This window comes from Spermophilus citellus (assembly GCF_964194105.1).
Source record: "Spermophilus citellus genome assembly, chromosome: 13".
In the NCBI taxonomy this organism is placed as follows: domain Eukaryota; kingdom Metazoa; phylum Chordata; class Mammalia; order Rodentia; family Sciuridae; genus Spermophilus; species Spermophilus citellus.
Window position 1 is genome coordinate 23,699,622 of NC_138193.1, and position 144,179 is coordinate 23,843,800.

At 38.6% G+C, this 144,179-nt stretch overlaps 1 long non-coding RNA gene across 1 annotated transcript; it reads right to left on the minus strand.

The window, feature by feature from the left end:
- Nucleotides 1-31,683: 31,683 nt before the first annotated feature.
- LOC308632526 lies at nt 31,684-90,522 on the minus strand. The gene is made up of 3 exons (XR_014018554.1): nt 90,467-90,522; nt 32,170-32,259; nt 31,684-31,780 (listed from the first exon to the last, which is right to left on the minus strand). It is a non-coding gene; the product is annotated as an uncharacterized lncRNA (long non-coding RNA).
- Nucleotides 90,523-144,179: the final 53,657 nt, after the last annotated feature.

Sequence of the window (144,179 nt, forward strand, 5' to 3'; positions counted from 1 at the left end):
TGTTGATCGATTGTATATCTTCTGAGAAGTGTCTGTTCACCTCAAAGTGGATGAAGGATTTAGGAATTAAGCCAGAGACCTTGCATCTAATGGAAGAAAAAGCAGGCTCAAATCTCCATCATATCAGATTAGTCCCCAACTTTCTAATACAACAAGAATTAAAACCAAGAATCAATAAATGGAATGGATTCAAATTAATAAGCTTCTTCTCAGCAAAATAAACAATCTGTGAGGTTACAGAATGGGAGCAAATCTTTACCACAAGCACATCAAATAAAGCACAAATTTCTAGGATACATAAAACATTCAAAAACCTTATCATAAAAAAACAAATAACCCAACCAATAAATGGGCAAAAGAACTGAACAGACACTTCTCAGAAGAGAATTATATTCTTGAAACAGTGTAAAACCACAACTTTAGTTTTATAATGGCTTATGAAATTTCTTTAAAATCTTGCTTACAATTAATATTTGCTGAATTAAAACTTTTATTACATATTAAAAAGTAAATCGGTTCTATTTTATTAGTATAAAATTAAATTCAGTTGCAAATTAATTGAGACACATGGGAAAGAAAATAAATGGAGTACTTTTTATATTAAACAAGATATTGAAAAAGTGACATTTTTAAGTTTCTTCCAATGTTTTTGTTTATAGACACCATTTTATCTTATAATTGAACTCTGTTGGTTTTCTCAGTTCATTTAGAGAGCTAAAATAATATGAAAATGAAGCTACACAGCTATTCTCATAAACATTAATTATGAGAAAATGATAAGAAAAATATAATACCTAACATTTATCTTAACTCTTTATAGAAATTCTAGCATAGTAGCTGTATACGTTCTATGGTTTTGTGGCCTTTTTTCTTCCATGTTTTAGCAAAGTTCACAACAGAAATATAGTTGTACTAAAATATTATTTTTGTTCAAATTGTTCCCATAAATTTTTGTCGGTACATTACAGTCTTACATAATGGTGGGATTTGTCATCATATATTCATAAATACATGCAATATAATACTGTTATTTGGCCTATATTTACCCCAGTGTTTCCCCTTTTCCTTCTCTTCTCCCTTTATGTTGTCCCATCAGCAAATACATAAAATGAAAAATTAATGGGGCAGGTGTCCTTATAAAGGACTTGTCATTTATGTGTCCTTATAGACAGAGAGACAGAGTGAGGACACCACGTGAGGACAGAGGATCAGAATAATATAGCTACACCAAGGAGGGCAAGAGTTTCTGCTACCACCAGAGACTAGAAGAAGCAAGGAAGGATCCCCACATTTTCAGAGTTAGCATAGCCCTCCCACACTTTGATTTTGGACTTCTAGCTCCAGAATTCTTATAAAATAAACATATATTGCTCCAAGCTATAAAACAATGTAAGAAATCTCTCTCCCTAAGACTAAACAAGAAACAAATCATGAACAATCTAAACACAGGCAACATTTCATAAGCCATTAATTCTGAAAACTAATTAACAGAAGGATAAACTAGCATAACATAAAAAAGTTAAGCTACTTACAAATTTATTTATTTTCAAAGAAGATATCAAAGTGCCATAAAAAATATAACTATATCAGATATAAAGAGAGTAGAACCAAGAGGTCTTCTTTGGTCCCAGATTACAGTCCATATGCCACAAAGTGAAGCTGCCACTTTCATAGGGAACCTAAATACTTTGCTAGCTCTATGTCACACTGTATTCTTACAATGCTATCATAGAGATGAAATAAGGGCATATGGATTGGGCATAATGGTTCACACCTGTAAGCCAGCTATTCAGGAGACTGAGGCAGGGTATGGCAAGTTTGAGTCAGCCTGAGAAACTTTATGAGACCTGTATCAAAAAAGGGGAGAGGGGGCTGGGAATGTTAGTCAATCGATAGAGCATTTGCCTAGCATGTCCAATCTTCAGTACCAGAAAAAAAATAGAAAGAAAGAAAAAAAGAACATATATTTGAAGAGATTACAAAAAATAGAAGTAACATATATAAACCAAATAATTATTAGCCTGGAATTGATTTACTTGTCATTAACCTCAAGGAAGGCTCTGTGCACCAGTGAAAGATAAATACTGGTGAACAAGAGGGAAAGGGGCAATGTTGCCAACCATAAGTGAGAAGCTCCATGTGCCAACACTGCCATGTGCATGATGGAGTCCTTTCCTCCCTCCCTGTGAGGGTGATGAGTGCATGAACCAGTACGACAATTATGACAATCCCGCCTGAGGATGCATGAAATGCCCAGAACATCAGTAAACCTCAGAAGGGGCTGCTTCATTTGCACAGCAATAAACCTTCTCCCTGGATCTGGTCCTGAACTGATCTTTAAGAATGACAGGTGACAAAGAGTCTTTACTGTAGTCAGTCTCCTGAAGCTGCTCTTAGGCCCATCTGTGCACTTCCTTGTAAAGTCCAGCTTTAACAAAGAACTTGGCTAAATCACTTTATCAAGATGACTGTTTGTTCAGATTCCTTACCTGAGTGACATCACTCAGGTTATGTTTGATCACTCTGGTCAATCTTCAACAACAATCCTGTCAGGTGGGATTAGCCAGAATCCCCCTAGCCCTTTATGTTTCCTCTTAGTAACTTTCCATCCCCTGATTCCACCTTACATCCTGACTATAATTTCACATTCTCTGAATGCTCATGCTGCATTCAGAGTCCAGCTCAGTCTCTCTGTTCACTGCAAGATCCTGTTGCATTTTCCCCATACATATCACTATGGTCCTGAGTAAAGTGTACCTTATGGGGTCTTAAAACTTATTGCTGAATATTTTTTTCTTTATCAATAGGAACTAAACAAACAAACAGGAATGTAGTAGTATGCCTGGAGATCTTTTTGAGGATCAAAATTGATGAGTTGAAGTACCAGGTATTTATTGGGGTTAGCAGTTCTGAATAAGTAAACAAAGACCATATAGTGGAACTCTAGTCTGTTATCCAGGTTTCATCTTCAAGGTGAGGTGACTACAGCATGTCAGCTGGAAGAACAACCTGCATTAATCAGCTGTCAGAAGCAGTAGTGCTGGACACCCACATGAGGATGCTGAACTACAAAGAGGAATGGCTACCATCCAACTGTGGTTCCCATGGTTTTCAGAGTCTTAACATTTTAATAAATTGTATCACACCATACTTAAACCCCAGCTTCCCATCATAAGCCCCTTATCAAAGTTCACAGGACTTACAGGATCTGGCCCCCATCACCTTTCCATTTTCATCTGCTGGCACTGTGTGATAACTGGCTTCACTCAACTTCTGGAATGTTCTGAAGGTTTTTCTGCCTTAGAACATTCATTCCTGCAGTTCTGTCCTCCTCTGAATGGTTCCCATTCTTGCTTCAGGTTTCAAAGCCTTTTCCCTATAGGTGAACCATCTTCCCCAGTCATATTCTTTCTTTTTTTTTCTTCAAAAGGTTTCACATATTTATTGCTGAACTAATCTGATCTACTACTACTGCCAGACAGTGGTGACATTTTCAATATGACATGGTAAAATGATCATGACCTAGATTGAACATAAACATCAGTGACATCTCAACCATATTCCACAGCAGCCAGAGTCAAGGGCACACCTCCTCCAGGAGGGTGACCACTCCAAACCAGGTGCCAGGGGGAGCTCCACAAGCTGCTTCAGCCAGGGTTGAGTGCACTCCCCCTTCCAGAGACCAGTACCCTCCACCCTGTGTGCTGGGAGGAGCTCCTTATGCCGCCCCAGCCAGGGTCCAGGACATTACCCCCTCCAGCAGCAAGACTCCTTTAACCTGTGTGCGGTGGGGGGAGGGGGGCCGGGAGGTTGGGGGGGCAGGGGTGGGGTGCAGTGGGGGAGCTCCGCATGCTGCTGCAGCCAGGGGGAAGCCCCCTCCAACCTGGGCACTAGGGGAGCTCGACACTCCACGTCAGCCAGTTGGAGGGCATTCCACCATCCTGGGTGGGAAACCCTTCCAACCTGGGTGCCGTGGGGAGCTCAGCAAGCAGCTGCAGCCAGGGTCCAGTGCACTCCCCCTCCAGGGGGAGAGAACCCTCCAACCTGGGCTCCTGGGAAATATCCACAGGCCATAGCAGCCAAGGTGGAGGGCACTCCCTTCTCCAAGGGGGCACTCCCCTCCACAGGGGCGAAACCCCTTCAACCTGGGTGCCAGGGTTGAGGGCACTCCAGGGCAGAGACCGCTCTACCCTGGGAACCAGGGGAGCTTGCAAGCCTATGCACACAGGCTCCAGGAAACTTCTTCTTCCAGGGAAGAGATCCCTCAACCCTGGGTGCCAAGAGAAGCTCTGAACACCTCAGCAACCAGGGTCCAGGGGACTTCCCCTTCAGGGGCGAGACCCCACCACCCTGGGTGCCTGTGGGAGCTCCGCCTGCAGCTGCACCCAAGCTCGTGGAGACTCCCCCCCCAAGGGGTGAGACCCCTCCACCCTGGGTGTCAGGGGGAGCTCTGCACGCCACCGCAGCCAGGCTCCAGGGGTCTCCCCCTTCCAGGGGCGAGGGGTCTCCCCCTTCCAGGGGCGAGACCCCTCCACCCTGGGTGCGAATGCTGCTGCAGCCAGGTTCCAGAGAACTCCCCGCTCCAGGGCGGGAACCTTCCACCCTGGGTGCCAAGGGGAGGTCCATATACCACCCCAGGCAAGGGTCGAGGACACACCCTCTCCAGGGGAGAGATCCCTCCAACCTGGGTGCCTGAGGGAGATCTGCACACCTCCTCACAAGGATGGAGGGGACTTCTCCCTACAGGCGAGAGCCCCCATCCACCTTGGGTGCCAGTGGAAGCTCTGCACACCTCCTCACAAGGATGGAGGGGACTCCTCCCTATAGGCGAGAGCCCCCTCCACGTTGGGTGCCAGTGGGAGCTCCTCAAACCACTGCAAACACTTTCCAAGGGATTCCCCCCTCCAAGGGCAAGAAGCCTCCACCCTGGGTGGAGCTCAGCACACCTCTTCAGCCAGGGTCAATCTGCACTCCCTTTTTCTGGGTCAAGACCCCTCCAACCTGGGTGCCTGAGGCAGCTTTGCAAGCAACCTCCGCCAAGGTGGAGGGCACTCCCCACTCCATGGGCCAGATCCCTTTAACCTGGGTGCCAGGGGGGAACTCCGCATGCCTCCCCAGCCAGGGTTGAGGGCACTCCCCACTCCAGGGCAGAGACCCCCCCGCCCCCCCCCCCCGTGCTGGGGGAGCTCTGCACATCACTGCACTCAAGCTCTAGGAAACTCCTTCCTCCAGGGAGGAGACCATCCAGGGGAGAGACCCCTCCAACCTGGGTGCTGGTGGGAGCTCTGCACAGCACTGCAGCCAGGGTCGAGAGCACTCCCCCCTTCAGGGGCGAGACCCCTTCACCCTGGGTGCCAGGGGGAGCTCCACAAGCTGCTGCAGCCAGGGTTCAGGGGATTCCCCACTACAGGGCGATTGCCTCCAACCTGAGTTCTGGAGGGAGCTCAACACCCCTGCAGCCAGGGTGGAGGGCACTCCCCCCTCCAGGGTGGAAAACCTTTCAACTTGGGTGCTGGGTGGGGAGCTCTGCACTCCATTGCAGCCAGACTCGAGGGGACTCCCCCCTCTAGGGGTGAGACCCCTCCAATCTTGTTTCCAGGGGAGCTCAGGATGCCTGCAGCCAGGGTGGAGGGCACTCCTCCCTCCAGGGTGGAAACTTCCTAACCTGGGGTGGGGGGGCGAGGTGGTCCCCAAGCCTTTGCAGCCAGGGTCAAGGGCACTTTCCCCTCCAAGGAGGAGACCCCTCCACCCTGGATGCCCCCTCCACCCTGGATGCCAGGGGCAGGGGGAGCTCCTCATGCTGCTGCAGCCAGGGTCAAGGGCACACCCTTCTCCGGGGGCCGGAAGCCTCCAACCTGGGTGCCAGGGGGAGATCCAATCCGCATGCCACTGCAGCCAAACTCCAGGGGACTCCCATCTCCAGGGGTGAGACCCCTTTACCCTGGGTGCCAGGGGCAGCTCTGCACACTGCAGCCACAGTCTAGGGGAATCCCTTCTCCAGGGTCGAAACCCCTCCACCCTGGGTGCTGGGGAGATCTCTGCATGCCACAGAAGCCAGGGTTGGGGGATTCACCCCTCCAGGAATGAGACCCCTGAACCTAGTTGCCAGGGGTAACTGTGCAAGCCGCTGAAGACGGGGTGACGGGACTCTCCCCTCCAGTGGACAGACCCCTCTAACCTGGTGCCAGGTGAGCTTCTCATGCCACCACAGTTGGGCTCCAGGTGACGGCCCCCTACAGGGGCGAGACCCCTCCACCCTGGGTTTCGGGGGAGCCCTGCAAGCTGCTGCAGCAAGGGTCTAGGGGACTCACACCCTCCAGGGGTGAGACCCCTCCACCCTAGGTGCCAGGGGAGCTCTGCATGCCTCCTCAGCCAGGTTAGAGGTCACTTCCTTCTCCAGTGGCAAGACCCCTCCAACCTGGGTGCCTGGGGCAGCTCAGCAAACAGCTGTAGCCAGGGTCAAGGGTACTTCCCCCTTCAGGGGGGACACCCCTCCACCTGGGAACCAGGGAGATCTCCACAAGCCACTAAGCTCAGGTTCAAGGGGACTCCCCCTTCCAGGGGACCCCTCCACCCTGGGTGTCAGGGGGAACTCCACAGGCCATGGCACCCAGGGTGAAGGAGAGTCTCCCCCAAGGGGTGAGACCCCTCCATCCTGTGTGACAGAAGGAGCTCTGCATGCCACTGCAGCCAGGGTGGAGGGGACTCCCCACTCCAGTGTTAGACCCCCTCCATCCTGGGTGCTGGGAGCAGCTCCTCATGCCACCTCTCTTTTCAGGGGCAGGACCCCTCCAACCTGGGTGCATGGGGGAGCTTTGTATGCTGTTGCAGCCAGGGTCAAGGGCACTCCCCTCTCCAGGGTGTGACCCCTCCAACCTTGGTGCTGGAGGGAGCTCCACTCTCTGTAGTAGCCAGGGTCTAGAGTACTCCCCCTCTAGATGCTGGGAGGAGCTCCTTACTCCACCCTGGATGCTGGGAGGAGCTCCTTACTCTGCCCCAGCCAGGATCCAGATCACTTCCCCTTGGGGGGGGAGGGGACCTCTCCAACCTGGGTGCAGTGAGGATCTCTGCACACCAATGCAGCCAGGGTCGAGGGCACTCCCCCCTCCATGGGCGATACCCATCCAACCTAGGTGTTGGGGGGAGCTCCAAATACCACCGCAGCAAGGCTTGAGGGGACTCACCTCTCCAGGTGCGAGACCCCTCCACCCTGGGTTCCGGGGGAAACTCTGCACACAGCTTCAGCCTGGGTGTCTGGAGGAGCTCCTTACTCTGACCCATCCAGGGGTGAGGGCACTTCCAGCTCCTGGGGCAAGACACCTCCACCCTGGGTGCAGGAGCGAGCTCTGCAAGCCCCTGAAGCCAGGCTCAGGTGGACTCCCCCCTCCAGGGGTGAGACCCCTCCACCCTAGGTGCTGGGGGGAGCTCTGCAAACTGCTGCAGCCAGGGTAAAAGACACTCCCTTCTCCAGGGGCGAGACACCTCCAACGTGGGTGCAGAAGGAGCTCCACTGCAGCCAGCTTCGTCGGTACTCCCTGCTCCAGGGGCAAAACCCCTCCACCATGAGTGTCTTTGAAGGCATTTCAGTCTTGTTAGCTTTGGAATGATAGAAGCTAACAGGCCACAGATTACTGCACCGATTACTAACTCATTATTAACAGATTACTACTGATTTCACAAGTTTTTCTATGAAAAACTTATTTTTATATGTTTATTTGTATAATTCCTATATTCTAAAGCTTGAGTAAAAAAAAAAATCACATGGATGGAGAAGACAATCAAGTACTCCAAAATCTTAAGTTTAAAAGGAAAATAATGAATCATTAAATATCTGAACTTTGTAATTCTTGGTGAAATACTTATTCCTGCCAGGACCTCTCTCAGTTCAACTTGATTTTCTCTTACAAACTTCTCATTTCAACTCATTACCTATTTGATAGCTGAGGAAAATAAAATTCAATGATTTTATTAAAAGTCTAGAGATTCTTAAAATTTGATGCATCAGCAGTCTAGAATTGGCTAGAATTTGAATGAAAATGCAGATGCCTAGAGAGTCTTCTCAGACAGTGAATTTGGGGAAATTGGTATATAATCTTTGGGGGTTGGTATAGGGAGCCCATATTATTAATAAGTATCTCATAAAATCTCTAGTAACTCCCTCTGCGACCTAGGTATCAACTTAGTATTAAAAGAATGGTCAAATAATGTATTTACATTGATCATTTAAGTAATCATACTCTTTATTAATTGGTTTTCATCCTACCTTAGTAATACATTAATATTATTAAGTGCTTAGAATGTCATTTAGCACTTACCTAAATGTTTTAGAGATAAATAGAGTTTTCACAAGGCTATTAAGATATTAGTATTTCCTTATTTTGACAGATAAGGCTTAAATGTCAGTAACTTATCAAGGGCTCACAGTTACTAAGGAGCAAGGCTAGAATCTGAGCTCTAGTCTGATTTTATGGTAGAAACAGTTCTAACCTATGTTTTATAGGATTTATTACTTATGAATATAAGAAGCAAAGGCAAAAATCACTTTCCCAAACTATTTTTTAAATTTCTTATGAGAAGAATCACTTCAATTTAATAAATTGATAAGCACCTAGTATATCTAGTATATCCAAGCATAATCTCCCTCAAAGAGAAACAGGAGATAAGATCTATAATTTCAATATGAGGTGGATTAGAAGTAGTTGATGGCTCTTTGTAAACAAAAAATCAGAGTGATAACCCATTCTGAAGGTGATATATGTAGAAAATCCAAATTACCAACAACAGTAAGCTAAGAAAAGAAATACTCACAGTGAAAGAACAAGGTGAGCAAAGTGTGAAATGAATAGGCAAAATCTCAAAACTATAAGAAGTAGTTCTGTGTAACACAACAATCAGTGTTTATGAATGTGCTGTGTTGGCGTTGTTTTGGATGAAGAAGATAACTACAAGTGAGGGCCAAACAGGACCATGGTGAATCCTTCAAAAAGAAAATGGAAATTAAGTCAATTGGCAATAGGGAGCTGGGAAAGGACTGGACGATGGATGTGGGAATCCTGAGGGCTCTGCACCCAAAGTGTGCTCTGAGGACAAACAGCATTAGTATCAGTAATTCTTCTTCAAATCTCCTGTGGAGAACTTTGATGCCTTCCTGAGACCTAAGAAACAGGATCTGTATTTCAACCAGTCCCCAGGTGATGAATGTGCACAGAGATACTTGAGAAGGACTGAGCAGAGCTCTCTGCATGAGAAAGAATGCCTATGTGCTAAGCAGAGGAAACCTGAAAGAAAAAGTGTATGAATCAAAATACCCTACATATGTTGTGTAATGGGGCCTGAACTCCAGACCCATAATTTGACAACTTCACTTATGTGTGCAAATGACATTGTAAACTTAAGAGGTATAAAACCATGGATATATTCCTTCTTGCCATTTCCTCTTGTAGCATAGAGACCTGCTAATAAGATCATGGGCATCAGATGAAGCATGGTTGTGACAGAGAGGGGAAGCCATGAAGGTAATATGACCAGCAACTTAAAACAACGGGGCAGAGGAGTTTCTAGAGGTGGTAGACAAAGGGAAACCAGAGCTACTTAGAGACTGGTTCCATTAAACAGTTAAATTATGTCACTGAGCAATTGACATATATACTTTGATATAATGAAAGTCAAACCTCTCCCTATCTGATGTCACTTAAAAACATGAAAATGTCAAAGACTGAAAATAAGACAGAGCTGTTAGATTGGAGTCAGAAATATTATTATGAGTTCATGGGTTTTTCAATGTGTACACAATAACAGAATTAGCAATAGTTATACATCTATGTTCATTCATGTATTTTTATAGGAAATATCTATGTGTACATATATGTGTACCACATTTAGATGATAAAGGCTGACACCACCTGTGCAGGTTGCATTCCCAGGTGTGTTGCACTGAGAACTCAGCATTCTTTCATGCCTGAGTCACACATGCAACACTCACTGGGACGGACCTTGCAGGGGGTCATCCCATTAACTGTTCCAGATTCAAAGAAGACAGGGAAAATGTGTTTCTGCAGAGGATCCTGCGCAGACAAGAAACAGAGACAGTAAGGAGCACCCTGCAAATCTGAGTAGTTCTGATTGGATGTTGGCAAAGCCATGCTTATTGATTGGGGATTGAAGATGATGGCATGTCCTCCCTGATTGGAGTTTACAGAAGGAAGTATTTGGTGTGAAAAGGGAGGATGGCAGAAAAAACTAAGGACCAACAGTGAGGGAAGGAGGGGCTGCATATGGAGTGAAATGTCACAGAGGGAAATCCAGGTGAGAAGAGTAGGATTTCAGAGCCGCGGCTTTGCTGCTCAGAGCTGCGGGCGCTTTGCGCCCATCTGCTTCCTCTTTCACTTCGCTCCCGGCAGAGAAGCTGAATGTGTAATCAGCAGTGGATTGAAAGTACTTGAGGCAAAGAAAGCTCAGTGCGTCCCGCCCCCCTTTTTTTTTTGAATATTTTCTATACAGGGAGAGTTAGTGGATTGGGATTGTTGGCTGGGCTGTGGTTTCGAGGCCAAAAATCCACTCCGTGGGAGCCGCCATTTGCTTTCTGCTTGCTGTCTTGATGGCTCTGTCTACATTGTACAGCAGCCGCATCTAGAGGCTGGAACTGGGCTGCATGCCGAGCCCTGTCCTCTGAAGGCTGCACCACGGCCTCGAGCGTCTCGGTCGCCTGTTTGCCGCTGCACCTTCGGGCAGAGCCTGCTCTGGGATCGTTCGGCATCCCCCTGTGAGGGGACCCATGCTCCGGAGGAGGGGGCCGGAGAGCCACGGGGGTAGCCGCTTGGGCCCCGGGAGCCGGGCACCGGGCTGAGGAGCGGCGGAGGCCGCAGCGGCGCTGCTAAGGTCGCAGACAAGCGTGGCACCCGTGAGCGCAGCCCAGAGGTGGAGGCGACGGCAGCAGGGTTTCATTTCTAGAAAACTGGAGTGGAAACAGAAGCAGCAGTTTGTATAATCCCAAGATCTTGCTTATGCCAGGAAGCTGTAAGGGTAACATGAATATCATTGAGGAGGTCTAACATGATGGCAGGCACGGAGAGATCAAGTCTCTGACCTCTTCAACTGCACGGGCATAGAGAGCTGTAAATTATCTAAAGGCTGTTTGCTCAGGATCACTAGGCAATGCTGAGCTGATGTGGATCTGGGGTGTACGGTCTGGGCCCCTCAGAAAACACACACTGAGCACGGATCAGCTACATTCAAGCTCCGGTTTGCCTGCTTCTTGTGACTCAGCACTAACGATCCCGCTGAAATAACTGGTCGGCCCTTCTGAACTTAGAGGTAAAAGCCAACTGAGCCTTCATAGGCAGTGGCCACAGGACTGAAACGGGGATTCGGAGAGATAGTCAGGACCCACCCGTTGCATTGGTCACCTGGCATAGGGAACAAACTGTCACTATTTGCATGGGATACCACCTTGGAAGAGAACTGACGTCACGGGCGGAGGAGATAACTGCATTGAAACCAGCGAGACAGGTGTGTAATCCCCTAGTCATCTCCCTCCACACAGCGAGGGAAACCTTAAGAGCCCCTCCCAGCTCTCCCGTTAGCACGACAGCCAGACCGAGGGAATCAGGAGTGGTGCAGGACTCGCGGCTACCGCTCCCACCAGTGCTGACAGCTGAGGTCTCTTGCACCAGCTACCGGGGGCGTGGCTACCGGAGGGCAAGCAAATTCGCTGGGGGTTCTCAGCCACAAGCTCTACAAACTTAGGGTCTAAGGGAGGCAAATAGGGAGAGGGAGCCCAGGTGTTCATGAAAACAGGGCTCCCAGGAACAGCAGACCTGGCGTGTAGCCAGTATTGTGGTGAGCGTCACAGGTGAGCACGGCCTGGATTGAGGAACCACAAAAGAAGGCCCTAGGCACTCAGGATTGGAGACCCGCCCAGTCTGGGAGGAAGAGCTGCTGCACAGCGATCGGTTTCCACCTATTGAGAGGAGAAGCTTGACCCAGTGGGTACAGCTCCACCTACTGGAAGAGAAGTTAATCGAACTCTTGGACTACATTTATTATTATTATTATTATCATTTTTTCTTTTTCTTTTTTTTCCTATTTCTTTCATTTTCAATTTTTGTTGTTGTTCTTTAATTTTTTTAATGTTTTTAATTTTTTTGTTTAAAATTTTTTTTAATTTTATTATTATTATTTTTTAATTTTCATTTTCATTTTTTATTTTCATTATTATTTCTGTAAAAAAATTTATTCTTTTCTTTCTTTCTTTATTTTCTAATTTTTGTTTGTTTGTTTTTGTTTCTTTTGTCTTTTCATTTCTTTTCAATTTTCTTATTCCCCCCTCCTTGAATTCTACCTGCCTACTCTCATTCTCTTAAGTGACTTCTTCCCTGCCCTTCTAATATCCTTCCTCCCAAGCATCAGATAAATTTATAAGAGTAAACAGTAACTCAGCACTCAAACAGAACAAGAAGTAACATGACCAGCATAAAAAAAGCAAGGAAGAAAAGGACTACAAACAATGAAGGACAGCCTAAATATTCAGGAGGACCTAGAGTCAGCAGAAAAATGGTCACATAAAGAACTCAAGGAATACCTTAGACAGATGGAATGGAACCTTAAAGAGGATACAAGACAGCAAATCCAAACAGTGAAAGAACACATTGAAAATGAATTACATAAACAGATAAAAGAAGAAGTTAAGCATCTTTATCAGGAGATAGAGATTATACAAAAAATCAAACAATAATTCTAGAAATGAAGGAAACGATAAACCAAATTAAAAACTCAATCGAGAGGATCACTAACAGAATGGAGCAAGTAGAAACCAGAACGTCAGATAATGAAGACAAAATATATCATATTGAAAAGAGCCTAGCCAACTCAGAAAGGCTGGTTAAAAATCATGAGAAAAACATCCAAGAGATATGGGATAACATAAGAAAGCTAAATCTACGAGTCATCGGGATAGAGGAAGGTACAGAGATTCAAATCAGGGGAATGAGTAACCTGCTGAATGAAATAATTACAGAAAACTTCCCAGAAATAAAAAAAGGAAACAGATATACAAATTGAAGATGCATACAGGACACCAAGCACACAAAATCACAGTAGACCAACGCCAAGACACATTGTTATGAAGATATACAATATACAGAACAAAGAGAAAATATTAAAAGCTACAAGAGAAAGAAGGCAGATCACATTCAGGGGTAAACCAATAAGGTTAACAACGGATTTTTCATCACAGATGCTGAAAGCGAGAAGATCCTGGAACAATGTATTTCAAACACTGAAAGACAATGGATGCCAACCAAGAATTCTGTATCCAGCAAAATTAAGCTTCAGGTACGACAACAAAATAAAAATCTTTCATGATAAACAAAAGCTGAAAGAATTTGCAGCCAGAAAACCAGCATTGCAAAGCATCTTGAGCAAAACATTACACGAGGAAGAAATGAAAAACAATAACCAAAACCATCAGTGGGAAGTGCCTCTATAAAGTCAGGGGGCAGGGGGAAAGCTAATCTTGGAGAAACAAACTAAAGGAAGATAAATAATCAAAGATGGCTGGAAGTACAAACCATACATCAATAGTAACTCTAAACATTAATGGCTTAAACTCTCCAATAAAGCGACATAGGCTGGTAACATGGATTAAAAAAACAAATCCAACAATATGCTGCCTCCAGGAGACACATCTGATTGGAAAAGACATACACAGGCTGAAGGTGAAAGGTTGGGAAAAAATATACCACGCACACGGTCCTCGTAAGCAAGCAGGGGTGGCCATCCTCATATCGAATAAAATCGACTTCAAGACTAAATTAATCAAAAGGGATAAGGAAGGACATTATATACTGTTAAAAGGAACCATTCACCAACAAGACATAACAATTTTCAATATTTATGCACCAAATAATGGTGCTGCGATGTTCATAAAAGAAATTCTCCTCAAGTTCAAGAATCAAATAGACAACAACACAATAATTATGGGTGACTTCAACACACCTCTCTCACCATTGGACAGATCTTCCAAACAAAAGTTGAATAAAGAAACTATAGAACTCAATATCACAATCAACCACCTAGACTTAATTGACATATATGGAATGTATCAACCAACATCAAGTGGCTATATTTTTTTCTCAGCAGCACATGGATCCTTCTCAAAAATAGACCATATATTATGCCATAGGGCATCCCTCAGTAAATGTACAAGGGTGGAGATAATACCATGCATTTTATCTGATCATAATGGAATGAAAATGGAAATCAATGATAAAAGAAGGAAGGAAAAATCCTACATTACATGGAAAATGAACAATATGTTACTGAATGATCAATGGGTTACAGAAGACATAAAGGAGGAAATCAAAAACTTCTTAGAGATAAATGAAAATACAGACACAACATATCAGAATCTATGGGACACAATGAAAGCAGTTTTATGAGGGAAATTCATCGCCTGGAGGTCATTCCTGAATAAAAGGAAAAACCAACAAATAAATGAGCTCAAACTTCATCTCAAAGCCCTAGAAAAGGAAGAGCAAAACAACAGCAAATGTAGCAGAAGGCAAGAAATAATTAAAATCAGAGCGGAAATCAACGAAATTGAAACAAAAGAAACTATTGAAAAAATTAACAAAACTAAAAGTTGGTTCTTTGAAAAAATAAATAAGATCGACAGACCCCTAGCCATGCTAATGAAGAGAAGAAGAGAGAAAACTCAAATTACTAACATACGGGATGAAAAAGGCAATATCACAACAGACGCTACAGAAATACAGAAGACAATTAGAAATTATTTTGAAAACCTATATTCCAATAAAATAGAAGATAGTGAAGACATCGATAAATTCCTTAAGTCATATGATTTGCCCAGACTGAGTCAGGAGGATACTCACAACTTAAACAGACCAATATCAATAGATGAAATAGAAGAAGCAATCAAAAGACTTCCAACCAAGAAAAGCCCAGGACCGGATGGGTATACAGAGGAGTGTTACAAAACCTTTAAAGAAAAATTAATACCAATACTTTTCAAGTTATTTCAGGAAATAGAAAAAGAGGGAGCTCTGCCAAATTCATTCTATGAGGCCAACATCACCCTGATTCCGAAACCAGACAAAGACACCTCAAAGAAAGAAAACTACAGACCAATATCTCTGATGAACCTAGATGCAAAAATCCTCAATAAAATTCTGGTGAATCGGATACAAAGGCACATCAAAAAAATTGTACACCATGATCAAGTAGGATTCATCCCTGGGATGCAAGGCTGGTTCAATATATGGAAATCAATAAATGTTATTCACCACATCAATAGACTTAAAGATAAGAACCATATGATCATCTCAATAGATGCAGAGAAAGCATTCGACAAAGTACAGCATCTCTTTATGTTCAAAACACTAGAAAAACTAGGGATAACAGGAACTTACCTTGACATTGTAAAAGCTATCTATGCCAAGCCTCAGGCTAGCATCATTCTCAATGGAGAAAAATTGAAGACATTCCCCCTAAAATGTGGAATAAGACAGGGATGCCCCCTATCACCACTTCTATTCAATATAGTTCTCGAAACACTGGCCAGAGCAATTAGACAGATGAAAGAAATTAAAGGCTTAAAAATAGGAAAAGAAAAAACTTAAATTATCACTATTTGCAGATGACATGATTCTATACCTAGAAGACCCAAAAGGGTCTACAAAAAATCTACTAGAACTAATAAATGAATTCAGTAAAGTGGCAGGATATAAAATCAACACGCATAAATCAAAGGCATTTCTGTATATCAGTGACAAAACTTCTGAAATGGAAATGAGGAAAAACACTCCATTCACAATATCCTCAAAAAAAATAAAATACTTGGGAATCAACCTAACAAAAGAGGTGCAAGATTTATACAACGAAAACTACAAAACCCTAAAAAGAGAAGTAGAAGAAGATCTTAGAAGATGGAAAAATATACCCTGTTCATGGATAGGCAGAACTAACATCATCAAAATGGCAATATTACCAAAAGCTCTCTATAGGTTTAATGCAATACCAATCAAAATCCCAATGGCATTTCTTGTAGAAATAGATAAAGAAATCATGAAATTCATATGGAAAAATAAAAGACCCAGAATAGCAAAAGCAATTCTAAGCAGGAAGTGTGAGTCAGGCGGTATAGTGATACCAGATTTCAAACTATATTACAGAGCAATAGTAACAAGGACAGCATGGTACTGGTACCAAAACAGGCGGGTGGACCAATGGTACAGAATAGAGGACACAGAGACTAATCCAGAAAGCTACAAGTATCTTATATTTGATAAAGGAGCTAAAAGCATGCAATGAAGGAAGGATAGCATCTTCAACAAATGGTGCTGGGAAAACTGGAAATCCATATGCAACAAAATGAAACTGAATCCCCTCCTCTCGCCACGCACAAAAGTTAAAGTGGATCAAGGAGCTAGATATCAAATCAGAGACTCTCCATCTGATAGAAGAAAAAGTTGGCTCCGATCTACATATTGTGGGGTCGGGCTCCAAATTCCTTAATAGGACACCCATAGCACAAGAGTTAATAACAAGAATCAACAAATGGGACTTATTTAAACTGAAAAGTTTTTTCTCAGAAAGAGAAACAATAAGAGAGGTAAACAGGGAGCTTACATCATGGGAACAAAGTTTTACTCATCACACTTCAGATAGAGCCCTAATATCCAGAGTATGCAAAGAACTCAAAAAATTAAACAATAAGAAAACAAATAACCCAATCAACAAATGGGCCAAAGACCTGAACAGACACTTCTCAGAGGAGGGCATACAATCAATCAACAAGTACATGAAAAAATGCTCACCATCTCTAGCAGTCAGAGAAATGCAAATCAAAACCACCCTAAGATACCATCTCACTCCAGTAAGATTGGCAGCCATTATGAAGTCAAACAACAAGTGCTGGCGAGGATGTGGGGAAAAGGGTACTCTTGTACATTGGTGGTGGGGCTGCAAACTGGTGCGGCCAATTTGGAAAGCAGTATGGCGATACCTGGGAAAGCTGGGAATGGAACCACCATTCGACCCAGCTATTGCCCTTCTCGGACTATTCCCTGAAGACCTTAAAAGAGCATGCTACAGGGATACTGCCACATCGATGTTCATAGCAGCACAATTCCTAATTGCTAGACTGTGGAACCAACCCAGATGCCCTTCAATAGATGAATGGATAAAAAAAATGTGGCATTTATACACCTTGGAATACTACGCAGCACTAAAAATGACAAAATCATGGAATTTGCAGGGAAATGGATGGCACTAGAGCAGATTATGCTTAGTGAAGCTAGCCAATCCCTAAAAAACAAATACCAAATGTCTTCTTTGATATAATGAGAGCAACTAAGAACAGAGCAGGGAGGAAGAGCAGGAAGAAAAGATCATCATTAAACAGATAAATTGCATTGTAATGGAGGGAGACCCTCATTGTTATACAAAATTTCACATAAGAGGTTGTGAGGGGAACGGGAAAATAAACAAGGAGAGAAATGAATTACAGTAGATGGGGTAGAGAGAGAAGATGGGAGGGGAGCGGAGGGGGGATAGTAGAGGATAGGAAAGGTGGCAGAATACAACAATTACTCATAGGGCATTATGTAAAACTGTGGATGTGTAACCGATGTGATTCTGCAATCTGTATATGGGGTAAAATTGGGAGTTCATAACCAACTTGAATCTAATGTATGAAACATGATATGTCAAGAGCTTTGTAATGTTTTGAACAACCAACAAAAAAAATAAAAAAAGAGTAGGATTTCATCTGTATTATTTTTGGATCCTTTCTCTCAGTTTGAAATATGTTCCTATATTTTTAAAGATGATGTCTAAATCTCAACTATTGAAAAATTTCCTACAAACATTCCTCACATTTTTTTAAATAAATGAAATGCCATTTCTTTAATTTCATTCTTCTACTTCTTCAAGCTCGAAATATCAGCAGTCATTGTCTCAATCCTCCCATCACAGGTGGAAATCCTGAGCTGATGCTGTTGGTTCCCAGAATCAATCTACATTCAAAAAAAATTCTTTCCCCCAAAATCTAGCTCATTGGATGATTCTAGGTATTAAAACCCACAGTACACACATGTCAAAGGCCTAGGATAAAAGAGATAGGCTCTTACCCAGCATGTGAGGAAGCAAACCCTACCAGACTCAGAGGGGTAAAAAACCAAATTTTCAAATATGGAGGGAAGAATCACCCTTTTATATGTACAGAGATCCCAGAGAGTCCTCTAGGTACATACTTCATGGGCTGTATTCAAGCCTGGATAAGACTGAGACTTATATGCTGTTAATGGAAAAACAAGAGGCACTTAATGGGATTTTCTCACCTGATGCTAAACTAGTAGTTCAACTGCCCAATCATCTGTCAAGACTCTAGACTAATGCTCTAATACAGAGGCATCACCAAGAAGCCAGTTGCAGTGAGGAGCAGGAAGCTGAAAGACATGGGAGAGAAGCTAAATCCTTGAATCCACTCCTTGTATAAAGTGTGAGATGGGGCTAAGGACAGAATCAAAGGTTTGGTAAAAACTTTTACAGGTTTCACCACTGAACTCCAATAGCCATGCTAAGACTTTTTCCAAAGCTGATTAAGACCTAGAGTTATGGCCACAGTATCGTTGGCTTAACTAAAATTTATATTAGTACCAAGATAATCATGTGTTTTGGCCATTTTCCTCCTCTCTGATACATTCTATTCTTAACAAGCTAGGTGCAAAGAACTGATAAAAGGCTTTATTAACTGCTGAAAGACTATTACCTCTCAAGCTATGCTTGTGATCTCACATATTGAGGCAGATTATACAAAGGCATCATTTTTAAAAAGCTCAAGTGTTGTCTCACCTTTCAGATGACTTATTAGAATGTGGCTGTCTGGTATGCTCATAAACGGTGAGTAATGAATGCTGTAGCCACAACCAACACTCAACAATATTGGTTGGAGATGGGAGAACTAGGTGAACTGGCTTTTAAAAATACCACGAGTATTCTGTTTCTTATTGAAAGCAAATTTTTCTTCTGTACTCCATAGTGAAAATACATAAAAGGACAAAAGCCATAATACAACACACTTAAGGTCACTAAAATACAATAACATTCCATGTGAGCAGGGGCAGGTTGATTTCAGCATGGACCCTGTGTCTTGGGAAGGAACAAGGTGTAACCTTTACTCAGAGAATCTCCAACATTGGTTATGACAGCATTACCTTGTAAGTTGCATAACTTTCAAAGAGTCTTCACAAGCATTGCACATAGGAGGCACCCCAAACATTTACTGAACTGAACTCTGTAGCATTAAAAGATTTGCTCTTTAGGACATCCAGCTGAATCAGTATGGACAGGAAGAGTATGAATATCCGAGTCTAAAGAACAAAGGAGACCGAAGTGCAGAAAGGATGAATGACTTATCTGATATTATTTTCAAATAAATAGTATAGGTTTAAATTCAGGTTTTTGAACTCCAAAATCAGAACTTTACCACTTACATGTATAATAAGCCTGTGGGAAGACAGAGGACACTGTAGATATCTCTAAGTCCTGATGGCCAAGAAACCAGACATTATCAGGAAGAGAAGAACTTGGGGACCCCTCTTAGGGCAAAGCCACCCATAATTAAAAAGAGTGGGGTTCTGACTTAGTGCATGTTAGGAATACCCTAAGAGTTGGCTTAAATACAAAAGAATGTGAAAGTATCAAGGGAATAAATAAATCTTTTTAAAAAGATGGGGACTTGGGGCTGGGGTTATGGTTCAGTGTAGAGTGTTTGCCTAGCATGTGTGAATCACTGGGTTCAATTCTCAGAACCACATCTAAATAAATAAACTCAATAAAGGTTCATTGATGACTAATTTTTTTTTTTAAATGAGGACTTTTCAGTGAAAGAAAAGGACAGAAGAAAGTAAGCCTTATTGACAAAAGCTGACGAATTGGGAAATGTCTCTTTAGAGTTAGGGATCCTAAACAAATCACAATTCTTATATAACATTATGAAGTATGATGCACTCTTAAATAAATTCATTATCCTAGGAGATGGTGGAAACTAAAAAATTAATAAATAAGAGGCAATGATTAAAAACTCAGAAAACATAACACATAAGATTTGTACAGTTTGTTGCCTGTAAACTTGACCATTAAAATCCTCCAAACTTGAAAAGAGCCACAAACAAATCCAAAAATAAATTTAAAATATGACAGCATCTCAAGAAAAATGAAAAACAGGAAAAAGAGGGGGCACCTATGAAGCAAGGAAAGTGAGATACTTTCAAGTTGGGGACAGTTTCTTGTGAATGACTGGGTTCCACCAGCCTAGACAGGCTCAGTAGACTTTGGATTCTGAGGCTGCCCCCCGAGGCTCCATGAGGGTAGGTACCTCTGTTCTTCACACTAGGTAGCCATAGCACCGCACACCTTGGCTTTCAATAACTGAGGACTGGTTTTAAGTCCTACCTTGCTTACTGACTAGTAGAAGAACATGGCAACAGGTTTTACCTTTAAGCTCCCCATTTCTTGTGTTTCTTTCCTTTTTCTGAGTCTCCATTTCTTTGGCTCCTAAGATAAGGATACCAACCTGTCCTGCCTGATTGATGAAGTCATAAGAATCAAGCAAAAGTATATATCAAACATCATTTAAAGTAAGACAAGGCTTATGTTTGTCATAAGCATTTTGATTAAATAGGACAAGAATCTGAACCAAAAGCTTCCCTTCCATCATTGATGGGTCAGGAAACAAAGTAATATAAACATAGCCCCTTTAGCCTCAAATGTTTTAAATGACCAGGGCAGACACCGAAAATTGAAGATTCAGTATTAAAATTTCAGGTTTAAAGAAAAAAGTCCCAAAATTAAGGGAGCTTACAACTTTCCACTGCTTTTAAATTCAAGACACACTGAAGAGTTGTTGTTGGACCAGCAAAGTTCCACTTATGGGAGCATAACATTTACAGAAAACTGCATGCAGAGAAATAACATGATCTTGGTCAAAGCCACTTCAGAGGGAGAAAGAAACTGGAAGAGACAAGGACTATATGAGGATTCAGGAAATCTGGGTTTTAGTACTGGCTCAGCGTTTCTGTATTTGTCAGTGAGGAAGACAAATTTGCCTTTCTGGATTTCTTGTTTTTTCATCTTTGGGCAGAAAGGGGTAACTACTGCTAATTTATGCCTTGAAAATTCTATGAGAGCAAAAAGCTATTTTGTATTCCCAATTCTCAAACCTGTGTACCTCTATTCATGCTACTTGATGCCTAATGTTCCCCATTCTCTAATCAATGAGCACCTATTCAACCTTCAAAGCCTACTCAAAAGCCTTTTGTTTTTTTTTGGACTGGGGATTGAACCCAGAGGTCCTTAACCACTGAGCCACATCCTCAGTCCTTTTTTAATATTTTGTTTAGAGGCTAGGTCTCCCTGAGTTCCTTAGGGCCTCACTAAGTTGCTGAGGCTGGCTTTGAACTCATTATCCTCCTGCCTCAGTCACCTGAGTCACTAACATTACAGGTGTGTGCTACCTCACCTGGCTCAAAAGTCATTTTAATGTGAAGTCTTCCCAAACTTATACACAAAACTCACAACTCCCTTCAAATGGGATTCCATAATACCCATGAATCTTATTATAGTTGCTTTTAGGTATAGAACACAATATCAAATCTTTTATTCTTCCCTTCCCATGACAACAATATGTTCTTAAAAGGATTAGAAGAAAATAGGCACCTGCTATGATCCATAAAATATACATTGATTGGAATATAAGAGTACTAAAACACCCCATTTTGTATTAAGGTTACCTCCAGCCCCATTTTAGAAAGGGTTACCTGGTCTGCACAGGTCTCCATGTTGCTCTTTTTCACTGGCATAGACCTCCATGCACCAAGCATGGTATGCAAATGAGAAGAGATCTTCTATTTTAGCAGGTGGTTGGATTGCATTGTTCAGTCTCTTAAGCCAATCTTGACACTGTTCAAAGGTTGAGAACTGACACCTTTGTAAAGTCAAACAAGTATGAATATAATCAGATCACAGCTGACTATGAAATCTAAGAAAAGGCACCATTTTGAGAGTGTCTATTTATAGTGAAGTACTAACTGAACAGAAAGCATCAAAGGCAATCATTTACATATTCACTACTGTTTATAATAAAAAAACAGTTCCAAAAATTTTTAGCCAGCAGTGCAAAATATCAAAAAGACGAGAGCTTGGGGCTGGGATTGTGGCTCAGTGGTAGAGTGCTTGCCTCGCATGGGCGGGACCCGGGTTCGATCCTAGCACCACATAAAAATAAAAGCATTGTGTTGTGTCCATCTACATCTAAAAAATAAATAAATATTAAAAAAGATGAGAGCTGGACATTGGAAAATCTGATAATCTAATGAAATCTCTCCTTATAATGATTAATTATAATAATTAAAATAAAATTGCAGTTGTTGTCTTTCAGAATGAGATTTCATTCTACTTCTTCAATCAGTATTATGGTTGTCCCTTTCAAGAAATATATTTAGAAGAGTCCTTTTAGTTTTGTTATGACATTTTAGGCCAAGGTTAAAAAAAAAAACACAAATACTATTTTTAGCCAGCTAGGGAGTAATCAAAATTTGTCTGTTTAGCAATGAGGACAAATCAGCATGTCTGGATACAAATAAGACAGATTACATTGAAATTTTCAGCTGTGAACATGCAGAGAACAAAACAAATTCTATTTTATCAATTGCAATTTTCATTATGTACAATTAAGAGGTTAAAATAATAAATGCAAACTGGTTTTTTTAGCAATTAAGTATTTGAGGTTTAAGACTGAGTAATTAATAAGCAAACTTTGTAAAAATATGAGTGATAGTCACTATCATCATAAGTAAACCAAATCTCACTGGCTAACATGCAACTTAAATATTTACTTGAAAACTAGTAAGGAAAGCATTTATACCCCTTCCTTGTCCCAATCAATCTGACTCATCGACATGCTGACATACAATGCTTATTGGTATCTCAAAACAGGTCAAAGGGATAAAATAAACATGTTCAGAATTTAAAATTTCTAGAGCTACTAAATTTAAAAGGCACATTTCAGATATCATTCTGCAACCATTATAGTTAAAATTAGATGAGATAAAAATAATCAATGAGTGGTAAATTTATGGAGAAGTTTTGATGAAAAGCAAGACATTTTCTCAGAGTGTTTCCCTGGACTATATTAGTTGTAAGGAAGAAAATATAGAAATTACACAGAAATCAGATGACGGCTTGATTTAAATAATCAAAATTCACCAACGAGGGACAAGTAAACTGTTCACCTCTGGATGTAACACAATAATGCCCTGAAAAGGACACAATACAAAATTCCAACTGAATACACAGTATTCCAGCTGGGAATGTATAACATCAATTTAATCTTGATGAAACATAGGACAAACACAAAATAAGAAACATTCTATTAAAAGAAAAGACCATATTCTTCAAAATGTAGATGTCACAAAAGACAAAGAAAGGCTGTTGTGGAAAATGTTCCAGATTAAAAGAAGGATATTGAATTATGGCAACTAAATGTATTTATTATCTGAGCTACACTGGATTCCCACACTGAATGAGGTGGGTCAACTATCAAAATTGGAACATGGATTTGGGGCTGGGGTTGTGGCTCAGTAGCAGAGCGCTCGCCTAGTATGGGTGAGGGACTGGGTTCTATCCTCAGCACCACATAAAAATAAATTAATAAAAATAAAGGCATTGTGTCCACTTACAACTAAAATTTTTTAGAAAAGGGAACATGGATAGTAGACTCGATAACAGTATTACCAATGTAAAACTGTGATGTTGAGAATGATACCATGGTTATGGAAGAAAACATCCCTATTCTTAAGAAAGCATTCTAAAGTATTTTGGGATTAAGAATCATGTTTACGTCATTTACTTTCAATTTGTTCAGGAAAATCTCCTCCCCTCCCATACCCCCCCCCACAAAACACACACACATCATAATACTCAGAAGGGTTATGGGAGTGATAAAGCAAATTGGGGTAAAGTGTTAACTACAGGTGACTCTGTTGTTCACCTGTTGTACTATTCACATTTTATGCTGTTTTTATTTTTGCACTTTAAAAAACTTGAAATTATTTCCAAATGAAAAATACAGCATTTGCCAACATAAGCAAAATATACAAAAAAATATTGTAGGAACTACTCAGAAAATATTCCTAACAGTGCTTACTTTCAAGAAGATATTTTGCCACATTTACCAAACCATATATTCATTTTTTAAGGTGTAGATGGACACAATATCTTTATTTTGTTTGTTTGTTTGTTTTTACGTTGTGCTGGGGAATGAATCCAGTGCCTCACCCATGATAGGCAAGCACTTTACCACTGAGCCACAACCCTGGCCCCTTCATTCTTTAAAAAACATTTTCCACACAAAACAAGCTGCACAAATGTACCTTATAACTTTGCAGTCTTTGCAAGTCAAATGAAGCTGAAATATATCTCGGCATTCAACATTTTCTATAAGCTGTAATGGAACCTGTAATTTAAAATGATGAAGTCCCTTAGTCAAAAAGGTTCTTCAATGTACCCAGCAAGACTGATTAGAAAGATCTCCAGGGGGAGGGGGAAGAAGCAAAAAAAAAAAAAACCTGTGAATTTAGTAGAATTAATAGTACCCAAGTGATCAACTACAAAGTGAATTAGGGCTTTCCTTATTCTACATAAATAGCCTCAAGCCATGTCATGGCAAGGGGAGGAACAAAGGGGAGGAACCACCTCTGGAAAAAACAGTGTAATTATGTCACTTGAACATCAAACTCACAAGCTCATCTCTCAAAGTACTACTTTTACAGTTTTTTGCTGCCTATGATTTGCAATGACACAGAAACCAAAGGGTACTGGAGTAATAGTCCAGTCTTGCTTATAATAAAGAATCACAGAACACAGTGCAAGTGAGACTCTATTGGAATATTGACAAATGGAGTGGGCTTATCACTTAGTGGCAGAAAGGAGGCTTGTGAAAAAGCTGGAAGTCTGAACTGCCTGTAGGTTGCAAAGAAGAGACGACAGGACAGTAGCTCCTGGTCCAGCTCTCAGCTCAGCAGGATAGACTCACAGGAATCAGAAGGAAGGGAGAAGGTCACACAGTGGTCAAGACAGTAGGTACAACTTGTTTTAAAAGACCAGTTGAAGAACCCTGTTTGCCAAGTAGGGCTTGAGAGATCTGAGCAGGTTTAATGGTTCTCCCCCTGAAGATCTGATCAACAGAGTGTACTTGAACACAGGATTGTACAAATAGTGAATAGGATCGGAGACAGGAGGGAAAGCATTTGAACGGGGTGCAAATCTTAAGGGTGACATGAGGATCCTTCTCCCTCTGTCCCTGAAATCATCCTGACTCAATAACTGGCTTCAAAAAGCAGTTTCCAAGCCTTCAAAACAGAGGCTGGTAAATTAATAAGTGGATATTTTTATCCCTTGGAAAAGTAGTGGATCACTTGTCTTTTACACTATATCAAGCCCAGCCAAAATTTGGCTCTAGGAGTTGCAAGCAGCTCCCAACAATTCTTGGTTAGCTTGAGAAGGATACAGCCTCCTCCAAAGCAGAGACAAGAGTTCTGCCTGCACAGGGTGGCCCTCATGTCAGCTGAATCAGTTTCGGAAACAGGCTTTCTGCAAACCCTGCCTCACCATGCAACTGCCATAGTCAGCAGAGAACTCTGAGAACAAGGATGCAGAGATCAAAAAGAAGCCCAGTGCTGGAAATCTGAAACAAAGAAACAGAAACTGGGGCAGGAATTAGAAAAGAGAAGAAAGCAAAATAATATTGCTCAGATGAATGGCTGTGAGTTTTTACCTCAGGGCTAAAGCCTCTTGCTTCCAAATTTATAATCCATAAAAATCCCCTTACAGTTGTAGTAAGACTGGGAATAAGGACAAAGACTAAGAAATCTTGCCTGTGTTCTGAGGAAAAAAAAAAGAAACTTTTGGCTCTCGGTTTTTGTTTAAGTCCTTAATCCCAAGGTGTTGTGAGAAACTGCAGCCGATGTGGCTAAAATTCTTTCAAGATCTGTACATCTAAGAAGGAAAAGAAAAAATGTCAGTAGAGATAAATTATAAAGAAGGAACATAGAGATTAAGAAGATACAGATTAGAAAATGACACTGATTTGTTCTCAGGCCAGTCCTTTTGGTGCCCTGTAATAGACTCTCATCACTTTATTTATTTATTTATTTATTAAATGTACTCCAACTATACATTTAGATACTGATGGCTTAAAAAGTGTACATCTGACACTCAAAACCAATTTGTTCCAAGCACAGGTGCAGTAACCACCTAGGATTCTCATTCTACCTTGCCCACTCATCCCCAACCCCACTCCCACCCCCACCCCCACAAAAAGTGGCTAGCTGACAGGCAAATGAGAAGCCAGAATTCTAGGCTTGTTTTCTAAAATTTTACCAATTAAAATTTTGCCTGCTTCCTGGCTTCCTTGAATTAACCTCCAGACCCCTTATATGCCACCAGCCTCTGCTTTCTAAATTTCAGATGGTCACAATTTACTAGGTCTCATGTACAAGACCTGGGGTGAAGTGATAGTTTTAAAAATCCACATGGAGAGGCTGCTCTCTCAGTAGTCACCTGCATCCCAGGTCCTCTTCAATTGCCTTTCCTTATAGCTAGAAAAGGTAAAAAACACTTATTATATTAGCTGTTGGGAGAATGTTATCAGCCTGTGCTACATTATTACAAACAATAGACAAGTTTTACATTTCTACTATTGGACCAGAGCCCAAGAGCCTGAGTCTAAACTCCCAGAATAAGAATTAAAACCCCCCAGAGCATGCAAAATATCTGCTACCTAAAGTGCATTCAATAAAATTTGTATGAATCTTAACATTGCAGTTGTAAAGAATAATAATAAAAAAGTTGGTTCTATGTTTCAAATCAGATTAGAGATACTAGACAAGACACCAAAACCAACAATGTGTTCTCAAGTCAGATATACAGAAAAGCGGAATTTAATACTCATGCAAACTAACACATGCAGGGGAGTTTAATATGTAGCAAGAACAAGGACATTTAAAAGAGAAACACCTAAGTTTGTATCAATAAATGCTACTTTTTTTCACTTCTCCATTTATCCTCTCTGATTTGTTCTCTCTTCCTTCTAAAAAGGCAGAATTTGCCACCTTTTCCTCCTTGACATTCAACTATACTGTTTTTCTACTTTAAGACCTACCACATGGCTCTAGTTTTCTTAACATTTCTCACCTATAGAAAGGATCTCTTACCATTTCTATGACTAAACATACGCACTACTCAACCTCATAAACAAAGAATCAAATATTCAAGCCCAGTCTATATCCTAGCCCAGGTTGGTTGAAATACACTATAAGCAAGCAGCAAAGTCTGGGTTAGAATCCACGCTACCTTTTAACCCAGGTTCCTTCGACCACATATGGTGTGACTTTCTTTCTTCCCCTAAGACTGACTGCCCTTCTGTTTAATATGAGATTTCCTTCACTTTACTTCCAAAAACAAAAATTTGGTTTCTCCACCAGGGATCATCAGGAGAAAAACAGAATTTAAAATAAAGATTCCTCAGAGGTAATTCCATCTGCAAAGGAAATAGAAAATCACTTTCAAACCTTCTCCAGACCAATGATTCGATGTTTCAAACAACTCATTTTCTTTTTGCTTCTTTCTCTTCCATCTTCTACTTGTCAGGTAATTTTATCTTTTTATAGTGCATTAGGTCTAACAAATTCCACCAAACTCATGCTCAAACAATGCATAAAACACTTGGTACTGTTAATCAAATCCTCAAAAGGCCAAAAGGTACACTTTACAGGCACCAAAACCCAAGAGCATCAATCCACAAAAGCAAAAAAAGAAGCAATTTAAAAATTTAATAGACATGCATAGGTATTAAAGACCCATAGTACTGTCATATTCATGAGGGATCTGACATCATCATACTCTACTTTAACTCTTGAATTCATTCTGTGTGTGTGTGTGTGTGTGCATGCATGTGTATTATTTTCAAGCACCAGGATTTAGAAGTGGAATAATTTCTACCTTTTTAAAAACAAGCACTCTTTTCATAATCTGAATGAGAAGTATTAATTTGTACATATGAAGTAAAACTGACAGTAACACAGTAAAGATAATAATTCTAATGATAAATTATAAAATAAAATGGAATATCTAGGCACCCAATCTAATCAGAGGAGGAAAAATACATATACGCAAGCTATCTCTTTCCAGCCTTGATTTCAGATGCTTCAACTATTATATGAATGCTAAGCCAAAATATACTTAAGTATTAACAATAACTTCCTCCTGGTAATATGGGGAATGAAGGTGATTTTTGAAGGAAAATGCAAAGAAGTGCAAAGAAAAGGTGTTCTAAACTACTATACTTCCACACTTTTTTCCTAAAAAGCATTGACATATCGACTTGAAAAACAGAAGTTTAATGCCCTCTTAAATACAAATGTTGATTTTACAAATTATTTCTGGCTAAAACTCAGATTACATTTCCATCACTTATGTATAAACTGAGGGCCTTAATCTTCACCCCACAATCTGTTCTCATCAAAGCATACCACTAGAACAGGGAAGCAAATCATGCAGAGAAGACACATTTTGCTGATTTGCAAAGTGTACATCTGACACTCAAAACCAATTTGTTCCAAGCACAGGTACAGTAACACCTAGGATTCTCATGCTACTTACTGGGATTTCAGAAGCAGCAGATTGAGAAGCAGTCTATTGAATTATACAACAACAACAAAAAAATTTAAACTTTCATAAATTCCACTTGAACATTTCTTTGTTTATATATTATCTAAGATTCAAAGAAATATACCTGCATATATGTAAAAATATAGTTTTGGAAAAAAACTAAGAATGGAAGCAATCATTAAAACCTTAAATGTTACAAACAAACTCTATTACAGAGATTGTTTACCCTAGGAATTGGAACCTTGATATTTAGTGAATATGTGTAGATTAAGGTAATTATGTTCATGGTATCTAAATATACTGACACATTTTACTCAATGTGCTGTGAAATTAAAAGAGAATACATAATATCAGGTAGCTTTTTAAAACTTGGTGGCAAGTCATTTTCTAAAGTGCTAAATGATGTAAAGTGGGGCATGCTACAACACAGAAAGGCACATTTAGATACTGATGGCTTAAAGATTATTACATCCAAATCAAACACATTTAACAGGGGTTTCTTGATCTCCTATATTTTACTAAAGTATTTATTTGCTGAGTAAAGGACAAAGGGAGGGAGGTGAGAAACAACACTATCAATAACACTCTGATCTCCACCCACATCTGATGCAGGAGAAGTCATTATTTCCTGGAATAACTTGAGGTTCCAAAAATCTAATGCTATGATGAGATTAACATATTAGTATGGAGAAAGGCTGATCTATCTAAATAGGAAGTGTTTATAGACACTACATTGTCAAAATATTTTTGCACAACCATCTTTTTGTGCAAAGCCATTATTTTGGGCTTTTAAGTGGCATGTAGGCTCTAAGCCTTAGAATTATAATGCTAGAGAAAACAAGTATATGAGGAACTGGGTCCAAAAGTAAGAGCAGTGGTAAGTTTCCTTAAGCATAATACTTCATCTGTAAAAGGGACCCACAATTCCAGTAAACAACCTACACATATAGCTACTATTTGAGACAAAAACCACACATACACACAAAATATACAGGCCTATTCCCATAGAAATACATTGTTTTAAAATGAACTATAAATTCAAAAAGGGAAAAAATTGTTCAATGTCTATTTCAAATTCATAGTAACTTCAATTAACTTAATATCTATTAGATAGCAAAACATCAGGAAACAAGCTGGATCCTGGAGATACAAAGATGAAAACCCAAAAGTTACAATATGCCTAGTAAATATTGTAAAGATATGTTCAAGATAAAGAAGAGGCCACATGACTATAATTAACTGTCAGGAAAGGAATGAGGACTGAGCAAGGCTTTTTAGAGGAAGTTATCACCTGAAGTGGGTTTTGAGAGATGAAGAGACATTTGCTGAGCAGGAAGGAAGGGAGAGATAAGAAGTAAAACTGAAATAAAGAGAAGTATGAGGTATGACTGACCAGTCCAGGGAGGCTGGTTTTACTAGTACAAAAGGTGAGAAGAGGGAAGAACGTAGAAAAGCTAGCAGGGACTCAAAGATCACTGTCTTACATCATGCAAAGTAATTTGATTTTCATCTTAGAAATAGAAAAGAAACACTGAAGGGCTTTAAGATAGTGAATGGCAAGACTCTCCAACCACCCATTCCCAAAATAGATCTAAAACCAGTTAAAACCCAAAATGCTGATAATACAGTATGGCATGGTAAAATGCAATGACATGAAACTCTATCATTTTCACATGCAATTTACTTTTACTGAAATGACTTCATTGATTCCATCCATTTAAAACACTGGAAGAACACAAAATTAAATTGTGTAGTTCTATTAATTATTACTTCCATAGTAGATGATGGGAAATTTTGATGGCTGAGATTTTAGAATTTCCACCTTTTCTTTTCCATCATACACTCAAATCCAAATGGACCCTCCTGATCATAATGCTATATGGTATGGAAGATAAGTATTGCCTCATTCCTTGATGAATTTGGCACATACTTTTAACTGATGGACAGAAAATTGATGTAACAGCTAAGATTGTAGCCCAAATCTAGAATCCAGAGGAATTTAGGTCATAAGGGCTCCTGGACATAAATGCTTAACTACAAAAAGAGATTACATTAGATTAAATTAGATAACACATACTAAGAAAATGGCAGACACTGACTCATGGTAAATCAAAGAGGATTTGGGTAACTTTTGGACTGGTGAGTAAAATGAATAAAAGTGACAGATCTCAAAGAACCACGAAATGAAAACCAAAAAGCAATATGAATGGGATATAATACTGACCTCTTATTAGGTGTTATAATATATTTCTCTGCACTAGCACTGACATGCAGAAAACCACAATACTAGCAAATGAAGAATGCATTTGTTTTGCGAAAGTACAACTTTTGTGCCTCTGTGGGTTTCATTTAAATCTACTAATGACAGCAGTACACTGAAAGATCCAGTTCACTGAAAAGACCCTCATAATTGAAAAAGGGTAAGTAGACCCTTGAGAATTCCTTTTCTTTGGTAATATATGGTCCATTATGCAAATAAACATTGCACTTAACATCTATACTTATACCACTTAGGAGCCATTAGAGTAACTTCATCCTATAATGAGTCTGCAGTGAGCTCAAAGCACATATCATCTGACATTAAGGCCCAGGAAGTAGTTGGTAACTGCTAACAACTGAGGAATAAAAGCTTATTCAGACTCTGTACTTTTATAAAGCTTAACATAAGGCATTACTTAGTGTAAATTATTCAGTTTTAACTAAACTTTGAACACCTCAGCTGACAACTAAATACATCATTTTAAATAAGGCATAAGAATTGCTGACTAACTAAATGTCCTTCGAGTGCAAAACAGAGAAAAGCAGAGCACACAATGCTCACACACACCCAAATCCTGTATGTCTCTGAGTACACTACAAAGTTTTTTCAACTTAAACTTTCTATGTCTACCTGAGAGATAGTAGTTAGTAATCACTTACATTAACAAGAGAATCCTTGAACTTGATGTGAAGAATTTGAAAGGGCAATGATGGCATCCTCAGTACGACCCACATACTCTGTGCTCTCTCCATGAAGTTCAAGGAAAGGAACCTTCAAAATGAAGAAACTCTTCAGAGTTCTGAAGGAATTAAGGCCAAGTCTTTAAACACAGGTCCGGTGAAAAATAGTGCATCCTCTTTAAATGGACAGTCATTTCCAAGTTTAAAGTACAGTACATAAGTAAAGAGGACGAGATTATACCCACCTAATTCAAATATAATTATTCAAATCCTGGACTCCTAAAGGAATAATAGAGAACATCATCTCAAATAATGAATTCTAAGAACATAAGTCTTGCTACAATGGTTTCCAGCTTGCATTTCTATAGGTATGGTTTAAAAAATATATGTTTATAAGTCCATCCCTTTAATCCATTAGCTCTGCTACATCATTACTATGATGCTAAATACATATTACAATCCAAAGTGGCCTATGATTACCTGAAGATTCTCATCTTCCCGAATCAGCTGCTTCCTGGGAAAGATCTGATTGGCCTGGATGCACTCAAGACTGTGCCGAGTCTCTTCATCCTGAAAAAAACAAAAATTTTAAAATAAATAACTTCAAAAACTTCTAGTTATCTATATTTAGTTTTTCTGCCATGTCTTCTCACATAATCACAGTAAGAGCCCAATGACCAAGGCAAATAGGCAGAAAAATGCAAGGAAAAAAATATTAATTCCCCAAACTGTTCCATCAGCATATTAACTGCTACTATGGTTTGGATAAGTGTCCTCCAAAGGTCCATATGTTAAAGGGCTGGCCACCAGTCTGTGGTGCTACTGGGAGGTGGTGGTACCTTTAAAAGGCAGGGCCTAGTGAGAGGAAGTTGTGACACAGTGGGATCTGCCATTGAAGGAGATATTGGGACTCCAGCCTTTGTGTCACCTTTGATTTTTATGTGAAATTTTCATCAATCGAATCTTGAAAGAATATTTAAGAAAAAGTAAGAACTAAATTTCCCAAATTTGAAACATGTATGAATACCAGCCCTAATTTACTCTGCTAGGGCAGAGTAAATTATTTCTAAATAAATCTATTTCGGTTAAGGAAATTTCAAAAGAGAACAAAAACTTCTCATCTAAATTGCACTACAATTTAATTCACATTTTAAAAAGTAATGTTACAGGAAGACCCAAAAGAAATGTAATCTGTTAGAAAGCCTGACTCAAAATGATAGTGAAATCTGTTTACACAGATTTTTGAGGAGAGAGGGGAGCAGTGTTGGGAGTTGAACCCAGGACTTGATACATACATACATACATATATTTTTTTAACACAACCATTTTTAAAACAGCAAAAACCACATCATGTTCAACTTATAACCACTACTTACTGAACATTTAGCACATGCTACTTATCACAATGTTATAAATCTCCTCAGGGTGGAGGGGAGTATAAACAATACTTAGGATTAGAGTTGCTGTTAAATAAAACCATAAGATTACACTACTATTATCAGTGTGGTTCTTCAAGTGAAGTCTGCAGATTCTATGAGGTCAAAACCACCTTCACAATAATATTAAGGCATTATCTGCCTTTTTCCTACTGTGTTGACACTTGTTCTAATACTGTAAAAAGAATAAGAAGGGTAAACTGAGCACCTTAGCACAATCAAGGCAGACATACCAATTTTACTAAAAATGACCTTGGAAAAGGCAGGAGAAAATTATACTAAAATATTATGGTTGCTTCAAGGAAAAATACCTGTGTGACTTTCAATTAACAATGAACTAGCCATTTTTTATGCACAATTTTTAATTGAAAGAATAACTGATGGACAAATTGTGGAAATTAAGACTTGGCAGATCTTTTTTCGAAATGACAATGTATTTTTTATGCAAAAATTACAATACTGGAAAACCTGTCATCTGCCACCATGGATTTGATAGCTTTCCAATACTCAAAAATTATGTGATAAAATCAGTGTGATATATCAAATATGATGTTTTAAAAATTCACTATATGTCAACAGTTGAAAGACCTGCATTGCATAATGAACCTATTATTTTCCTAATGACCAATGTATATTTTAAATCATGCATGGATAAAAGTGCAAGATAAGGGCTGGAGTTCAGGGGTAAAGTGCTTGCCTAGCACACACAATGCCCTGGTTTCGATCCCCAGAACCACACACCTGCCAAAAAATTACAAGACAGATCAAAAACGGTTAAAATAGAACAAAGAGGTTCACTTATAGTTTTAGATTCACACTGCAACTAAATTAAGGAACTACCACTTGCCAAGTTTTGGTGTAGTATTAAAAGAAAATACATGTGATTATCTAAAACACTTTTAAAATATTCTTCGATTTTCTAACTACCTATTTATGTATGGCTGAATTTTCCTCACATTTGAAATAAAACATATTTTAATAGATTGAATGTGAGAGTAGATATGAGAATGTGTCATCTATTAAACCAAGCATTAAAGAGATCAGAAAACTTACACAATTTTTGGATAAGAAGTTATTTTTAATTAAAAATACTTATATTGCCATGTATTTTCTTACTTTTAAATGAATTTATAAGCATTTGAGAGATTTCTCAGCTTCAATTTCTATTACAGTAAACACAGTAAACATAACCCACATAAACAAGCCCTCTTGGGAGTCCTTAATAATTTATCAATGTAAAAAGAGATGCTGAGACCAAAGGGTTTCAGAACTGCTATTCCAGACTGCACTCTAATACTAAGTAACAATTAAAGCTGTATAATTGGAAAAGCCAAACGTGTCCCAAAACTATTCTCCTATTGTTAATCCATGACAGAAAAAGCCACTCAGAATTTAACAATGACCTCAACCATGATTCTAGCAATCTTTGCTACAAAATGACTAAACCATTTTATTTTGAGACATGAGCTTTTTAAGGGCCTTTTAAAAGGATTGATATTTAAAATTTTTAAATATATCTTCAAATTATAAAAATATAATTTTACAAATGGTTTATAAAATGCTATGAAAAATTATGAAACTTCCATTATTAAATATACTTTTATTACTATTATAAAAAATTATTTCCCTAGGATTGCAAGCATCCCAGGATAATTGTTAAGAAACTGTAGCTGATAATCAAATAATTTTAAAAGCAAAATTATAAAAAAAAGGAAAACAACTTTTGTTTCTTATGTAGCCAAAATAAAAATGTTTAATGAGGGCTGGGGTTGTAGCTCAATGGTAACATGCTTGCCTAGTATATGTGAGGCACTGGGTTCCATTCTCTGCATCACATATAAAAAAATAAATGAATAAAGGTCCATCAATAATTAATAATTTAAAAAAATACTTAATTAAGTGATGCACTTTAATAAGGCTGATATGACAGAGCTTAGTGGTCTCAGAAAGAGCAATTACCTAAAATGTACTAAAGTCTGTAAATGGCTCCACTCCTATAAACACCAAAATAACTAGTTAGATGAAAAATGTTGAATTATGTCCCATCTGATTCAAATGTATGATATGTCAGGTCATTGTACTGTCATGTGTAACTAATTAAAACAAATAAAAAAATAATAAATAAAAAGAAAAATGTTGTGTTGATCTGTACTATATTATGCCTTTCCACTCATTTCCTTTGAAGTCAATTAATGAGTGAAAGAACAGGAGGAAGTGATTTTTTAAAAAAAGAACCCATAAGCACTGGCTTTTAAAAAAATCCTACTTTCATTATTAAAAGCTATCTCTTGACGTAAAGAAGGCTTAATGTTTACACTTAAAGGGAATAAAAGGAAAAGAGAGAGAGAATCCTGAATCAAGAAAAAATGTTCTCATGAACCAACAGGGAATAGGTAGGAAATGCTATAAAAGAGGGACAGGGGACAGCTTTTGAAAATTCTTACCTGAAAATACACTTTAAACATACCTTCTCAGCATCACATTAACTAGCTTTTGAACTCACATAAATGTACAAGGCCTAAACTTTTACTGTCTTTAAGATCATTTTACAGAGTCACTCATTATTTCTTTATGTGATTCCTCGACCCAGTTTTCCACTGACCCTCAAAACAGCTCAGAATTGAAATAATGTAGCAGGCTTTTTAAAAAGAGAAGAAAAGGAAAAAGAAAAAAAAGGGAAAGAGAAGCCATTTACCTATTCATTCTTGCTAGCACACTCACTTTGGTGCTAATCCAGATGAATGTACCTAACCAAAGTAGCTACTGAACACTGAAAGAAAATTGTTTTCAACAAATGAGATCTGACAATTAAGCCAGCAAGACAAGAATATGAAGTACTTATTTTCAGTTAAATCAAATAAATGCTCTTTTTAAAAAATACTGCCTCAGCTCATATTACCTATAAGGCTTCAGAAAAATGTCCCCCTGGGTTGGGGTTGTAGCTCAGTGGTAGATTACTTGCCTGGCAAGTGTGAGGCACTGAGTTTGATTCTCAGCACCACATATAAATAAATGAATAAAATAAGGCTCCATCAACCTCTAAAAAAATATTTTAAAAAAGAAAGAAAAATGTTCCCCTTTACACAGAACTGCATTTAACCTCAAAGATTTAATTAACATTAGGACCGACTAACTAACTGCCTAATTTTATTATAGTCTCTGTGATTTTACAGGTATAAAAGGAAACCCAACTTGACACAGTTAATAGGGAGGGAAACTGGGAAGAGGCAGAACTGGAAAGTAGTGGTGTGATAAAAAGCTGGGAACAGATTTTGCTTAGGCTATATGCACTTATTCATTAGTATTAAAAAATGCATTCCACATTGTTGATTTCCTGGTATTACTCAGGAATGCCAGGTGATGTAGAATCTGGTATTTCTTTGGCTCCACCTAGCTCTGTAAAGTTAGCAGGGTCACTTGCAAAATCCCGAAAAGGGATCAGTCAACCACAGTTTCAGGCTGGTTTCTGCTACTGGGTAAATTATGCAGGTAAGAAAGTTAAGTGCATACTTCAGAGGAGAAGTCAACATTAAATATAAATATTTAAATACATAAGAGAAGACTGCTGACCAATTAAGTCCTATGAACTAAATCTATATACATAGTGTTCATGTTCAAAAAATGTAAAAGTAATCACCGGTCTTCTTACTGTCAGTATTGTCCATACACTATTCTTGGGGCTAGTATTTATAGTCATTGAAAATATATTTCCCTTGCTACAATCCTTGAAATTTGGTCAAATCAATTCAAAGGCCTAGGAAGCACAGAGTAGGAATCAGATAAAACAAGTAGCCATAAACTGATAGTTACTGCAATTGATATATATGAGAGTTCACTACAAATTCTCTCCTCATATAGTCTATGCTTAAGATTTTCCATACTGAAAATAAAAACATCTTTTCATAATGCCTGGTCTCTCAAAGAGACTTAAATATCATTTTAGATCTTTTAAGATTACAAGAGGCAGGAGAGGATGTTACCTTCAGAAATATACATAAATATACAGAAATATACATAAAAAACAAAGTTCAATGCTCCTTTCTTACACAAAACTAAGGATTAAGGACATATAATCTGAATGTTAAAATAATATGGTATATTAAATATATACCATATGAGTGGATCAAAGGCTCAATAACTTGCAAGATATTATGTAGCTAGTAAACTGATCTTTAGGAATCCAGTAAATCAACATGGGAAAACGTTTAATGCATTGAATGAAATGAGCAAAAGACTTCATCATGTTATTGTAACTATATATGTAGATATATGAATGACAAGGACTACTAAGGAAAACATGCAACCATAAGTTCTGGTGGTAGAATTACAAATGAGAATTTTTAAAAAAATTTTGTTATAATGTTTTTTTTGTGGGGGGCAGGATGCACCACGGTCAAGCTGTTCCCCAACTATCACACATAGAGGTGTCTCCAAAACATTTCTGCAGCACAGGGGCAGGCAGTACACAAGGAAGATAATTGGGCACCAAAGAGATCCCAGCAGCACCAAGAAGAGGACCATGCTATTTGTTTCTAGCTATGTGGTATAAGATGAAGGACAAAGTCTCCATATAGAACAGATCTGCTTTCATAAGCCCATAATTTGATAAACATTAGCATTAGCATAGCATACCATATAAATACAAGGCAAGCACTTTTTCAATTCATTAAAAACTGAGACCCAGCACCACACACACACACACACACAAAAAAAAAAAACCTGAGACAGGTAGTAAAATAAAATGTAGTCTAGAGAATTAACAGTAATGTTAACATTAATGTTAATGTTTGGGTACAAGAAATTAGAAAGTTGTAATGCCCACAAACTAAGAAAAAAAGAGTCTACCTTTAAGAAGAGAACAGTTACCTTTCTCCTCTATTTCATATGACATTTCTGCACAACTACCTTTTTTGTTTTGTTTTACTATGTTTTTAATTTTAAAAGCATTTTCCATACACATCCCTAATGAAGCTTGAAATTAACATGGTCTTTTCAATTCCCTTTTTGTGCACCAGCATGAAACAGTTTGGATCTAGGAAACACCATAAGGTAGAAACAGGACAATATTACAGAGAATCATTTTTCTCTTAAGATATGAAGTGCTGTTTATATGTCCTCAAGATTAATAAAAATGTAGTTGGCTTGTTGCTCCATCTTCTCTGCCTTCCCTAGACCCTTAAATGGTCCAGAAATCACTGAACTGTCCATGATATGTTCTTTTCAGTCAAAGATTCAAGCAGGGGAATGCAGATCTGCTACCCTACTACCAAACCAAAATACTGCTTTGAAGAGACATAGATAGGATGGGGATGTAACCCAGTGGTTGAGCACTTGCCTAGCATGTGCTAAGCCCCGGGTCCAATATCTAGTACCAAAGGGCAAGAAAGGAGGGTGAGGGTAAAGAGAGCAAGACTCATAGGAAATATAGGGAATTGCTTTGTGAGGTAACACATGTTAACTAGCTCAATGTAGCCATTCCACAATATATACACACTTCAAAGAACATTGCACACAATATACATAATTTTGTCAATTAAAAAAGTAAAGACTATTCAGATGAAAAAGTCATTGTCACTATATCCTACTTCCTAGAAATTTCTTTTTCTCTCTTTTCTTTTTTCTTCTTTTGGTACTGAGGATTGAGCCCAGAGCCTTGGGATACTACGGAGCTATACTCCAGGCCAGTTTCCTAGAAAAGGAATGAAATATCTAGAGTCCAGGAACCATATGTTATTCTTTGGTTACATTCACTAGCTGATTTAAAATGAAACATAGTGTCCAGGTCACAGAATTCAAGTTAAGAGAAATGAAAGTGCTCCATACACTGGAGTACCCTATCATTACTAATAATAAAAGAAGAGACATTCTAGGGGATAGAAAAATGATTTCTAACAAAAACAGAAATGGGTAAGTATGGATTAGTGCTCAGCTGAATTGTCAGAATTGAGTTCAACTCCAATTTTCTTATTTCCTTATACTTACCATGACAGGAGGCCCAGATTAGGAGAAGAGATACCCATCCCTTCTTCAGTGTCTGGCAAAGCTCTTCTTTCTCTTATGCTGAGATATTTTATTTAAGATAAAGAGAGAGAAAGAGAAAAAGAGAAAAATTGGCAATAGTTTTCCCCTAATTGGTATATCCTAATTAAAGGGACTGCACATATATAAACTAAAAAACAGAATCACTCAAGAAACAGTTGAATGTCATCCTGTCAGTTCTCACTAGTCAATTCCAAACTTGATAATGCCTTTGCAAAAATCTTTCTAGACTTAACCTAGTTCTGAAAAAAAAAAGTAGCAAATTCTAACATTCTTACACTGATAGTTGTTAAAAACAAAAAGGCTAAACCTTGGATGAAAGTAATAATTAAAATCAACCTGCAAATGAAAAAACAATATTCTTTTATTATTTATAATTATTTCTAGCAAAATTAGTTATTACATTAATTATTCAAGTTCAAAGCCAAATAAGATATACTTTAACTTGTGAGAAAAAAAATACTGATAAAACTAGATTTAAAATATTTGGATTAAATTTTAATCATATGATGAAAAACCTGTTTATGTGTATAAGCACATGTAAATCAAGACCTGACAGGTTACATTTTGCAGGGTTTCTTTTTGTCTTCCCTGCATATTTTTTCCTGGTTCCTCCTGAACTTAGTACTAGCTACCCTACGTTTTCTTACATCAGGATCCAGAAGCCTAACTTTCAGATACCTCAACCATAGATATACTGGGTTTTGAGAAAAACAATTTTCAGAAGAAAGACAAAAATATCTTTTAGATTTGTCAATAACAAGAACAACTACAAAAAGCAAAACTCACTATAAGAACGTTCAAGACTTGGGGTGGGGGTGGGGGCTTGGGTTGTGGCTCAGCTGTAGAGTGCTCACCCGGCACGTGCTAGGCCCTGGGTTCCATCTTCAGCACCGCATAAAAATAAATAAATAAAATAAAGGTATTTTGTGCAGAGCAGCACACCCCAGCAACTCACCCTCAACGTCTTTTTCTTTTAAAGGTCTTCTCCCACAAACACGAAGAATGGAATCCCCAGGCCAGATGGAGCAAGTATTTCTTGAAGATCAGTGTAGAAGACTCGCAGTTCAACACACTGCTTGAGGATGGGTCTTCTTCTCTTCCGCCGTCGTTTTCAGTTATCTTCTGTGAAATGTGTCTGGCAAGAGGTCTTATATAGTACTTGGGTTACTGTGATTGGCTCAAAGTTATGCTAATTAGGGTTTGAAAAATGCACCAATGCTATTGGTCCAGACATTGGCCAATCAGGTTTGGAAATGATGTAATGCTATTGGTCAATTCTGTATTCCCAACATTCATTCATGTCTGCCCCACTTCCATTTTCTCAATGGAGGTTGAGTAGTGGGAAGTTGAGGTTGTGGACCCAGCTGCAGTGATACATGGCATGGGCTTCTGCAGCAGGCCTCCCTGCTGTGCCAAGGCCTGGCTGCTGCAGATGACAGGTCTGACAGGTCAGGAAGCCTTGACTCCCTAGGCACTGGCTCCAGGCAGCAGCAGGGCCACTGGAATTCTGACCCACTCAGGCCAACACCCCACCTCTCTTGCTTCTTGGCAGGGATTAGTAGACAGGCTGTGTGACTTTGTAGCCAGGACCATCAGTGCTTAAATATACAAATAAGACAGACTTTAACTGCAGGGGGAAATCCTGATAAAACTGGATTTAAAATATTTGGATTAAATTTTAATTATATGATTAGCTGTATAAGCACATGTAAATCAAGACCTGACATGTCTTGCAGAAAATGAGCAACAACACTGGGGACAAAGCCAGGCAGAGTATCGGTACTCAATAAATTTGAGCTATTGGGTATGCATGTGTATCTGGAATGTTTTCCCACTAGAGGAGAATATTATAGTCAGCTCTTGCTGTGTAACAAGACAACTTAAATTTTCAAGGCTGAAAACAACAAACTTTTTCATTTCTTACATTATTGCTTCTCACAATTCAGTGGGGTCCAGAATTCAGGTAAGGCACAGCTAGACAGTTCTGCCCCATGTGGCATTGGTGGGATTCAGGTAAGGCATAGCTAGACAGTTCTGTCCCATGTGTCATTGGTCGGGTCCTCTCACTGCCCTCAGCTGGGCTAGAAAGTCCAGGAGGCTCCCCCACTTGCCTGACCCCATGGTTTGTTTCCATGAGGTTGCCCCTTCTTCATGGATGTCTCATCGTTCAGTCATGGTGTGAGTTTCTTCACAGCATGACCTCGGCTTCCAGAAAGATGGTGGGAAGGGCCAACCCTGTTCAGAATGAGGCCCCAAACTGGCAATTTGTCAATTCTGCTGCATTCTGTTGCCCAGGAAGCCACTTGATCCAAAGTGCCAGAAGATGTAGCCCACCACTCCTTGGGTGGAGCAGTGAGTGTGTTAAAGAGGAAGTCATCAACTGTGAGTGTCTTTGAAAGCCACATCTCACTGAGAGGATCCAGAACTTTCCTGACTATCCAAATGCTCCAACCTATCATGCCTCTAGCTCTTGGAATAAGCCTTTCTCTCCCCCTGCCTCGCTTGGCCTGACTAACTTGTCCTCACTCTCCCTGGTCCTGATTCAACCACCCCTGCCTCTGGCAAGGCTTCTGTGTTCCCCTAGACTGACTTGGTGCTCAATAGCTACTTCTCAAACATCCTGTCCTCTCTTCCTGAAGTAAGGTTAGCACTCCTGTCAGTAATTATAAGTCTGGTACCTGGCACCTTTCAAACATGGAAGACATGGAGTACAGGGTCATCTGTGAAGGACTTCATTCCCAGATCCTGATTCAGGGCCTAACACCATAGAAATAGACCACAAATGTCAACATCAAGAGTGTTGGCTCTTGTGTTCTAGCCTCACCTTGGTCCCTTCCTCCTGGTATGCACTGGAGGTTGCAGATTCCCCAGGAAGCAACTTCTGGGATGGACAATGTTCAGGACATTTAGTGAGATGGGAGGGAGGAAAAGTATTGGGGCTAGAGGCTGAGGATGTCACTCAATGGCCAAGTGCTTTCCATGTGCATGAGGCCCTGGCTTCTGTACCTAACAGCAGGACCCCCCCACAAAGCAAGTATCATAGTGAGAGAGACTGGGATGTGATGAACCTGAACAAAGCCATCAGCCAACCCTGTGAGGACTCTGAAGATGAGCCATCACTCTGATTGTGGCCAGGGTCTCTGTTATTATTACCAGGCTTTACCAGTCTTTGGAGGTCTGCTGTTTTGGAAGAAGATGTAGCCTTGAGCAGAGGGGACACTTCAGTGGAAGCCAGTGCCTGGAGAGGGCTGGAGCTGAAAATATCTCTCTGACACCATGAGTGCAGGGGAATATGTCCTTTGTCCTAAACTGGATCTGCACAGCCTGCAAGAGTGACACTGGTCTAATATCTCTGGACTTCCTGTTGTATTTCATTGATGAAGAGAAAACCAGTACACCATCTTCCCCAACTCCCAAGAAGGTCTTAACAAATGAACCTGGAAATGCCACCAAGTTTCTTGGGCTGCTGTGCCAACATTTACACAGATAGGCACCATCTGGCTTGGAAGGAGGCACTGCTGCTCCAGGAAAAGACACCACACCCTACAAACATGAGGGGAAAACACAGTTTTATCTTGATGGGAAGCCCCTCTGCATGGGTTCAGTACCCATTCTGGGTTCTCCAGGCTGACAGATCACAGTGGAAGAACTGAGCCTCCTGCTTTCAGATCTATGGATCCTTGCTAAGTCTTCTGCTTCTAAGACAATGATATAGCCAAGGTGCTTTGGTGGATATTTGTGTGACAGTGACAATGTTTCCTGATCACCAAGATGCCAGTGGCTATTGGCCATTCCATGGGTGATCTGTAATAATGGCAGCTTTCCCAGGCTGAGACCAGTCTGTTAGTTTTTAATGATCATGTGCTATGTACCAGTCTCTGGGCTAAGTCCTTCAAGTACTTTGCTTTGTTGAATCCTCAATACCTTCCTCCCATTTTGCTGACAATAGAGCTGAAGCTCACATGACCTCACCAGTGGCAGTGACTTCAATGGGATTCAACTTTTGGAGATCTGGAACTCCAAAGCCTAGGTTAGCTCTCAGTCACTAGATGCATCATGTAGCCTGGCTAACATCTGTACATTGAGGAAGTTCTAAAGTGAACTTGGCCCATCTTGTCTTTAACTGGCTGGCCATGTTAAATGACAATAGCATTATGACACAGATAACAATGCTATAGATGTTTCCCCTTCTTCCTGCACACTCTTTCCTCTGTCTCTTACTCTCTCCCTCTCTTTCTTCTCTGCTCATTGATTGAAGGTCTATGTTATGTGAGACACTGCAGATATTCAGAAACTGAAGCCACTTGTACTCTCCTCTCTCTGTCTTCTGGGAGCTTCAGTCCTAGGAAAACCAGACACACAGGCAAAAGTTTACAAAGCAGTGAGAACTGTGAGAATGCAGAGATTCAAAGTGAGGTCCTCAGGAACATCCAAAGCGAACTTAAATGCCTGGAAAAGCTTAAGCAAGGAGCCTCTTGAACTTTGACTTGACCTGGGTAGACAGAGAGCCCACTGGAAAAAACAAAGGAGTGGGGGAGACCTAAGCCAAAGGAAGGCCCAGTACCACAGCAGGTATGCATCCATGTAGAAGCAAAGGAACTGGCAGGCTGGGGGGACCTGGGCTTGGATAGAAGTCTCAGATGTGAGGGGAAGATGGTAGGGCTCCAGAGAAAGCTCTTCTGGTTATGACAGGTCTGGAATGCCATGCTTAGGTGACCAGACTTAGGACTGGGGATCCATGACAGATACTTAAGTGAGAAGCGATCAGATGGGTTTCATGGCTTGGAAAGATCAGTAAACAGGTGTGTGTAAGCTGAACAGAAGACTTAAACAAGCTGGGGAGAAACTGGAGGCAGGGAAATGAAGCCAGAGATGGCTCAGGCAGAGGGGGGTCTTCTGTTCCCCATGGACCTGGCCTCTGAAAATCTGTGTGTGCCAATGGGTTCAGCAGGGCCTGCTTTGCCCTCTGCAAGCACTTGCCTGTGTAAATAAGATGGGGATAGGCAGCCCTGATAGAAGCCATCTTAGGGTGGGCTTTCAGACTGTGCAGTCCACAGAGACGTTTCAAAGTTTTTTGAACATTCTCAGAGACCACCACATTCTCCAAGCTGACCTTTCCCGGGTTCTCTGTGTATTTAACTTTATTTCCATCAAAGACCTTCACTAGGGTCAACAAACAGGTTGGGCCAAGATGGAGGCCACCCCATTATCTTATTGAGCAGCCCCATAGCTGGTTTGTCCCCAGCAGAGAAGAAAGTGTCTGGCAATAGTTTCTATCTTCCCCCCTGAAATAAAAGACAATGTGGGTGGTGTTTTTCTGCTCTCAATTTTTCCAGCCACCCTCACAAGCCAAGCCTCATTCTGTATTAATACTATTACTCAGGATGACATTTTCTCCTACTGTCGTTCTGTCTTTTTTGTCTTCCTCCTTCATTTACTAATTTGCCTAATGTGCATAATTCAAGCCTGTGTATCAAGTCATCCACAAAACTATCACATTACTAAGTTCCTTCCTCTCTATCAACCCCATCTCTGTCTCTCACAGAAATTAGAGGGAGGTGACTGCAAACCTGCAAGGGCAGGAAATATAATTATGAAATGGGTTAATTGGGACATCAAGTCAGCTTTTATTCCAGGCACTTCCATCCCTAAGCCACTTTGAAGCTTTACCTTTGTGACACTGATTCTCATTAAATGGTGCTGTTAATGGTGAGTGTTGTTTACACATGGTATACATATGTCATGCCTAGGCCGTAAGACTGGTGGGTCCAGATGATTGGTGGGTCCAAGAGGAGGACAAAGACAGCCAAGAGGGTCCAGGTAGTAAAGGGCAGAGATGGCAATGAGCATGGGCATTAGGGAGAAAGCATGCTGGGGAGGTGAGGTGCAGGCTACAGAGATTCCACCAAAATGCATTGTTTTAAACTTTCCCCTTTGAATGAAGTTCAGGGTCTGCAAGTTCATTGGCAAAATACATTACTTTATTTTCCTCCTTCTTTTGTGTTCTCCTCATGCTCTCCCCAGCCAGACATGGACCTGTTGCCTGCTAGGCTTCTCAGGAGTCTAAGCCAACACCTTGCAAAGTGGTTGAAATGAAAGTTTGTGAACATTTAAGTGGGTGGGTGTTTCCCATGGAGCAATGGAATTTACAGTCAGGCATAGAATAAAAGCCTTTCTCTCTGCCTCCTGGTAGGGCTTAACATTTTCCCATAAACCTACAGTCATGGCAAAATGACAACAAGACTCAGCCAATATGGTGCCAACTTGATGCTCTATGGAGAAAACTGAACTCTTCCCTCCATTTTCTGCTTAGCACTGGGATGTGGCTCTCTCATCAGAATGACTTTGACAGTCACAAAAGTCACCTTACAGTCTCTGAATTCTGGAAAGCTGAAAGTAGGAGACAGCTAAGCATCAGCAAGGTGACCAGGATAGGAGAAGAGCTGACAGTGTATCTGTTGGAAACCTTCCTCAGGATTGTGATTTGTTACTTATGTTCAACTTCACTTAATAGAAGGTCCAAGTGGGCAGGAACTATTTTTTCTTCATTCACAGTAGTGTCTCCAGAGCTCCTGGCCCCAGTGCTGGCTCTTGGTAGATGATCTAAAACTACTTGTTAAATGAATGCATCAATATACATGTGCTCGATTGATGCTCCCAGCAAGATCAGGTATTATTGTTCCAATTTTCTTAGTCACAATATTAAATATTTTAAATAATGCTGATCCTCTCCCTCTCTTCTCTTTTGCTGACAATGCTAGATGAGGGTGGTTACATTTATCATTTCATAAGCTACAAGGTATTGAAACAGGATCACAAAAGAATAGAAGACAAAACAAGACCCAGGAAGTATACGCATTTGTGGCTATTTGCATTCATTGACAAGATATGGATTATTTCCCTTCAGGGAGAAGGTAGCTGTCTCTTTTGGAACAGGAAAATGTGGTTATTTGGGAAGAACACATTGAAAAGTATAAATATGTATACTTTATATATATATATATTCGTGCTGGCAAAAGGGTGGGCTGCATCTCCATGGTTAAACATTGTGCTTGACTGCCTGTCATTTACTATGAAATTAAAGTGTGTGTCCTCCCAAAATTTATATGTTGGAATCATAACACCAGATGCAATGATATTAGGAGGCAATGGCTTTGGAATGTAATTAGGTCATGACAGTTATAAGACCCCAGATAGCTTTCTTGCCCTCTTTCTCTGAGATGAGAACATAGTGAGAAGAAGGTCATCTACATGACAGGAGAGAACTCTCATCAGAACTTAACCATGCTGACACTTTGATTTGGGATTTCCCACCTTCCGGAACCATGAGAAATAAGTTTTATTGTTTAATCAACCCTATCCATGGTATTTTATTACAGAATTTGTTGTTTCTTCCTAGCTACATTCTATCTTAGGTTTCCTATAAACAGAACCAGAGATGGGAAGTTATGTACTGAGGATATGTTGTCAGGCAGTGAGTGAAGAAAGCAAGATAGGAGATGTTATGGTTTCTGTATGAAGTGTCCCCAAAATCTCTTGTTCATGCAGAAATGATCAGAGATAAAATCTTTGGGTTATGAGAGGTATAACCTAATTAGTACATCCAAGTTTGAATGGAGTGACTGGGTAGTAGCTATATGCAGGTGGGCAAGGCTGAAAGAGGTGGGTCCTTGGGGCATGTTCTGGAAGGGTTCTTCTTCAATGGGTCCCTTTCTCTCTCCATCTCTCTCTTCTCTTCTCTCTCACCAACTCTCCTCCACCCTCTGTTGCCCTCCCCATGAGCTAAGCACCTTTCCTCTGGTGGGCCATTCGGCCATGATGTGCTGCCTCACCTTGAGCCCAGATCAATGGAGTCAGGGATCTATGCACTGAGTCCTCAGATACCACCAGCCTAAATAAACTTTTCCTCCTCTACAATTGTACTTGTTGAGTATTTTTAACATAGTGACACCAAAGCTGACTAAAACAGAAAGAGAGAAACAGAAAAGGTGTGTTTTCAAGAGCAGTGTCACCTCACTTGTTCCTTGGGGAGCTCTGGAGTATGATCTGCACCAGAGGACCATTTCCTCTTTGAGATAAAGGAGAGAGATCTTTGGACTAAATACCTAAGATGTGGCTATATGTCATGCCAGGGAGTGGGAGATAAAGAAGGACATGTCTCCCAAATACCTCCAGGGGAGACAGTGTATATCACTATGAACAGTTCTCTGGGAAAGATGACAGGTGGGGACATGAACAATAGCTCCCCCAACAGACAGTTCAAAGGCTCTCCAGGGGTCTGGGTGGGACAATATATTTGTTACATTTTGCAGGGTAATAGCTCATTCCCAAACTCAGCTTCTTAAAGCAATAGTACATATTTATTTTGTCTCACAATGTTTGTGGGTAGATTTTCTGGGACTGGTTCAGTAGAGGTTCTGACTCAGAGCCTTTCATGAGGCTGCAGCTTTGGTGCCACCAGGGCTGCATTCTCATGTGGAAGCTTGGCTGGGGCTTGGGCATGTATTTCCACAGTGATGACTCTCACACGGCTAGTAGGTCCTTGCTGGAGGTGGCCCCAGTTTATTCTGCCATGGGCTTCTCCACATCTGGCTGGAACATCTTGTAAGAGTACAGTTACTTCTTCAAGAGTGGGTAACAAGAGAGATCAAAGAAGAAGAACAGTGCCTTCAGAAGCCACATAACCTTTACTGTGCCATCATCCATTGGTTGTGCAAATGAGTTCTGGCTCAGTGTTAGAGTGACCTATGTTAATAGCCTAAATACCTGGAGGTAAAAATCATGACTCATGGGTATCCTCAAGGAGTGTGGTTGCCACACCCAAATTTGATTTCAAGTCCTTACCTTATGCATGGGTGACCAGGTAATTTCAGTTGTCTTCCTTTCTCTACTGGAATTAAGAAATATAAATAAGCAGGAAATAATCATATGTCCTCAGTACAGCCAGTCAGATACCCTCTCACAAGATTCCACATCCTGATGAGTTAACGGTGCAAAAATAAAAGAAGAGTTCCAAGCTATGGGCCACAGAAAACAGAAGCTGAGCAGAAACTCCTCCCACTGTAGCTAAGGCTCCAGCTCCACCACCTCCTATGGCTTCTACAATTCATTTTCACTTTCTAAACCTAGTTTGCAAAACCTCCTTCCAATTCTGGGACATATAGGCTATGCATTAAATAAATTAAATTTTGCTTAAACCAGTTGGATGTGGCTTATCTTTCTTAACAGTCAAACCCCCTAACAGAGAAGATGCTTTGTTCATGTTTTTTGGAATGAATATGTGTTTCTTTTATACTTGGGTGGGGGCAGGATGTGGAGAAAAGACCTTTGAAAATACTAAAAGACTCAGACCAAATTAAAACTCTTCCTAAACACATCTTTCTTCTTGCCTGAATAATATATTTCTCACCTCATTCAGATGTAGATACACACAAGTCCACCACCTTAGGAAGAAGACAGAGGGTGTGAGTCCTATGCAGTTTTTTCAGTGTGTCAAATTCCATCCAATCAGTTAATGGTCACTGATACTGTGCTTCTTTGAACACTAATAGACATTGCCATACTAGAGGCTAGAGATGGGACAAGATCCCTGAGACAGGAAAACAGTCTCTTGCCCAGTTGTCTACCTTTTAGGATTCATGTTGTTCATAAGTCCAAAGCCAGAAGATCAACTGAAGGAAGCTGTAAAGTCAGTGGCCCACTGAGATCTGTGTGTTAGAAAATTAAGTACAGTGGTTTCATATATAAGAAAATATAATATAAGAAAATCCATCTCTATGCTCTGGGACAGAGGAGAAAGGAGAAAGAGCTGGAACAACCCAGCCTGCCTTTCTACAGGCAGCAATACAGGCTCCAGAGTCAGTGTGAGATGGGAAGATGAATTTGGTCCTCACTCAGTCAGAACTAATTCCAGAAAGGCCTGATGTGTGACCATCCACCACATCAAACTTTATTCTGGTGTCTAATATATTTGTTTTGCATGCAATGTGCGTGTGAAACACATGCAGCCAATTTTTCTGGTTCTCAAATACAGAAAATGGGCAAATAAAACTGTATCCGCTGGGATTACTGAGAGAAGAGTTGCTGCTCTTTAAGAAGTCTCCTGAGGGAGACTCAGGGATGCCTGTCCTCTACACAGATTATGCTATCTCTCTACAGGCTCACCCATGTGCAAGCAGAAAATTCACCTGTATTTTTTCTTATTTGTTGATTTTTCCATAAACTTCTGTTGTGACTTCAGTTCCTCAGAGACTACACATCAAATGAAGTGAGACTGAGTATTGGAGGTTCCCTGTTAATTGGAAGTAGTGATCTCTCTCTCTCTCTCTCTCTCTCTCTCTCTCTCTCTCTCTCTCTCTCCCTCCCTCCTCCCAATGCCCCCAAGGAGATGATTTTAATAAAGAAAGTCATTTCTGCCTGCTGGCATGGTACACTGTGGAAGTTGAGCAGCTACAAGTAGGGGAGAGAGAGAGAGAGAGAGAGAGAGAGAGAGAGAGAGAGAGAGAGAGAGAAATTTCAATAGTGAGAGGAAGAAATAGAAATCTGAACACCATCAATTGAACACCATCATTCAAACATACGAAAATCTTCCAGATAGTTCAGTGATAAGCAGGAAATAAGGAAATTGCTAATAAAGAAAGAAAGAACACCAACCATCATAGAGGAGGATATTGCAGTTAGAATGTTTTTTTATTCTTTTTGATAGTTGGGCAGGTAAGCTAATAGCAATAGAATTTACTTTAAAGATCAACACTACAGACGCTGCTGTTTATTATTGATAGTAATGTGGCTCCAGTAAGGGGAATATTAAGTCTCATAAAAGCCATTGCAGCAGTCCATTTAGGCCCTGTCTGAGCTGCACACACATGGGTTTCCCACTGTTGGTTCACATCTCTGGCAGGAGTTTTCTTTGGATTATACCAGGACATCTGCTCCTTGAAAATCTGTGAGAACCATTTCAGCTGCTGGTTTCAGTTCTATGGCTGATGGAACTGGGGGTGACCTTTCTCAGAATTCTTTTAGCATGGAGTGATTAACTAACTCTTCTGGATCCTGAATATATTTGTGTGACATAGGTGGGAAGCCAAGTGTGATAGATGGGACATCCATCCCTCTGGAAATTAGTGAGAGATAAAAGAAATGATATGTTAAGGTACTTTGCTCAGTGCCAGGTGAATCCTGAAAAAAAATGCCAGCTATAGAGGGAAATGGTGAATGTAGCAGATGGTGCTGGATTTTGCACTCAAAATGTCAGGGTTAAAAGTCCCAAGTCTTGTGTTTTCATAGTTCCAATATATACCCACAAGATACTTAATTACACAGGGAAAAAATAATCACTTTGCAGTGGACGAGCATGCAGGAACCACCTGAATGGTAGGGTCAAAGCTCCCTGAGCAATCACAGTGCTGACCATGCCTCCTGATACAATGCACTGAATGGGACACATGACTGTAATGCCAGCAGCATGGGAGGCAGAGGCAGAAAAATCACAAGTTCAAAGCCAGCCTCAGCAAATGAAGAAAGCCCTGAGCAACCAAATGAGACTCTGTTGCTAAGTAAAATATAGAAAGGGCTGGGGATATGGGTCAATAGTTAAGTGCCTCTGGGTTCAATGCTCAATACCAAAAATTTAAAACAACAATGTGCATAGCAGAAATACTGTGTGAGGAATCTACATTGAAAACATTCTACCAAATAACCAGCCTGTGCTCTTCAAAGCTGTCACAACACCCAACAAGTGTGAGTCAGAGGACTCTTCCAGATGAGCAGACACCCAGAAGTCATGGCAATCGAATACATGGTGCAATTTGCCACTCCTCTTCTTCTCATTCCTTTTACTTTTTTCTTTCTTCTTTCTTTTATTTTGATTTTCTCTTCCTTATAATTATTTTAGTGTAAAGTACAGTATTGGAACTAGGTGTCAAATAGTGAAATATGAAAGAAGTCAAGAGATGAGATCATGCTAATGTCTCTACCAATATTAATCTTCTCATTAAAAAGTGATATTCATGTTGTGCAAGAGACTATTCTTATTTTAGGAAACAAAATGTAATTCAGAGGTAAAGTGCATAGGACTTAGCTGATTCTCAAAATGGCTTAGGGGAAAAAATCAGAAAACATAAAGCAAATGGGCAAAAACACAAACATTTGGGGAAGTTGTATAGGATATACATGATTTTGTTGAACTTTTGCACAAAGTATAAAAATTATAGCAAAATGAAAAATAATGCTCAGCCCTATTGACTCAGACCTGAGGATGACTTGGCTTCTGTGAACTTCAGTTTACCTATTTCAAAATGGGGACTTGGTAACAGCATATAGGACATTCTGTCTCTAGAGATGAACAAAGCAGCAAAGCATTAATTCCTTCTGGAGTTAGGAGATGGGTTGTAGAGTTAAGAATAGGGAGTGGTCTAGGGTACTAACTATCCATGTTTTCTAATAATAAAAACCATGATGTGACCTTTGCCAATTCCTTCCAAGAAGATGTGTTAAATTGGATCTAACAGAGAATCTTTTTTGAAAAATCATTCCTCCCTTTCAAGGTTGTTGTGGGAATTAAGTGGGATCATCTCCAAAGGGGACTTAGTGCAATGCCTGGCACATAGTAGGGGTTTGAGTCACCATGGTAAATCTCACGGCCCTGACTGCCCTTCTCATTCATTGATCAGTATCATGCATGTTTGACCCATGATTCCTGGAGGGAAGGAAACTTACACTGTCCCTCATCACTGTACAGACTTGCCTGCTGGTCAAGTGGAAGTTCTTTCTAGAAAGTCACATGTGCTCAGTGAATGCTATTCTGGGAAGAGTGCCAACCCACCAGCCTTATCAACTTTGAGCTTGGTGGCTATTGAAGCCAGGATGACAACTCAAAGTCATTGCCTTAAACCTACAAACCTGATTTAAAGTTCATGGTGTGCAGAAGCAAGCTGGGGTGCTGGGGAAAGGAAATTGGTACAAAATTAACAAGGTCATGATCTAGGTTTTTGGAGCCAGAAAACTGCAATTTTCTGCATGTTATGAGAATTCCCTGGGGATTTCTTCCAGTCCCTTCCTCACTTGCTTCCACCTACTTCCTAGATCAATAGACACACAACATGGCCTGTCTCTCTATGCTCTGAAAAGCACCCACTTGCTTCAGTATTCTAAGAAGATCTAAGGAGTGAATTCAGAGACAGATATAAGAGATGAAAGACCATTTCAATTAAAAAAAATAATGAAAAGAAATCCTTTGGAACTCCTAGAAATGAAAGAAAACGAATCAAAATGAAACTTCATTTGAAAGCATCACCAACAGATTAGATTGTGCAGAAAACAAAATGGGAGGTCTCTAAAACATGACATATGAACTTAAATACTCAGTATACAATAAAGGAAAAAAAAAATAAAAGACCATGGTGAATATACATGTGAACTCTGGGAGAGCATCCTCTTGAGAACAAACCTAAGAAATATTAGGTTAGAAGAGAACATGGACATACAAGCTAAAAGCATTAAGAACAGCTTCAATGAGATAGTAACAGAAAACTTTCTTCATATCAGAAATGAGAGACATCAACATACAAGAATCACACAGGACCCCAAAGAGATAATATCAGATCAGATGCTTTTCAATACACATTGTAACCAAAATGCCCAATATAGAAAATAAGGAAAGAATATTAAAAGTTACAGAGAAAAACATCAGGTCACTTTTAGAGGCAAACTAATAAGGTTAACATCCGACTTATCATCTCAGATCCTAAAATTGAGGCGGTCCTGCAACAAAATACTTCAAGTTATAAAAGAAAACAATTTCTTCCAAGATTACTATATTCAGCAAAGTTGTCTTTCAAAATTGATGAAGAAAGAAAAACCATGACAAGGACAATCTAAAAGAATCTATGACCACTAAGCTAGCACTACAAAGAATACTCAAAAAAATAAAAAATAAAAAAAAAAAAACTGCACACATCGAAACTACAAAACACCTCCAAAGCCACCAGATGAATATAGATCAATAAAAGAGATCTAAATGAATTACATGAGGGCCAGGATAGAATTAAATATAGCAAACAAATCAAAATGGCAATACACTTCATACACATATCTACAATAACACTGAATGTAAATGGTGTCAATTCCCCCAATTAAAAGACACAGATGAGGGCTAGGACAGTAACTCAGTGGTGAAGCGCATGGTTCACATGTGTGAGGCATTGGGTTTGATCCTAAGCACCATATAAAAATAAATGAAAATACTTTGTTCATTTACAACTAAAAGAATATTTTAAAAAAGAAATAAAAAGACACCGATAAGCATCATGGAGCAAAAACCAATACTCAACTGTGTGCTATTTGCAAGAGGCTCATCTCATTGGCAAAGAAATCCACAGGCTAAAAGTAAAGGGATAGAAAAAATATTCCATATGAATGAAGTCTGAAAACAAGCAGGAGTAACTATTCCCTTATCCAACAAAGCATGTTTCAAGTAAAATTTAAGAAGAAGAGACAAAGAAGGCAATTACATACTTGTAAATGGGACAACCCCAAAGAAGATAAAACAATAGTAAATAAATAGACTCCAAATGTAGTGTGCCTAATTACATCAAAAATACTTCAAGAAATCCCAGATAGATCACAACACAATAATACTGGGTGATTTCAACACACCCCTAATACCAATAGATAAGTCATCAAAGCATAAAATCAAACGAGGTATCTCTGAACTAAATAATTCTATAAATCAAATAGACCTAGTAGATATCCTCAGAATATTTTGCCTCCAAACAACTGAATTTACCTACTTCTCAGCAGCCCATGGAAGGTTTTCCAAAATAAACCCTATTCTAGGTGAGTCTTAGCAAACATAAAAAAACTATATAATAATGTGGATTCTATCAGATAATAATGGAATAAAACTAGAAATCAACAGCTAAAAATAGAAATCATAAACACATGGAGGTTGAAGAATACACTTTTAAATGAAGAGCAAATCATAGAAGACTTGAGAAAATGAAACAAGAAATTCTGAGAAACAAATAAGATCAATGATGCAACATATCAAAATCTCTGGGCCAGGCTGGGGTTGTGGCTCAGAGGTAGAGTGTTCATCTATTGTGAGTGAGGCACTGGGTTCAGTCCTCAGCACCACATAAAAATCAAAATAAAAATATTGTGTCTACCTATAACTAAAAAATTAAGTATTAATAAAAATCTCTGGCATAGTATGAAGTAGTTCTAAGAGGAAAAATTAAATCATTGAGTGCATACATTAAGAAAATAGATCCCAATTAAATAAGCTTATATTCTACCTCAAGGTATTAGGAAAGGAAGGAAAAAGTAATTCCAAAATTAGTAGAAGACAGGAAATAGTGAAGATCAGAATAGAAATTAATGAAATTGAGAATGAAAAATATTTCAGATTGATTCAACTAAGAATTTGTTCTTCAAAAACATAAATAAGATTTACAAATCCTTAGCCAAACTAATTAAAGGAAAGAGAGTGAGAAGACTTTATGGAGATGAAAAAAAAAAAGAGATATGATCACAGACATTTCTGAAATGTGTCAAAAAGATCGTACAAAGATACATATAGCTTTATATTGTTGTCACGAGAATTTAACTACAATCCCCAAAGGGTCATTTATGCTACTTCTTCCTGGAAAGTATCTTCACGTCCTGGCTCAGGGCAGAGTGGCCAGCTGCTAGAAGGGCAGGAGCAGGAGGAGGAGCAGGGGGGAAATATGTGATGGGCCTGCTGGAGGCCCCCTGTGGGTTTGTGAGGTGCTCCGCCCTCACCCAGGCTTTCTCCAAGGCCCACGGGCAGGAAGAGCCAGGAGACTCAGGCTGCAGGGCAGCGCCTTGGCCTTTTTCCCTTGACTGAGCCACAATCCATGCCCCAGCGGGTCAATGACCCTGGTATACGGGACAGGGCCCTGAATGGAAGGCTGGAACAAGCATGGGCGGCCACCCTCTTGGCTCTTGGTGACGCCTTTTGCCCCTGAGGCTCATTTTTCCTACCACTGAAGCAGATCTGCTAACTTTCTTAGGTACATATTTTTATATGTTCATTTTGAGTTTTCTGTGCCCTTATTTTTGTCCTATATGTGCCGCATAAATAGAATATAGCTAGATTTATGTAATGAAGTTTCTTACATCGAGTTTGAGAATCTTAATTGAAGTGTTTAATCCCATTTGCACTTATTGGTTATTGATACTTTTGGATTTTTAAAGATTTTATTCATTCTGTCTACTGTTTTAGCTTAATTTTTTTTGGACCCTTCACTGACCAATCCTATTTTATTTTTTCTTCTTTTCCCCCTTTACATCTTTTTTTTCCTTCTACTTTAATTCTGATATGATTTACCCTTAAGGTTTTAGTATATATTCTAGACCTAACAAAGTCAAGCATTAATCAGCACCTCCCCAGCAATATAGGGAATGACTCAGAATAACTTAGCACCCTCTCCTACCCTACATGTCTGTTGATAGTCTCTAGCATTTAATTTCCTTCTCATTTCTTTATCTCTGAAAGTTGCAGTTGCTAATATAATAACTACTTTATATAATCATTTCCTGTTTAGATTCACCCAGGTAGTTGGCAGTTCTCACCACTGCTATTGGTTTCTTACCGTTCATATGGATCCTGTTTGCTTCTTCCTGAATTTCAGTTTCCTTGTTTTGTATTCTTTTAGTAGTTCTCAGTTCCAGTATAGCATTAGGACAGGACCCTGAGGCCAAGGGCCAGTGGATGGCTTATGAATTCCATGAGGGTAAAGGCCATGAGTATGGGAACCAGACTTTCCACGGGAGGCAGAAAGAGTGGTTTGCTTTGAGCCCAAAGAAAACCCACCAGATGAACCAGAAGCCCAAGTGCAAGAGTTTTCAGGGCCTGATCTTTGAGGACAGGAGGCAAGAGCGAAAGTGTGGCAGAAACTGAAGTCCAAGTAGTGTAGCTAAATATACATTGTCAGGGTTTAGTGCTTCCTTAGTATCATCATCTTAGGCTAATGTTCTCAGGCTTGAGAACTTGGAATTATTTTAAAAAGTGAAACCACATACACATTTATTGTAAAATGGGTTATAGAAATCATCATTGTTTTCATCCCCAGTGATAATCTAAGTACATATCCTATTTCTTCTGCTTCAATACTTCTCGTTACTCAATGGAATTCTTGATCTTTCATTCCATCTATTTTCTTAGACCAAGTTGACATTATCTTGTGTCTGAATTTCTACAGAAAGATCCCACCTTTCTCCCTTCCTTGAGTACTTTTCCTTAATTCATCCTGCATCCTCTTCTTGCCCCCAGGATGATCTTTGGCCTGGGAGGCTTTCTTAATTGTGAAGCCAATGTGTTTTTCTTCCCTTTACATGGAGCCTAGATTTTCTTCTCTTAGTTCCTGTAGGGAATTCTGGAAGGCTATACTGGGAAACACCTTTTCTGAGCCATATTCATTTTCAAATGAAATATCTCTGCTCTTTAGAAAAAAAGGTAAAACATATAAAGAAACATATATTTATTGGTTACCACATGTTTTCAAGTATATATCCATTGTGGAATGGCTAAATCTGGCTAATTCACAAGCATTACCTCACATAGTTGTGTTTGTGGTGAGAACACTTTACATCCACACTCGTGACATTTTTTCCAAGAATATAATATGCACCATTAACTATAGTTGCCATGCTGCACACTAGATCCCTGGAACTTGTTCTTCGTCACTAACTATAATTATGTGTTATTTGACAATACTCCTATAGGCTCTCTGTCACCAATAACCCCACCTGTGGTGCATACTGTCCTACATTCCACTTCTGAGATTGACGATTTTAGATTATACACAAGTGAGGTTTATATGGTGCTTTTCTTTCCATACCTGGCTTATTTCACTAAATGGACTGTCCTCTGGCTTCATCCATGGTGTCACAAATGACCATATTTCCTTCTTTTTATAATGAGTGATATTCATGATATGTGTATAACCACCTTTTTTCTCCATTTATCTCTGGGCTGTGTTGGTTGATGCCTTATCTTGGCTATTGTGAAGAGTGCTGAGTAAACATAGGAGCACAGATACTTCTTTCATGAACTGACTTGGTTTCCTTTACACGTATACCCAGAGTGGGATCATAGGATCATAGGGTAGTCCTGCTTTTAGTTTTCAGGAAGTTCCCCTCTGTCTCCTATGATAGGCTGTACTAGTTGACAGTCTCACCAGTAGTGTGCAACGGCTTCCTACTCCACACTTTTGATCACAGCCATTCTGACTGGAGTGAGGTGATACTTCATGTAGATTTTTGTTGTTGTTGTTGTTTGTTTTGATTTGTTTTTTGCTACTGGGTATTGAACTCAGGGGCACTTGACTACTGAGACACATCCCTAGCCCTATTTTGTATTTCACTTAGGCACATGGTCTCACTGAATTGCTTAGTGCCTCACCATTGCTGAGGCTGGCTTTGAACTCCCAATCCACTTATCTCAGCCTCTGGAGACGCTGGCATGTACCACCCAGCCTAGCTGTCATTTGGCTTCCATCTGCCTTTCTGTGAAGATTTCCGTGATGATTACTAACACTGAGCACTTTTTTACAGATGTATGTTGGCCATTTGTATGTCTTTTTTTTTATAATATTTTATTGTTGGTTGTTCAAAACATTACATAGTTCTTAATATACCATATTTCACAGATTGATTCAAGTGGGTTATGAACTCCCATTTTTACCCTGTATACAGATTGCTGTGTCACATCAGTTACGTTTCCATTGATTTATAAATTGCCTTTCTAGTGACTGATGTATTCTGCTGTCTATCCCATTCTCCACTATCCCCCCTCCCCTCCCCTCCCCTCCCCTCCCCTCCCCTCCCCTTCTCTCTCTCCACCCCCTCTACTATAAATCGTTTCTTCAACTTATATAATTTTTATCCTACTCCTCCTTTCCTCTTATATGTAATTGTGTATAACCCTGAGGCTCACCTTCCAATTCCATGCAATTTCCCTTAACTCTCCCCTTCCCTCCCGCCTATCTCCCCTGTTTAATGTTAATCTTCTTCTCCAGCTCTTCGTCTCTACCCTGTCCTTGGTTACTCCCCTTATATCAAAGAAGACATTTGGCATTTGTTTTTTAAGGATTGGCTAGCTTCACTTAGCATAATCTGCTCTAATGCCATCCATTTCCCTCCAAATTCTATGATTTTGTCATTTCTTAATGCAGAGTAATACTCCATTGTGTATAGATTCCACATTTTTTAATCCATTCATCTATTGAAGGGCTTCTAGGTTGGTTCCACAATCTTGCTATCGTGAATTGTGCTGCTATGAACATCGATGTAGCAGTGTCCCTGTAGCATGCTCTTCTTAGGTCTTTAGGGAATAGACCGAGAAGGGGAATAGCTGGGTCAAATGGTGGTTCCATTCCCAGCTTTCCAAGAAATCTCCACACTGCTTTCCAAATTGGCTGCACCATTTTGCAGTCCCACCAACAATGAACAAGTGTACCCATTTCCCCGCATCCTCGCCAGCACTTGTTGTTGTTGGACTTCTTAATGGCTGCCAGTCTTACTGGAGTGAGATGGTATCTTAGGGTGGTTTTGATTTGCATTTCTCTGACTGCTAGTGATGGTGAGCATTTTTTCATGTACTTGTTGATTGATTGTATATCCTCCTCTGAGAAGTGTCTGTTCAGGTCCTTGGCCCATTTGTTGATTGGGTTATTTGTTATGTTATTATCTAATTTTTTGAGTTCTTTGTATACTCTGGATATTAGGGCTCTATCTGAATTGTGTGGGGTAAAGATTTGTTCTCAGGATGTAGGCTCCCTGTTTATCTCTCTTATTGTTTCTTTTGTTGAGAGAAAACTTTTTAGTTTGAGTAAGTCCCATTTGTTGATTCTGGTTGTTAACTCTTGCGCTATGGGTGTCCTATTGAGGAATTTGGAGCCTGACCCCACAATTTGTAGATCATAGCCGACTTTCTCTTCTATCAGACGCCGTGTCTCTGATTTAATATCGAGTTCCTTAATCCATTTTGAGTTAACTTTTGTGCATGGCGAGAGAAAGGGATTCGGTTTCATTTTGATGCAAATGGATTTCCAGTTTTCCCAGCACCATTTGTTGAAGATGCTATCCTTCCTCCATTGCATGCTTTTAGCCCCTTTATCAAATATAAGATAGTTGTAGTTTTGTGGATTGGTTACTGTGTCTTCTATTCTGTACCATTGGTCCACTCGCCTGTTTTGGTACCAGTACCATGCTGTTTTTGTGACTATTGCTCTGTAGTATAGTTTGAAGTCTGGTATCGCTATACCGCCTGATTCACACTTCCTGCTTAGCATTGTTTTTGCTATTCTGGGTCTTTTATTATTCCATATGAATTTCCTGATTGTTTTATCTATTACTACAAGAAATGCTGTTGGGATTATGATTGGGATAGCATTGAACTTATAGAGAACTTTTGGTAATATCGCCATTTTGATGATGTTAGTTCTGCCTATCCGTGAACAGGGTATATTTTTCCATCTTCTGAGGTCTTCTTCTATGTCTCTTTTTAGGGTTCTGTAGTTTTCATTGTATAGGTCTTTCACCTCTTATGTTAGGTTGATTCCCAGGTATTTTATTTTTTGGGGGGATATTGTGAATGGAGTAGTTGTCCTTATTTCCGTTTCAGAGGATTTGTCGCTGATATACAGGAATGCATTTGATTTATGTGTGTTGATTTTATATCCTGCCACTTTGCTGAATTCATTTATTAACTCTAATAGTTTCTTTGTAGACCCTTTTGGGTCTGTTAGGTATAGAATCATATCGTCTGCAAATAGTGATAATTTAAGTTCTTCTTTTCCTATTTTTATGTCTTTAATTTCTTTCGTCTGTCTAATTGCTCTGGCCAGTGTTTCGAGGACTATGTTGAACAGAAGTGGTGAGAGAGGGCATCCCTGTCTTGTACCAGATCTTAGAGGGAATGCCTTAAATTTTTCTCCATTCAGAATGATGCTGGCCTGTGGCTTATCATAGATTGCTTTAACAATGTTGAGGTATGATCCTGTTATCCCTAATTTTTCTAGAGTTTTGAACATAAAGGGATGCTGTACTTTGTCGAATGCTTTTTCTGCATCTATCGAGATGATCATATGGTTCTTATTTTTAAGTCTATTGATGTGGTGTATAACATTTATTGATTTCCGTATATTGAACCAGCCTTGCATCCCAGGGATGAATCCTACTTGATCATGGTGTATAATTTTTTTGATGCGATTTTGAATCCGATTCGCCAGAATTTTATTGAGGATTTTTGCATCTAGGTTCATTAGAGATATTGGTCTGTAGTTTTCTTTCTTTGAAGTGTCTCTGTCTGGTTTAGGTATCAGGGTGATGTTGGCCTCGTAGAATGTCTCTGGAAGTTCTCCCTCTTTTTCTATTTCCTGAAATAGCTTGAAAAGTATTGGTGTTAGTTCCCCTTTAAAGGTTTTGTAAAACTCTGCTGTACACCCGTCCGGTCCTGGGCTTTTCTTAGTTGGTAGTCTTTTGATGGTTTCTTCTATTTCCTCTATTGTTATTGGTCTATTTAGGCTGTCTATATCCTCCTGACTCAATCTGGGCAGATCATATGACTTAAGAAATACCTTTACTATCTTCTATTTTAATGGACTATAAGGATTCAAAGTAATTTCTGATTATCTTCTGTATTTCTGAAGTGTCTGTTGTGATATTGCCTTTTTCATCCCGTATGCTAGTAATTTGGGTTCTCTCTCTTCTTCTCTTCGTTAGCATGGCTAAGGGTCTGTCGATTTTATTTATTTTTTCAAAGAACCAGCTTTTGGTTTTGTCAATTTTTTCAATTGTTTCTTTTGTTTCGATTTCATTAATTTCAGCTCTGATTTTAATTATTTCTTGCCTTCTACTTCTTTTGCTGTTGTTTTGCTCTTCTTTTTCTAGGATTTTGCGATGATATCTGAGATCGTTTATTTGTTGGTTTTTTCTTTTTTTAAGGAATGCGCTCCAAGCAATGAATTTTCCTCTTAAAACTGCTTTCAATGTGTCCCATAGATTCCGATATGTTGTGTCTGTGGTTTCATTTAACTCTAAGAAGTTTTTAATTTCCTCCTTAATGTCTTCTATAACCCATTGATCATTCAGTAACCTATTGTTCATTCTCCAAGTGATGCATGATTTTTCCTTCCTTCTTTTATTGTTGATTTTCAGTTTCATTCCATTATGATCAGATAAGATGCATGGTATTATTTCTACTCCTTTATATTGTCTAAGAGTTGCCCTGTGACATAATATATGATCTATTTTTGTGAAGGATCCATGTGCTGCTGAGAAAAAAGTGTAACTACTTGATGTTGGGTGGTATATTCTATATATGTCAATTAAGTCTAAGTTGTTAATTGTGTTGTTGAGTTCTATAGTTTCCTTATTTAACTTTTGTTTGGAAGATCTGTCCAGTGGTGAGAGAGGTGTGTTGAAGTCTCCCATGATTATTGTATGGTGGTCTATTAGACTCTTGTACTTGAGAAGAGTTTGCTTGATGAACGTAGCTACACCGTTGTTTGGGGCATATATATTTATGATTGTTATGTCTTGTTGGTGTATGGTTCCCTTGAGCAGTATGCAGTGTCCCTCTTTATCCTTTTTGATTAACTTTGGCTTGAAATCTATTTTGTTTGATATGAGTATGGACACTCCTGCTTGTTTCTGCAGTCCATATGAATGGAATGATTTTTCCCAGCCTTTCACCTTCAGTCTATATATATCTTTTCCTATCAAATGCGTCTCCTGTAGGCAACATATTGTTGGATCTTGTTTTGTGATCCATTCGACTAGCCTGTGTCTCTTAATTGGTGAGTTTAAGCCATTAACATTTAGGGTTATTATTGAGATTTGGTTTGTTCCACCAGTCATATTTGTTTATTTATGTTACTAAACCTGATAGTTTTCCTCTTTGATTACTTTCCCCCCTTTACTGTCCTACCTCCCACTGATGGTTATCAATGTTATTTTCAGTTTCCTCTTCCTGTAATGTTTTGCCAAGGATTTTTTGAAGAGATGGTTTTCTAGCTGCGAATTCTTTTAACTTTTGTTTATCGTGAAAGGTTTTAATTTCATCTTCCATCCTGAAGCCTAATTTTGCCGGATACACGATTCTTGGTTGGAGCCCATTTTCTTTCAGCATTTGAAAAATGTTATTCCAGGATCTTCTAGCTTTCAGAGTCTGTGTTATCCTGATTGGTTTGCCCCTAAATGTAATCTGCTTTCTTTCTCTTGTAGCTTTTAAAATTCTCTCCTTATTCTGTATGTTGGGCATCTTCATTACAATGTGTCTAGGTGTGGATCTCTTATGATTTTGCACTTTTGGCGTCCTGTAGGCTTCTAGGGTATGGGATTCTGTTTCATTCTTCAAGTCTGGGAAGTTTTCTCATATTATTTCATTGAATAGATTGTTCATTCCTCTGGTTTGGAGCTCTGTGCCCTCCTGTATCTCAATGACTCTTAAGTTTGGTCTTTTAATGTTATCCCATAATTCTTGAATGTTCTGTTCATGGTTTCTTAGCAGTCTTGCTGAACTGTCTATGTTCTTCTCAAGTTGAAATACTTTGTCTTCATTGTCTGATGTTCTATCTTCTAAGTGATCTATTCTGCTGGTAGTATTGTTAATTGAGGTTTTAAGTTGGTTTATTGCTTCCTGCATTTCTAGGATTTCTATTTGTTTGTTTTTTATTACTTCTAACTCCCTGTGAAATTGATCTTTTACTTCCTGGATTTGTTTCTGTAGTTCCTTGTCAATGTGATCTTTCATTGTCTGATTTTGCTGTCTCATGTCTTCCTTGAGAGTCCAGATCATCTGAAGCATGTATATCCTGAACTCTTTATCTGACATTCCATCTGTTGCAGCTATTACCTCTTCTAGAGTTGAGTTGACCTGCAATGCTTGTGGTCCTTTCTTTCTTTGTCTTTTCATATTGCTTGCGTTTCTTTCTGCTTGGTGAAACTGTTGTGTTTTTGAAATTTTTCCCCCTGTTTATTTATATTGCTCTTGTATAGTTGGGATATCTCTCTTGTAGGGCGGGTAGTGGATGTGCTCCTCCTCTAATCAGGGTGATCTATCCACTACGCTGTTTGGTCGTAGGTCTGCCCACCCTGCGGGCATGGGCGGCTGCTCTACTCTGCCCCCACTCCAATTGCGGTGACGTTCCTACCACATCCTCGGATCGTTGGTCCTGATCCGGATATGGGCGGCAGCTCTTCTCCACCCCTACTCCAATTGATGTGACATGTCTACCACGCTGGTCGGCCTCCAAGCCTGTTCCGCCGGTGGGTCTCAGATCTGCCCACCCTGCGGGCCTGGGCGGCAGTTCTGCTCAACCCCCACTCCCAGTGGGGGTACCTAACTGCCTCTCCAATGGGTCTCTGGGCTCCTTACGGACGCTGACGGCAGCTCTGTTCAACCCCCACTCCAAGCAGTGTGACGTGACTGCCTCGATGCTACTCGTCCACCACACTGGCAGGCTGCCGAACCTGTCCTGCCAGTGGGACGCAGGACTGCCTACCCTGCAGGATCCGACGGCAGCTCTTCACTGCCTCCACTCCAAGTGGGTTGACTTGGCTACCCTGCCGTCTGGTCGCTGGTCCTGTTCCAGGTGTGGGCGGCTACTCTCCTCGGCCCCAGCTGCAGTTGGGGTGTCGCGATACCACACCGGCGGGACCCTTAGCCTGCTCTGGGCGCAGGAGGCAGCTCCACTCTGCCCCCCAGGCCCCCGCAGCACCCAGCGGGACCCGGACCAAGAAGCAGACCCTGTAGGATCCCCAACCCTGAGCCTGAGCCGCTTTGGGAGCCAGGAGCCGGTCTCTCCGATCCCCGCCATGTTCTGCTAGGCGTAGGCTCCTCAGAGCAACCGCCGCGGGTTCCCAAATCCCAGGCCAAAGCAGCCCCGGGAGCCCAAGCCTGGCCGCACCAGACTCTCCCTGCTTGGTGCCCAGGCCTGGCCGCACCAGACTCTCCCTGCTCGGTGCACGCTCCGCTGGGAGCAGAGTCTAAGACGCACTTCCCGCGGGTTCCCCAGCTCCAGGCCAAAACTGTTCCGGGAGACAGAGTCTCGCTGCCCCTCGTCGCACGTTTCACTTGAGGCTGGCCTCAGCTCGCGGTCCCCGCAGGCTCCGCGGCCCTGGGCTCAAACAGCCACGGGAGCCAGAACCCAGCCTCTCCGATCCCTGCCACACTCTGCTAGGAGCAGGCTCCACAGAGGTACCCCAGCCTCAGGCCCAAGCGGCCCCGGGAGCCCGAGCTTGGCAGCTCCAATCTCTCCCAGCTCAGTGTACGCTCAGCCAGGGGCAGGGTCAAAGACGCAGTTCCCTCGGGCTCCTAGCCCCGGGCCAAACTGTTCAGGTAGCCAGAGCCACGCCGCCCCTCAGCGCACAGTCCCCTTGTAACTGGCCTCCGCCCGGAGTCCCCGACGGATCTCCCGCCCTGGGCCAAAGCAACCCGGGGAACTAGAATCTGGCCGCTCAAAGTCAGGCGCCCGCCTTGCCAGGGGTGAAGCCTGAAGAGTATTCTCCTCAGGTATTCCCGTCCCGAGCCTGAGCGATCTGTCTGCGCGACGCAGGCAAATACCAGCCTGGAATCACCTGTTCTGTAGTTGAATGAGCTGAGATCAGTAGAAAACAGGGATGATTGCATCAGCTCTCCATGATGGCGGCTGCTGTCCTCCTCCGTTTTCCGACCGGTGTCTGGAATCGAACTGGACCGGTTCTCTCCTCTGTTTCAAGGCTGGAACTCAGCACTCAGCGCAGCCAGTGCGCCACTGGCAGGAGCCCCAGAATCCGCTTTGCTGCAATCCCGCTCTGGAACCTCGCCACCAATCAGCCAGGGCGCGTCCCAGACTTCATCTACGGGGCGGCCGCCAACCAGGCACTGCTTCCCTCCGTGCGGAGAAATCGCCCGCGACCAAGCCCCTGCAGCCGAATCCCGCGAGCTGGAAGTCTGTTCTCTAGATTCTGGAGCACTTCAATTTCACTGGGGATTCCCGCCAAGGTAGCCTTCAGCCGTTTCACCTCGTCTTTATCCCGCACAGTGGCGCAGCACACTGGGGAGTTGCACTCCCTTCGCCGCCATCTTCCCTTATTCTGTATGTCTTCTTTTTGGATGTGTCTATTCAGGTCTTTGGTTCATTTTCCCATCGGGTTTCTTGTTTAGTTTATTGAGTTCCTTATACATAATTTACAAATATTTCCCCTGATATCTGGGGTTTTTTTAGTTCTTCTGAAGTTGGTTTGTTTTTTTTTTCAGCTGAATTATCAAATGTTTATTTAAGTCATTTAAGTTTAAAAGGTTAATTAATCTTAACAGTTGCAATTTATGTTACTATTCACTTATCTATATGCTAATTTGAAAACAATTCCTTAAAAAGAAGGAAGACAACATACACCATGTACACCTGTATAAACACATACATGAAATCTTATAGCTTGCATTTTAGGAATTTAGTTGTAACACAGAAGAACATTAAACTTAACAGTTTATAAAATATATTTGGTTCCAAATTAAATTTTTATTTTTTTTAAAATTTTTATTCCCTTTAGTTATACATGACAGTTGAATCCATTTTAATATGTTACTACAAACATGACAAATATTTTACTCTAATTAGGATCCCAGTCTTGAGGATGTTTACAATGGTGAGATGCACTGTGGTGTATTCATATATGAGCATAGTAGAGTTATGTTAGATTCATTCCACTGTCTTTCCCATTTCAATTCCCTCTCCCTTCCTGTCCACCTCCTTTGTCTAACCCACTGAAATTCTATTCCTGAAGGTGTTTCCATGTGTGGATAGTTGTTCAGAATAATGTTTCTACAAAGGGAGGATCATCCCTGGTGGTGTCTGTTTTGTTACTTGGCTCCACTTTCTTTTACTTCTTTTCATCTGGAAATTATCTTCGGTCTGTCTTTGCCTTTTATGGCTTTGATATTTTGGAATCACACTGTCATAATCAGTTATTTGTTTAACAATTTTATTAATGACAGACATATCTTTTAATTTTTCTATTGTAGATGGACCCCAAAAATACAGTTACTGTATTTTTATGCAGTTCTGAGTATCAAGCCCAGTGCCTCACACATGCCCCACCTCTGAACTACAACCCCAGCTCCCTAGCTAGTTATTTTGTAGAGTCTCTCAATGTGAATTTCCTCCTAATTAGATTCAAGTCATGCATTCTTGCAGAATACCACACATGTAGTTGTGGGTTTTTCTCAATCCATTTTATATGCAAGCACAGGCTGTTGATTTAAATGGTAATTTTAATTTTGACCCTTTGTTGAGAGGATATTTTTTCCTTTTATGATTTTTCCCTTATGATGTTTTTTGAGGGAAGATACTTTAAGGCTATGCAAATTTTTGTTTCTCATTTAAGTTTCACCCATTTTTCAGCATGCATTGATTCTTGCCTGAAGTAATTGCTACTAATTATAACAATTCTTACCAACTGATGATCTTTTTTCTCCCAAATTTCCTCCTGTATTTATTGGAGTTTTTTTTTAGGATTCTTCATGCTTTATTTTCTCATTTGCTTACATAGACATGAATTCTTATACTAAAAGGATTATACCATTTTTCTTTCATTGTACTTGTTTACTTTGTTTCTCTCAGTCACTATCCTGCAAATAAAATATTACCCCCATTTCTGTCACCATACCTTGGTGATGCTTGTTTTTTTTTTTTAATTTTCCCTATTCAGAATCATATTTGCATAGTCTTTTTTGTCTTTTGCTCAATCTTTGAATTCAGTTTTGGGCATAGCCTTAGTGAATTCACTTTCCTGCTTTGCTGAGTATTTCATTGTATTGAATTTAACATGTTCCATTGCAGGTGTACATTTGGGATGTTTCTAGTCTTGCTATTACTCATAGCTCCACTATAGATACTCTTGTGCAAATGTCTACTATGCACGCAAGTATGTGTTTTTGTTGGGGATACACATGGGAGTAGAATGTTCAAGGTCATTAGATACTATTAATCAGTGTTTCAGTGTCCAAAATAGTTGTACCTACCAGTGTTTACATCCACAATCAGCTTAAAAATTCCTGTTGCCAAATGTCATCTTCAGCACTCAGTGTAATTAATCTGGTTAGTTCTACGTGGTGAATATTCAAAATGTAACTTGAACAGCCTTTCCTTGATAGGTCCTGGTCTTCAATTTCTCTACTTCTTCCTCTAGGAGGTGTGTCAGTTTCTTTAAATTCTCCCAGCCACATGTACTGGGATTGGGAGGTACCTTGGGAAATCACAGCCTCACTTGCTGAGGTCATCTCTCTGAGTCCCTATTCTCTCTTATCCTAGCCCTTGATTCTTTACTGGTTGTAAATTGGATTGAGCCTTAAACACCCACAATCTTGTACTTTGATCCAGCTTGGCTCTCTCTTCTCAGGAGGCAACAGGGCCAGGCTATTCAAAAAACTGCAATCTTAGGTGGCTTCCAAGCTATATTAGAGATTACTTTAAACTATTCAATCGAAAGACAACTTCAAACTGAAAGAGCATGAAAGTGCTATGCATCACAACTCTGTAGGCCACCAGGGTAATTCGGCAAGACCTTGTCTTAAAATACAAAAGGCTGAGGTTGAGGCTCTAGTATAACCTTCTGGGTTTGATCCTCAGTACTGCAAACAAAAGGAAAACAACAAATTGAAGGCTGGTTTTTTGAAAATATTGCATTTGACATTGTCAAGATGGAAGAGAAAAAGAATATGAGAGTCAAGTAGAATTCATTCTTATGAAACTTTAAAAAAACTTCACAAGCTACTGTGTGCCAGTAATTTAAAACCTGAAAAAGTTAACTTTTCTAAAAAAAAGAATGATGTTTAACTAATGTAATGAGTAGCAGGAAAATTATTAATCTTGATCAATTTAAACAATATAGTTGAAATTTTACATCCTTTCAAGTGAAAGGAAGAAAAATTCACTTAATATATAATTAAGTTTTAATCTGATAAGAAAATATGTTTCCCAAAACTTCCTGTAGTTATCCTTATGGTAAAAAAAAAATGTGTTGTTTTTTTTTTTCTTTCTCATTAAATCAGGAACAGACCAAGTGGGAGCCCAACTTCCTAACTGCTTAGTGTCCTGCCAGAGGTCATGTGCAATGTGTGGCACTTTGTAAGTCAGGTGGTTTCTGTGAACTCCCAAGATTGTTTGCCCAGAGTTCAAATGGGGACAATAGTACTTATTAGTGGGTCTCTAAAAGACTAAATTGGGTCAAGAAAAGTGTTTAGCAAGTGCCCTACATATAAAGGTCATCCTTCAAAAGGTGACTGTCCTAATCCTGGTATCCTTCTGTCAATACTTTCAAACTATCCTGGTTAACTTCACACTAACTTCCTAGAAATTGAGTCATTGGCACAAAGGATTTTGCACACTTAAACATTGGTTGCACATTGCCAAATAGACAATCTTATAGCCTTTTTCTTTCACCCCCTCATAGTTATGGGATGGAATGTGATTCTACACCGTCTGCTTTCTTAGACTCCAGTAGTCACTTAATAGACACTAGTTTGTCAGTGTTCCACCTTGAGATGGTTTTCAGTTCTCTCATTGTTACTCAGTCTTAAAGATATTGATGTCTGCTTACTTTCCAGGTGGTTTGTATACTGTCCAATGGTGGGAAAAACAGGTGTGATGAAATAAAAAAAAATATATATATATATATACTTATGTGTTCAATGCCTGACTCGAATCCAGTGTGTGGTTGTACATCCCATGGACAGAACCTGGTCATTACTGACTGTGGCCACAAAGGTTGCCTAGCAGATGATTTGAAAGATGGGAGGAGCTTTATTGAAGGTGGAGACAGGTATGTAGGAATTTCATTAACTTCTATTCTATTTGTGCATAGTGAAGTTTAAAAGTCTACTTTTTAATCTAATAATTATTTTTGTTCATATTTCTGTTCTGAATTTACTTTTTTCTGAAAAAAGTTGGAAAAACAACGTTCATTGGTATTGATTGTTTCTATGATATTGTAAATCAGTGGTAGTCAACAGCAGGAATTGTGGCAAGCATGGATGAGGGATTAACCATGTAAGTCAGCCTTGGCAAACAGTTAGTTATCAGCTGCCTGGGTACCAAACAGAAGAGGTGGACTTGACTCATATTTGTTGGGGGTTCATTCAAGTAGTTCTTAGCCATGAACTGTCCCAAATTTCTGGCAAAGTTATACTCTCTACTTCTAAAATATTTTGCAGGAATTATTGGGTCCATGTTTGTTTTTGTTATTGCTGTGCTTTATTTCTTTTCTAACAGAGTGCAAAAGTAGCAGCTGATAACTCCTGCTTTTGTGTAGTTCTTTGTGTGATATAGTTGTTACCACAGGGCTCTGAGGATATCATGAAATAAAAATGAAGATGTCAGGAAAGCCACAATCTCTTCTAGAGGCTTGTGGTTCTCTTCCAGGCTCTTCTTGGTGTGGTAGAAGCCATTTCCTTAAGGAAGTAGCACACAGGTCCCAATGCTTTGCTGTCTGTCAGCTGCAGACCAATCTCAGCTCTTAGATGTTGTCCATGTTCCTTTCCACACACCTCTCCCATCTTCCATCCAGCCAGGACACATCAAGTACTTGTTCTTCTAGAGGCCTGTAGGTATAGAATTTTGGCTTCTTTAGGCCTTTCTATGCAATCTACCCATAAATGAAGATGTGCCTCTATTTTCACACCTTTCCTTTTTTCCTGGAGCTACTTTTCCTCATCCTTAGAGTGGAAACCACACCACACCTAAAAATGAGTTTGTAGTCCTTAAGTATTTGATAAATGGCCCTCATAGATTCCCCTCCCCATTGATGTTTGTGGCCCAATTGAGGATAATTCCAGAGTGTTCTTTAGGGAAAATCTATCTTCCATTTTCACAGAAGGCATAATTTTCCCTATTCTCTATTTGAAAACAGTAAAATTATTTGGTACAGCTTTTTTCTTTGAAATTAGAAAACAATGTTGCAATAATGGGACAACAGTGTCACCATGCACTGAATGGACATTCTGAAGTGTTTTCTAGGTTCAGCAGTGAACACATGGAACCAAATTCTGAATAAGGTATCTCATGAAGGTTAAATTTTGATAAAGAGGCAGACAAATAAATACTGCACATAATGTCAATGGTCAGGTGTGCTAACTCTGAAGCTAACATTCAGGGGATAAAAACTTGAGACATTTTATAATTTTTGGACATGTTGTAGTTGTCATAATAGCTGTCACTCTTGCAAATCAAGATGCTCCCTCATATGATTATCATGGATGAGCCCTTGCCTAAGATACTGACCCCAAAGGAAGAATCTCTGGGGACAGCATTTTCATTTGGTTGCATTCCCCAGGTGGCAAAACTACAGTAGTCATGAATGTTGACAACATCAGTAATTTGTAGTAATTTTAACGGTTCTTATTGTGTCTATTCAAAAACCCTTCTAAGACGCTTAAGATATCAAAAGAGACTGATACCTTGATCAAAGTACATATGTGAAATTATTGATCCTTAGTTGGATTCTTTGGCTACTACTGTGTATATGTATGTCTGTATAAATACACATGTACACATGAACATATTTTTTGTCATGGATTAATTCAGAATCCAAATGATTCTGAAATTTTAAGATTCCACCTAATTTATTTTTTTCTGCAAATAAGTGGTACTCTGAATGTACCTTCCAGGAACTGGGAGAGGAGATTGTGGATAGATTGAAGAGCTGTTTGCAAGGTCAGCCTTGGGGTCGGTGTACCAACTGTCCATCCATAGTCCTCGACAAGTGGAGACAATGCCCACAGAGACAATTTGTTCGTGACTGAAAATACATTTTTGTTGACACACTGGGATGGTGGTATGCTGGCATGTAGTCTAGTGGGTAGAAAACAGAAATGATCCAAAATACCCCCTACACAACACAATGATACAATCACACACACCACCAAGAGTTGTCTGTCTCAAATTTCAATGGTATTGTCATTGAGAACCCCTAGACTAAAATAAATAAATAAATGAAAGAGACCCCTGGACTAGTCTGAATTTGGAGTCTGTGAGTGAAACTGTCCTGAAAGCTACAGTAAGGTGAACACTGATATTGTAAAAAATAGCAGAGGGCAGTTTGTCCCAAGTTGAGGTTTACTTACATGTTTCCAGGTTCCCTTGAAGTGCTTTGAGTTCCTGGTTTAGAAGCGTACCACATGCACCACAATCTATTGTGGTCTATTAGGATAGAGTGGGAGGTGGTCTGGTTCAAGCTATGCTTGACCATGATTGCACACATAGGTGAATACATAAATTTAGATGATGTAAGCTGTACTGTTTAGATGATGTAAACTGTACTGTGAAAAATCTGTTCTTGGGGAGAATAAAAAACCCTAAGTGTCATGTGAAGAGAAAGAAGAAGCTTGTAGACATCTGTGGCTGGGTGGGTAGATAACAGCCTCAACCCTTTGACTTTGTGGTTTACACTGAGTCATGGTACAGATTGGAGTGTCACAGCAATATCTTTTCCCTTTTCCTTTCATGGAGTGCTGTGTGGAGCTCTTTTAAGCCTTAGAGGCTCATTTTCCATTCTCCACCCCTACCCAGGTGATATCTAATCTCTCTTGCCTGTCTTCAGCAAGAATCCCATTAGGTTTGCTTAGCCAGAACCCTTCTTGTCCCTGATGTTTCATCATACTGGTTTTCTATCTCACCTCCTTTTTTATTTTATTTTTTTTTGTTTTTTTTTTATATTTCAAATCTGTATTTAAAGATGGGGACATTAGAAATAAAAATGTAAATTGCAAGTACATCTTTGGACTCAGATTATAACTCTAATATTAGCATCTTATGATATATTTCTATTTTAATACTTAAGCATTACATCATATAAGTTCGGATACATATATAGATATTAGTAAGTCTTGGTTTCTATCCTTTATGAAATGTTTAATCTTTTTATTTTATTTTATTTATTTTTTTTTTATTGGATGTTCACAACATTACAAAGCTCATGACAAATCATATTTCATAGATTAGAATCAATTGGGTTATGAACTCCCATTTTTACCCCAAATACAGATTGCAGAATCACATCGGTTACACATCACATTTTTACATACTGCCATATTAGTGACTGTTGTATTCTGCTACCTTTCCTATCCTCTACTATCCCCCCTCCCCTCCCCTCCCATCTTCTCTCTCTACCCCATCTACTGTAATTCATTTCCCTCCATGTTTGTTATCCCATTCCCCTCGTAAACTCTTATATGTAATTTTGTATAACAATGAGGGTCTCCCTCCATTTCCATGTGATTTCCCTTTTTTTCTCCCTTTCCCTCCCGCCTCATGTCTCTGTTTAATGCTAATCTTTTCTTCCTGCTCATGCTCCCTGTTCTGTTCTTAGTTGCTCTCATTATATCAAAGAAGACATTTGGTATTTGTTTTTTAGGGATTGGCTAGCTTCACTTAGCATAATCTGCTCTAGTGCCATCCATTTCCCTGCAAATTCCGTGATTTTGTCATTTTTTAGTGCTGCGTAATACTCCATGGTGTATAAATGCCACATTTTTTTATCCATTCATCTATTGAATGGCATCTGGTTTGATTCCACAGTCTAGCAATTGTGAATTGTGCTGCTATGAACATCGATGTGGCAGTATCCCTGTAGTGTGCTCTTTTAAGGTCTTCAGGAAATAGTCCGAGTAGGGCAATAGCTGGGTCAAATGGTGGTTCCATTCCCAGCTTTCCCAGGAATCTCCATACTGCTTTCCAAATTGGCCGCACCCGTTTGCAGTCCCACCAGCAGTGTACAAGAGTACCCTTTTCCCCACATCCTCGCCAGCACTTGTTGTTGTTTGACTTCATCATGGCTGCCAATCTTACTGGGGTGAGGTGGTATCTTAGGGTGGTTTTGATTTGCATTTCCTTGACTGCTAGAGATGGTGAGCATTTTTTCATGTATTTGTTGATTGATTGTACGTCCTCCTCTGTGAAGTGTTTGTTCATGTCCTTGGCCCATTTGTTGATTGGGTTGTTTGTTTTCTTATTGTCTAATTTTTTGAGTTCTTTGTATACTCTGGATATTAGGGCTCTATCTGAAGTGTGAGGAGTAAAAATTTGTTCCCAGGATGTAGGCTCCCTATTTACCTCTCTTATTGTTTCTCTTGCTGAGAAAAAACTTTTCAGTTTAAGAAAGTCCCATTTGTTGATTCTTGTTATTAACTCTTGTGCTATGGGTGTCCTATTAAGGAATTTTGAGCCCGTCCCCACAATCTGTAGATCGGAGCCAACTTTTTCTTCTATCAGGCGGAGAGTCTCTGATTTGATATCTAGCTCCTTTATCCACTTTGAGTTGACTTTTGTGCATGGCGAGAGGAGGGGATTCAGTTTCATTTTGTTGCATATGGATTTCCAGTTTTCCCAACACCATTTGTTGAAGATGCTATCCTTTCTCCATTGCATGTTTTTAGCTCCTTTATCAAATATAAGATAGTTGTAGCTTTGTGGTTTAGTCTCTGTGTCCTCTATTCTGTACCATTGGTCCACCCGCCTGTTCTGGTACCCGTACCATGCTGTTTTTATTACTATTGCTCTGTAATATAGTTTGAAATCTGGTATCGCTATACCACCTGATTCACACTTCCTGCTTAGAATTGTTTTTGCTATTCTGGGTCTTTTATTTTTCCATATGAATTTCATGATTGCTTTATCTATTTCTACAAGAAATGCCATTGGGATTTTGATTGGCATTGCATTGAACCTATAGAGAACTTTTGGTAATATCGCCATTTTGATGATGTTAGTTCTGCCTATCCATGAACAGGGTATATTTTTCCATCTTCTAAGATCCTCTTCTATTTCTCTCTTTAGGGTTCTGTAGTTTTCATTGTATAGGTCTTTCACCTCTTTTGTTAGGTTGATTCCCAAGTATTTTATTTTTTTTGTATCTCACCTCCTTTTGGTTCTAAATTCTCATTTTTTTCCTATTGTATTCCAAATTGAGCTCAAGCTATCTCCCCAGCTGCAAAACTCTATCGCAAAATCACTACAGCTATTGTGAGGGACACCCTATATAAAGTATGAAGGGTAAATTATACCACAGAGATATGCCCTAAATATACAAGTTTTCAGGGCTAAAGGTGCCATGGGAAGAATGTCCTCTGAATGTTGGAACAGAGTGGGCACAGTAGCCTGAGGGAAGTCACCTAAAGAAGCCTCATAGGTGTCTGTTTTCAGAGGTAGAAGCAAGTCAGAAGAGTGGCCAAGTAGTGACCAAAGGGATCCTGAGGCACCTTTGTAGGTGAGGCAGCAACACCTATGGTCTCACCTATGTTCTCAGGCCCACCCACAAGAGTATGTAAACTCTTCACCTTCTCTGTTCAATACCCTCATTTCTGATCTGATCTGAACTTCTGGAAGGCAGAACAGATCCTCTCCCCACATCCTCCCCAACTCCCATGTAAATTACCCACCATCACCTGAAAGGATAGTGATGTATCCCACTAAAAAGACTTCTGTCTTCAAAGTTTGTCTCTCACCTAACACCTCTGACTGTGAGAAAGAAGGCTTGCTTCAGTGTTGGTCCTAATGGTCAGCTCTCAGTGTACGGCTTTGACTGAGAATGAGTTGACAAATTATGTCTTATTAAAGAATTTTTAGAGAAGTGCCCAAAGTGGTCTAGTCATCCAATCATCCCCTACACCATTAAGCTTTTTTCTCAGACATTATAATAGAGGATTAGCTTCCAACTTTCATGGGTTCTGCTTTTTACTTTTTAAATTTGTTTTTTCTTATAATCTTTCGAGTGCCTGCTGTGTGCCAGGAGCTGGAATGAGTTCTTAACTTACTTAATCCTCAACAGAATCTGAAAGAGGAAGTATTATTACCATCTACTGGAGAGAAAGCAGATCAGGGGCTCACTGGAGAAGGCTCAGAATGAGGTCAGGGTGGCTTAACCTCCACTTCCACTGTCCTCTTCACCTTGCACACGCCTGTCCTTGGTTGCCATTCACCCTCCGCATGGAGTTTGTCTGCAGCCTCAGCTCTGCATACACTAGAGACTCAAATCATCACCGCAGAGCCTTCCTGAAACCCACCCAGGGGCATTTCTGTCATCTTTTGAACGCACATTGCAGTGGCTGCTGTGGTTAATATGCTATATTTATTTAATAAGATGTTTAATCTTCACAACCACTCTTTCTGCATGTTACTACCAACTCCAGGGCAAAGCCTCTGTGCATTTTATTTCCCTACTTCCAGAGGGAGGGATGTGCAGAAAGTTTGAAATTTATATTAATTGCTGGAATAAATTGCTAATAGATGTTAAAAAGCAGGCATGCTGACCCTCAGATTCAGAATGTTTATGTGTGATATGGAAGAATGTGCCATTGAAAGGCTTTATTTTGCAGGTGGGAGATACTTAAAAGCTAGAAGAGACCTATAATATTCAAAACCATGTCATTATTAAAAGTCAGAAATTAGCATCTTCATGGATAGAGTGTTTTTATATCCATATTTTCATCTCTTCATCAAGCCATCTGCTTGCATAATTTTGTTTCTATTCTATAGACACCCACAGGCAGCCCTCCACTGGAAACAAACTTGGCTTGTCCTATTCTTATTTCTCAGGAAAGATCCAATGAGACGGCTGCAGATGTTCCCTCATTTAATCTTCACAACCACTCTTTAGGTACATCTTATTATCTGCAGAAAACTGCTCTAGTATCACCTGTGAGCTAGCTGCCTTTTGTCAAGGAGCTGGCCTGGGCCTAGGCAGAATTCCTGTTCCCTTGGCTGCCTGGATTTCCTGGAAGCCACCTGCTGTGCTCTGCTGCCTGGCTGAGAGGTTTGGGTCCTCCAACTTTTCCTCCATACAGATCCTTTGCCCCCTCCCAACACCTGCAGTTTCTTCCCTCACTGGGTTACTGTGACAGAATCTGTAAGCCCTGGAAACTCCTCCCAGAAAGTTGCTATAGAAACTCCCATTGCGTGGAGGATGTGGTGTGAATCCTCCCAGCTGATGTAGGGAGCCGTGGGCAGTGCCCATGGCAGCTCTGAATAAAGCCCCCAGCATTTCTTACCCAACGTGTGCTGTCCCAGAGCGCGGAGGAGGAAGACACCCTCTTTCTTTTCTGTTCTGTCAACTCAAGGAAAAAGAGAACTTTCCCTATTTCATCTTGAGAAAGGTAGAGGGCTCATGGAGCCCAGCCACTTCAGTTCAGAGAGTGATATTGAGGCCCAGAGTGGCCATCACTTGCCCAGCGTGTCAGAGATTTCTGATAGCAAAAGAAGGATAAAGTGATAACACAGCACTCCCTCTCCCTTGGCAAGATGCAGGTCAGTGGACCCTGATGGACAAGCTGCTTCTTGGCAAAGTCACACCTGCATCCTGGATCCAGACCTGTGGTAGCTGCCTTCTCAGAAAGCGCCCCCTGGTGGGCAGGGTCGGGCAGCCAGATGGAACTTGGGGCATTTAATCTCACATGTTGACAAATGACTGGATTTTTCACAGGGTTGCCTGTGAAATTGTCTCTTTTCACACAGTGCTTAAAATATCTTGTTGAAGGGAGGGTTTCACAGGGGAGAAGTGACAGATATATCCTGTTCTACATAATATGACTAATATCCCGCAAATGTTCACATGCATAAACTGGAGAATATCAGTCACAAAGAGCCTTGGAGATAAGGGCCTACTGGTCCATGTGAGGAATGGGAGGTGAGAAGGGATATAATCTCTCCAGTAAGGTAAAACTCCACTTAAATTAACATTATTGAGGACATACTGTGTGCCAGATTTTGTGCTGAGGATAGGACAAGCTTCAAGATATATCTAAGACATGATGGGATTTATAGTGTATTTAGGAGGTTAAAATATGGGTAAATATAATGTTTATAAGAATAGTTTTAAGATACCAAAGGAATGGTGGAGAACTAGTATAGTGGTAGAGCACTTTGCTAGCATGTACAAAACCTTGGGTTTGATCTCCAGCAACACCAAACAAACAAAAAGCCAAAAGAAAGATATGAACTATGGAGTCCTGGAGAATAAAGGACTGGGTTCCCTATTTTATGGGTATAAGAGGTTTATTCTGAGAGGGCTTTGTTAGAGTTGTAAGTTCTGAGACTGACCACAACAAATCAGTGGTATTAGAATCCAGGTTTTTAAGAAGGCAAATATGAACAAATTTTAAAACAAAAAACACTGGAGTTAACAGAGAGATTTTAGAAAGAATTTATTATGGCTAATTATGTAGCTATGTATTCAAAGAATATTTGTTAATATCAAAAAATGCATCAGATTAAAGAGGAGGCTGCTCATCCTTCCTGCTCTGATCTGAATGTGTCTCTCCTAATTCATGTGTTGGAAACCTTATATCTAATGCAGCAGTGCTGGGATATGGGGCCTGATGAGAAGTGCTTAGGTCAAGATCAATGCTGCTACAAAAAGCATTGTTCACTGTCTTTTGCTCTTCTGCTGTGTGAGGACACCCTCCTCTAGAGGGTTGGAAGCAGAGACCAGACCATCACCAGAAGCCAGTGCCTTGATCTTAGACATGCCAATCACCAGAATTGTGAGAATAGATATCTCTTCTTTATAAGTTACCAGTTTTAAGTACTTTATTATAACAAAACAAAACAGATTGAAACACCTCCCATCTCTAACTTAATGCAATGTTCAAAGGAGAGATAAGAGTATTTCATATTCAGAAAACCAGTCCAGAAAACAGGAAGCAGAGGCCAGAGCAGACCTGTAAACTATCTAAAGTTCAATCTCTCACCTCAAACACAAACTATCAGCCTCAAAAGATCAAGATGGTTAAGCACAAACTGTAAACAATTACTGACTAATCACTAAGATATGCTGACCCAGAAGAACTCCTATGAAACCAGACTTAAAAATAAGCATAAGATTTTTTTTTAAATGAGCAGGACTCTTTAGTTGCATACTTTGGGGAGACCAACCAAGAGAATTAATGCAACAAGTCTGTAAGTTAGCAAAAATATTCCAAGACAGAAACAATAACTTAGGAAAGTAGGAGGGGTGGAATCAGAATCTAGAGTTGTTGTCATACGGGTGTGATCTAAATTTTCCAACTTATAACAACAAAACAGGAGAAAAATTGGACTCTAGAAACTACTTCTAATGGGGCCCAGTTGAGGACTTATTAGACAAAATATCAATGCAGCTACTATAAATATGTTTAAAACACTAAAGGAAATTGTGTTTAAAGACTACAAGGAAAGTATGTTGACCATGGCTTATCAAATGGAGAATACCAATAAAAAATTAGATTTTTTTTTTAAAAAGACAAACAAATGAAAATTCTGGGGTTGAAAAATTCAACCACATATTTGTGTTGGCAGAAGATATAATAGGGAAACTAGAGGAGAGATAATACAGATCATCTAATCTGAATAACAAAAGGAATATTTTTAAAAATTGAACAGAGCCCTCAGAGAAGAGAGAAAGAGGTGAAAAATACTTGAAGACATAATAGCTAAAAAGCATCTCAAATTGTTTAAAATTAATCTACACATGTAAGAAGTTAAAAAAAATTTCAAAGAAATTCACACCTTGAAAAACATAAACAGTTTAAAGACAAATATTTGAAAGCAGCAAGAGAAAAATGACTCCTTAAGTACAAGAAGCCACAATAAAATTAAGATTTTATTCTGATGAGAATTTCCATCATAAACAATAGAAGCTAGAAAGCAAAGTATTGAAAGGAAATAAGTCAGCCTAGTATTCTGTAGTCAACAAAACTATCCTTCAAAAATAAAGATTAAAAAAAATAACAAAATAAAGATAAAAATAAAGACATTCCCAGATAAACAAACACTGGAAAGAAATGACACCAGTGACTTGACACATGAGAAATTAAGTCAATATTTTTTTAAAAATTACATAGGTAAACATAAAAACAGTTTAAATGTATCATTTATTATATTCTTCTCTTAAAGAAAATTGTACATAATGATTATAATACTATATTTATTACTGTAGATTATCACATATTGATAAATGATACATGGATAGATAGGTAGATAAATTAACATTTTAGCATTATCATTTATCAATAGATGATAATATACAAATGGCAAAAATAGCACAAACAGATAGATATATAATAGCAAAAATGTCATGAAAAAGAAGAGTAATAGAGCTCTATTAGAGCCAAATATGTGTATTTTACTGGAATTAAGTTAGTATTAGTATTAAATAGATTGTCGTAAATTAAGTTACATATTATAATTCTCAGATAAATCATTAAGAAAATCACCTTTAAAGTAAGGCAAAAACAATAGTTATAACAAAGGAATCAAATGGTGCAAGAAAAAATATTTACCACAAAAAAGACAGTAAAGAAGCCACAGGGGGATTAGAAAGACATACAAATCAAATATTAAAATGCAAGCTTCCATCACATAAATAGGTTAATGGAGCCAGGTGCAGGAACACATTCTGTAATTGCCTGAGGCAGGAGAATCACAAGTTCAAGGTCAGCCTGGGAAACTTAGCAAGATCCTGTCTCAAAATAAAAATAGAAATGGACTAAGGGTGTAGTTCAGTGGTAGAATGCCCCTGGTTAAATCACCTGTACCACAAAAAGTGTAAATAGATTGAACATCTCAATTAAAAAAAAATCTGAGATTTTCACACTAGATACAAATAATAAGTCCTAAGAAACACATGTTTGACCCAAGATATAAATAAGTTGAAAGTAATAGAATGGAAAAAGATACCCATGAAAATGGCAATTCTAAGAGATCTGAAGTGACTAGTCTAATAACAGACTACATGACAAGAGCATATCAAAATTAATGAAATGAAGCTAAAGCAGGGCTTAGAGGCAAAGTTGTAGCTTTAAGTGGCTTTATTAAAAAGGAAGAAACTTCTAGTAAACATGTTAACTTTCCTAACATTTAAATAACTAGCACAGAAGAGAAAACTATATCTTCAATAAGCAGAAGAATGGAAATTTTTGAGATTAAAGAGGACACCAATTAGACAAAAGAAAATAATAGAGAATATCAATGAAATGAAATTTTTAAAAAAGTCAACAATAGTGCTGAAAGTTTATGGAGACTGGGGTTGAGGATGTGGCTCAGTAGTCAAGTGCCATTGAGTCAATCCCTGGTATCCCCCTCCCCCACAAAAAAGAAAAACAAAAGGAAAAGACAATCATGAACAAAGGAGAAGACATCATGGGTGAGCTTACAGAAATAAAAAGACTATGAGGAAATACCACCAACACCTTTCTGCCAAAAGAGCAGATAATCCAGATGAATGCACAAATTCCTAGATACAAATTACAAAAAAAAAATGACTTAAAGATCAGTAGAAAATGTGAATAGTCCTAAAATAAGTAATACCCTAAAAACTACTTTTCAAAATCCATCACAAAGAATAAAAACAGGCCCACAGGTCTTCAAAGATAGTTTCAGGGATTACAAAATTCTCAGTTTCAGAGACTAGAAGAGTTGCCAGTTATTTTCTATCAGTACTTAACATCTACTGATTTTATATTGTTTCTAGTCATGATTAACTTATAAGTAATATGACTCTTCATTTTACCTAGTTTGAAGACATACATCAATTCTTTCTTATCTGTAATTTCACTTTCCACAGTTTGAGTTATCCCTGGTCAACTGTGGTCTGAAAAAATTAAACAGATATTTTCAGAAATAAACAATTTATAAGTTTTAATTGTACATCATTCTAAGTAGCATAGTGAAATCTTGTACTGTCCCACTCTTCTTCCAGGACATGAATTATTCTTTTGTCCAGTGTATCCACACTATATATAGTACCTGCCAACTTGTCACTTAGTAGTTAGCTCTCTTATCAGGTTGAATACTGTAGTATTGCTTGTGTCCAAGTAATTCTTGTTTTACTTAACAATAGCCTAAAAGCCTGAGAATAGTGCTCTTTCCAACTCAGATATGACAAAGACAAGCTTCACAGTGCTTCCTTTAAATGAAAACATAAAAGTTCTTGACTTAATAAGGAAAGAAGAAATATATGCTTAGGTTACTAAGCTCTATAGTAAGAACAAATCTATCTGTGAAATTGTGAAGAAGGAAAAATGTGTGCTACTTTTGCTATTGCACCTTAAACTGCTAATGTTACATCCACAATGCATGATAAATGCTGATTTAAGATAGAAAAGGCATTATATTATGGGGTTCAATGCTATCCTCAGTTATAAGCATCCAATTGGGGGGTACAGTCCTGTAATGTATCACCATGGATATAGGAGTTGGATATGTATGTAATCAACACACTTATATATACATATATCTTAAACATATTTAACAATATATAAAGTTTAAATACTATATATATAGTATATATATATATATATATATTTGTATATATATATATATATATATATATATATAGTTATTAACAGGCTTAATAAGAGATACAGCATAATGAACACCATAGAGTATATAGTGTTCATTGTTCATTATGCTGTATCTCTTATTAAGCCTGTTTTGTGTATCTTCCTATTTTTTTACTCATCATTTCTAGAAGTTTCATGATGAGAGATTTTCCAGACTTTCTAGTCTGCCAAGTTGCTGAAAATAGAAGTCTCATTTAAGTTTCTAATTATTCTGGAATCATGTTTTATTTATGGTGTGCCAGGGTATTACATGTTTTTAAATTATTTTTTAAAATTTTATGCATAAAGCCAAATGCTCCAGAACTATTTTTTTTGAATAGTAAGCCTTTTTTCCAAAACTTTACCTTCCTTTCTGTCTTGCACAATTGTTGAATTTTCCCGAAACCAGTGATCCTGGTGGGGGGGGGGGGCTACAAAAAAGTTTTCTCACCTTTTGTTCTAAGAAAGCACCTACTACAAACAACTACCTTCTCCCAATGAGTTAGATTAGGCGATGTCCCCTTATTTACCTATGACAAGGTCAGATGTAGATCTTTCAAATTCCTCCAAATGATTTTCTAGAGCCTGTGGCCACAATGGTTGTCCTGGCTAAGCCACTGGGATGGGCCTGGTGTTTGGATTCACAGCAAAGTCAGATGTTCACTTCATTCTCCTTCCTTGTTGATGGTATTTCTCTCCGTGGTGGCCTTTGGAGAAGGGTGACAAGGATCATGTAAAATTGCCTTCCTGCCTTCTTTAATTTGTTTCTTATTATTTTTTAGCTCTTGTGAAGGTATTTTCATACATGGGCAGTTGTTCAAATTGGCTTTCTGTGAGGGAGTGAGCACACTGGAAACCACTATTTTTCCATCTTGCCGGTGTTACCTCCCTTTTAGCCTAATTCTTATGACCCTTTCAAGATCTTACAGTCAGAGCATTCTACTTATTGGAATATTCCACTTCCCCAATTGTAATGTGTTGGAGGGATTGGTACCAGGACCCCCTTGGATAACAAAATCCATGGATGCTCAAATGGCATGGAATTTGCAAAAAATCTGTACACATCCTCCCTTACACTCTAAATCATTTCTAGACTACTTAAAATACCTTATAAACAGCAAATGCTATGTAAATAGTTGTCATGCTATATTATTTAGGGAATAATGATGAAGTGGAAACATCTATAATGTTTAGTACAGGCATAATTTTCTTTCTTTCTCTCTTTCTACCTTTAGTTGACTGAATATACAGATTAGGAACACAGAGTTATAGACATCCAACAACTCTCTTCCACAACTTGTATCCCCACCCCTACCATAATTTTTTAAAAAATAAAATGTCACCTCACTAAGGCCAGATTTGTTTTTATTTGGCCTGTTACCATATTTTTTTATGGTTTTCATTCTGGTCTCCCCATTTTTGTCCACTGATCTGGCTATCTATGCACATGCTAATGCCTTAGTTTTTAAAGTTTTTTAGTAATTCTTACTATATATTTCTCCCTTTTTCTTGTTATTTTCATGTGTTTGTTTCTATATGAATTCCAAAATCCTTGCTGGAAATTCATTGCAGATAGATTCATTGGAGATAGATTCTAAATGTGCACATGTAGACAGAACAGCCTGCATAATATGTGTCAAGGAAGAAAATCAAGATAGAGTAACTTTTGTTCAGGGCACTTGACTAAAAACCTACAGTCCACTGGAGGATCAGGTTTCAGTGTCTCCATGGGAGCTGACATTTGAACTGGGCAGCAGCCATATCTACCCAGGAAGTGAGTTGATCTTTAGATTGGGCCAAACTGAGCCATAGGTTTCCTGAAACATTAATAATCAATGCTGGCCTTCTGTAGAATAGGCTCCTCCCCCAAAACTACCCAGAGACCAACCCTTTGTTACCAGACACCTTAACTTTTGCCAGTACCAATCATAATTCCTGATTAACAAGTACAAGTGATATGATTGCCAACCCCCCTTGTAGTTTAAATCTATAAATACATCCACTATTTTGTGAAACCTCAGGAAACAATTCAAGACTACTTACATTTCTGTCTCCTAGAATGCAATCCTAATCAGCCCCAAATAAATGTGATTTCTCTTTGTTCTCAACCAGGCTAAATTTTATTCTTGGTTGACATATCACATGATCTTCATGTCATCTTCCACCACCATGGTATGGCACAAATTTTTAAATAATTATTTTGTTAAACAAAAATGCCAGACTTTCAGTTTCTAGTCAGGAATTTAGGAGCTTAGAAATCATCATTTCTGTCCTAAATAAAAGAACACAGTTAAGAAAACTGAAAATCACCTCTTCTTAAATCCACAAGAGAATTGGGGTCACAGAGAAAACCATTGCCCTAAAAAATTGAAGGGGTGGACAGGCAATATTACTGGAGCAAAAACCTTGAAGCAGAAACTACCCCTATGGCCAGTACCAGGGTAGGAAAAGCCACACTGTTATTGATAAATGACTAGAGACAAATTTAAAAGTTAAAAACCCAAAGGGAACCTTGTCTTGGGAAGATGTCACTTTCTTGAATTTTACCTCCATGAGCCCTACTAAGTTCTCATGGTGAAAGTTACAGAAAAATTCTCTTAAATCCCAACAGCAGGAAAGGAAGAGTAGCTACTCTGAAATGTTCTCAGAGAATTCTGACCTTAACAAGGTCTGCCCTAATGAGACAGTATTTACCAACTGCCCAATGATGGGATTTGGCTTTATGAGAGACTAAATGGCCTGAGGAAAGGGAAATATCAGTGCTACTTCCCTCTAGCCAGTCTCTCACCTAAACCAGGAGGAGCCTAAGAAGCAGTTGTGAAGGTCAGAGTCCAAGGGCACAGGATCTCTAAAATACTGAGACCTAACTATAGAACTATAAAATGTTTCCCTTCCACCCACATCTTACCAGTACATTAATAAGGCTCCTGTATTAAAATGGAAATACTACTTGAAGAAATGGATGCCCTAGGCCTTATTTAAAAGAGTCTCTAGGAAACCTTTTCTCCGCACCACCAAAGAGAGAAAGAGAGAGAGAGAGAGAGAGAGAGAGAGAGAGAGAGAGAGACAGAGAGAGAGAGAGAGAGGTACAAACAAGGACACAAGAAGAAATTCTAGCCTATGACATCTACAATACAGTACACAGTAAATGTAGCCTAACTTATAGACAGATAAATGTAAAACCTCACACAAAGGCTTCATTTATCTATCTCAGTTACCTTTTCCATGCCTGGCTGTATTAATAGTTTTCTGTTGCTATGATAAAATACCTGAGATAAACAATTTAATAAGGGAAAAGGTTTATTTTGATATATAGTTTCAGAACTTTCAGTCTCTCTCTTTGCACGTATGCCTGGGAGAGGAAGTTTCCTCTGGGAAGCAAAGAGAGAGACAGGATGGGGCCAGAGTCCCAATATTCCTTTCATGGGCATATCATCAATGATCTGTCTTCCTTCTATTAGGCCACACTTCTTAAATATTCTACCACTTCCCAATAATGCCACATAGTGGCACTTAACATATGGAGCTTTGGGGAACATTTTAGATTCAAACTATAGCATTGACTTTCAATAAAATCTATGTGTCATAATAAAAGACAAAGCACAGTTTGAAGGGACAGAGCAAGCATAAGAACCAGACTCAAAAATTTGTGGAAATTATCAGACCAGGAATCAAAATCAGCAAGGAGTAATATGTCACGGTTCTAACTGAAAAGTGGACAATATGCAAGAACAGATATATAATGTAACCAGGGAGTTGGAAACTCTGAGAATCACAAAGAAATGCTAGAGATAAAAAATACCATAATAGATACAAAGTGCATCTTTGCTAGGCTCCTAAGTATACTGGACCCAGTAGAGGAAAGAATCAGTGAACTTGAGGAAATACCAAAAACTTCCAAAGCTGAAATACAAACATAAACAACAACAACCAAAATCAAACATTTTTTAACAAGAAAGTTAGAACAAAATACTCAAGAAGTGTTTGACAATTACAAAAAGTATAACAAATATATAATGAAAATGCCAGAAATAGAAGAAAGAGAGAAAGGAAGACAGAAACTATTTGAGGTAATAATGACTGAGAATTTTCCAGAATTAAAAACAAACACCACATCACCAACCACCAATCCAAGAAGCTCAAAGAGCACCACACCCAATGAATGTGGGGGAGGGGGTGTGGGGAACAGGACCTTACTTAGGTATGTCATATTCAAATAGCAGAAAACTGAAGACAAGAAGGAAATATTGAAAAGTTATCAGAGGACAAACAAAAACAAAACAAAGGAAAATCACCCATAGAGAAACAAGGATAAGATTGATATCTGATACCTCCTCAGAAAACATTCAAGCAATAAGACTGGATTGATGTGTTTAGTGTTGAAAGTAAAAAAAAAGCCAACCTAGAACTCTGTACTCAGTAAATTCATTCTTCACAAAAAAGAAGTGAAGACTTACTTAGAAAAACAAAAATTGAATCAATTTGTCATGAATAGACCTGTCTTGCAAGGAATGTTAAAATAAGTTCACAAGAGAGAAGAAAAATGATAGTTTAGAAACTCTGATCCACATAAAAGAAGCCCAGTCAGGAAGAATTAAATGAAGATAAAATTAATAATTATTGTCAATATGTTGGTACTTTGTTGATTTTTGTAGATTGAGCTTGAATCTAGCAATTGACAACTTGAGCTCAGTGAATAGTTAGTTCTAAATGTGTTATCTTTAGATTCTTTGAGGAATTATGTAAAAAAATAAATTTGTCTATAAATGGCAACTCTCCTGCTTCTTTCTAATTCATATGACTCTTTTCTCATTGCTTTTGGTGAGATCTAGGATATTGTTAAAAAGAAATGATCATAGCATAAGTCAGGTTAAATTCTCTGCTATTATAATGAACTTTTTATCAGAAATGGCCTTTATGAACATTTCCAAGAATGATTGAAATAATCAAATCTTTTGTTCTTGTCATTTTGTTAATGCTATACGTTACACTGAGAAATTTTTTCAGTTAAACTATTCTTGGGATGAACCCTATATTTCCATATTGTGACTTCCCCCACATTACTATATTTAATTAAAATGAAATAGTCTATCTTTTGAAGGTTTTGGCATGAGGGTTTTATTAGCCTCACGACATCAGTTGAATACCTTTGCTTCTCTATGTATTCTATGAAACAATTTGATTAAAATGCTAATCTCTTTATTATTAGAAAGCCTTACATGAAACACTGTAAGTTTGCCATTTGATGAGAGAATGTAGGTGAGGTTCAGAATTTAATTCCTGTAACTTTAATTGGACTGCACTTTATATATATGCTCTAGAGCATTATGTATTTAATTTTTTCACTGTAATGACAAACTATATTGTCTCATCTTTTATAACTTTTCATCTACTACTTGATCTGATGACATGGTCCTTCTAATATGATTTATTGGCACCTTCTTTCTTTTCTTTGATAAGTCTTGCTGATGTCTAGTAAATAACTAGTCTGTTTAAGAAACTAGTTCTCAGCTTGGTTGACATCTGCACAACTTCTTTTCTTCATATTTCACTAATATCTGTGTTTTATCTGTTTTTCTCTTTTTCATCGAGGTTCTTTTATCTTTTTTCTACACTTTGATTTGAAAAAATAGTTCAATAATGGTCAACCTTTCTTCTTTTCTAATGAATGCACTTGAAGTTTTAAAATTTTCTCTATATTATTTTTGCAACATCACTCAGGTATTGATATGTAGTCATTATTTATCATTCACTCATATATATTTCATTATTTCTATTGTTATTCCACAACTCCTTAAATTATTTAGCAGTGTTTTTTTTCACTTCCAAAGGAATATGGCTTTTTAGCTATATTTTACCATTGATTTTTATCTTTAAATAGTCATTAAAGACTATCTTCTTATGTATATTAAATTGATTATTTGGTATTCTTTGAGATTGGCTTTGAGGTTTGGTACCATAGAACTTTGGGGAAAAAATTATATGGTCTCTAATTGAGTGCAGTCATAGGTATACTCATTATTGTATTTCACTGCATAATCATTGCAGATTTTATGCTACTTTTTTTCAAAAAGTAGAATAGAATCATGGGAAGCTTTTTAAAAAATATGTGCTGGTATTACTTAAAATCATTTATTAATAATCTCTCTTTGGTGCAAGATTAGGATACACAAAATATTCGTTAATATAAGTTAATATGGTGGTGGCAATTATGCTATAATGTGATAATTCAAGCTTGTTTATTGTATTTTTCAAATGTTTATTCACCCTTACTAATTTTTGGTTTGATTTACTTCATAATTACTAAATTTTCTGCAAACTTAAGGGTATATCAAGTTTTGTAGGGATTCTATACATTTTTACTTTAATAATGCTCAATTTGCATGGTTTAAGTGAATATTTCAACATCATATATATGTTTAAAACCCATTTATTTAGTCATATCTGTGACTCAACTATTATGTGTTTTGCATGTTTTAAAATTTGTTTGTTGATATTTTTCTCATTGATTTGAAAGCATTAAAAAAACTAATATTTTTTTCTGTCATATAACATGTACATATGTTCCACAGTGTGTAATTTCTATTTTAGTTTGGCCATACTAAGCACATAAAGCATAGAATCAACTTGTCAAATTTCACAACATACCAAATTTGCTGAAATTTTAGTTGGGATAATGTTGCAATATTGTTTCTAATCTATGAACATAGTATATCTTTATATTTTTCATATGTAATGGAAAACAGAAAGCTATAAAGAAAAAGTAGAAATTAATAGAAAGTAAACATAAAATATGGGAAATTAACTTTTTTAATACCAGTTTTTATGAAGCTTTGTCAGAGTATTATCTACACTCCCCAGATAATTTTATGAGGCTATCAAAATTCCCCCATTTGACCCAGCTATCAGGGTCTCTACCCAAAAGACTTAAAAACAGCATACTACAGGGACACAGCCATATCAATGTTTATAGCAGCACAATTCACAATAGCTAAACTGTGGAGCCAACCTAGATGCCCGTCAGTGGATGAATGGAGTAAAAAAAAAAAAGTGGTATATATACACAATGGGATTTTACTCAGCAATAAAAGAGAATAAAATCATTTGCAGGTAAATGGATAGCATTGGAGAAGATAATGCTAAGTAAAGTTAGCCAATCCCCAAAAAACAAATATCGAATGTTTTCTCTGATATAAGGAAGCTGACTCATAATGGGGTAGAGAGGGGAAGCATGGAAGGAACAGATGAATTCTGGGGGGCAGAGGGGTGGGAGGGAAAGGGGGGGCAGGGGATTAGCAAGGATGGTGGAATGTGATGGACATCATCATCCAAAGTACATGTATGAAGATACAAATTGATGTGAACATACTTTATATACAACCAGGGATATGAAAAATTGTGCTGTATATATGTAATAAGAATTGTAATGCATTTTACTATCATTATTTTTTAAAAAAATCAATAAAAATTCAGATATCAAAAACTTTCAAGGTTAAAAATTGATAAATCCTTGATAAAACTAATTGTAAATAAAATAGCAAAAAAATCAGAACTAAAAAATTGCCAACTATCACACTTGAAATAGGCTAAGAAACTATGAAGAGCCCTACAAACATTTAAATATAGATGAATTAGCCTTCCAATAAAAACAATGCAGGCCTGATTTCTTAACCCTGGAAGTTATCAAACAGTTGTGGAAAAATAATACCAACATTTTTTTCCATTCTAAGGATTGAACCCAGGGCCTTGTGCATACTAGCCATTTGTTTTTAAATGTTATGTAGTGGTAGATGGACAGTATGCCTTTGTTTTATTTATTTTTTTTTGTATGGAGTGCTAAGGATTGAACCATTTCTCACACATGCTAGGCAAGTGTTCTGCCATTGAAGCACAGCCCCATCCCCCCAATGCCCTTTTTAAATATAATTTTTGAGATGGTGTCTCCCTACAATTGTCCATAGATGGCTGATTCCATTCCTCAGGATTCAAAGTAAGGCAGGACATCATGGCAGAAGAATGTGGTAGAGCAAAGTGGCTCAGAACATTGCATTAGGAAGCAGAGAGAGACTCCCTTTACCATGGACAAATATATACCACAAAGGCACACCCCAGATGATGCAACTCACCCTACCTGCCCACAGTTAATCCCTATCAGTGAATTAATGCACTACTTAGGTTAAGAGTCTCATAACCTAATAATTTCCCCTCTGAACTTTCTTGCATTATCTCACAATGAGCTTTTTGGGGACACTTCATATCTAAACCATAACAGAGTATTTTTTATATATATGTATATATAAAAACATATGTGTATATATACATATATGTATATATGTGTAAAGAAAATTACAAAGAAAATGTAGAAAAATATATATATGTATATAATAAACACACACACACACACACACACACATATATATATATATATATATATATATATATATATATATATATATATATATATATATTATATATATATATCCATTTGCTACAAATAATGAGGCTAGCAAAATCCAGATACCAAAACCTTCCAAGGCTAAATTGAAAAAGATGATTCAAAGTCCATTTCCTTATGCATTTAAGTAAAATATTCTTTAAAATATGGGAAATTTAGATCAATCAAATTTTTTTAAAGTTTTATAAACCAAGTTGGTTTTAGCCCAGGATTTCAGTATTGATCTTATATGAAGAACCAAATATCTGGGTGTGGTGGCAAATGCCAGTAATTCCAGTGACTTGGGAAGCTGATGCAAGTTCAAGGCCAGCCTCAACAACCTAACAAGACCCTCAGCAACTAAGCAAGACCCTGTCTCAAAATAAAAAGTAAAAATAAAACATACTGGGATGTAGCTCAGTGGTAAAGCACTCTGGGTTCAATCCCCAGTGCCAAAACAAACAAACAAAAACGAGGAAGATAGAAAGGAAGAATCAGTAAACTTACTTATCAAAGGGCTGGGACTGTAGCTCAGTAGAGGCCCTGGGTTCAAATCACCAGCACTATAAAAATGACAAACCAAAAAGGAAACTTAATGAAGAAATATTGAAACCTTACACATGGATATCAGAAGTAAAACAAGGATTTTTGCTTATACTAGCATATTTTATCCAGAAAAAAAAATAGAGTGATTAGAAAGTAACAGATGCAACTGCCATTACCTGCAGATTATTATGTAAATAGAAAATTCAAAAGGATCTAAAGATAAACTCTTACAGGGAATAAATTTATATTTATAATCATACAAATCTTAATTGTATTTTTGTTCACCCACCATAGTTATAAAATAAAATTTATATTAGCTTTCATATACACAAAAATAGCCAGATAGATTATAAATAAAAGATAATATGCCTTTTGCAGTATAAAATAAAATAAAATACTAGAAAGTGCCTTAACTCAAAAACAGCAACACCTAGGTGAGGAAAACTATTTGAAAAACAAGAATCTTTAGACAGATACAAAATTTGACTTGAACAAATATAAACACATGTCAGGTTGTTAAACAGGAAAGCACAGAATCATAAAGATCTCACTTCTATGGTATTTTTTCCAATTTAATGTGAGACTATGTGTGAATGAATTGGACAAGGTGATTATAAAGCTTACATTAAGAATATGCGTCTCCTCGCCGGCCGGCGGCCTCGGTGCCCGTCCTCGGCTGGCGCGGCCCACCCGCGTCCGGGCCTCGGCCTCGCCAGGGCGCCCGCGCGGATCGGGCGGGCCTCGCAGGCCACGGCGGCCGCCGCGGCGCTCTCGGGCGCGGGCGCCCCTCCCGCGGGCGGCGGGCCCGGGGGAGGCGGGTCCCCGCCCGGCGGCTGGGCGGTGGCGCGACTTGAGGGCCGGGAGTTCGAGTACCTCATGAAGAAGCGCTCGGTGACCATCGGGCGCAACTCATCGCAGGGCTCGGTGGACGTGAGCATGGGTCTCTCCAGCTTCATCTCGCGGCACCACCTGGAGATCTTCACGCCCCCAGGCGGCAGCCCCCGAGCCCGCGCAGCCCCGGACCTACACTGGCCGCGACTTCTACCTGCGCTGCCTGGGGAAGAACGGCGTATTCCAGTGGCGCGGGGCGCCGCCGCTGCAGCTGCCTAGCGTTTCTAGGCAGACTCAACGTCTTTGTTTGTATGTGGTGCTGAGGATCCAACCCGGCCCTACGCATGCCAGGGTATCACTGAGCTGCTAAGCACCTGGCTAAATTACTGAAGCTGACTTTGAACCCATGATCCTCCTGCCTCTGCCTCCTGAGTTGCTGGAATTACAGGATTGTGCCACCACGCAGGGCTACTGGCTATTTTTATATTGAATTTTCTTACCTCCAGACTAACTTAAAGAATCCAGAAGCTGAGAAAGAAGAACTGCCCAGAGTAAGACTGGAAAACCACCAGAAAATTACCTTTCAAAACTAGCATTTGGGATTTTGGGGAATACTAGAATCTATTTTTTCTTTCTGTATCAGATGGGACTATTAATTGATGGTAGTCTTTATATTGCCTGTCAATCACTCAGTAGAGTTTGTATTTGTAATAGACTCCATTTCATGCTTTGAACATAACTCTTGCTATTCTGCCACCGAGACTTATTTTAAAATTGACTTAATTTTTTTTTTCCTTTCCATTCTTCTCCCCCTCCATAACCTTGGGAAAAGCAAGATTACCCTTCCTGCCATCCTAGATACAGTTATCTATCTTTATGTACACACACACCATACTGAAGTAATTTGGATTTGGGGATGGTTCCTGAAGACTAAGAAATGGCTCTCTCTCAAGTGTACAAGTGAATCATGACCCCTGAGAAGGTACAGCCGGAATGTGACCTTACACTCACCTCTTTTAAAGCTCTCTGTTCTTCTGATGGTCAAAATCACAGCCTCTGGGACAGAGTCCCCTGTATTTCTCTTTAGCTAGCAAAGCAATAAAGTTATTTTTCCTTTTTCTCAAAAAAAAAAAAAAAGAATATGCAAGGGGGTCTAGTGTTGTAGCTCAGCAGTAGAGCGCTTGTCTAGCATGTTCAATCCTCAGAACCACATAAAAGTAACTAAATAAAATTAAGGTATTGTGTTCAACTACAATTAAAAAATAAATATTAAAAAACATGCAAGGAAGAATAGACAAGTTCGTCCTTAAAGAGTTGCAACAGACCCACGATGGTGATGGCCTGAGGCCTGGGGTTGACCACTAACTGGCCCCTGACAGGGAAGAGCGCTGGCAGAGACCCCACTTGTTCCTCAGCAGGGCTTTTGCTTGGCTGTGTGGGACCCTGGTGGCCACCAGAGGGAGATCTTGATGCTGTCTTTGCAATACAAATTGTCATTTGCCATCAAAAAAGAAGAACCAGAAACTTTGGATGATTACAGGGCTGGGACAAAAACTGTAAAAACAAACAAAAACAAAAAAACAGAAACAGAAATCCTGGGGCTTCTTTATGTTCCAGAAAGCAAGTAAGCTATTAGAGACTAACAGGACTATGCCAAAAGGACTTTGGATTCCAGGCACAGTGGCACATGCCTGTATTGCCAGTGAGGCAGGAGGATCGAAGTTCAAGGCCAGCTTTAGCAATATAGCGAGACTCTAAGCAACTTAATCATACCCTGTCTCAAAATAAAAAATAAAAAAGACTGGGAATGTAGCTCAGTGGTAAAGCACCCCTGGGTTCAAGCCCCAGAACAACAACAACAACAACAAAAAGATATCGGAGCCAACCTGAGGCCTAAGAAGAATAACTGATTCACAGAAAGTAAAACAGCTCTTGATATAACTTTATCTATGTCTATATTCAAGATTTTATTATAACACTTAAGAATTTTAAAATAAAAGCATTTTAACACCCCCCCACACACACACACCCAGTTACCATTAGAAATTACAAGGGTATCAACACTTTACTATTAAAACTGACAACAAAATGAATCACACATTTAACTTGCCTTTCTTGTGTGAATTGTTTTTCAGGCTAACTATGTAGATGATGAAAGAAAATTCTTCTTCACAGGAAAAAACAGAGAAGAAATGCAAAAAACAAACAACAACAAAAATTTCATAATTCACTATAAAATAATGGAACTGGGAAATGGTAAATCCTGAAAACACAACAACAAAAATAAAGATTTTAGGTAAACGATTGGCAGAGGACTTCATAATAGAGGGATCAGCTGAATAATCTCTAAAAGATCAATCTTAGCATTATCAAACATGGGACAACCCTCTGACATGACGTGACAGTACCTATGTGAAGTTCACAGTACCTGTGACATGTTCTTCCCCAAAAAGTTAAGCTAGTTTCTTAGTCCTTGTGTTGCTATAAAAATAAAAACACGGAGACTGCTGATTTATAAAGAAAAGAGATTAATTTGGCTCATAAATCTGGCAGCTGGAAGGCCCAAACAGCATGGTGCCAATATCTGGAGCAAGCCCTCTGACTAAGTCACAACATAACAAATGGCATCACATGGCAGAAGAGCATGGGAGGGAATTCACATAGCAAGAAAGTGAACTAAGAAAGTTAAACTCACTTAATAACAACCCATTCTTACAAGACTTTACCCATTCTTGTGAGACAGCATAAGTTCCTTCATGAGTGTGGCATCCACATGACCAAATTAATTCCCGCTCTCCCCCACTTCTTAAAGTTTCCACCACCTTGATTGCCACACTGGGATTCACACTTTCAGCAAGTGAACCTTTGGGTGAAGAAAACACATCTAAGCCATAGTAGCTGGAATCAAAATCAAGCCTGTTTACAGAAAATTAGGTAAAAGGGAGGAAGAAAGGCAAGGAATGACACAATAAAAATAGAAAAATGACAGCATTAGATGATACCATAAGGAAACAATCAGCCACTTAAGAATGCAGTGTGTGTGTGTGTGTGTGTGTGTGTGTGTGTGTGTGTGTATGTATTTATCTGATGAAGATGGCTTTGCAGAATGGTTGGAAGAGTATGGACTTTCTAATAAATGGTGCTGGGACAGGGAGATATGTATGCAGGGAAATTATATTGTATGTCTAATTCACAGTCCACTGAAAAGTCATCTTCCAGTGGATTATAAACCTAAGGTGAAAAGCAAAGCAATTAAATTTAAAGAGCAAGTATAGGAAATTAATATTATAATCATAAGGTAGTAAAGATTTCTTAAGTGATACAGGATAGTCAGAAATAAGAAAACAAATCTGCATGGAGTTGAAATTTTTCCTGGGATTATATTCTGGTCCATGTTGGCCTATAGCAGTGTCTTTCTAACTTTTTATGCATTGATCTAATGTACGTATATACAAATGCGCATACACACACACAGGAAAAAACACCCACATATGCATGCACGCACAAACACTCATGCATACACATTGATACAAAACAACTTTATCTGTGATGTATTCAAATGTTTTGTTTTTACAATATATCATTCTGATCTATTTGTTAAAATACTCTTTGTAATCCATTAAAATAAATATGAGCAATTAAAGGAGGTATAACACTCTATTTGAAAAGCATTGACCTGGGCTGGGGCTGGGGCTCAGTGATAGAGTGCTTGCCTGGCATGTGTGAGGTACTGGGTTTGATCCTCAGCATTACATAAAAATAAATAAATAAAATAAAGGTATTGTGTCCATCTACAACTAAAAAAGAATTAAAAAAATAAAATCATTGACATAAAACAAGAATTTTAACATGCAACTCCAGAGCAGAAGAATAGAGGTAGCCTGCATACAAGGCTGAGGGGGAGGCTGGTTGAAAACCACCTCGTTGATGTGCACCAGAATGGGTGAAATGTGGCTCTCTCAAGCTCAGCTCAGGAGAGACTACCAAAGAAAAGGTATCTCTACAAGTCCTTTCTGCATTGATATGCCCTGAATACAGGCCTAAGAATTCTCAAAAATTAGTAAATCTCTCAGAGTAAAAACTATTATGAATGCATATAAATAGAAACAATGAACTTCAGAATCAGATTCATCAAGCCTGAGATACTGGAATTATTCTTCAGAATATAAAATACATGTTTAATATATGTAAAGACATAAAAAAGGGGTGGAAAGTAGGATAAAGGAAGATGAAACTGTAAAAAAAATAGCACCCATTTTAAAGTAACAAACCATTTCCTAGAAATGAAAATCTAATAATAGAAATTAGAAACCCTATGGATGACTTAAGCAACAGATTAAGCTCAGATGAAGTAAAAGCCAGAGAATTGGAAAAAAATCTATAAATAGTCCAGATTGCAACATAGAGAGACAAAGACATACAAAATAAAAAAAAAGAAATAGAAGAGGAAGAAGTGAAAAAGGCTTAACATATTTCAGAATTTGTTAGATAATCTGCTACCAAAATTACCAAAGGTAATTTTGAAAGTTAGATATATCTCCAGAAGTTATTTTAACAAAAGAGAAGAAAGAAGTGATGGCCAGGGAAAACATTTAAATTGAGGTGATAAAATATTAAGATATTCTAAAATATTAGGCAATATTTGCAAACCACTAAGAAAGGAGATAATTGATTAGAGCTAAAGAATTCTAAGGTATTTTTGTTGTTCAATAGGATAAAGATAATGGTTAATTTTATACTTTGGTCATTAAATATTCATTTTTAAGACTTCTGAAGTATCTACTTAACAGAAACAGATTCAAATGAGGGAAATTTTGCAAGAGGGGAAATCTCAATGAACTTTAAAAATTGCAAGAAAGGAGGTGGGTAGAATAATGGGGAGGAAATAAATACTTCAAAATAATATTGTAGAAGTGAGTCCAATATAGAAAAAATCAATCCTAAATACAAAGAATCTTCCAGTTTTTGAAAAAGGATTTCAAGACTTGACTAAGAATCAAAATTCCAAAACATGTGTCAGTAGAGGATAAGTAAAAAACACTATATTAATAGTAGACAAATGAAACTGATTTGAAAGGCAGGAGTAGATATAATAATATTATATATTATAGGGACAGTAATAAAATAGCTTTAGAATATTGAGTACAAAAATTAAGAATGGATGAAAAAGAAGAAAAATCTATCATCAAAGTAAAATATTTTGATATACCTCTGTCTGAAGGTAACAGAGCTTCTCAACAGTAAAACAAAAAAAAATATGAAAAGAATAAAATAGTGATTAAAAATAAACTTCATCTAACCCACACATTAAGAAAGTGCTCCATCCATCTACTTTTATTTTATTTTTTTTTAAAGAGAGAGTGAGAGAGGAGAGAGAGAGAGGAGAGAGAGAAAGAGAGAGAGAGAGAGAGAGAGAGAGAGAGAGAGAGAGAATTTTTAATATTTACTTTTTAGTTCTCCGTGGACACAACATCTTCGTTGGTATGTGGTGCTGAGGATCGAACCCGGGCCGCTCGCCTGGCATGTGAGCACGCTACCGCTTGAGCCACATCCCCAGCCCCATCCATCTAACTTTTAAACACAAAGCATGTATCAACCTATGAAAGCAGTCTTATGTCAGCTCACAGAACTGTTATAATGAAGAACATTTCTCTTTCCTCAGTCACTTAAGTTAGACAGAAAAATAAATAAATAAGAAGGAAGAGGAGGAGAACATGGTATGTTAGCCAATTTTCCAAAACTGTAACAAAATAACTGAGAATCTCAACTTTTAAGGAGGAAGTTTGATTTTGGCTTATGATTTTCAGTCCATGGTCACTAGTTTGGGGACCTGTATTAAGACAGAACATCATGGCAGGGAGCACATGACAGAGCAAAACTGTCCACTTCATGGTGGTAAGGAAGGAGAGAGGGGGGCGGTAAGAGAGAGGAGGGTGGAGAGGAGCAGAGGTCCCAATGTGCCTTTTAACAACACACCCTTGATGACTAATTTCCTCCAGCCAGGGCTCTCTACTTAAAAGTTTTTAACATCTCCCAATTGTGTCATCAGTAGGGGACCAAGCTTTCAACACACAAGCTTTGGGGGGACTTTTAAGATCTAAACCACAGCCCAAAGTAATTTACCTCCTGATGTGAGACACATGGTTCAAACTGTGTCACTGGAGACTGAACAAAGCAACTGTATAAAAAAGTAAAGGCAGAGTATATGTAGGAAAACAACATGGCTGGATAACATTAGGGGCCCACGATTCTCACAAAACTTGAAGGAGCAAAGAAAGGGGTGGTGTTGAAAGTGAGCGAAGAGAATCTATGTAGACAGATGTAATGGATGTAGCTGGTGAAGACACTCATACAGAAAAGGAAGTGGAAGTAAACTCCACTCCCACCATTCCTTTTGATTCCATTCCAGGACACCTGTGAGACATACACAAGCAAAAGTCGGAGGATAATGGTGTCTTTGTTGAACTGAGCACACAATGTGGATGGAAGCATGCAGATGGTTCACCTCTTTTGCTTTTGACTCACAACTCACAGTAACCCAGTAATGATGAACATGCACTTCTTTATAGCTAATGAATTCAGAAGAAATGACAGTATAGAATATTAACATTTTCACACCCCCTAATGGAACAATGAGTGCAGGTGATGGTCATCATTGGCAGTTAAAACTATTAATTTACAGCAAAATTTATAATGGATTGATCATTCTGATAATACCTGATCCAATGTCATTATTAACATTATGAAAAAAGAGACAGACAATAGAGGACTCCTGTGTGTAATAGAAAGTATACCATAATAGAAAGTATACCATACTATACACTCTGGCATTCTTGCCCAAAATACTGAAGCTGAATCTAATCCAGACTAAATTTAGTCCACAAGGGCAGACTGTACTTAGGAAATACAAGGAACTGAGGGGTATGTTAAATACCCAAGGGCTGCAATCAGAAAACTGCATACTATGGAAACTGTATAGGGAAAACAACCCAATTTCATTAGCAAATATATTGCAAGATATGAAAAAGATGGATGAGGAAAACTACTGATGGATTTGAGACAGAGCCACACCATGTTTGTCATGTTGAACCTTTAATGGATCCTAATTGCAACAAACTAGCTATAAAATATTTTTGAGGCAATTGTGGAAGTTTGAACAGTGACTGGATACTTAGTGATATTAAGGAATTTTATTCCTTTGGGCATATGATTATACTATGTTTTTTTCTTGAAAAAAGAATCTATATATTTTAGTGATAACTATTGAATATTATGTATAATATTAATTGACTAAAATAACTCAGAAGTGGGTAGAGAAATGAATCAAACCAATAAAAACCATGAATTGTTGATTTTGAAACTGAATTAGTACATAGGAGTTTGTTATACTACTTTGAACATCTTATGAATTGTCTATCACATAATCTCATGACCCACAATTGGCATTCAGAGGACATTGGGAGTTGGAGATGTCTACAGTAGAAGAAGAACAAAGGCCTCATGTGCTCCAAATTCTGTGCCGGTTACAGGTTTCCAGTATTTAGTGAGCTTTGACTCTGGAGAGAACATAGAATCCTCAGTGAGAGAATGAGAGTAGATGGAGCTTGTCTGTAAAATTGAGAGGCCATGGTTAGGAGAAAGAATATGAAAATGCCCATTGAGTCATGGAAGGAAGGCAGAAGTGGAAAGTATATAACCTTAATCAGAGCCAAATACAGTCTTTTTTGGTGTCCTCAGGAGTTTGGTTTCCAGGAACCCCAACTACCAAAATTCATAGATTATCCAGTCCCTTATATAAAATGGTATATTATTTGCATAGAGCCTATGCACATCCTCCTATATACTTTAAATCATCTTCAGATTACTCATAATACCTAATACAACATTAATTCTGGGTAGATAAATTGTTGTTATAGTGAATTGTTTAGGGTATAATGACAAGAAAAATGTCTGTTTTCATCATAGGTCTAACTACATAGTATGTAGTATATGACTGAAACTCAGGGGAACAATATTCAAACAATGAGTGCTGTTAAGAGACAGGATCCATGAAATGCTGGGGAGCTAAAGCAGGGTTTGCCCACATAGCACTTCACTGGCATGGATTTAGCATTGCACCTGGTGTACACCAAATTCAAGTTTTGCCTTTTGAAACTTTCTGGATTACTTACCCCTCAAATATGCAGATATGGAACCAACAGACATGGAGGATGACTATGTACTATTCATAGGCAAATAAATGTCATTGGAAAGATGATCAAATGTATATGCTTTATAAAGTCATGTACTCTGGAAACTTTAAAAAAGAATATTTTCCTATTTTTAGAACTATTTTGAAGTAGTACAAAAACTAAAGGAAAGAACTCTATCTACATGCATCAATTTGTGTACACCTTAGCAAGAAGATATTGAGTTTCAAAAGCAAGTTACAGGATACTACTTGCATGAAAATTATAAATATGCTAAAAATGCACTATATCAGTGTTTCTCAACTTATTGGTTTTATAATTATTTTATAATTATTTAAGGCCCCAAAAGTTCTATTTCATTTAGATTATATTTATTGATATAAGAAATTAAAATTGAACACAAGAACATAAGTATTAAATCCCTTTGGGTATCAGCATAATCCATTTTGAAGTCTCTGAAAAACTGCACTGTACCTTCAAGAAAAAACATGAGGGTTAAAAAATAAAAATGTATTATTAAAATTGGTTTTATCTTACTATCATCCCAAAAGTGTCATGGGTCCCCTCCAGGAGGTCCTTGGGTCATTCTTTAAAAATCAATGTATCATATAATTTAGATATATCTTTAGATGTAATAAATTTAGTAAAATTATAAAAAGAAACATGTCCTGGGAGGAAAATCTGTATAAGGCTGAGATAAACCATGCTACAATAACAAACATTCCACAAATCCTGTAGCCTTACAGCCAACCTTTACTTTCAACTGTGTTACACATCCATCATCCACAGCACTACTGCAGCATCCTCCTCCTATCTATCTGGAATGCAGATAGATAGAGGCAGACACTGGGATTTTTCCAGGCTCATGGCACATGAAAAAGAGAAAGTGAAGCCACCTCTGGCTTGTAAGAACATGGTCACTTATGCCCACATTTTTCCTGGCCAAAGCAACTTACACAGCCTCACCTGATATCAGTGAGATAGGGAAAGTAATCCAACCTGAGAAATGGCAGCAAATATTTTTTTTCACGAAAAGTTTATCTTACCATATACCAATGTCAAGGTGGTTGTTAGTTCATGGTATAAAGGGAGATATAATGAGATTATGGTCATTTTTTAGTAATAGGAATAACACAATCATCCCTGGCAGCTGCAGGAGCTTTATTCCAGGAACCCCTCAAATTCATGGATGCAGATCTCTTATATAAAAGGGCATAGTGTTTGTATATAATGCAGGCATACCCTGCTATATTTTAACTCATTTTTAGATTACTTACCCTAATACAATATAAATGCTGAGTAAACTTTTGCTATAATTGTTTTGTTTAGGAATAATGAAAATAGTCTGTACGTGTTCTGAACAGATACAATTATTTTTCAAATATTTTATAGACACGCCTCATTGGACCTGGGGGTGTAGAACCCATACAGAGGGCTGACTGCAATAATCATAATAGTAACAGCATAATAGTAACAGCAATTATCTAAACAGGTTTCTGAATTAAAGTGAATAAAATAAAACACAGTAGAAACCAGAGGTTTTCTCTTTGTGATTGATTTGACCTGACTACATTCTTCAAAACAGTGTTAAATTAGGCATGATCATGTGGTCATGGACCTAATGGCAAAATGAGGAAAACTATGTATGACCAAAAAAAAAAAAAAGACTGTCTTAGATGCTATACTTTCTGGCTATATGACCTTACGCAAGTTTTTAAATGTATCTTCACCTTTAAATGGGCTTCATGATGGTACTTGCTTTATACAGTTGTTGAAAAGTAAGGTTTATTCCCAAATAATCCACATATCTACAGTGCTCAGTGGAGCATCTTACCTAGAAGATGTGCTACACAACCCAAATTGGGAAGTAAGACACACCAATTAACATTGTGATCTTATTCATGGATAGAGAAATGAGAATTTAGACAATACTTAAAAGAAGTTCTAATATTATTGGGTATCATACTCCAGCCTTGAATACCTATAATTTCATGGTGTGAGTTGAAGATAAGAATCTTTTCCAAGAAGCAGCACTTAGAAAGATAAGAAGTAGGGTTAGTGACAAAATAATGGGGGATATGTGATATATTTCACCAAACTTATTGAAAACCAAACCAGTAGCTTCCAAACTCCACTACTATGGGTGGCAGAGAAGTCACTGACTGCTGCTCCTGGTTAAATAGTAGTGGGACTTCTGCTGCTTATTAGGAAATCAAAGGTTGTGAGAAGCTCTTGCTCACAATATGATAATAAGGAAAACCTAATTTATTCCCAAACCATCATTTGTGACACCCATTAGAAAGAAAATGCAAAGAAGTGTGAATGCACTACATTCCAGGGCAGGATGATCCCTTCCGAGTTAATAAGAGACCTGCAGCTGCTTTCATCTCTGGAGCACAGAGTAAAAAAGAAAAACCTTTCCAAAAGCAAGCAAGAATTGGCAGTGAAACCAAGTAAGCCTGTAAGAATCCTGTAGGCAAGCTCGATGGATCCAAATCCAGAAAAGCCCCCAAAGCTGATTGATCTACACACCCTGCAAATTCTTTTCTCAGATATTTGATTTCAAGTACAGAGTGGGGCATGAAAGGCTGGGAACAGGATAAAAAGTGAAGAGAAGCAGAGAAAGAGGGACAGAGATCCTTCTGGGAAGACAGCTAGGGGTGAGCAAAACAGAGTTCTCCCCAAGTCCTGAGAAATCTGAAACTCAGATCCCCATCTCTATTTAAAGGAGGAATCTTATTGCTACCATAAAATATACAAAAACCATGGTCAACATGAGCCAGTTAATTCAGGAGATGTGAATGTCTTCACAGGATACAGTAAATAATATACAAAAATGAATGCCTAGAGCTAGTAAGTGCAACAATGTTTCAGAACACAATATCAACAGAATAATATCAATCATATTTCTCTATAGTAAATATGAATATGTAGAAACCAAAATTAAAAACACAATACCATTTATAATCACTCTAACCAATTAGTGTTTGTCAGGATTAGTAATGCAAGATCAGCTTGGGGCGGGGTGGAACAGAGTATTATTTTTTTTTATAAAAGGGGAAAAGGATGGAACTGTTCTGATTGAAGAGATCAATCCATAAATCTACACATACAAGGATTAAACTTACAAAAATGAGTACATATTAAAACTGATAATACTAGATAATATATGTGGATTATATCAATATCAATTTCCTGACTCTCATGTCATAGTAGTTTCCTCTTATCCACAAAGAATACTGTTACAGTTTGGATCTGGAATGTCCTCCTAAAGCACATGTGTTGAAGACTTGGCCCCTAGCTTGGTGCCTTTGGTAGAACCTCTAAGAGATGAGGCCTAGCGGGAGGTCTTTAGGTCATTTGGGGTGTGCCCTCAAGGGGGATGTGAGATCTCAGCCACTTCTTCTTCCTCTTTTTTTTCTTCCTCATCATAGGAAACAAAGTAGGGTTGGGGTGGAGTCCACAGGAACCAAAGTTCTGCCAATCACACTGGCAATTCATACTGAAAACCCAATGATAATTAATGAAATTCTAACCTGTGACTTCACAGAGAGGGCAGGTCATGAAATAGAGAAAGACTAGATCTACTCAGCCCAATTCCAAACCAGAACATTAGAAGGAAGGATGGAGAGATCCTCTCAAGGATTATATCAAAGAGGGACAATTACACTGTCTTCATCTTTATTCCAAAGAAGAATGTAGGGCAGGTGTAAGAATAAACTAGTTCATGCTTCTTTTCTTCCTGCAGCATACCCCCTCCCAAACTCACATGAGTGTGCACACACCCACACACATGCACATCCATCTCTTCAAACTGCTGCATTTACTGGAATTGTCTACACCTCAGGTGGGCCTATTTGTTTCCAATAAACATACTTTGCATCTATTTTGGGGTCTCATCAACCTAATGAAAGGATCACAGAATGCTTCACAGCCAATTTCCGTGTACAAGATAAATGTATGTATTTATTCATTCTCTATAATGATGATTAAGAGGGAGTTCATTTCACTGTAGTCTTGCAGATGTTTAAAAAATAAATGAACTGACTGCAAAGAGAAACACCCAGAGCCTACCTGAGGAAAATGCCATTCTAGATAATGCACTTCTGTTCAAGCCTATTAGCATGAAATCACCCTTTTATCCCTTCAGATCTCACTAAGAGGATGAGGTAAAGCAAGTGCCAGATACATACCACTTAAAGAAAGGGACTGGCTCCCCTGTTTGCCTCCAAGAAGCCCAGCCCCCTAACCTATTCTTCTTCCTGGGTTTTCCTTTTCCCTGATGTTTTGTTTCCTTAATGCAGTTTCATTAGGCTGGATTTGATATTTGTTTCTCCATAGAAGAAGGAATACATTCATATGGGAAAGATTTCCCTAAATAAATCTTCTTTTGAAGTTCTCTACCAGGAGAAACTAAACATACATACAGCCTTGGAGTATTAGCATTTTGGGGGTGCAGGGCTTAAGCCTTTCTCAAGACAAGTGATGCTGTTAGAACTCCTTGAGGTTTCACAGTTGGCTGTCTTCACAGTGTGTCCCTCTAGAGACCTTTATCACATCCAGCCCCTGGAAGTTCTGTCTCTAAACTTGCTGTGCCAAAGCTTCACACTGCAGGAGAAAACTCTTGAGAGAAGAAATTGATAGAAAAGCAATTCATTTAATGCTTCACTCATATGCAAGACAATGTAGCAAAAGTATTTCCCAAATTTTGGTAAACTTCTTTTTTGGCCACAGGTAGTGGTGCTTGGGAAAGCTTACCTTCCTTCTCTCCTTTCCCCCAAACAGTGTGGTCCATGCATTTTGCAATCAACTCCACCAAGAAGAGAGTACAGGAAGGTATCTGGGACAGGTTGTGAATGTTAACTGGTGAATGCTATTTTTCATCTTTTGTTTTATGACTGCTTTATAAAATATCTATGAGCAAAATAAAGTTTTCTTTTTTTTACTACTAGGGATTGAATTCAGGGGCACTTAACCACTGAGGCACATTCCCAGACCTTTTTTTGTATTTTTATTTAGAGACAGGGTCTGACTGAATTGCTTAGGGCCTCACTGTTGCTGAGGCTGGCTTTGAACTCCCAATCCTCCTGTCTCAGCCTCCAAGCCAGTGGGATTATAGGCATGTGCCACTGTGCTGGCAAAATAAAATATTTTTGAATACTTAAAAAAATTCATGTACATGTATTTCCATGTGTGTTTATAGGCAAATATGCATTTACCTACAATATACTAACTAGCATTTACTTAGTTATTGCTTTTTTATTTAAACACAAAGTAGTAACATTGTAACACTAATTACATTCAAATAAGTATCACCAATGAAAAGTAGCAGCTGAAGGTAATGTCTGCTGCAGTTTTTGTTTGATTAACTAACATGATCTGAATAGCTTACACTAACTGTTCCCTATCCTTAATAGGAAGTCCACAGGACTGGCCTGGCATCTTCCACCTTTTAGCTTGGATCCCGGCTTCCCCTGCACCTCAACCCCACTTCATTCCCAACATTATTGTTTCCAAGCTTATTCAGCAGTTTTCATGTCCATCTATTCTCTCACTGATGCTGCCTTTTCCTCCTTGCCTGACATCACTGTCCCTTGGGGTCTATTTACCTGTGACCTGCCAATCCAACAGGTCTCTCCCAGGGCTGCTCATCATCCCATTGCATATCCTGCAAACATTTTATTCGACTGTATAAATATGCAATTTGGATGTATAGTCACCCACGTGTTGCTATCATCAGACATCTAGCCCCGTGCCTGGTGCACAAAAGGAGATCTGTGGGTATTTTGTTACCCAACCTATGGATCCAGGGTGAGTCAGTCATGGTCAAACAGCTTCCACTTTCAGATCAGAATTCATCAGCTCTGAAAAATAGAGTCTTTCCTGCTGATCTTTGGGTAACTTCCCAGTTAAACTTTTCTTCAAGCTGACACAAAGTGGCTGCTGGGAAACAGAGATATCCTGTAAACTGTATAAACACTGTGAGCTCAATGGTCTTGTCCCAGCATGGAAACTGCAATTTCAGGACTAAAAGCAGCACAAGAAATGGATTTCCTCAGTGAATGTTCAATGCAGACCTCAACTACATTCATATCATAATTAAATAATGCAATAATGGGCAACTCTTATACATTTTTTTTAGCAATCTCCATTTTAGTAGCCCTTTAAAACTTGTATTCTTCCTCTCCATTCTCTGTTAAAAGTTAATATATTTGGTGTCACTGTTGGCAAATAGATTTGGAGCACCTTTTGTTGAAACTTCCTCAGGGAAGAAGACATCCAGGCTTGGAAGCACTTGTCTGTGGTCTGTCAAAGAAATTACCAATTCTTGCTGAAATACCCTCTCACTCTATTTTTTTTTCCAGCCATTCTCTAGCTTCTGATTTGCACCCCATCCCCTCGAACTACTTTGGGTTACTTCCATCATTGTGCAATAAATATTTCCAGCAATAATTCATAGGAACATACAAATGAAACATAAATGACTTATAATTGTTTTATATGGGTCATGGGCTAGATGAGTTTTTCCCCCAATTTAAATCAAGATGTACTTTTTCTTTATAGAAATTTTATGCTACCTGCTAGTCTTTCCTGTAAGGATTCATTTGCAAAGAATGGAGCCATGGTTTTCTCTGCAGCGAGGGAACCCTGGCATTGTTACAGCATTCATGTCAGTACTCACTGATAGGAAAACTCTCATTATTATGTGATGTGCATTTTATGGTTTGCAACTCCATGACACATCCATCACTGTCACCACTCCTCTTCTTTTTTAACTTTTTAGTACCAGGGATTGAACACAGGGGAGCTTAACCACAGAGCCACATTCCCAGGCCTCCCCCTTTTTAATTTAATTTTTTTTTTGAGACAGGGTCTTGCTAAGTTTCTAAAAGCCTTACTAAGTTGCTGAGGGTGAACTTGCAATAATCCTGCCTCTGCCTCCCAAGCCACTGGGATTACAGGCCTGTGCCACCATGCCTGGCTACCACTGCTCTTTTTCACAGGGAGATAGATAATGTTCTCATTTTACAAACATAGAACAGGGTTCAGAAAGTCTCATAAAAGCGAAGTGTTTTGCTCAGCATCAACTGTATGCTCATCGTTAACTGTGACATTCGGGGACATAGAGTGTTTAAATATCCAAATAAATGATTAATGTATATATATATATTATATATAATTAATAGTTTAACATGTCATGTATGAGTACAATATGCATATTAGTTTATGTATATTTTTATATACATTACTATTTCCTTGACAACAACAAAACCAAATGAGAGGAGATAAGGAGACAAAGTCCTCAGCATATGAAGTATAATACATGGGCCCAATATGATGTCATTCATATTTTTTCCTTCAATTTAGAGTCAATTTTTTTCTGGTAATGTCTGTATTATTTTCTATATTATTTTGAAATTTTTAAATGACTGTTATGGGCTGAATTATGTCCCTTCTTCCACTTATATATTAAAATCTTAAGACCTACTAACTCAGGAATGTCACTGTGTTTAGAGATATGGCCTTTAAAGAGGGAATTAAGTCAAAAAGAAGTCATTAGGATGAGCTCTAAGCCAACACGATGTGCCCTAATAAAAAGAGGAGATTAGGACATGAGCACACTCAGAAAAAGACCATGTAAGGACACAGGAAAGACAGCCATCTTCAGGCAAAAGAGAGGTTGCCAAAGAAATATACCCTGTGGACATCTTTATCTCAGACTTCCTGTCTCCTGAGTTGTGAGACAGTAAGCTTCTGTTGTTTAAGACATCCAATCTGTGGTCATGGCTGTCCTTGCAAACAAACACAATGACCATATTCAATTTAATGTCCTTTACCTTAGTAAAGTAGAAATTAGACTTCTATTTGGATAATATAGTACTTAGCAATAATTTGATGTTAATGATCATAATGATGATGTTAATCTGATATTAATTTTAGCAGTGGTTTCATCATGTTCATAGCAGATCCTTTGATTAAATCCATACCAACAAAATGCAAAATAGTGACACAACATTCTGTCAGAATAAGAAAACAAGCAAGTTCCAGATCTGCTAACAATTTACTTTGGACATTCCCTGGGGAATTTTCTATCCTGAACTTCTGTTCCCTTTGCAGAAAATGAGAGCATATGAGGCCTGATGCTGGATATTTTATAACTCTGTTAAGTACTTGAAATGAAAAATGACCTTTGATTTTACTCAATGAAACTAGTCACTGTTTTCATCTTAAACCCAAATGGAAAGGTCTTGAAGGCTTACATTCTGGCACTAATCTCCTCTTCCATATTGATCTGCTACTTGAATCTTTTATTGTATAACCTGCATTATATCTTGTTTCATAAAGAAGAAAAAAACCTTATTTTAAAGGAAATGGTAGATCTTACAATTTTTTGCACCTCTTCATCTAGCATTGCTCTATGATCATTCTATGGATTTAAATAATATATATGTAATGAGTTACCATAGTTCCCCCTTAGGTACCTGAAACCACAAATAGTACAAAATCTTACATGTTCTGTTTTTTCCTATATGTATAAAATTACAAAGAAAAATCTTAATTTATAAATTAATCACAGTAAGATTATAAGAATAAAGATTTGCTGCAATGAAATGTACTTAAACTTAAAGATTGTAGTTGTTTCTGGAGTATTTTATTTAATATTTTGGGGCCATAGTTGACCTCAGAAAACCAAAACCATAGAGAATAAAACCATAAATAAGAGGGGCTACTGTAGTAGGATGTGTTGTTAGTGAGCATGTGTGTGTGCACCTGAGCTTGCATTATAATAGCCTGGATTCTTGTGTGAAAAAAATTGATAGGAAACTAACTTGAGTTGAGAAAGGATATTGGTTATTAAATCTGAGAGGTCCAGGAGTCAGGGCAGGTCCAATTGTCATGGGAAAGCAGGGAGTTGAAACTCCAAACCTCTGTTCTTGTATTCTCATGAATGAAGATTTAAAGTCAGACACAAAAAGCCAGGCAAGGGAACTTTATTACAGGTATAAGTAAAGTAAAAGCAAAGTGAAGCTTAAGCAGAAAGCACTCACTCTCAAGAGAGAGAGGGGCCATCTCTGAGCAACAAAGGAGACAATGCTGTCTCCAAACTTATTATTTTACTGTTTACTAGTGTGGTGTTTACCAGGAGAACTGGGGACCACCTTCTGTACTGTTTGCCAATCAGGTGTTCAACTCCAGAACTCTCATGGTAGCCATCCCATTTAGGGGAGCTTCCTCTACAAGTCAATCCTATGTTAATGAGGGCACTAGGGTCAATAGTTGGTCAGAAGTGACCACAGTACACCTGCACTGCTAAAGGAATCTTCATTCCCAGACAAGTGGAAACACCTCTAGCCATTATTCCTAGCTTCACATCAACATCAATGGACCCTGTCAAGAGTTAGTCCCACTAATCCTTTGCTTTTGACATATTTTCCCATTAGCTCCTTTGCTTCTGTTTATTTTCTATAAATTAACTACCATCCTTTGCTTTGTCTACTTTGAAATAGATTAAAGAAGACCCTAAAGTATTTTAAAGAATACTTGTGACCTTGCCTGCATTTCACTGCTCATTGCTAGCTACTACCTAACACAATGGTGTTGTTAGGATTCCATCTTGTTATCATCTCTTCTATGTTAGCCTTACTTTTTGGAAGGTCTCCCACAACTCCATGATGATTTGAGACAGAGGAGATGGCCAGAGAAACCTAAAAGTGGACATTTTCCTTCCTGGTAATTCTGGTTTGCAGTGGGAGAAGGACTGACTTTCCTGATGGCTGTAGGGAGATCTGGCAATGATTTTTACTGCCTAATTTTGGTTATGTACCAATCCCTGGACCAGCTACCAAGGTAAGGGAAGCAGCTAATGCGGTGTTGTTGCTTTGTTTGTTTGTTTTAGTACTAGGGATTGAACCCAGGGGCCCTTAACCACTGAGCCACATCTCCAGCCCATTTTTTATGTTTTATTTAGAGACACAGTCTCACTGAGTTGCCCAGGGTCTTGTTAAATTGCTGAGGCTGGCTTTGAACTCCCAATCCTCCTGCCTCAGGATTCAGAGCTTCCAGGATTATAGGCATGCCTCACTGCACCTGGCTTAATGCTGGGGTATTTGATGTGGCTTTAAGCATCCTGGCTAAGATGGCTCAAAATAATCAATACTATCCAAGAAGTTTTCACTTGCAATCAGGAGTGATCATTCTCATCTAAAATGTGCAAATAGGTGACATATCTTGCCACCTCTCTTTCAAAACTTACATAGCTGAATCTCTTTGTTATACTTGGTATCCAATTACAAGTGAAAGATAATACTATTTTGAAAGTTCCCTCTTAATAGTTTTCAGTATTGTTTTCTTCTAGAACAAAAAAATATCAATAGTTTTAAACAAGAAAAGAAAAATAAAAAATTTTGAGTACTAAAAATGGCAAATTAGTAAGATTTAGCAGTGTAACTTATAGGCAAGGATTTCATTTTTTCCAAAGTATATCTTTAAAATTTCTTCATAGGTACTAGCTACCACAGTGTCTGCTGAGAAGCCATGTTCCTCCCAGGGTTTCTCCATTTTATAAATTCTGGGAAAATACTTCCTCCCAAGTGACATACAGAGGGCCATACTGACCTTCCTGGGCTCCCCAGTCCTCTGAGCTCACTGATCCAGACATTGTGGACCTCTTTGAATAGTTGGTTGCATGCTTCATTCTGCCTCTGAGAAATGCACAGTCTCCCTGGTATAGATGGTAAGGAAAGATATACCATGTTAGGCAAAGAAATGTTCCAACCCATGTCCCAAAGAAACTCAGTACCTTGAATAGATAGGTTAAGCCAAGGAAACAGAGAGATGACTTCTGTTGAGAGAACAAATGAATGAAAGAAATAATAAATGCTTGAGGAGGTAGATATGATAATTAATCTGATTTAATCATAACACAATGTATACATATATTGAAATATCACATTGTAGCCCATAAATAAATAGAATTCTTATTGGTTAACTAAAAATAAACTTTCAAAAAGATAAGATGCCTAAGTCACAATTTAAAAGATAAGAGACTTTAGAGCAGAGATGCAAGACACCTGGCATGAAATTAAATGTTTCCCAGGAAGAAAAAAAGAGAGAGACTAATTTTAAAAATGAATTTTTTGAAAGTGAAAGACTCAAATCTTCAAATCAAAAGGTTTCACAAGCAGATAGGATGAATGAAATAAAACAAAACAATTCCCAGATGCATTCTGGTTGAACTCCTGAATCCAAAGAATGAAAAGAAAACCAACCCTGTTGCAAAGAAGAAACAACAGTTTGCTCAAGAGGAAAACAGAATTGGACAGAAATCTGATGTCTTATCTGCACCATCATGTGTAAAAATTCCATGAAAAAACTATTCAAAGATTATTGAGGGAAGAAATCACTAAGATACAAGATTCCCAGCTTCATAAGCAGAAAAAATAAATTGCTTAGTGATGAAAGCCTCTTGCACCCTATCAGAGTAAAATATCTGAAAAAGAATTCTAAAGGAAGAAAACTTGAAATAAAATATATGACTTAAGATAGGGGAAAATAACAAGGAAAAGATAGATGTGGATGTTGGGTGAGATCCCAGCCTCCATCAGCCTATATCCACTCTTGGAAGCTTTCAGGATGGGGTTTTCAACAAATGTATCATTAGTGGTCCCCCTTCCAAGTCCAAGACATCAGCACATGGGCAAACAGGAATGTTACACAATGTCAGTGTTTTGATTCAGGTAAAATCCAGGTAAGCATCCTGAGCTGGAAAATTGGGAACTAGAAGTTCAGCCTCTCTGCCTTTTAGTCGTCTGGGAAATGATACTCACTGAGAAGGGATGGGTGCAGTGGAACCCCTCTCAGAGGACATTATAAATTCACATGCTATCAGGAATTAAACCAGACTCAGATCAGCTTGAGCCAAATGATGTTGCTTACACAAAGCCCTGGCCTCCCAACAGCACAAGGCCCAAAGGAAAGGAGCCCCAGCTGGGGGCAAGCATATGATTTGGGGTTGCTGCAGGGTCAGTCAGATGCTGCCTGCATTTTTTTTGTGCAGAGAGCCACACCCTGCAGCTGCTCAGAGAAAGGAAAAAAAACTGTAAGAAGGAAACAGTGGAGCTGTAGCTCCCAAGCACAGGGGTCAGCAGGAGCCACTGTAGAAAGGATGGAGCAGGGATTTTATGAGCTGGGGAAGAAGAGCAACTAAGAAAAGAGTGCCCTGTGATTGGTGCTCAGGATGCTGCTCCTGATTGTTCTCTTCCATCATCCTCCTGGCCACAGTCCCTGCTAGGGTTTGAAAGTGCCTCCCTAAAGTTTCTGTGATGGAAACTTAATCCCCAAATACATATGGTAGTTGGAGGTAATTAGGTGTTAGATAATGGGCATTTGGGAGGTAATTAGGATTACATATGTCCCGAGGGTGAGGCCCTCATGATGATGTTAGTGCTTTAAAAGAAGAGGAAGAAAGATAGCTGTGTGTTCAGTTATAGCATCAGAAAATGGACCACATCAGTCATATTCTACCTCTCAGTGACTTACCCACATGGTGATGTTGGAGCATCAACATCATACCCCTCTTGTCCCACCGAGGCTTGTGGTCTCAAGCCTTCCCTTGCCTTCCCTATTTTTTCTCTCTAGACACACCCAGCCTATGGCCAGTCAGGATCCCCTTTGGTCCTCCATGCCTGCCACCCACACACCACAAAGCCAGTGCAAGAGGTCTGTGGCCCCTGGCTCCTGCTCTTGGACTACTAGCTCTCGATCTCCTTTCCTATTCTCTAGATACATGGACTTATTCAGCTCTGCCACCACTCAACTCAGATAGGCCTTGATGTTCATCCATCCCAAAGAGATTGGACATCTAATTCCTAGAATCCCACTGATTTGGATAGTTTTGTTTGTTTGTTTGTTTGTTTTGTTCTTTATAGCTTCAAGGACAACACTCCTGAGCACCAGAATCTTGATGAGCACCAAGGGAGCCTCCCTGATGATGGTTACTACAGCTTCTCTCCTTGCGAAAGCAGATTTGACAGCCCCAGCGAACTCCCTTCTCCCTAACCTTTCTGTCCCTTGTCACTGAAACATCCCTCCACCACGGCCAAAACTCAGGATAAGTGCCTCATCCACTAAATCATCTTCGAATCCTAAGGGGCATTGTCCTTCACTTAATCACTTCTGCAGATAAGAGCCTGCACACTGTTGTGTGTATGTCCTCTACCACCTCCTCTACTAGAGAGCACAATCACTGAAGCACCTTTGTGTACACTTCAATGCCAAGAAAAATACCTGGCAAGTACTTTGGACATGAGTAAATATTTACCAAGCTGAGTCATGACCCATTTAATGCAAGCCTAAAAGAGAAACAACATGAAGCAGTATGGCATTGTAGGAGGTGACCCCAACATTCTGGGATATCCCTGTCATCTGAAAAGTGCAGCCCCTCCTCCCCACTCTATCTGAGGGTAGAACAAAAAAGAGTTTCCAGCCCAACCTGTAGCTCAGTCTCTAATCCCACTGTGATGAGGTCCCTATGGTCCAAACCACACTAGAGTGGGGCTTAGCACTGCCTGCTCATCCCTTTGCATTTTTCTATCTCTAATGTCTGCAAATGAATTTTACCTCCACAATTACAAGGTCTTCACCAGGAATAATCATAATTTATATTATCATGTCTGTATATCAAGACATTACAGACTCTAACTCCTGATGATTCAACTTTCTAATTTTCAGCTATAGGATGTTGTGATAGCAAAATGCATTGAATAGAAACCATATTTTGAATTTTGGATTCTGGCTTTTTCCCTGGCTAGTATTGCACTCAAGTTCTCTCTTGTCGTGCTGGGCCTCATCAGCCATGAGGCCATGAGGGAAGACAGCTCACACTCTACAGGGCAGTGTATTGCTAACCTATGTTGTTCTGTAGATCAGGAATCTTATATGCATTTTTGACTTGTGATATTTTCAACTTCTGATGAATACTTTGGACAATCCATTATAAGTCAAAGAGCTTTAATACTCAGTGATTCAGTACCTTACCAAGGGATGTCTGATGTTGTCTGTTTGCCTCAGAGGCAGTCTGCTCATAAGGAAACTGAGGCACGGAGAGGCTAAATAACCTCAAAGTCACAGAGCTAGCAGGTGACTGAGCCAGTAGCAAGGCTCTCATCTACTCCTACTTGTTCACTGCCCAGGTGATTAGTCAAGTTCTGGGTTCAGAGCTGCCACAGCAAAAACAAGGCATCAGGAGGCTCTTTCCTGGCTCTTTGGAACATTCCCAACTTCCCCAGAAAAGGAGGGCTTAGGTAGAGTTCATAAATCTAATGTGCTCTTCACCATATGTAGAGAATTTTGTCCTCCCAGATAGTGACCATCTAGGGAAAAATCTGAAATTCTGCTTATTGTGCTTGTTGAATCAAGTGTACCAAGAGGATGACTGAACAAAGATGAGAGCTGAGAGAGAGAAATTTCTTTTCCAGCTACTTGAAATCCTTATTGGCAAATGTGTGCAGACTATAGAGAGGTCCATGGAAAAACTAAGCATCTTCTGTGGTTTGAATGTGTTTGGCCTCTCCAAAATTTATATGTTGTAAACTTAATTTCTAATGCAACAGTGTTGGGAAGTGGAACCTAATGAAAGGATTAGTGATGCTGTTAAAAAGGTTTTTGAGAGTAGTTTTTCATTCTTCTGCTCTTGTATTATGTAAGGACTTGCACTTCTTTTTCTTTTGCCCTTCAGCCTTCTGCCATGTGAGGACATGGTAAAAAGGCCCAGACCCGATGATAGTGCCTTGATATTGAACTACCCAGACTCCAGAACTATGAAAGAATAAATATACTTTTTAGTCACAGGGATTCTATTATAGCAGCACAAAACAGAATAGGACAACTTCCTTCTAACAGTGGCTGCCTTGGATACGGACCCTCAGCTATATCCAGCCTCAATATGATGTAGCAATAGCTGACAGCCCCACTACAGCCCCACAGGAGCCCATGAGCTAGGGCTCCCAGCTAAGCCTCACCCAGATCCTGTCCCAGAGAAACTGAGATAATAAATGTCAATCATTCTATGCTTCTCAATTTGGGGGGAGGGGTCATTGGTTACAACAAAGCAAATAATGATGATAAGATTATTTATTTGCATGTATTATCTACTATGTTAAGTTTTAGATTCCTTAAAATGATGATTCACATATATTATCTTGCATCTAGAATAGTGTCTAAAGTCTGATAGGTCCTCCAGAAATGTTCATTGCATACATGAATAAATAAATTAATTTCTGATAAACTTTAGAGCTGATTTTATTCATTGAACATTTATTAAGGACCTAATAGAAGTCAGGAATTGAGCCAGGCTCTGGGGACATGTGTGAGTTGGAGCTTCCTGAGGCCAACTCTGAGATGAGGTTATAAACGTGCTCAGAGGATGGAGAGGCTGGGTTTTCACCCACTGACTCCCCTTCAGCTTTTCTGGTTGAGGGCTGCTTCTAGGTCCTCACATTCTGCCATTGCTGGCCTGTCTTGAGTGTGGGTCCAAATGCAGTTTCAACATCAGAACAGCAGTGCTCAGGCCAACAGCCTCAGGTGTGTTCAACCAGTAGCTTTGGCACAGGTGGGGACCACAGCATTTGCTCTGGGATGAGGCATAAAACCAATGCCCAACTCTTAAGGAAATCAGAGTGCCATCTAAAAGGAATTATACTTATCATAAAATTTTAAAGAGGAAGAACAAAGTAAGTTGTTAGACTCGATGATATTCTTGCTGCCTACTGGACTGAGGAAGGCAAGAAGATTGGAATGGGTGCTACAGAGTGACTGCTAAGAACACAAACATGGAAAGGACCAAGGCATACCAAAGCACAGAGGGTGCATGCACATGGCGTGTCAAAATGGGAAGTGCTCACTTGTAACCACAGTCTCAGTCACATAGGAGATACAGGAGCCAGGGATAGATGGAAGCCTATAACTGGTACCTCTTTGGCTTTACAAGTATTTCCTAGTGGCAGAAGTGCTGCCTCTGATGGGAAATGTGAACCCTCTGTGAAAATTAGTCCACATTCTTGACACTCTCAACACTTCTGGTATCCCCAATACTCCCAGCATTCCCAACACTCCCATTATTCCACACCCCCATAACTCAGATGTTCCCAGCATTCCCATACTCCTAACACTCCTGACATTCCCAACACTCGACATTCCCAATGTGTCTAATGCTCCTAGCCCTCCCAAGAAGAGGCATGAGCCAGATGAGATTTTGGTCTCTAGAGTCAAATAACCTTCCCCAGCTGTGATAAGGGAGGATTGCAGTCTTTATTGTTTGCTTTGTGGCTGCTGAGCAACTGAAACCCTTTCCTACATTTGCAACTGTTACAGAGGAAACAGTTACTCTCTCCCTCCACACATGAATTTACATGTTGATACTCTCATCCTTAATGTGATGGTCTTAGAAGGTGAGGTCTTTGGGCTATAATCATGCATAATTGTTGTCATGAGAATATAGGGTATCCATGAGAGGATGTGTGATGTGTCCTTAAAAGACAAGATACCAGAAATAGTTCTCTTATTCTCTCTGACATGCAAGAACACCTCAAGAAGATGACCATTTACAACCCAGAAGTGGGCCCTGATCCGAAGCCTGCCATGCTTACACCCTAATTTTAGACTCCCAACCTCCAAAACTTGGAGAAATAAATGCCTTCTTTCTAAGCAAACCAATCTATGGTACTCTGTTATGGCAGCCTGAGCAGAATGAGATAGACACTCTACCAGGTGTTAATTTTGGAGAGGCAAGGAATTTCATTTCAATGGCAGAAGCCAAGAGGGTTCAGACATCCCTGTTCTAACACCCAGATCCAAGCCACAGATTGTGACCCGGGCTATGTCAGTAGGGTGTGAGTTTGCATAAAATTTTAAGGTATCAGGGCAGTGAAAATGACAGTGATCCCTGAGGATCTGAAGCATCACCATGCCCCACTGTGTGAATTCAGGAAATAAATGAGGCCTGATGCAGGCCTGCCCACAGGAGACATTCCAGGAGTAATGTGAAATACTCCTGGTACACCTCTGTCATTTAATTCATTACTTACTGCATTTTCATTATTTGCTAGTGATATGTGGGCTTTCCAGAGAGATTCCTTCTTACATAAGGGTGGGTAGCTTTGATCTAACCCAGTTCTTATCTGAAAAGTTGTTTTGTCTCTGCTGAAGTCCATGTGCAAAAGGTAGCATCCCAGCATTCCTTCTGCTAGGAAGAGAGGAACTTTTTCTTTCCCATCTGCACTCATTTCAGGCTCCACATTAAGTGGGATGAATTGCCATCACCTTCTTCCTACAGTTGAAATAATTTCTTACTTGGGGTTTTATAGGTGGAGCATGAAGAAAATCACTGTCAACATTATTATTGTGATTTGAAAGTCTAATGGATTTTTTATTTTCATTTATGTTTTTGCCATAGAAATAAAAAAACAACCTTGGCAATTTTATGTGCCTTTTTTACAGTTTTCATAGCAGTAAAACACCCACTCAATGATTTTTATAATTTTCTAACTACAGGTGGGATTATATCTGTTGACACTTTAAGGCACTGGCAATGAAGTTTATTCCCAATAACACCACTGCTTTTATGTGCTTAAAATTCACTCTTAAGAATAATTTTTAAAAAGTAGTAGAGCATGAATCTCAGAGTTTGTATGAAATATTCCTTCATGTTTATACAACACAAATTATTTTTAAGATTCTTCCACTTATGGCGGAAAAGAAATTCCAGGCTATTGCCTCCTTCCAACTTTATCCCAGTCGTGGCTGTTTTGGATGGTTCCTTGGTGCCATGTCTTTGGGAATGGGTGGAGACAGGCTTTCACTCCACATCACCTTCTGCCTGTCATTCCTGTGGATGCAACATCCTGGGTGGCTGTCCATGTGCGGGGTGCTACCAGTCACTTCTCCTTCCTAACTGCAGGGCTCTTCCAGCCCAACAACCTCCCAGATATTTTGAACTGTTTTTAGAAATCAGGAAGGAGCTCACTGACTGAAACCTGGGCTACAGGAAGCTTCAGGGCACTCAGATGTCCTAGTCCTGGCAATGGGGAATTATTTTAGTGTTTCCTGATGGAAGGGGATTCAGTAATACTACTTATGTCCATCACCCCAAGTGACTGGACATGTGGGGAAGGTACCTAGAGTAAGTCCCCTCCACTTGTGGTTCTGCCTGGCTTTTCTGGCCATTCCCACTTGTCTTCCCTACTGGTTTTGCAGCATGGTATAGAGAGCTCTGTGTCCCTCTCTTACTCCCTTAGCTCTCCGTCCTCTCCTTTCTCCTAGGACATTCTTTCATCTTTCTCCCAGTCCGAGAAAATTTCATCCATTTTTCAGGGAAAGAAAATCAGACTCAAAATGAATGCATATTGTTTCTCAGGCCCTGACTTAAGAAATTCAAATGTTTCCATCTCACACTATTATTTCAGACTTAAATTTCAAAGTCTAGTGTTGAAACAGTAAAAGTAGATTTTGAATCGTTAGTTCTCTTTCTTATTTTTATTTTTTATTAGAGCTTTATAGTTACACATAATGAATGGATTTATCTGGATAAACTCACACATGCATGGAAATTGATTTTGGTTCATGATCCCCTGTCCTTTCCCTCCTGTTCTCCCTCTCCTCTCCCATTCTCCTCCTTCTACTCCACTAGACTTTATTTTGCTTGTCTATTAGTTTATATTTGATCGGTTCTTTAGGTTATCCTATCCTTTCCTACCATTTTCCTTTATTTTACTCTAGTTTCTACATATGAGAGAAAACATTTGACCTTTGAGTTTCTGAATTTGGCTTATTTCATTTAGTATGATGATTTCATTCTTTTCTATTGCTGAATAGAATACACACATTTGTATGTATATATACAATATATACACACCACACACACAATTTCTCAAATCATTCATCTATTGGTGAGCATTTGTGTTGATTCCATAATTTTGCTATTATGAATTGTATTGCTATAAACATTGAGGTGGCTTTATCACAGTACTAAACCAATTTTAGATCCTTTGGGAAAATATTTTGAGATAGCTGGGTCATATGGTAGTCAAACCATTAACTCTCTCTTTACACTCTGCTGGGCATGGCCCATATAACAGGTTCTAAGTCTATACTCTGTTGTGTGTCAGCCATACAACCAGCTCTGGCTGATGCCTCAGTGAGGGTAAAGTTAAGAGACAACCTGAAACACTGTTGCAAATGATCCATTTCTTCTGAGTATGAAAATATCATCCACTGTGATATAAACATTGCAATGCCATTGTTAAAGGGATTTTTGCCTCTGCCAGACACATCAACAACACTAATGGTGAACTGAATTTTGAATTACTGAAAATCATAGGAAAGGTTCCTCTAAAGGATAGGTTTCTTGAAAAACTTTCAGAGATGCCTGTAGAATGCTCTCTGGGGGTGCCAGTCCTGGCTGCTTGACGGTGTTGGCAGCTGCCTATAGGGACTCAGTGCAAGGGGTCTGGGAGGTGAGGCTGGAGGAAAATGGAAGGATTTGGAAGAGTTCAGCATGAATTGTTATCAGCAGCCCTCCATAGCTGCAGGTTCTGTACCATACACAACCAGCCACCAGTCTAAATTTTCCTCAAATTTACTGTGTCTGTACACAGATTTTGTTCTTGTCATCATTACCTAAATAATGTACTATCACAGCAATTTATGGAACATTTACATCATGTTAGGTATTATAGGTCTTTGAGAGATGATTTAAATTATGCAGGAGGATGTGTTTAGGTTATATGCAAATACTATACCATTTTATATAAGGGACTTGAGCATCTGCAGATTTTGGTATCTGCAAGAGGTCCAGGATCCAGTGGCTCACAGATTCAAAGGGATGACTGTATTCTTCACATGGTCTCCCTACAGAAGCACAATTGAGGGTGAAAGGCATGCCTCCAGTACTCCTTTTCTAGGACACTCCTCACACAGGGTTCCTAGAGACTGGTGTTGATATTGGGAACAGAAGATGGCTGGTCTACCTGCATCCAAGTCTTCTTAACTTCCTTACTCTGCCCACATACACAAAATCCCACAGCCCTCCACCCCCTTCAAATTTAGACTGAACTCAAAATTTTATCTCTTACTTCTTATTCCTTCTGAGTTAAACTGAGCATGTCTAAACTCCCAGGAAGAGTTCCATGCTGGGGTTGCATCTTAACTGAGGAAGATGTGGAGTCCCCTTGCCTCAACTAGATAATGAATGACTGTTCAGCAGAGGGTGAGGGAAATGGTGGGCTCTGACTTCAAGCTATTCACCTTTATGCTCAGGTTGGCTCTGAATGATGATAATTCCCAAGCTTTCCCCATAGAAGGCCATGAAATTTTCTGGGCATGGATGAGGGTGCTGATGAGCTAGGATAGAGGGCACCTAGGCTCACCAACCAACAATAGATAGAAAATATTTTTGAAATTTGCATCTGTACTGAAGTCTCGCCCACATCCCAGCGCAGGCTATGAAATTTGGACTTCCTCTGCATGGAGAGTACTGGCTGAGAAATACTGTGAAAAATCACACAGCAGAGACAGTAGTTTTCACAAAGCGGGCATGGGTCAGCTTTGTGACCTTAAGGGTCCTGCTTCCACACTGGAAGGAGAGAGAGAAGAGCCTGCATTTGCTTTATTTATACAAGGGGGCTTCAAAGGTTTTCCTTGGAATGTTCTTTCACCAAATAAGGTTGGAAGAGGGCTGTCCATGCCCAATAGGTAATGCCCAAGTCTGGAGCTACAGAGCAGCCTCTCTAGCCAAGCGAAGATTGAGGTCAAATGCTTTGTGGGAGAAGCCACAAAATGACTTGCAATGCCAGACCAAAATCTCCTTGGCTCCAAAGCCTAGTAGAGGCTTTTCAAATAGCTCAGGGGTAGCCCCTCACACTGAACAGGCACAGACATTTTTTTTTGTCATTAATCCCAAAATAATACAATACAACAACTATTCAGATAGTATTTACATTGTAGTGGGCATTATAAGTTCTCTAGTAATGACTTGAAATGTATGGGAGGATGTACATAGATTCTGTGCAAATACTACACCATTTTATATATAAAGGACTTGCATATCCTTGGCTTTTGATATCTGCAAGGGAAGAGAGAGATATCCTGGAATCAATCCTTCTTAAATACTGAGAGATGACTATTTATCTTAAGCATCCAGAATATCAAAATTACAACAAACAAATAAATATCTGGGTCTATCATATTAAATTCTAGAGGCAGAACATGGCTCACCTCTATGTGTATTGTCCTTGGCAGTAGTTTCTCATGAGGTGGCCTCACACACCCATCATATTGTTACAAAGCACCATGGCCACAATTTCAGCCCCTGCAGGGTTTCCTCTGGACCATTGGGTCTCAAGACTTTAGACCTGGACTCAACCTTAGAGACTGTGGTTGTTTCTATAATAAAAGTGTCACTTTCGGAAGTCCTACTCTATAGCTTGGGCCGCTGTTCTCAAATCATATGCTAGACATTTTGCCTGGAGTCTGGAGGGATACTTAAAAGGCTAGGTTTTAAATAAAATGCTGGCATTGGAAGTTCCCTTTAGTTCAGAGATCTGAATGGATGAGACAAACATCCTCCATGGACACAATGTTAGAATTTGGAAGGGAATGCAGTAATCTCTGACACTGACATCTTCTTGGCTCCCATAACAAATTCCATAACACAATAGATGACTCACCCAACATAAATGTATTTGCTCACAGTTCTGGAGGCTGGAAGCCCAAGATCAAGGTGTCAGCATGGTTGGTTTCTCCTGAGTTCTCTTTGGCTTACAGATTGCCACCTTCTCAGTGTGTCCTTGTGGTTTTCCTTCTGGATCTGCCTGTGTCCTAATCACCACTTCTTATTAGGACACCAGTCATATTGGATCAGGTCCCACCCACCCTATAAACCTAATTTTGACTTGATTACTGCTTTCAAGGCAGTAAATCAGAAAACTGTGAGGCTGTGGGTTTGATATTCAGTATATGAATAAATGAGCACAATTCAGTTCATGATTAAAAACTCACTTCAGGGCTGGGGATGTGGCTCACGTGGTAGCGTGCTCTCCTGGCTTGCGTGGGGTGCTGGGTTACATCCTCAGCACCACATAAAAATAAAATAAAGATGTTGTGTCCACCGAAAACTAAAAAATAAATATTAAAAAATTCTCTCTCTCTTTCTCTTTTTAAAAAAATTCACTTCATTGTATCGTGATTTAGAGTAAGACAACATTTCACTGCCTATGAACTAAAAAAATAATAAAGTATGTGAATAGAAAGGGTTAGATGTAACTGAGAAAATGTTCAAGAAAGATATCAGATACCTCAAAGTAGAGGACTGACTCTAACCCTCGAGCTGCAACAAAGTAAGTCACTTCCCCTCCCCAATACCCTATTTCTTCATTTGGGAAACAAGGAGAAAAACACATATCCTGCATTCCTGCAAGGATGGTAGTCTATCAATAGTGTTCACCTATAGTGTGACAGCATCTCACAGCTCATGAACTGTAGGACCACAGATCAAGAAGAGGTTAGATGTGGACAGGACCCGAGCAACCATTTTGATCTCTTCCAAAACACTACCTTTACAAATGAGAAGGATGGCTACAGCTGGGTAGTGTATGTGCTTAGCATGAGTGAGGCCCTGGGTCTAATCTTCAGCACCTAAATAAATACAAACATAAATAAAAATAGAATTAAATAAATAAGACAAGAAGAAAATTATGGCTGTTTGTGTGAATCATTGGCATTATTCTGAATCTCCATGGGATCCCAAGCCTCATCAAAGACGAAGGCCCCCTTTTCAGAAGCTTTTATCTGGTGTGTTGCTATACATCATGCAATGGGATCATGCAGCTCTGGATACAATACTTGGCATGACACCTGAGCTTTGGGCCAGACACAGGGATTCTAATGCTGCCATCCCTGTGGGTACTTTTTGGGGGGATCGTGCATGAACATCTGACTTCCTGTCAAGATACTGAGCTCACACCCTGCACTTTGCCCATATATTCCAGCATTCTGATACAAACCTCATCATGTGAGCTCACCTGTAAAAGTCTCTATGCCTTAAAGCGTGGGGAAAAAAGAAAAAGCCTTTTGTAACTAATTGAAGTATATGAGGGAATTCCTCACGGTTGTAAACTAGAATGTGGTTTTCATGGCTGTACTTTGATATTCTCTTGCCTGGGGGAATGTCCTACGGGGATCTGGAGTCAGGGAAAGGAGGTCAAGTGGCAACAGGTAGAGAGGCAAAGTGCTGCACCCATGAGCATGGAATTCTTGATTTGGTGCCCACCTGTTGTGTGACAGCATCTCACAGCTCATGACCTGTAGGACCACAGATCAAGAAGAGGTTAGATGTGGACAGGACCCGAGCAACCATTTTGATCTCTTCCAAAACACTCCCTTTACAAATGAGAATAGAGGCCTAAAGAAGAAAAAGTTGCACAATTGATGGCAGTGCCAGGGTTAAGTTTTAGGCCTATGACTTCAATAGTCTTTCTACCTTTAAAGTTAATTATAGATATTTTAAATTTTTGCATATAAATATTCAGTCATCCCTTGGAGGAATTGGTTCTAGGAGTACCTAATAATGAAACATCCCTAGATAAGGATATGAAAATTTGCGAATTCTAAAGTCTCTTATGTAAAATGATGCCATATTTTCACATAATCGACAACATTCTCCTGTTTAATTTGAATCGTCTCTAGATGACTCCTAATACTGAACACAATGTAAACACTATGGAAAGACTTACACTGTATTGTGTGGCGATAAGGATGAAAAAGTCCACATGTGTTCAGTACAGATAAAATGTTTTTTTTCAAATATTTTCTATCTGTAGTCAGTTGAATCCATGGAAGCAGAACCTACATATGGAGGGCTGACAGCTATCCCAGCACCATTTGATGAAACACTATTCTTTTATGTTCTTTTATAGTAGAACTCCAGCCTCTTTCATGGATACGAATGAGAATGAGAATAGAAGAGCAGAAAGTCAAAAGTTCCCTTTCCCCCCATGAACATCCTAGAGCCTAGGCTGCTGATCTCCTGAATACGTACTATTTAAAAAGCAAAACACTTTTATTTAAAAGACTATTTTATTGATGTTCCCTTACATGCATTTGAACCCATTTCATAACTGGTAGCAAACAAGACTTAGAATAGAATTTAACATCCAGTAAGATGTTATTTGACTCACATGACCCTGGGTAGGTCATATAATTTCTTCAGTCTGTTTTCCTCATTTATAAAATTGATCATCTAGTAGCCACTGAAAAGCTTGTGAAAATAAAGTCATATGAGAAAGTACCCAGCATACGGTATAGCACATCACAGGGTTCAAAAAATACTTCTCAGTTTTCTCTCTAATACAACCTCCATAAATTCCACTATTACATGAATCCATATCTGCAAGGAGTTAGGTGAGCTTGCACAGGTAAATGTTAGATCCATGGGAAAGGCTATGTTTAGTTTTGTTCAGCCCCAGTTGGGGTTCGCTGAGACCTCTGGATTTAGGATTCATCCTTCAGCCAGGTGCCATCATGCCCAGGCTCACTGTGGTGTGGGCAAGAAGGTCAAGCCTGGCCTGATGGTACCAGGTACTGTGACCATCACTGGGTCCAGTCTGAGGAACTCTTTCTTTTGCCTCTCATGACTGTTGCAATGATTGTGATATGGTCTGAAGGATGAGATAGACCACGTCTCCCCTGGTAATGCTGATTGATCACTCCTGGAACAGTTTTGGAGAAGGTAAACATTCAAGGTAGAAAGCTGCAAATTGGCAAGTTAGAGACAAAAACCAAGCTCAAAGAAACTTAATCACTAGATCAAAAATAAGTTGGTTTGTACAACTTGAATTTCTGTGAGCACAGCCAGTCTCAGCTATCTGATATTATCACTTGGGTTTTGGCAGTCCCTGCTTTATATAAACCTTCATAGCACTAGGAGAAAGTCTTTTTCATATATTTGTCAAAAGTAAATTTGGAATGGACTCTGGTAAATCCCAATCCATGTCTCATGCTTGTCCTTGAAACAAGTACCATAGCTGAGGTGGGAGCAGATCCTTTAAACCCAGGACATGAAATCCCTACTGGAGGCAACCTGTCTAATCCCTATGTATGGTTCAGCATGGCTTCAACATCAGAAGGCAAGAAGGGTTGATCGGCAGATGGAAACAAGACATATCTACTATAAGGGTCCCAGGAATATGAGGAGAGGAGTCAGCGTCCCTTTACTCTCAACCTTGCTCTCCTGGGCCTTGTGTTTCAGTCAAGCTTCCTACTCATGTGTTTCTTAGATGTGGGGGCTACAGTTACGCCACTCACAGGAGGTCATAAAAGAACTCAGAGAGAAGGGAGCCACTCTTTATTTATTTATTTTTAATCGATTTTATTTTTTTAAATACACAACAGTGGAATGCATTACAATTCTTATTACATATATAGAGCCCAATTTTTCATATCTTTGTATATAAAGTATGTTCACACCAATTCATGTCTTTATACATGTACTTTGTGGGTTTTTTTTGCATTACAATCCTTATTACACATATATACCACAATTTTCATATCTTTGTTTGTATATAAAGTATGTTGACACCCAATTTGTGTCTTTATACTTGTACTTGGGGTAATGATGTCCATCACATCCACCATCCTTGCTAATCCCCTGCCTCCTCCCTTTCCCTCCCACCCCTCTGCCCTATCTAGAATTAATCTATTTCTTCCATGCCCCCCTCCCTAACCCACTATGAGTCAGCTTCCTTATATCAGAGAAGAAATTCAGCATTTGTTTTTTGGGGATTGGTTAATTTCACTTAGCATTATCTTCTCCAGCGCTATCCACTTACCTGCAAATGACATGATTTTATTCTCTTTTATTGCTGAGTAAAATTCCATTTTGTATATATGCCACATTTTTTTACCCATTCACCTATTGAAGGGCATCTAGGTTGGCTCCACAGTTTAGCTATTGTGAATTGTGCTGCTATAAATATTGATGTGGCTGTGTCCCTGTAGTGTGCTGATTTTAAGTCCTCTGGGTATAGACTGAGGAGAGGGATAGCTGGGTCAAATGGTAGTTCCATTTCAAGTTTTCCAAGGAATCTCCATACTGCTTTCCATATTGGCTGCACCAATTTGCAGTCTTCATCTTCCTCTTCACCTTCCTCTTGGCTGTCTTACTTACAGCAAAGGTATTGATTAACCTTCAAAACACAGGGCTCCCATTTCCCTCATCTTCCAGATGGAGATAATCCTAGTTCCTGTCTCTTGGGGCCTTGGGGATCAAATGAGATCATAGATGTCAAGCACAGTGCAAAGAAGTCATTCCACAAATGTGTAATGTCATCATTGCTATATCTTTTACTGTCCCTCAGCAAGTCATTTTGTCTTCCAGCTTGCTAATGATATGCAACAAAGTTGGAATTTTAAAGCAATTTAAATAAGAATTTGAAATGAGTAAACATTTTCAATGTGGGAACTAAATTTGAGGCTCCTTGTCCCACTGAGCCAAATAACAGAAAAAGAGAATACTGTACTCAATGGCGTGATTAATCAAAACTGCAAAGGAGGCCACACATGGGTCAGGGAGGTCATTATTTCTAGAAAGAAGATAGGATGACTTCACCTTCCAGTTAAAATGGAGTAACAGGAAATAAATTTGCACTCATGCCTGAGGTAATAAAGAAAAAAATACATACAAAATATATGAAACAATGGTTTCTTTTCTATGTTCCCAAATATTAGGCCACAATGAATACGTGACCAGTGAAATTCCACATCATGTACAACCACAATAATGGGATTCTAATTAGAATAAATTATACTCTATGTATGTACAATGTGTCCAAATATAATCTACTGTCATGTATATCTAAAAATGAACAAATTTTTAAAAATATGGTAAGTGGGTTATTTTTTATTTTTATTTTTTTGGTGTTCATTTTTTTGAGTTCTTTGTATATCCTGGAGATTAGTGCTCTTTCTGAGGTAGAGGTGGTAAAGGTTTTCTCCCATTCTTTAGGCTCTCTATTCATATAAATAGCACAATCAATAAGTGGGCAAAGGAATTGAACACACACTTCACAGAAGAAGAAATACAAATGGTCAAAAGATACATAAAAAGTTGTTCAACATCTCTAGCAATAGAGAAATAAAATCAAAACTACACTGGAATTCCATCTTGGTCTAGTCAGAATGGCAATTATCAAGAATACAAGGAACACTAAATGTTGGTGAAGATGTGGAGAAAAAGGTTCACTCATTGTTGGTGGGACTGCAAATTGGTACAACCACTCTGGAAAGCAGTATAGAGATTTCTCAGAAGACTTAGAATAGAACCACAATTTGACCCAGCTATCCCTCCTTGGCTTATATTCCAAAGACGATACTACAATATACTACAGTGAGGCTGTTATATCATTATTTATAGTAGCCCAATTCACAATAGCCAAGCTATGAAAACAACCTAGATGCCCTTCAACAGATGATTGAAAAAAGAAAATGTGATACACACACACACACACACACACACACACACAATGGAATATTACTCAGCCATGAAGAAGAATGAAATGTCATTTACCAGCAAATGAATAGAACTGGAGAATATCATGCTAAGTGAAATAAGCCAGTCCCAAAAAACCAAAGGCTGGATATTTTTTCTGAAGCTAACCCATAACAAGGGAGGGTAGAGAGAGGAAGTATAGAAGCTCACTGAATTAGATAAAGGGGAATGAAGGAAAGGTAGGGAGGTTGGGAATAGGAAAGACAACAGGATCAATCAGGTATCACGTTCCTATGCTTATATATGAATACATAACCAGTGTAACTTCACATCATGTACAACCACAATAATGGGATCCTAATTGGAATGGGCTGTGCTCCATGTATGTATAGTATGTCAAAATACACCATATTGTCAGGTATATCTGAAAACAACAAATAAAAGATAAATAAAATAAAATAGGGAACCAGTGAAGGATTAAAAACAAAAAGACAGTGAGTGATACCTGAGACAAAGGGGAGAAACAGGTGAGCTCTAAATCCAGACAGTCTTCACACAAAGGCGGAGAGAAGCAGCACTGAGAGAGAACCCTAAGGAGTCCCTGAATCAGAGAGAGAGAGACCCCAGGATTCAAGTCAGATGGAGTGCAAAGGACAGAGTAGCAGAGAGGAGAGAGCCCCGTAGAGAGATCAATGGCAAGTCTTCTTGAGTGTTCAGCTGTGTGCTGATGGAGGCCTGCATGTAGATAAGCCACTGGGAGGCTGAGTGTCATATTTAATTTTATATATGAATTGAATAGGCTAGGAATGCCCCAGATAAACGTTATTTCTGGGTTTGTCTAGGAAGGCATTTCTGGATGAGTAAGGATTTGAATTGTGGACTCGTGAAGTGGAGAGCCCTTCTCCATGGGGGTGGGCATCATCTAATGCATTGAGGGCCTCAGTCGAGCAAAGGCAGAGGAGGGAAGAATCCATCCTTTCTTCCCACCTTACTGACTGCACCAATGTCTCATTTCATCTTTTCCTGCCTTCCAGTGAGAATCACACCATCACCTCCCTCCCAGTTCTCAGAGTTTAAACGTGCACTGAAACCTGCCACCAGATTTCCTGGGCCTCGGACTGTGGACGGCAGATGTTGGGACTTCTCAGCTTCCATGATTGTGTGAGCCAGTTATTCATAATTAATAAATAAGTAAATATGTTCATTAATGATAATATATAGAAAATATTACATAGTATATATTAATTACTATATACATTAAGGGATGAATTTAAAGGGATGAATGGATGAATACTCCTATAAAAGAAGGTGAACAAACCAAACTTGTTCCTTTTGCCACATGAGTATAGTATTCATCCCATCCATTCCTGCTGCCTTTTTGGCATAATGAGAACACACTCATCAATGCCTTGACCTGGGACTTCCTAGTCTCTAGAACTATGAGAAATAAACCCTATTCCTCATAAATGATACTGTCTAGGTTTGTGGCACCTGCACAGACTGAAATAGTAGAATACTAATAGGGCTGTCGCCTCAGAAGTGGGGAATAACTGGTGGTAGACTAAACACCACATCTTGTCTATAAATCTTAAAAGCAGGATGCAAAAAGAACCAAACTCTTTCCATGTAACTTAATGACAAACAACACCCAAGAATACTTAGAGCTGGGCTGGGGAATGTAACCTAGGGGTAGTGTGCTCGCCTAGCATCCGTGAGACCCTGGGTTCAATCCACAGCACCACACACACAAAAAATGCATATTTATAGTGATACAAAAAATTCATCATTCAACAAGATAAATTCATAATCTTGTATAACCAATCAAAAATTATCAGGCATGAAAAGGAGCAAGAAAATATAATCTATAATGAGGAGGGAAGTAACCAATTAAACCAAACTAGAACTGACACAAATGTTGAAATTATTATACAAACTTATTTTACTTAACATAATACCCTATACTTCCATCCATTTTGCTACAAATCACAGGATTTCATTCTTTTTATGGCTTAATACTATTCCACTGTGTTGTGTTTTTATACCACATTATCTTTATCCATTCATTTGTTGATAGGCACCAAAGCTGATTATATTTCTTCCCTATAGGAAATAGTTCCACAATAAATATGGGTGTTCAGGGATCTCTTCGGTAAGCTGATTTCATCTTCTTTGGTTATATACCTAGGAGTGAGATAGCTGGATCATATGGTGGATTTATTTTTTAATTTTTTAGGGAACTCCATGGTGTTCTCCAAAATGGTTGTACTAATGAAATGAAATAAAGAATAAACAGAAAGATAAGTACTGCATGTTGTGTCTTGTATGTAGATGTTTAAAAAGAAAAAACAGCCAAGCATGGTGGCACATACCTGTAATCCCAGCAACCAGTTGTGGCAGGAGGATCACAAGTTCAAAGCCAGCCTCAGCAACTTAATTAGACCCTGTCTCAAAAAAATAAAAATAAAAAAAAGGGCTGAGGATGTTGCTCATTGGTTAAGTCTCCTGGGTTCAATCCTTGGTATCAAAGACAAGTAATCAAAATGGTTAACCCAAATGTGGAATGGGGGCTATTAGAAATAGGAAAATGGGGGTGGATAAAGGAGGCTGGATTTGATTAGTGCACATCATACACATGTATTAAAATATTACACTGAACCCCATGTATATGCATAATTAATATATGCTAATCAAAATTAAAATAAAAAGGATTAGTAAATAACAACATTGAAATTTTATTACAACTATATTCTAAATATTCAAAAAGTTAAGTAGAGACATAACCTAAACCAGACTTGATAAATAAAAACTCCAAGTCTGAGATGAAAATACAATACACTGGGTAGAATTAGAAGTACATTAGACATTGTATAAAAACAAATTTGTGGACTTGAAGATACAGCAGCAGTATAAACTATCCAAGAAGAAACACATAGGAAAAATAGATACAAATGAAAAAAAAAAAAGAGGTGAGCTGTGTAACAAAATTGTGTAAGTGGTCTAAATATGTGTAATTGTTATTAATAAAAGGGGTGGGTAGGAAAATATCAGAAGAAAATACCCAAAGTCTTGGAGCTGGGGCTATGGCTCCGTGATAGAGCACTTGACAGGCATGCCCGGGGCACTGGGTTCTATCCTCAGCATCACATAAAAATAAAATAAAGATATTGTGTCCATCTACAACAAATATATATATATATATATATATATATATATATATATATATGTGTGTGTGTGTGTGTGTGTGTACATATATATAAAAACTTTTTTAAAAAAGAAAATACCCCAAATCTTTGCAAATTTTATGAAAATGTTTAATGCCCAAAACTAAGATCTTTAGCAAACTTAAAGTGTAAGACACTCAAAAAATTTTTCAAGGCACATCATAATCAATTTTCTCAAAAACCCTAAGAGGAAAAAAAAACTACCATCACCAACAAAACAAACAAACAAACAAACAAACAGCCAAAACCAGTATGTATAATATGTCAAAGTACATTCTACTGCCATGTATATCTAAAAAAACAAATAAATTTTTTAAATGATTATGAAAAAGAGCCAAGGACAGCAAGTTTCTCAAAAAAAAAAAAAAAAAAAAGAATCCAGGTAACTTGAAAGCAGTGGGACAGTGAAACATCTTTAGAGCATGGAAAGAAAACCCTAGAGCCCTAAACCCAGGGAAACACACGTCAAAGGAAGATAAAGACATCTGCGGACATACAAAGCCAAAACAACTCATCAGCACGAGACCCATATAATAAGAGAAACTCTGGAAAGTTCATCTGGTAGAGGGAAAATGGAAACATAAATCCACCCAAAGGAATGAAGAGAACCAAAAATGGTAACTGCATTGGCTCTATATAAGGTTTTATAAGGTTATTTCTTACTATTCAACTTAATGGGCTGCTTAAGCAACAGTTATTACAATGTAGGGTGGAGTTTATAAAATATGTAAAATCATATTGTAACAAGGACACCAAGAACCATAATGTTCCAAGGTCCTCACATTATACTTAAAATGGAGTAACCCTGAAGAAACCACTAAACAATAAAACAAAGCTTTTAAACTAATGATCCAACAAGTATTAATTTGAATCAAAAATAATAATCCATTTACTTGAAAACAAGCAGGAAATAGGGGAAAGATGGAGCAACATATAGAAAAAACAAGCAGAAAACAAGCAGCAAGAAAGCCAGCAGCCAGTAATCACAAAAATCTTTGAGCCGAAGCACTCTGCTCCCAAGTCAGGGATTGTCACCTGGGCGTGGTGGTGCACACCTATAATCTCAGTGGCTTGGGAGGCTGAAGCAGGAGGATTGAAAGTCCAAAGCCAGTCTCAGCAACTTAATGAGACCTTGTCTCAAAATTAAAAAATAAAATGGGTTAGGGATACAGCTCAGTGGTTAAGTGTCCCTGGGTTCAATCCCTGGTACAAAATAATAATAATAATAATAATAATAATAATAATAATAATAATAATAAAAAAAAATAGTCAGGGATTATCAGATTGAGTCAACATTAAAGATACAACTCTATGCTGTCTATAAACAATAGTATTTTAAATATAAAGATACAACACTTAAAAGGAAACAGAAAATTATATCCCATATGAAAAATCAATTTAAAGAAAGCCCTAGTTACTAGATTAATGTCAGCATAGATAGATGGCAGACTGCAGAATGTTACCACCAACAATCAGGTTGGTTTATAATAATAAAGGAGGATATAAAAATCCTGAAAAATTAACAAAACTATAAAATAATTGAAGCAAACACTAATAGAGCATTAATAAGAAATAACCAAATCCACAACTGTAAGCAAATATTTCAATGTGCCTCCCCTAATAATTAGCAGAACAGGTAGGTGGAAAGTCATCAAGGATATAGAAGATTTTAACATGGTCAAACAGCTTCACCTAAGTGACATTTACTGAGGACTGGGAGTATGGATAAGTGGCATGCTTGCTTGTCATACTTGAGGTCCAAACACTTCAGTGTGTGTGTGTGTGTGTGTGTGTGTGTGTGTGTGTGTGAGAGAGAAACAGGGCATTGATAGTGATAGAAGATAATACTTGAAACTCCAAAACAAATCTTAATAAACTTAAAAGGATTTTAATCACACAAAATTTATTCTCTAGCCATAAAGCAATTAAACTAGAAATCAATAACAGAAAGATGTCCAGGACAATCACCAACCATTTGGAAATTAAGCAACACACTTCTAAACAACACTTAGATCAAAGAAAAATTCCAAAGAAAATTTAAAAGCATTATGAACTGAATGAAAATGCATCATGGCAAGTTTACAGGCTTCCACTACAATGAGATTATGGATTTGAGTCAAGTTAATGGCCTCAAACTATACTTTAGGAAGTCAGGCTAAAAAATTGTTAAAAGCAAATGAAATGTAAAGATTACAAAAGAAGTGAAATGAAATATAGCAGTAGAAAACGATGAAACAGAAAACCAAACCATTAGAAAAAGCCTCAATGACATTAAAAAAAAATGTTTCTGAGAAGTTCAGTGAAACTGATAAACCTCAGGTCAGACTAATAAAGAAAAAAGAAAAACCACAAATTATCAGTATAAGGAATGAGGCATATGACATCATTACAGACCCACAGATATAAAATGTAATTATGAATTATTAGAACATTTTATATTAATAAACTTGACAAATTAGATGAAATGAATAATTCTTAAAATTTTTTTATTATTTTATTTTTGGTACCAGGGACTGAAGCCAGGGGCACTCAGCTACTGAGCCGTATCTCCAAGTTTTTTATTTTTTATTTTGAGACAGGGTCTTGCTACATTGCTTAGGGCATTGCTGTGTCTCCCCTTAGGAGAAGAGAGACACATCATAAAGACAATATTAGGAAATCAAATATCACTTAGCTGATTTATAGATTCAATGCAAGTCTAAAATTCTAGAATGCTTTGAAGAAATGAATTAGTGAACATTAACAAGAAGATACAATGGATTCTTATAAAAACAACAATAGAAATAATGAAAATTTAGAAAACAAATTTGGAAGATTTACTCTATCTGCTTTCAAAGACTTCACAGAGTACAAAGTAATCAGTACAGTGTGATATTGACATGAGACATACAGGTATACAGTATAGAAAACTTAGCTTCTAATAAAGTATCAAAGCAATTCAATCTGGAATTCAACAAAAGGTGCTGTAACAATTGGAGAGCCATTTACAACAAAGTAGATATAAACTGCCACTTCAAACCATATATAACAAATTAACTCCAAATAGATCAGGTACCTGAATAACAATCTGAAACTCAAAATCTCTAGAAGAAGACATAGTAGAAAATCCCTGTGACCTTGGTGTAGGTAAAGGTTTCTGCGATGGACAAGAAAAATGCCCAAATATAAACAAACAACAAACATACCAGATTTCACCAAGATAAAATGACACTTGTTCTTCAAAGATAAACATTAAGGAAAATTAAAAAAAAAACACAATGTGAGAGAAAATATTTGCAATGAATATATCTGACCATATATTTGCAATCAGAAGGCAGAAAGAGTTCTTAAAAAACAATAAAAAAAGAAAAACTCATACTGAAATGAGGAAAAGATTTGAATAGATAATTCACACAAAGGAAGTATAAATAGTCAATAAGCACACAAAAAATATTCTCAACAATATTAGTTTTCAGAGAAATGCAAACTAAAAATCGCAAAAAGATATCACTCATGCACATTAGAATCATTAATTTAAAAAATATACCTCACCAGATGTTAGCAAGAATATAAATGAATAGGCATTGTCTTTGAAAAACAATCTAATAGTTTCTTAAAGTCTAAATATACACCTATAATATGAGTCAATGTTCTACTTTTGGTTATCAAAAAGAAATAAAAACATATGTCCACACATGACTAAAGTACATAGCAATGTTATTTCTAATAGCCAAACACTGGAAACAAGTCTAATGCCCATCAAAAAGCAAATGGATTTTAAAAATCATGGTTTATCTAGATAATGGAAGACTACTTGACTACTTGTGAAATAACACAAATAAAACTCAGAAGAATTATTCTGGATAAAAATGCAAGGTAAAAATGTAAATCAATTGATCACATTTACATAAATTTTAGAAAATGCAAACTAACCTACAGTGCCTGAATTAGATTATAGTTGCCTGGGGACATCAGTGGTGGGAGAATTTTTGGAGCAATGGAAATGTTTGTTATCTTGTTTGTGATGGTTTTATAGGTATATAAGCATATCAAAAATGAGAAAATTACTTCCTTAAGTATAGGTACTTTATGTCAATTATTTCTCAGTAAGAAAATACTCATAAAATAATACAAGGAGCACCCAATGGCCAAAGCTGGAACAATTTGAAAAACAAAGTAAATATGCCAGTTTGGGATCATACCCAAAGTGTAAATTAATTATCCATGCACCCATATACATAAATTATTAAAATGATTAAATACATTTAATTATTGGAAAAAAGGAAATACCCTGTGTGAAAAAAATGATCCCAAATGATTTATGTAGATATTCTACTCTCGAGGGGGTGGATCATAAGTATGGGCTGCACATAATAAATTTCTTACAAAGAGAACAGTGAAAGCGACTTCTTTGGGTAAGAGTGTATTTGTTGCTGAATTAAGTTACAGTTTTTGAGATAAAACTAAAATCTGGATTACCAGAATGGATCTCTAATTCAATGACCAGTGTCCTTTTAAGAGAAAAATATGGGAAGAGAAAATGCCATGTGAAGTCAGAAGTGTAAATTGAAGTGCTACATCAAAGTGTATGATGCAGATTTATGAGTTCTAGAGGCTGGAAGTCCAAAATCAAGGTGCCAGCACAGTCAGGTTCTGGTGAAGGGTCTCTTCCTGACTTACAGACAGCCACCTTCTACCTGTGTTTTTTACCCGTGTGACCACATGGCCATTCTTTGGTGTGTGCACATGAAAAGAGAGAGAGGGATGGGGAGGAGGAAGTAGGGAAGAATGGGGGGAGGGGGGAAAGAGGAGAGGGAGAGGGTGAGAGAGAGAGAGAGAGAGAGGGAGAGAGAGAGAGAGAGATAGAGAGAGAGATGGATCCAGCTTGCTGAGTTCCCTTCTTATAAGAACACTGATCCAATCAGACCCAGAGCCCTTATCCTCATAACTTAATTACCTCCTAAGACCTTATCTCCAAATACTATCACAATAGAGGTTAGGATTCAACATATGAAATTTGGAGCACTATAATCATTCAGTTCTATCATCGAGGAAAGCCATCAGAATAGAGAGGTATGAGACAGATTCTCCCTCAGAGCTACCAGAAGGAATTAACTCTGCTTACACCTTGATTTTTGACTTTTGGCTTAAGTGACTGTGAAAGCATACATTTTTTGTGGCTTTAAGCTGCTCAGTTATGCTATTTGTTATGGTATCCCTAGAAAACGGGTATAATATTCATATAGAGTGTTAGCTAATTTCAATTTTGTATTTTTTTAATGATGTTCATTACTGATGCCTTAATTAAATTGTTCCCTACTCTACTTTCTACAACTGAACATATTTCATCACCATTAAATATCCCAAGACTTAACTGGTAGAACTTTAATTTTTAAGGGGGAGGATATAAAAATATTAACCCAAATGAACACATTCTGCATTCCACAAATATTTCTTATGCAATTCTTTACTTTCTAAGCTTCAGAATTGTTGATGGAACTGGAGATATCAGTCAACAAAAACAGACATATTCCAGCTCTCAGGAAATTTACAGGTTAGAGGCCTTGACAGACAATAAACAAATCAAAAGAAGCATGCAATATTTCAGGTGGTTGTCAGTGCTTTACAAAAACCTAGACCTCCAGACAGAATGAAGGTAGGAAGGATGTGTCACTTCAAGTAGGATGTCCAAAGAACTTGAACAAAAGATTTTAGCAGGGACTTGAAGTCAAAAGGAGCATGACTCATTCAGATAGCTGGGTTGAGAACAGGCACCAGCAAGGGTCAAGGCCCAGATGTAAGAATATGCATAATTAAGTCCAGGAATAGCATGGAAACTAGCAGAAGAAATAATCCCAAGTGAGTGAATTTGCCCCCTCAAAGTTGTCCCCAAGCAATACTGCATGGTAGTGATATTGGTTGTAGCATTGGCAGAGGCAGCAGAAGCCAGGGGATTAATCGGTGATGGGTATTAATACTTTCTCTGACTGAAGGAGACATTCTTTTAAGAGGGTGGAGTGAATCTCTATTGGTGTTTTTTTTTTGGTCTGTTCTTTCTTTCTTTTCCTCCTTCCCTCTCTCCCTCCCTTCCTTCCTCTGTATTCCTGCAGCATACTACCTGAATGGAGATGAAGCTTTGGGAAGTGTGTGGCAGAGTAGGGATGTTCACATTTAATGCCTTTATCCATTGTCTCACTGGAAGACACAGTAAGTGCAATTAAGAAGACAAATAAATACCACCAATGTTGGAGAGGAAGAAGAAATTTGTTCTTAGTCACCAAGCTTAAGATTACCTACATAGAAAATCCAATGAAACTCTCTCACACACAAAAAGCTCTTAGAACTAATTGAGTAAATAAAATGGTACAATATAAGGTCAACACATAAAAATCAATCACATTTATAAAACAAAACAGTGAGAAAAAATTAAATATCATAAAAATACTTAAACAGAAATTCACAAAAGAAAATCTAAGGATGATAAATAAACCTGTGAGCTCATCACAAGCTATTAGGGAAATACATCTTAAATTCATAATGAGAGCAAAACTCTGACATGGAAAGAACTTGAAAGTTGTCACACTTGTCTTTACAATTAAACAAACTGTACAAATGAGAAAACAATGACTTTTCTTGGACCTATTGAGGTTACAGAACAAACTGCCACTTGGAAATGTAAAGGCACAGGTGAATCGAGGGAGTCCCGGATTAGACTTGCTGACCTGGAGAATCTGCTGGAGTCATAAAATTGTAGTGACTCTTAAATTGTAATTCTGAAAGATTACTTGAAGGTAGGTGTGAATTAACTGGAGAGGGAGAAGCTCCAGAAAACTCACCAGGTCCTCACAATAAAGCTCCAAGGAAGATTTCCCCCTTGGCTCTGGCAGAAGTGGGGAATGAATTCATGTGAAACATACAGAATGCTATAGTTTGAATTTGCTCTCAAAAACTTATGTGTTGAAAACTTAAACCTCCAACTCATAAACAATTTCCTGAAGGTAAGGCCTCCAGGAAATAATTAAGATCAGATGAGATCAGAAGAGTGGAGTCCCTGCTATGGCATCAGAGGTCTTGAAAGAAGAAGCACACTTGATATCTCCCCATGTGATACACTCTGCCATGTCAGATTCAGCAACAAGGCCCTCACCAGATGCTGGTATCTTACTCTTGGAATTCCCAGCTTCCAGAACCATGAGTCAAATAAACTTCTATTATTTATAAATTACCTGGTCTCAGGTATTTTGTTAAAGTAACTGAAAATGTACTAAGTCATAGAACATTCACCATAAAAAAACATTATTTCCAGGGAGGAATAGACTTTATCTGAGATTTATCCCAGAATCATGGAAAAGGACATTTCTCTCAATAAAGCTACACCAGCTTACTTGTTTCTGTCTTATCTAAGTGTAAGGAGAAACAATTGTGAAAGTCACAAGCCCACAGAAAGACAGATTTAACTGCAAGGTTATACAACACTCCCTCTTTCCTGTAGTTTACCACCAACAGGTAAGGTATACCAACAGGGTCCCTGTATAACAACAGCTGATTACACCTAAAAGAGCAAAACAAAAATTCAGACTGAGGAGGATTATTTTGAGAGGACCTAATTCAAGTGATGAGACAAAAACAAAATACTACAGACATTTAATTATACTACGGAGCTATAGTAACAAAAACAGCATGGTATTGGCACCAAACAGACATGAAGACCCATGAAACAGAATAGAAGACACAGAGACAAACCCACATCAGTACAGTTATCTCATACTAGACAAAGACACCATGAAAATACATTGCAGAAAAAATAGCCTCTTCAACAAATAGTACTAGGAAAACTGGAAATCCATATGTAGCAGAATGAAATTGAACCCATACCTCTCACCCTGCATAAAATTCCACTCAGTGTGGATCAAGAACCTAGGATTTAGACTAGAGACTCTGTGGCTCCTAGAAGAAAATGTAATCCCAACTTTCTCAACAAAACAAAAGTGCAAGAAGTAAAATCAAGAATCAATAAATGATATGGTATCAAACTAAAAAGCCTTCTTCTCAGAAAAGGAAACAATCAAGAATGTGAAGTGAGAGACTACAGAATGAGAGAAAATCTTTGCAACCTGCACCTCAGATAGAGCACTGATCTTCAAGATATATACACAGAACTAAAACAAAAATTAGCACCCAAAACAAAATAAAATAAATAACCCAATTAATAAATGGGCAAAATAATTGAACAGACACTTCACAGAAGAAATATGAATGGTCAACAAATATATGAAAAAATGCTCAAAATTCTAGAAATTAGAGAAAAGCAAATTAAAACTACACTGAGATTCCATACAACTCCAGTCAGAATGGCAATTATCAAAAATACAAGGAACAACAAATGTGGCGAGAATGTGGGGAAAAAGGTTCACTCATACACTGTTGATAGGACAGTAAATTTGTGCAACCACTCTGGAAAGCAGTGTGGAGATTCCTCGGAAAACTTGGAATGGAATCACCATTTGATCCATTTATTCTACTCCTCAATCTATAGCCAAAGGAGTTAAAATCAGCATACTATGTCGATAAAGCCACATTAATGTTTATAGCAGCTTAATTCACAATTGCTAAGCTATGGAAGCAAACTAAATACCCTTCAACAGATAAATGGATAAAGAAAATGTTGTATGGAGTATACTTAGTCCTAAGGAATAAAATTATGGCAATTGCCAGTAAATGGATAGAACTAGAGACTATCATGCTAAGTGAAATAAGCCAGTTCCATAAAACTGAAGGCCAATGTTCTCTCTGATATGTAGATACTAACACACAGTAAGGGTGGGAGTATAGAGGTTCATTGGATTAGACAAGGGGAATGAAGGGAAGGGAGGAGAAATGGGAATAGGAAAGATAGTAGAATGAATAGGACATAATCTTCCTACATTTATAGATGAATACAGGACCAGTGAAATTCCACATCATGTACAGCCTCAAGAATGGGATCCTAATTAGAATAAGTTATACTGTATGTGTGTATAATACATCAAAACACACTCTACTGTCACGTATATCTAAAAATAACAAAACATTTTTTTTAAAACACTACAGGAATGTGAAGCCTCTAGCTACTACAACCACAATAAATCTTACATAAAGGCCAAATCTTAGCAGATATATTTACTACAATTTCTATTACCCAATACAATGTGCTTGAATTTCAACAAAAATTTAGAAACATGATAAAAATGAGAAAAAGTGACATAAATCAAATAAAATTAAATTCAAATGTGGCAGATATTGAAATTACCAAAGAGGGAATTTAAAATAGCTATGAAGAGCAGGGTACAGTGGTACATGACTGTAATCACATTGACTAAGAGACTAAGGCAGGTGGTTCACAAGTTCCAGGTCAATTTTGGCAACTTAGCAAGATTCTGTCTCAAAATAAAATTATAAAGAATAAAAAGGGATGGTATGTATCTCAGTGGTAGAGTACCCCTGGGCTCAATCCCCAGTACTGCAAAGAAAAAAAAAGAAAGAAAGAAAGAAAGAAATTGAGTAAAATAAAATAAAATTGCTATGATTTATATGTTAAGGGCTCTGTATGTTTCATGTGTCATCTAGGCTGTAGTGCAGGTTACTCAATCAAACACTAATATTAAATTTGCTGTGAACACTTTGTGTATGAGACTATCACTTACTGGTTTTAAGTAAAGTATATTTTCCTTGATCATATGGGTGGGCCTCCTTTAATCAGGTGCCTTAAGAGCAAAACTGAAGTTTCACTGAGGATGAAGAAATTCTGCATTAAGACTTTAGCTTCAGTGCCTACCTGAGTTTTCACCTGGTAGCCTACAGATTTCAGACTACCAGCCTCTAAAATGGCATAGGACAATTAGTTGAAATCTCATTCTTTCTTGCTCCCCTACCACTCCCTACACATATTCACTCAACAAGTAAAATGTGTGTATTTACACATACAGCTTTGTACTTCCCTGGTAAACACTGAGTAATATGGGCCTTAGGGGAAGACAGAGGATATCCTCTAAGAACATGAGTTATGGGCTGGGGTTGTGGCTCAGTAGTAGAGTGCTCACCTAGCATGCATGAGGCACTGAGTTTGATCCTCAGAACCACATAAATGTAAAATAAAGATAAAGTGTCCACCTAAAACTAAAAAATAAATATTAAAGAAAAAAAAACATGAGTTAGTTATGTAACCTGATGGACATTTTAAGGAAAAATAGAAAATAACTGAAATTAAAAACACTGTAACAGGTATGAATAATGTATTTGAATTAAAAACATTGGAACAGGTATGAAGAATGTATTTGATGGTCTCTTTGGTAAGTTTGATGTGGCTGAGGAAAAGAATCAGGGGACTGGCAGATAAGACACCAGAAACCTTAAAATTGAAATGCAAAATGAAAATCAAAAGAAAAACTAGTACAGATATCCAATAACTATGGAATAATTTCAGAATTAGTACAACACATATAATTGGAATAATATAATTAGAAAAATGAGAGGATGGAGCACAATAAATATATGAAGTAATAATATTAAGAACTTTGCTGGAAGAAAGGTGTGGGTGATGTAGCTTATCTATAGAGGAAAACGGATAAGGAATACAGTTAACTTCTCATCAGAAATCATTCAATCAATAAGAGAATAGAGTGACATATTTAAATGTTTCAAGATTTTTTCCAGGCAGAATGAATATAATAAAGGTCAGAAATTTGGATTCATATAAAGAAAGGAAGCATTGGAGAAGGAATAAATGGAGACAAAATAAGTCTTATTTTTCTTACTCTCAATTGCTCTAAAAGACAACTGTTTGTTTAAAGTAATGATTTTAACAGAGTATTTGGTGATTATAGCATATGGATAAGTGAAATGAAAGGCAGCTATGTTGTAAAAAGTGAGAGTGGAAGATTGGAAACAGATTATTGTAAGATACCTGAACTACATGTGAAGCTGAATTTGAAACTGGACATAAATTAGTGAAAAATCTATAGCCTAAGCTCTATAATGACCATTGAAATATCTTTTAAAATATAAATGATACTCTAAGAGAGTAGAAAAATGGAATTATATAAAATGCCTAATTAAAATCAGAGAAGGCCAGAAAAGGAACCACTGGAAATCATTACTGACATGGCTGATATAAACCCATTTATATCAATAACAATGTTCAATGTGAGTAGTCTAAATACACTATAATTATAAGAAAGAGATTGAAAGAGTGGATACAAAAAATTAAACCCAACTATCTTTTGTCCATAAGAAGCCCATGTAGAGGAGAGATGATGGTGGAGTGGAACTAGATGTGTTAAGGTGCTATTTCCAAATAATTCTCCAGGTCCTTTGAAGGTAAAGACAAAAGCATTTTTTTCTGACTGGGGCCAAGTGTGCAGAGAACCAAGCAGTTCCACAACCCTCAACCTGGATTGGAGGTAGGAACACACTTATAAGGCCTAAAACCACAAAGGGCAGGGGCAAGAGAAGTAATCATAAGGTACATTTCATACAAATGGAAAGTTACAAAAAAAGTCATATAGTCATATTCTCAGAAATTACATTTTCAGAAAAACAATCTTGCATTAGTTCCATAGAGCAAGGATAATGTGGTCAGGGTATAAGTAGGTGGGAGTGGAGGTATTAGCCTCTTCTCGAGTGGGCTCATTTGGAAGGGGGTCCAATTTTACACAGGGTGAGGTGTCTGTACAAAATGGGGTAAGTCTGGGCTAATTTTCAAATCAGTCCATAACAGGTGGAGGTTCTTGTCCATAATTTGTGGCTGCAACCAGTGGGAGCTTGGAAACAGGTGACAGGGCATTCTTAGTCCTGGGGAACAGAGAGGAACAGTACCTGAGATTCACAACTGCAGCCAACAGGAGTTTGGACACAGGCTGCCTATCAATTAGCAGAGGTGAGTGGGACTCACGGTTCATAACCATGGGCAGTTAGAGAACTGGCTGAATATATTTTCCAGTAGCAGGGACAGTGCTCTAGTGATCTGTTGGTCAAGGGGGGTGCCCCTGCACTACAAACTGAGCCTATGTAGAACCCACATCCACAGGTCCTGTACTTGCAGACAGCCACCAGGCTCTATGCCACTCTGAAGAGGCCCTGTGGAAGGAAGCAGGTACGGCGAACTGTGGCAGCCAGAGTGAAAACTGAGAGCCAGGAATCCTCAGCTCCTGCACACAATAGAAACAGCCAATGGACACAGCTCCACACCCTCTGAGCATACAGCCTCAGGCCCCTGAGCTGACAAATGATAACCAGCTGGTAGGAGGTATATAGCAACCCATCTCTATCTTCTGAAGGTCCCCAAATCCTGAAGAAACCCAAACCAACACTCAATAAGAGTTTTCTTCACCTTGGCATGGTCTACTATAAATAATTCAGAATGTCAAATTTAATCATTCATATAAAATCATTTAATTCTGGTTTGATAGCTGCTATTCTTGTATTTGATATTGTATCTTCAACCCATTTGATATTATTTCTTTTAATGTTTTAAAACATTAATGAGAATCATTCTCTATATCTTCATTTCCTAGCTTAGGTTTACACTTACTCTTCTTGCTTCCTCCCCCCCCCCATATTACGTGCTACTGTGTCAAATCACCACCCCCATCTTGTTTTCTGTTTAATTTGGTGTGTTATTCTTTTTTTATCATATTTCCTTCTTTCCTTTATTTTTTTCTCTCTTTTTTGTCCAATTTTTCTCTCCTCCCATTCTCAGCCCCTATATAATGTTATAACAATTTTCCTATATTTAATAACTAATTTTCAACCTATTCCAGAATCTTACTATATGTTTATACCTGGATTAGAATATCTATGAAGACCGCTATCAACAAGTTCTTCATTTTTCATAACTTCAAAATAGTATAGACTTTGGGTTCTAACCCAGTGTAGTATAGACTTTGCTCTGAAGTTACTGTAGTATAAGGATTTAGTGTTTTATCTCAAAGTGGTGTTAATGCTGGGAACAGCAAAGGGCAACACATTGAGTGAAAGTATCAATACCTGGATATTTGCATATTCCAGGGCTCCTAAGACAAAGAAGTCCACTAAATAGTCCTTGCACAAAAGAAGAAATGATAAACAGATGAGTACATACAAACAGTATGAAAAAGCAAGGGAACAAACCATTCCAAACAACCCACAACACTTCAACAACTGACCCCATGGACACCACAGTAGAGAAAGCATTTAGAAAGACGACAGTAAAAATATTCAACAAGCTTAAAATGATGTAAGGAATGAACTTAGAAAGTAAAGGAAGTGAAAGATCATTTCAATAAAAAGAGATACTGAAAATAAACCAAACAGAAATCCTGAAAACAAAAGACTCAATCAATAAAATTTAAAAATTCAGTTGGAAGAAGCACCAAGATATCAGAACACATTGAAGATGTATTCTCAGGCAGGCCTTGAAGATAAAGTATATAATCTTAAAGATAAAGTCTAAATAAAGAAAAGATTTCAAGAGACTGTAACCAGATATCCAAGAAATCAGGGATAGATGAAGGCTCCAAAATATAAGCTAAAGGAATGAACAATATCTTTAATGAAATATTAGAAAACTTTCCAAAACTTAGAAATGAGATGGAAATACAAATACAAGATGCATATAAAACTCCAAATAAGCAAGATCAGAAAAGATCCTCGCCAAGTCACATTATAATGAAAATGCCTACCATCCAAAATAAGAATAGAATTTTAAAAGCTGCAAGAGAAAAATAGCAGATCACATTTAGAAGTAAGCCAATTTGTATTTAAACTGAGTTTTTAACCCAGACCCTAAAAGCTAGAAATAATATATACCATGTTCTGAAAAAAAAAGGGTGCCAACCATCCACAGCCTCATCAATGTTTATAGCAGCTCAATTAATAATAGCTAAACTATGAAAACAACC